This window comes from Haemaphysalis longicornis, unplaced genomic scaffold (assembly GCF_048455015.1).
Source record: "Haemaphysalis longicornis isolate Haplotype H1 unplaced genomic scaffold, Haemaphysalis longicornis Haplotype H1 scaffold_7, whole genome shotgun sequence".
Taxonomy (NCBI): domain Eukaryota; kingdom Metazoa; phylum Arthropoda; class Arachnida; order Ixodida; family Ixodidae; genus Haemaphysalis; species Haemaphysalis longicornis.
Window position 1 is genome coordinate 87,484,812 of NW_027526422.1, and position 136,259 is coordinate 87,621,070.

The 136,259-nt window shown below is 46.1% G+C and overlaps 1 protein-coding gene across 1 annotated transcript; it reads left to right on the forward strand.

Moving 5' to 3' along the window:
• Positions 1–49,407: 49,407 nt before the first annotated feature.
• Positions 49,408–121,432, forward strand: LOC144144570 (sodium-coupled monocarboxylate transporter 2-like). Its single transcript, XM_077676078.1, has 16 exons — positions 49,408–49,578; positions 54,398–54,756; positions 59,830–59,895; positions 61,102–61,153; positions 72,229–72,296; positions 80,186–80,337; positions 83,813–83,953; positions 90,834–90,963; positions 93,940–94,028; positions 98,740–98,849; positions 99,603–99,670; positions 100,427–100,513; positions 103,207–103,379; positions 107,175–107,275; positions 114,647–114,741; positions 120,795–121,432. The coding sequence occupies exons 2-16, from the start codon at positions 54,418–54,420 to the stop codon at positions 120,918–120,920; spliced, it is 1,797 nt and encodes a 598-aa protein (XP_077532204.1). The 5' UTR covers positions 49,408–49,578; positions 54,398–54,417; the 3' UTR covers positions 120,921–121,432.
• The last annotated feature ends 14,827 nt before the right edge of the window (positions 121,433–136,259 follow it).

Consider the following 136,259-nt stretch of genomic DNA (forward strand, 5'->3'; position numbering starts at 1 on the left):
ACGAATGAAGAGGCTCGTCCAACTACAGGCTCGCTGTGAAAAGAAATTTCAGCGAGACAGTGGCTCACTGCACCGAATTGTGGGCTGAGGGTGCGGAAAAGGGGAAAGCGCAGGAGCCATAACCAACGTGCGCGTGAGTCAGTCGCGATAAACTCAAGAACGTGTAAAGCGACAGCAAGTGTAGAATTGCAGGTGCGAGGAAGAAGTGCTGTGTTCGACAGGTTACGCGCCTCGCTTTGTCACCGCAGAAAAAGATACCGCGATAACCAGCTCCGTTTGCTTAGGGTCAGCTGACGGCGGATATGGCTTAGGTCCAATTTTCGGGTGATGGTCGGTGCGTCCTTCTATGGAAAAGCCATAACCGTTAATCAAAAATACCGCCAAGGCTGTAAAATAGTCTGCGGTGCCTGTCTAACGCTTACTTAGCGGGGATCCTGTTTGTATGGAGGCATAATAAGCGTGTCGGAAACGCTTTGGCAAGAAGTTATTGCCAGTTCACGTGCAAAATTTTATCAGAGAAATGTAATCGTTTCTGTATGGCGTCTGTACTTTTAAAAATACAAAGAAAATATCTAGCGTACCTGAGGGCGGGCCTCGCGGTGACCGCCCGGCGTCCCCGGCGCAAGTTTGTCACGCCAAGCATACCCACGTGAGGAATTTGGCCAAGATTGTCCAAAAAAATCTGCAGCGTTTGCCGTAATAGCAACAACACTTGCTCTGAACGACAAACACTCCAGCTTTCGCCGTAACCATGGCAACACTTGCTCGGAACCAGAAAGACAGGACACAGCGCAGGCCCTTTCAAGGTGATGTCCAATGCTTGCCAGTTAAAATGCGGCTCACACTTAGAGCAACAATGATGGAGTAAAGGTCGTTGCGGCAGCCAAAAAGCAGCAAATTCAATGCATTTGTGGACCTAAACCTTCGTGAAGTTTGCGCACATCTTCGCTACCTTCAAGTCTGAGCGTTAGTGTGAGCTTCCTTCACTTCTTCGGTTCTCTCTTTCATCGATTGTTGTGGCACGCGTTGATCTTATATTTGGATTTATTTTGATAAGTTACTTTACTGTGTCGGGAAGTCACTGCCGGTTTTAAGTGCGAATGCACTTCTTAAGGGAGCCTGAAGCGTCCGCCGCCGTCCGCATAGCAACAGCAGCGGGTGCGCGCGCTCCTCGTCTTCCTTGGCAACGGGGGGAGATGGGCGCGCGCTGCCTGGCCGCTGACATGGCACATACCCACGTGGGGGATTGGCCAGGAAACTCCTCGTCTTCCTTGGCAACGGGGGGAGATGATCGCGCGCTGCCTGGCCGCTGACATGGCACATACCCACGTGGGGGATTGGCCAGGAATCGGGCGTGAGAAGGGCTAATGCACCCGCTTAAAGGAGTACTGACACGAAATTTCAAAGCTGAGATCCGCTCTAGCAATCAAGTACAACGACAACACAAATAGGTGTCTGTGCATGGCACATACCCACGTGGGGGATTGGCCAGGAATCGGGCGTGAGAAGGGCTAATGCACCCGCTTAAAGGAGCACTGACACGAAATTTCAAAGCTGAGATCCGCTCTAGCAATCAAGTACAACGGCAACACAAATAGGTGTCTGTGAATAAATGCATCTTTCTTTCTTTGTAGTTGTGTGTGTGTGTGTGTGTGTGTGTGTGTGTGTGTGTGTGTGTGTGTGATCTCTCTTTCGCGAACATTACCGAACCGCGCAAATTCAACTCGTGCATTCGCACTTTCACATTCTTCCCCTCGGGGAAATGCGGGGAATTTTTTTTATCTTATCGTCTACTGCCTAAGCTCTTGTCGTTTCATCATGCCGTCCGTCAACGAGCCATCGCCATTGACAGCCGTGTTTTCTGCATCAAGTGCCTTCAAAATAGCCATTTCCCTTATTCATTTCTCCCCGAAAGTTAGCTGACGTCAACTGAGACAACGCAATGGCACTTCGGCAATGTGGAAGGTACAGAAAGCGAGCACATTGAAGCTGTACATACTGCGCCTCAACAAACACTGCGTAATTATTCACCAAGAAATACCTCGATATCAAGAGTTCGAAAAACTCAGATACACTAAATCTACATTAAAGGATGCGTGACCTCATGGAAAAAATATTTCTTCCAAAGCGAACCAATGGCTGATGATTTTTTTAACTGTGCACACACTCTATGATCTTGACTTCCACGGAATAGTGAGAAGAAACTGATATGTCGAGCGTTGTGACGTTTCTTTATAGCTAGATAGATCTGTCGATATGGTGCGTCATTTCATAGGGGCGGGGCATGGGTGCGTTTTCTAGCCGCCGAGTTGCCTTGTTTGACGATTTCACTATGAGTGCTCTCCTTGACGTGCGTAGGTGGCTTCTTTGCGCAAAAAACGGTGGTACAGAGCGTAGGCATTCGCAGATTCCGTACAAAACAAAATGGCGATATTACCTCATCGATGTCTGGGAGCGATTACTCAAAGGTCTTCGTTGTGTGTTCATATTAAACCACGTCTGGCCTCTTGAATGAAGTATTACATGGCTGTAATGACAGCCACGAATCGCAGGCAACCGTTCGCAAACATTTCCATAACTCGCTGCCTCATGCAGTACGTTGCGGACACAGGATTCGCGGCGCCTGATGCTGTCAACATCCACGAACTGAAATTGCGAAATGTTTAGCTTAGCAAAATTTCGGCGTTTATAGGCGGTGCACTACCGTATAAAATTGCTTTTTTTTATTTGATCAGCACGGTGAAATACCTGTAGAAGAAAAGACAAATTCAGCGCTATCGCGCTACACTGACGGTGACATTGGGTGTAAAATGTGAAAGCACTAGTTTTACGTCTTTACGGTAGCAAAACATAGTAACTACAAATAACGAACAAGGAAACATCTATTTAAAACCTCGTAACTACTACCTTGTCGTCACCGAAAAAGTAAGACACTGCAGTACTCTATAGAAATTTTAATATTTCATAATTTGTATGGGAAGGAATCTGGTAAGAACGTGAAGCCAGCTTGCTGAGCAGTATACCGCGAAATCGATCGGTCTATGCTGACACCGTGGTTGTTTGTCTATCTCTTCACCCTTTCCCGTCGGGAAAAGAGGAAAAGACCTTACGATGGAACGGCATAGACAGCACAGTAATGGGTGTCGATGTTTTGGCGTGTGTCCGTGTAAACTGTAGTTATTTTATTTTAGAGAACAGTGATATTTTCTTATTATTCATGGATAACCACTACTAAGCAAGTTTATAGCCTAAATCCCGCAGTTTTATTTTCTATTAAAAAAAGCCACGTGCAATTTCTGGTGCGGTGCAATTAGCGGCGGATTTCAAACCAGGTTAACAAGTTCCTATGAGGCCTTGACCCTTCAATCACTGCGTAACTGCTCCCAGGTGGTCGCTGTCTGGTGTCAGACAGGTGAGATGTGTTTGGTTTTGTTTACGGTGTCCTTTTGCCGCTGCCGCCAGTTCGTTTAGCGCTGCCAGTACGTTGTCGGTCAGAGCGGGTCGTTGCTGCACCACTTAGGGCTTTTGAAGAACCCCCAAGCCATCGCGGAGGATCACCTGTAAAGATCAGTAAAAGTAGTTGTACAGAACCTTAAGGCCACAAAGTCGATGCAAAGTCTAGTGGCAGAACCTTCCGCAATTATGTCTTCAAAATTTTTTTCGTTTAGTGATATATCCCAGTTGGTGTTCACAGTTCTGTATGTAAAGTTTTCAGATTTCTGTATTCTCTCTTGTGCTTATAATTTTTTTTCGCCTAACTGACATGCATGAAAGTGTTATTTTTGTTCTCCATCGATTATAATTTTGTATGCTGCTTGAATTTTGGCTGGCTGCAACATTAACGTTGCTTCGTTTTAAATTTGGTAACCTGATACACTCTATGGGCGGCTGGTGGCGAAGCCTGGAAAAATACCAGCACTTGCCGCTCACTAGCGGTGGAGCCGTGTTCTCCTGCGGGCAATCTCCGTCCCGGTGAAGCAGCGAGAGGAGGTTCGCTGGTGGGGAGGAACGTACTATTACGATCAATATGAAAGGGAACACAGAAACGAGTGGCAAACAGCCTTGAAACAGACTCGGAGCGATACGCGGAAGGCGCTGTGAAAACCAAAGGGGGAAAGGAGGGTGCTCTTCCACTAACTGTTGGCACTCCCACCGCGCTGGCATTTCTACAAAGCAGCAGCCTGCGTCATTTCGCCGATAATAGCTGGAATTTCTACAAAGCATCAGCCTACCTCATTTCGCCGATAATATGGCATCGTCGGACAGCCGATAACACGCACGGCGGGAATGGGGACGGTTGTTAGAACAGCGTCCTTCTTTCCACTTTGTTTCCGACGGCGGCCGCTGCGGCCGCTGCATAGCTGGGTCTGAGGGTCTTTTCCACGCGTTCCTGTGTTGCCTCTCATATTGCTCATAATAGTACACTGCCTGGTACGTGACATAATGGGCGAACACTCGTAGACGTGATGGAGGTCGACTGATGGGGACATACATTGAAGACAGCACAGAGACAACAAGCAAACAAAACAGGACGAATGTATGAGAAGAGATAGCTTATCTCAGTACGCGATGTCCATTGGTCAACATTGACTATAGAAGGATGTGGAAGGGCATCTTGGTTTTGAAACCGATTATAGGTGCTATTGCTCCTTTCATGCTCAGCATCGGTGATTATAGGTTCGGTAAGTGTTACGCTAGCAAACGATATCTCAACCCTGACAGAAGCAAAAACGGCCAGTTGCTGAGAGCAGACGAGCGTAATGCAAACATTTCACATAAGGAACACAATTGACGAGCAGTTTTTTGTGCAGCTCTTCCTGTATATTTTTTCCGTACCATTTTGCCATGAACTGCCGATCTGGCGAATTTCATCATCCTTGGGTGAAACTTCGCTCGCCCCCGCCCAAGGGACTTCTCGTTTTCGTAGCAGAAGACCTTTCCTGCTTTTGCGGAAACCACTTGTGTAAGTTTTTCGATTGGTCGAAACTCTGCTGATCCGCAGGTTTTCTGCTGTGTTGTACTGGATCAGTGATTGGGCTGGGCTCTCTCGATCGATTTGGTGCACTGTAAAGTTTGTCGGATTTAGTGGCGTCACCAGCGGTAGACGTAGTAGAAGGGTTGGCAACTCTGGTTGCACTGAGAGCACCGGGGGAACACGAGGCGGGGCTGGTGGAGCTGCTTGCACAAGTTCCATTCGCAGACCTGGCTGCGCTACCAATGGTTTTGGTTGTCCTAGCGGTACGACTGCTTGCACTGGCAGCTGCGGCGGCTGGTCTGGTTTCACTGTTAGCTGTAGCCGCTGGTCTGATTCCACTGGTGGATTTAGGGGCTCGTTTGGTGGTACTGGTGTCACTGAGGGCTCGTCTGGTTTCACTGTCGGCTCTGTCGGCTGGTCTATTTGGCCTGGCGGCTGTGTTGGCTCCTCTTGTTCCAATGGTGGTTGTTGGGTCTGATCTGGTTTCACTGTCGGCTCTGTCGGTTGGTCTATTTGGCCTGGCGGCTGTGCTGGCTCCTCTTGTTCCAATGGTGGTTGTTGGGTCTGATCTGGTTTCACTGTCGGCTCTGTCGGCTGGTCTATTTGGACTGGCGGCTGTGTTGGCTCCTCTTGTTTCAATGGCGGTTGTTGGGTCTGATCTGGTTTCACTGTCGTCTCTGTCGGCTGGTCTGTTTGGACTGGCGGCTGTTGGGGGTTGGCTGTTGGCACTGGTGGCTGTGAGGGCTCATCCGGTTTCACTGGCGGCTGTGTTGGCTGGTCTTTTTGGACTGGCGGCTGTGGGGGGTTGTCTGTCTGCAGTGGTGGCGTTGGCGGCTGCTCTGATTTAGCGTTGGTCGTAATGGGCGGCCCATCTGTTAAAATTTTCTCCGGATTTTCCGAACTTTCTAGAGGGTCTTCGCTTGTAGATGCAGGTTTCACCGTCTTACGTGGTTCGAAACCTGTCGGAAATGAGGATTTCAGCCCTGAGTTTTTACAAGAGGAACAAGGGGACAAAGTCATTCTTTATATTGCAATTTCGTGCTTGCCATGACCCCGTGATAAAGATGATGACATCACTAGCACTTATATTTATCATCGTAACATACGTTCAAGTTACTAAGTACTTAAAATAGTTACTACCTCCCATCATGAGCATGTCGCCCTTCGAATACACTTTCGCGGTAGTCTTTAACTGTTACTTACTTCTTTGTGGTCTGCTAAGTTTGTCGAAGTGCTACACATACTACAGCAGAGAACAAAAGCTGAAAACAATGGCTATAAAATCAAGTAGTAGTTTCTCAACACGGATAACAAGTAAGACACCAGATTTATTCGTTAAAAATATGTGCTTTTTTATTACGTACGCTTTTGGACAACGCTTGGTGCGCAGCCACCATTTTGCTGGCGTTTTTTTACCGCCCTATCTGTTTAACCATCGTTTATTATAAGCTCCAATCTTTAGGTACCCCGTTTACATATTTCAGATATTTCCGCACAGTCAGCCTGAACATAGAGGCATCAAACAAGTTATTCGTGCACGCGCTTTTAGAAGGTCCTCTTAGTAATGATCTCCATCTCCATGTGGAGTCAGTTTTTCTTATTTCTTATTAATTGCTTGTTTGTTGCCAACGAGAAAGGCACAAATGAAGCCTGCTCACCAAAATCACTTTTATTTTCAACTGAGGTGCTCGATTTCTACAAAATCTTCTACGTAGAAGTAGCCGTTAAAGATGCCGAAATGGGAGTTTAAAGCAGTTCCCACATAGCTGCTATAAACCCCTAAACTACCTGTCCTTAATTTTGCGCACGAAGCAATTGACGATTGTGCAACGTCATAAAGGGCCTCTTCAGGGCCGGTGACGGCAGCCACGGCTTGCCTAAAAACGTTGGAATACATTCTTGGCCACCGGGGCACAGGACCGGATGTTCACGGTCCGGATCCGGTCCATAAGCATCCGGTCCAGGACCGGATGCTTATGTTCACGCCGTATCTTGGTTTACGAATCCCCGAAGACATCTGGCTTAACTATGGTATACGCGTCTGTATTTGACACCTATTTTGTGCCGTGCGAAAACGTATTTTGCTGTTAATTGGCGCTGTTGTAGCGCCTTTAACATATAGTAAGGAGTGCCTTGAGTCACGGCTGAGCAGTGCGGAATAAAATTCACTTTGTAGGATTTAGAAATCTTGCTAGAATGCTTGTCGCAACCCTGTTTACTGAAACCTCGTTCAGCTCTTCATCTTGTCACGTAATAAAATTTTATGTGCTACCTCTGGTTTCTCGTCGTTGCAAACAGAAGCAACTTGCAAACCAGAAAGGCGGCGCAGACACGCTACCACGACGGGCGTCGTCAGCTGAAGCCAGTGAAAATGTGAAGGTCGACTGAGCTTTTGTGTTTCGAACCAAATTTGGGTACTAGGCCGTTCGTGGTCTGTTTTGTTCCCCGAAATTCTGTAAACGTGGCTAATAAACAATGCGCTGAATTCGGCACATTTAACGAAATGAGCGCTTCGGTAGTTTGCGAGGTAAATCACCGAACAGAATCATTTTTAGCACTTTAAAGGAAGTTGCCGCCAAATATATTGAGTAAGGGGTTTTCAGCATTACCGTTGTCGTCATCCGCGAAAAGACATCGCACGAAGGTAGTTTGTGAGACAAGCATTGCACAGCATGAAGTCGTCGCTGTCAGCCATTGCCTCCCACGAAAACTAGCGGCGGTGGTCGAGGAAGAGCTTCACGAACTTCCAAATATTCCTCGGGCGCTGCCGGTTGCACCCACCCATTAATCACGGAAAGCTTGCAGCAGCAACTCAATATATGGATCAGTTAGTACACAAGAATTAATTAAAAAATAGCTGACGATTACTATACGCCCTAATTAGAAATTTGTGCGCAGTGCGAACTGCAGTCATCTCGGTCACCGCTCATATGTACTGCGTATAAGGAAGTGATCACGTGATCAGCGAACGCACGGCAGCGCGCTCTACTCTGCCGTTATCGCGTAGTGCGTCGCCGCCGCTGAGCATGCTGTTAATCGTGTTTGAAGCTCCCTCGCAAATGTCACTTGGTTCAGATGGGCCACGCATGGACAAGGACGCCCAAGGACCGATGTACTATTGGCGTCAAATGGAACTAGAACACGAGAATATAAACCAGGACGTGCAAAATTGAAAAAAAAAATACTTTTCGTAGAGTTCATATAATGGCCCGCTCTTGGTATAATTTAAAAAATCACATTTCCCAACTTTGTTTTTGCAACTAATCCAAGTTTCATTTTGGCTTGCATGGAAAGAAATCGCGCTATTTGTGTGTTCAGGTTCATATTTTCCCGTTGGCGTTTCATTTGATGCCGATAGTACGTGCAGCCCACAGGACTTGCTGCGCGTCTGTTGTACGGCCTTGGCATACTGCCCTCCGCCTCACACTTTCGAGACACTTTCATCTTCCGCTTTCGTGCGGGCGCACATTCGGTGGCCTCTTCGTTCTCGCGGATACCTCGTAGAACGTCGCCGCCGGGCAGTCGCGCGCCGCCTTGGCATACCGCCTTTTCTCTCAAGCTTTCACCACGCTTTCCTCCTCGGTTCTCCTCCTGCCTTCATTGCTCCCTTCGTTGGTTCGGTCAGGATGCCGGCGACGCCATCGAACCACAGCAGCGGACTTGTGAGCGCTGCGGACTAAGGTAAAAGTAACACGCTTTGAAACGCCGTGCGTGTACTATAAATGTCCTTTGAATCCTTTTCAGTTCAGGGGTCTTGCTAAAGAGCACGTCATCCAGGTGAGAGCTATATGCTTATAATGCTGACGCCGCTTCGTTGAATACATCACAAATTATGACATCTACGCTGAAGTGGTGAAAAAAAAAAATGGCTTCGAATGCGCTTCGAGTTGGGACACTCACATATTTAACAATCCGTAAAGCATGTCAGATTATATAAGAAGGCATCCAACTGAACCCTAACAGTGTTTGTTAGAGCTACGCTTATGAGAAATACAAATAAAACAGCGGGAGACCCGTACCACTCGGAAGAATGAGGACGAACACCGCCAAGAGAAATCCCGCAATCAATACGATCCCCACGATCGTGAGCACGAACTGCCGAGTCCCCACATCGTCCCTGTGAAGAGGCGACAAAACAGTGCTGAGAATTACGGAGCAACGACTGGTCAGCAATTCTATATTATGAAGAAACTTTATTCGTGGGCTTTATGCGGGCACCTGCTTGATCAGTGACATCCGGCATATCTCATTGCACAGAGCGCGAAACCTCCAATGTACAACAGCTGCAAGCACCGTACGCGATCACAACCGGACAAATAAACAGATTCAGTGTAAACCACGCGCGCGACGCTTCACTCTCTTTTTTCTTCTCTTGCTACCGGAATATCTCAGGTATGGAGTGCTGCCTAGACCGGAAGTAGCCATCATCCCGGATACATAAGAGGCTAGACTAGATAGGTACAACCATGCTAGGAAGCCTCTTAGGCACACAAGCAGCCCTCCCTCACCACAGAAGGATGTAGCCATCCTGGTGCAGTAGCTGGCCCCCGCCTCCTATGATTGACCAGCCCACCCCTCGACCTTCGGCCCCCAGCACCTGACCACGCCGGAGGTCAGGCCAGCGACACAACAGGCGCTACAAGTAATCTCTGGGTCAGGACAGGCCGCCATTAGAAATTGACCCTGGCAACTTTCAACGCGCGAACGCTGTCTCGCGTAGCTGTGCTATTAGAAGGGTTCTCGGACATTAAAGGGACACTGAAGTGATTTGTAAACATTGCGGGATTTCTAGCGCAAATTTTAGTCAGGAGTCCATAGGCCATGTTTCTACCACTCTGGGTGCGTCGTTTATGCGAATATGTTTAGTAGAAAAATCAATTTGAAAATGCTGTCCTCCTCTCTGCATCCTCGCCCATTTTCTGTGCCGTTTTCGTGTGACGTCAGGAGGAAATTACTTGGCTTGACTGCACTACTGCACGGCTCGCCGACCTTGCGACAAAGTCAGTCGGCCGAGCGTTTAGTCCGCCGGGCGCCGACGGTTCGTCGTAATTCGTTCGCTCAGTTGAAACTAAGCCACGACACGTTTGTGAACGGAAGAATGTGCCTTTCTTTAGTTAGTTTGTACACTGTATCAAGCTCCAAGTCCAGGTCGCTCCACAGATGCGACGCTTCGCTGACTGGTACGCTAGTAGGAAAATCTAATGCCACTTGAAGGCGGGAGAAGAGTCAGCGAAGGGAATATATGTACTAAGAAAATAAACTAAATTGAAACTTCTACAGTACAGGGTAAAACTAGGAAGCAGGAAGCACTTTTCTGCGCTGGGTGAACAAGCACAGCGGTCAGCAGCACGACCACACATCCGGGAACACTTTTCCTTCTAAGAAATGCAAGTGCTAGACATGAGATATTGTGGAAATTCGGGGGACGCTTACTGCACGGACGTTATACTAGAAATAGTAACATAAGCTGCTTAAAATGCTAAGTCTAAATAGAAGTGTAAACTGGTTATACATTATATGCCTTATTTTTTCAGTGGCGGCAGCGGTGGCCCGTGGCCGAGCGGTCTGGAGCGCTAGGTATGCCATTTCGGAAGTCGCAAATTCGAACCCTCGAGGGTACGTTGTTTTTTTGTACGTTTGATTTTTTCATTTTCGGTCGATGTTTTCTAGACTAAGTTGACCATTTTTGGGCCGTACCGTTCTATGCTCCACGAACGAATTCGCAGAACGCGCGCAGACTGACACTGACACTGACGCGCTAGCGAATTCTCGTTGGCGTGCTGTTGCTGTAAGCACCGACTGCTTGCGGGCAGTGGGCACAGGCCAGAATCAGCAGACCCTTGGCCTGGTGCGAACACGCTTTTTACGATACAGGCATGAGTGAGGCAAGCTCCAGATATGAGGGAAAAGCGCAAGGCATTTGAGCGTCTGCTGTGACGCGGAGGGCGCTCATCCACTTGCTAGGCCTCGGCTAGTGATTGCTACGATGCCAAGCCATCCTGGTAAGCTTATCTTAAGCATTCTACAGCCGACAACATGGAAGGAGCGCAGTATGACGATTATTGAGACATTGAGAAGGCTCATCCAACGATGCCGTCGGATGCCAAGCATGTTGTTTTACAGAACCGAAACCGAAACTTGTTTGAATTCTAATTTTGAACATCGTCTAATCACGGTGCCACCTCCTCCCGACGTCACAGCCTTTAGTTGGTGCGGCGGCCACCGACCGCGCATGGTAGTTTTTCTGCTTTCGGGCTTCATGAAATAATTACGGACTTATCAACTGGATAAACGATGAAAAGTGTGTCAATTTGAGCCAGTCTAGGCAGTGCAAGCAAAAAACGAAAGCTTTACAAATTCTCTTCAGTGTCCCTTTAAGTGGGATATGATAGGGTTAAGTAAAGTTTGAAGAACAGGACAAGGCCTCTTGGAATTTAGTAGCGGGTATATTCTATTCTGCTGAGGACCTTACGAAAAGGAAGAACATGGGGTGGGATTTCTAATCCACAGACAGGTAGCAAGGAACGTAAAGGAGATCTCCAGTATTAACGAAAGAGTCCGAGTCACTGTGATCAAGCTGAACAAGCAATAAAGATTAAAGACGTAGCACATGCTAATGCACCGACAGCAGCTACGATGACGAGGCAGGAGACAGTTTCTACGAGGACGTCAAATCAGCAACCAACAAAGGAACAGCACAATTCACGATTGTGATAGGAGACTGACTTCAAACTGGTGAAAAGAGTAAAAGAAAGTTCAGTGGGAAACTTTGGAAGAGCAGTCGCAATAGTCACAGACATTCATTGGTTGGATATTGGGAAAGGAAAGAAGGAAAAACATGCGGCTAATGGATGCAGTATTTCGCAAACAAATAACAGGAAATGGACATGGGAAAGTCCTAACGGGAGAGTGACAAACGGAATTAAATTCATTTTGAGTGACAATTCAACTATTGTGACTGACGTGGAGGTGCTAAGCAAGATTCGGAGCCGTGATCACAGGATTGTTAGGTTCAAAATAAGGCTAAACGTCAAAAGAGAAACAGAGAAACTTGTGAAACGTAGGAAACCCACCTTGCAGTCAGTCAGAACCAAGTCGCAAGAGTTTAATTAAAATAACCCTTCTGAACGAATTCGCGATTTTAACTGAGGAAAAAAACGACAACCTTGACACGCTAAATGAAAACCTTACAACGGAAATCACACAATCGGCAGCATGTGTTGGAGAAGCAGGATATAGGAAACATTTGTAAACCTAACGCATAAAACGAGGGAACTCATTGCAAAACGTAAGAACATGAAATTGTCGAGTACGATGGATTACATTGAATTAGCGGAGCCGTCGAAATCGATTAAGAAAAGGAAAACGAACGTGTGTGCCCGCATTTCCTTCGTCCGTGTCTCCCATTTTTTGCGCAATTATTGTATTTAATTATGGAGTACCAGCACGCCCAGGATACACACCCTTATGAAAGACATTCGTGCGTACAGTATAGCAGGGATCGAGGAAACGCTGGAGGCAGGAGGAACCTTGAAGGCCACAAAGAGAAAGCTAGCCATCGTCAAAGACAATGTACGGAGTCAGAGACGAGGAGTGTAACGCTACACAAAACATGAACGAGATAATAAAGGTAGCATAATGATTCTACACCAGATTGTATTACACCGACGTTAGACAGGAGGAAGAAGTGAAAGTACAAGCTTAACCTGCAATGTCCCTCTAGTAACTGGAGAGGGAGGTTGAAAGGTTTTCAAACGCATGAAATGAAAAAAGCTGGAGGTAATGGCGGCATAACCGTAGATCTTTTAGAGGTGTGAGGAGATATTGTAGTGGAAAAGCTTGCTGTACTACTATTTTCGAAATGTTTGAGGAGTGAAAAAGTCGCCATAGCCTAGAAAAACATTAACGCTACTCCGATTTGTAAGAAGGGAGATAACAAAGATCTTAAGAATTACAGACCCATCAGCTTACTGTCAGTTGTTTGCAAGCTGTTTACTAAGGTAATAGTTAATGGCCTAAGTGAGAGCCTAGATTTTCAACAACCCAGGCAACAAGCTGGGTTTCGAAAAGGATACTCTACAATGCAACCACATGCATGTCTTCAATCAAGTAATTAAAAATTCTCCAGAGTGTAATAAACCTCTTTATATAACGTTTACAAAGTATATATTAGCGTTGGATTCAATAGACACCGGAGCAGTGTTGGCAGCGTTAAAAAAGCAAAAAATAGAAAATACCTATGGGAACCTCCTAGACGACATATAGGAGGAATGTACGGGCAGGAAAATCTTTCAAATGCAAAGCGAAAAGTTCCCCATCCAAACGGGAGTGCAACAAGTAGATACTAACTCACCAAAATTATTTACAGGATGTATGGAAGGGCTATTCGGGACGTTTGACTGAGAAAACGCAGATTTACGGATAAACGGGGAATACTTGCGTCATCTAACGTTTGCAGGCGGCATAGTTTTACTCAGTGAATTGGCAGAACAAACGAAAAAAAAAATGATTGAAGATCTACAATCACAAAGCTTCGGCGTGGGGTTAAAAATAAATATGATTAAAGCTAGAGTAATGATTCTAGAGCAAGTGTTCACAAATAATGAAAAGTAATCTACTTCTATCCCTAAATAGGAAAACAACCAATGCGTTCTACCGGCCATGACATATGGACCCGAAACGTGGCGCCTTACTAAACAACTGGAAAGCAAACGTAGGTCGGCGCAGCATGCCATTAAATGAATAATGATAGGAGTAACACTTAGGCACAAGAAACGAGCACCCTGTATCAGGGAGCAACTTGAGTAGAAAATATCGTGTTCAAATTAGGAAAAAGGTGTACTTGGGCTGGCCATGTAGTCAAACGGTGGATCTTGAGGGTAACAGAATGAATACCGAGAGAAGGAACTAGAAGAAGGGAAGACCATTAAGTCGATGGAGTGAGGAAATAAGAAAAGCCGGAGGCCAAGAATGGACTCGAGCAGCGCAGGACAGGAGCGGGTGGATGTCAATGGCAGAGGCCTTCGTCCTGCAGTGGGCCTCAGTCGGCTCTTGGTGATATAACGATTATCGTTTCCAGCATGTCGATGATCATGTCGAGAATGGTGGTACGATCTGCCCCGGTGTTTTGCACTGCCGAATTAAGACAGTTATTAGATCATAAGGTTGCTCCACGTCAGCCGCTCGCTTCTCGAACGTTTCCCCGTTTTCGTTAGCACTTGCACTCATTTCCCACCTTTGCTGGCAGTTAATTGTATCAGCGAAGATGTCGAAACAAAAGCTAGATCACGAACATCGCTGAGACTGTAGATTGCGTTGAAAGGCATGCTTCGTTTCTTTCACTGAGCATATAAAACCATGCAAAGTTTTGGGTGACTCGGCTGTCCAGTTTATGAATATAAGATTTCTCCGAATACGTCGCGACGCTGAATCCAAACCATTAATCTTTCTGCGTTCTAGTGTGTCTGTGCAGACCATGCATTAAGAAAGCTGACAGCCAGCACAGCGCAAGAGACAATCTTGCGGTTATTTGAGAAAAAAACATATACGCCCAGCTGCCAAATTATGGAGCCTCGCCTGCACGTCAGAAGCCACAGTGACACGGAACAGATTGTCGCAGAATATCGCGCTAGCGAAATCGCAACTGTTAAGCACCAGTACGTTTTTAGATCCCATGGCTTCCAATACAGTTGTTTGGCGACTGGAGGACACCTGGTGTGGATAACTTTCGAGGTGGTGGTTAGCCGACTGCCATAGAATGCTGATGCGAATCTGGTCGGGTTTTTGTTAGGAAGAAAGTTACACCGCGAAGAAGTTGCATTGTTATTGGCAATTGAAGCAATGCATGCGGCGAAAGAGCAAGCACGAATTTGCGCCCCTCTGGGACAGCTACTTATTTGGAAAAAATTACTAAACAATTTGATTGCGGAGCCAGTGTATACTGTTTAGTGCGACAAACCGTATTTTTGTTAAGTAGAATACGTTGAGCCGGATGTGTTAAATGCTATTGTAGGTGGTGATATGCTCCGTCTGGCATCGAGAGAGGGGGCGAAAGAAAAGAGAGAGAGAAAATAATCCGGCAATTTTCAGCGGCAATAGAGGCGGCGATGAATCTGGTGTTTGAAAAAAAACCTAAAAGGTACTGTATCACTATTACTTCTAAAAGGCGTGGAAGAGATGCAAGACGCATTTATTATTTTAGTATTATCCTACTAACGCACAAGGACGAATAAATAAAAAGAAGCTTAACTGAAGCTGAACACGGGAAATACAGGTATAAGTCCGGTGCTGTAAGTTCAAACCACAAACCCAACAAGCAGCTTCGTATAGCAATGCCTGAAGAGAATATAATATCAACAACTAAACACCACTAACATTCACTCTACGCGGAAAGTGCCACTTCTGAGGCGCTTAGGAAACGAAATTTAGCGTAAAAAAGAGTCGGCAGGGCAAGAACACAAGAAAAAAAAAAGGTGACACAGCGGCTACTCGAATGGTGTAGCAAAGGAAACTAACTGAAAGTGCAAGAGGGAAGCGAGATCGGTGAGGTGGTGAATAGCTTTGTGCAAATGAAAGAATAAAACTGATGGCATGAAGTTGTAAATGTCGCAACGAGTTTCCTTTATATGCAGCCCAGGGATGATGAGCACGATTGCCACATTGATTTCGGAATCCGTTCCTACTTTTTAAGACTTCTTTGTAATCGGGCTTTGGGCGAAAAATGTCTCAGCCTTGTCAATCACCACACGACCTACTTACTCGTCTTCTACCTTCGATGCTGCAAAAAGACAGGAAGGAAAGAGACGAGTTTGAAGAAAAAGCACGATAAAAATAATTTTACCTGGAAGTAGAACCATAGAAAGCCGTAGAAGGCTTTCACAAAACAAAATGCTTAAAAATGTACAAAAAAGAGCGAATAAAATGTTATTTTGTAGAAAAATTAATCTTGAGGCCCCCTTCGCTCAGCATGCCTAGCCCATAGCTGCTTTTTAATGGCTGGAGTTTGCAAGTGTAACATTTTTGAAAAAGTAAAGAGAACACCTGGTCCCTCCAAGTCGTTTTATACAGACTTACGGTATAATAAGGGAAAACTCAAAAAGAAGACGTACTTCACAGCGCACAGGCCATGCACAATTGAATCAACATATGCTTCCAGTCCCTTAACAAGTTATCACAGGGATCCCTTAAAAACGTTTTCGCACAGGCGTTGTGTTCCTGATTTCGCAACCTCTGAAGAGAGCTTTTTCAGTTTTGCGGTCCTGGTGGGTCAGGGTAGAGGCCGTGAGAAAAATATTGCGGAGGTATAGAACAATAAAACCTTTTGTATTAAGATCTATGCCATCACGGCACTAACCCCTTAAGTAGTACACAAATGGACTCACGGAACCAGCTCGCACACCCAACGCTGCCCGTTATTGTGAGGATACATGCATCCCTAAACTACATCATTTGAAATGGAACTGTGCACCCTTCACGACCAGCCGCGATCCACTTATTGCAATTTTGTTCCCCACCTGCAGACGAAGGAGGTTATTTTCAACGCGTTTCAGGATACCCCTCATCGTTAGAGAAAGTTTTTGAGTAGTCACAAACCAAAGGTATCTACAAGCTGGCGTGGTAACCTATTTTTGCGCACCTGCCTCGTTACCTGCGAACTATATCTTCACATAACAATGAACTTCAAATGGCTCTCCACCAATTCAAGTGATTGAACCTTGAACTGTGATGTTTTCGATAATTCCGTCCAGCCGTGTCCCCCTCCTCCTCCACCATGACACTCATGCCCCCTAGGAAAGTGAAGCTATACCTCCTCCTCTAGTTTTCTCTGCGCCACACTGTTCCCTGGTTCCCCGGTAAATTTTTACTCGGTATATTTTTGCGCTGCTTTCAAATTCCGATGGTGGGGTCCACAGACGCAGCAGAAAAGGTGAACCTCCATCCAAAGATTTCTGCAGTTATGTTGGACTACTTCTCACATCACAATATGGTTCGACAGAAAATGTTTTTGTTTTTGCAGGAAATCGTAATGCAAGAAAGTGTGGCTTCCACATAGCCTTTCTTACAACCTAGAGCAAGTTTTATCATTCTGTGAAGATTTTGTTACTCGACTTGAGATTAGGACAGTGGTTTCACTCTCGAATCTCTAGCCTGTACAATAACATTCACTCTAGCCTCCACAATAACATATGTTTTAAACATTGGTTCAAGGTTCTAACCCGACTTCACTCTTCGTGTCGCAAACTGCAGGCAAGATGGTAGACAAGTTTACCGCAGCATAATTTTCATAACAAAGAATGTTTTTATTGGAAAGCCCATAAAAATTGCACCCAGGTACACTCCACTGGAGACAGGCAAAAGCAAATTCAACTGAATGCAAGGAATATCTTTTGAAAATTTCACTGCTTTGGCCTCCCGGCCGTCAAAGAATTCCAGAAAAGTTTCTAGTTTTATTTTTTGTGTCCATTCACACTTCATTGTAGGCGATGGACGAGCTGACAGTTACGTTCCCACAAATAAAGCCTATAAATAGACTGGTCTTGGACTTACTTGACCCACTGGGTTCCGGCACGTACACTATAATAAACAAGGCTAGAGTGAGCAACAAATGTTGTGACTTTGGCTATTTCTCAGGTATTTAATGCAAAATTGCATTCCGTGGCAAATAAAGTTAATTTCAATCCGCTTTTTGAGTGATTCACTTTTTCGCGGTACAAGAAACCACTATGGCCGTCTGCGGTGTCTCCATATTAGCTCGAAAAGCAAGTGTATAATTTTATAGGAAACCCTTTTCAGAACTATATTGACTGGCAGCAAGGTGCACACATGCCAGTAATTGCTTAACACACAGAATGCCTATAAGGCTCAGGTAAGGCAAAACAGAAACAAATGAGCGATTGTAAAGGCCCGTTCACACATGTGACGAAACCGACCAAAGGCGACGAACGCAACGCGATTTCTGTCGCTTTTGTCGCCTGGCATCTCTTTCATCACGCGACGATAGCGATTGGTCTTGACCATTTTTTTCGCCGCTGTCCCGCCGTCGTTCTTGACGCGGAATGAGGAAAGAGATTTTATGACGTCATATCCTGCCAAAGCACGCAGATGCTGTGTATGTCACGTACAGCGCTAACGCGCAAATCGACATCGGAGATAGCTACAGCCTGTTGCACGCTCGTGGGTGGGCGGAAGGGTGAAAAGGTAGACACCAAGTGCAGCTCGAGGCGTCTCGCTGGAAAATACGGAATAAAGCCCAAGCCACGCAAACGCCGCATCAAGTTCCGATCTCCTCTCGCCAAATTCGTCAAACCTCGCCATGTCTAAACCAAAACTCTTGTGAAGTTGTGTTCCGAGTGAGAGAAAATAACAAAGCAAAAATACGTAGTTGCCGTCGCTCGTGCACGTGAAAGTGTGAACAGCGATGGTGGCGGTCGCTCCAGTCGCATCGCTCGCTTTCGTGGCTAGTGTCGACGGGCCTTAAGGGTGTCCTTCAATTAAATTTTTAACCCATTTCTGCCTGGGAGGGCTGACATGTAGCAATACAGGTGTGTGAACTACACGCGGTCACTGCATTACTACAAAAAAAGGGAAACTCAAAATGTACAACGGAAACTTGTTTTGATGACGGTGCCGCCACCTCGAGGAGCCGGAGGAAACTATACACGCAAGCGATTGCGTGTACAGCCTCTGAGCCTCATAAGTCATAAGGCAAAGCGAACGTAGACCACCGTCGTGAGGAGCCAGAAGTAACTAGACATGAAAGCGCTTGTAACACCGACAAAAAAATGGCAACGGGAATGTAGGCACCGCATACGAGAGTCGCTCAATGGTATATCTTTAAAAAACTGTATTATATGCTTGCTTAAAAATACGGCCCATAGATATTAATACACTCAGATACACTCAGACTGCCTATAAAAGCTAGATATTTGCGCTTCAAATCCACATCTTGATGATGATGGGTGGGTGGTAATGGCGCCAGGCCGATTGGAGCAAATAACGCCAAAACAGTTATTATATATGAGAGATGAAGAGGTAAACCCTAAAATCTGTTAGAAGAACAAAAGTAAAATTATTGAAAGACAATGAGAATAGCTGGTGTAGAAGGCCAGTTTGCAATTATGCCTGGTATGAAATTAGGTCTAAAAAGTTTACTTCCGCTAAATAGTTAAACGCGCTTGAGAGAAAACATGGGATCGTCAAACAGGAAAAACGCTGGATGTGGTGGAGTTGGGGGAAGTGTTTGTGTCGCATTGTGTCGAGTGCTAATTGCATTGAAGAAGTAGGTGGGTCACGGATAGGCCGTCACCACACCTGCTACACAGGGTTCTTGGAGATCCCGTGAGCAGGTACGAGTGCGTTACATGGGTGTGGCCTATCCGTAACCTAGCGAAGCTAACTTCAGTTTGTCTGTTGTGTGTGTCAGTGGTGCATGCTCCAGACAGTGGCTTTATTACGCGTAGTTTGTTCTCTGTCTGTTGATTCCAGTGTGCTTGCCATGTTTAGCGAACGTGTTCTCTGATGTGTGACTTAAGGTCAGTGTAAGGTATTGTTATGTTCACTGTATTTGCGGCCATTTGGTCCATTGTCTCGTTCCCGGCAATCCCCGAGGAACCTGGAACCCAGCACACGGTCATTTAAAGATTTAACGCGTATGCTGACATAATTATATTAAAAACTTAATGAATATCATGATTTTTTCAAGACTGCTTATATGTCTATGCACGAACCACGCTCCAAGAATCTGTGAAGATGATGAATTTAGGGATTTCATCTTGTACTATGGGATTTAAAACCAGAAAAATACCATAAGCTTCTGCCGTAAAGATGCTGCCTTTGGGGTTCAGGGTCTTAAACACCCCGAATTGTGGTCTATGCGCAGCACACGACACGATAAGGATGGTTTTTGATGCGTCGCTAAAAGCTTCTGCACACATGTATTTCTCTTGAAGAAACAAGAAGTGCTGCAGAATTGCAGTTGTCGGCTCTCCCTTTTTAACAACTGCTAGAAAGGCCAAGTCGCACGACACATGGCGTAGCTAGAATGGTGGTAAAAAGTCAGAAAGAGTTGATTTGCAGGTGTCTGAAAAGGTGACATAGCTCTGACACTTCCTCTCTTACTCTGTTTGAGAACGGAGCAGGAATAGATGGATGATTTAGAAGAAGGTGGGACATGGGTGTATCACAAATCAAAGGTTTGAGAGGATGGTGGGTTATTTACGAAATTTTAAACGCGTGAAGAAGATCTATGTATGTTCGCTGGTGATTTAGGGAGAATTTATAGCACTCGACGTATAGGCTTTCTACGGGGATATTGCGGGAAGCGCCTGTCGCGAAGCGAAGCCCCAAGTGCAGAGCTGGGTCTAGCATTTTCAGTGTTTTTTTTCCTTGCCGAACCATACGTCACACTTCCATAGTCCAAGCGGGACATCACCAAGCCCGTAAAGACACGTAAGAGGAGTTGCTTGTCCGCAGCATAGGATTGGCGGGAAATGACCTTCCGAATGTTTATTGCTATAAGGTATTTATGTTTGAGTTGTTTGATGTGAGGAATGAATGTGAGTTTTCCGTCTAAGACGACGCCTAAAAAATTGGCTCTAATCCACGCTGTGAAGGTGGTTGGAAAGCAAAGGTTTAAACGACACCCACAATAATTGCTCATGCGGCCTCACTTGAATTCACATACGTGGCTCTAAAAAGAGTGAAAGAAGAGATTCTGTTAGCAGTTACTTGGAATTCGCGGGGGTGGCGTCCCGAACGCAGCAGCGCCGCCCACGGCCCGGCTCTAGAGCAGTGCACACTGCCGCTGTAGCAAGGCCGTGCGTTGGCACAAAGAAAAACGGAGAGGAGCGTCTTTCAAAGGATGAGACAGCGGAAGCTAGCCATCCTGACGGGGCTAGCTCAGGGCTATACCACGGCGCGACACAAGCGTAGACACCGAAACAATTCCGCATATGAGCTTAGTGATTCCAATTTATACCGATTCAAACTAGTTAGTTTAGTAAGTTTGAGAAGTGCGAGAAAGCTGAGGGAACTTTTGTAATCGCTATTTATCGGAACCAGCTGCTCCTTTCGGCTTTTGTAATACCTCTTAAAACACAACCGAATTGGTATCCACCAATTTAGATAACGGAGTCCCATTCGCAGCAAGCAGTGCGCAAAAGGTAGCGTTCCTCTGTATACAAACATCTGTATACAGATGCGTGTATGTGGTCTCTACATTTTGTTTTCGCGCCCGTCAAACCTATCCTTAACGTATCTGCTCAGTTAATTCCGTCGGGTCCGGGTGACCCGGGAGGTGCTGTCAAACCATTGAATCAATCCGTGCGAAGGAAGCACGCAATAAACGCGAAGCTGCGACAAAAAAGGCTCAAAATAACCGTCACTAAAGCAGACGACAAAGCCGTGCTGCCGACGCGCCTGCCGGCGAGCGGCCACCTCGCGCACGGGGAACACTGGGTGAATTCGCCATGCCATCTACAGTGTGTTCCGTAAGTGAAACCCCCCTCGCGCCCCCTTTACCGTTATCAACCTATCAGCATACCGTTATCAACCTATTACAATGTATTGTGTGGATTTCTACACCCTCAAGGGAAGTGTTCAAAGTGATAGGGTGGCATGCTAAAGATTTCCCGGTGAATATAGCCACACCACCTGAAGAGTGTGTGTAGCCATTGCTGTCCTTTCTGAATACCATACAACAATTAAGAAAATTTGTGTGATTGGAGTTTAAATGTATATCTTGGACACACATTCCACTAGGCTAATTAGCATACACGATCTCGTAGACATTGTCAAGATTATTAACGAGGTCTGTGCAGTTCCATTGACCAATATTTTCTCTCCCCATTTGTAACTGTTCAGAGCTACTGGGGTGTGATTATGTGAGGTTTTTTGGTGCTTGGACTGTTGGAAGGGTTTTTTACCTTCTCTTGAGGTTTGGATAAAGGAATCCGTTCCTCCCACTGCGAAGCAGAGAGGAAAGGTCCCCAATCGATCTCTTCATCAGATTTGGAGGGGGGGGGGGGGGGGTACCCGGCGGACCACTGTGGACTTGGCACCGTTTCCGGCGCCCTAGCTTCGTTCCAGCCGCGATAGCCGAGGATGCCAGGAGCGGCCCAGGTGGCATAGGCGCTGCGGGAGGGGTGGAACTGCCGCGGGCTCCTCCGTCTCCATATCCTCTGTGACCTCCCATGGGCTTCGAGCCGGTGGAGATGAAACAGTGGATGCAGCGGCATCCCCAGCAGATATAGTTGCCACCACAGCCGCTGCTGGCTCTGCAAGCCATGTGGGGGCGGGGTGGGGCACAAGAGGCAACCGGAAGGGGGGGCGGCAGCGGGACCAGGTCCTACTCGCGGTACTGGGTCCCCGCGGAAACCAGACGCCGCGCCGCCCCCTGGCGAGCTGCGTCGGTGTACCCCCCGAAGGTGCAATAGACGAACCTCTTTGGTGCCTCTGGGAAGGAGGTGTTTTCGGTGATTTTCAGATTGATGATTTTTTCCACCTTTTCCCAACATTTCTTCCCAACATTTCACACGTGCGGGAGTATGCAGAATGAGGTCCATGGCAGTTGCTGCACTTGCAGATGGCAATTGCAGATGAAATTGTGGAACGGTGAAATGTCAAGATTATGTGCTTTGTTCTGATTTCTTTGTCATCTCGACGCATGGTGAGGCGGCTCCTTGCAGTCACACCCTGGCCTTTCAGGCCTTCGAGCAGATCGGATTCCGCTAATTCATCAGATCTGGCTCAGAAATCACACCCAGAGAGCTATTGAAGCTACGGTGGCGTGTGACTCCGATGTCTAGATCTCTCATGCGATTCTGGGTCAGGAGGCTTAGGGCTTTCTGGTAAATGTTAACCTTGACAGGACTACGCCGGTTCTCAGTTTGTTGGCTTCGAGAGACTTGTCCAAAATGCCTTCAAGAAATGTAGTGATAAAGAACGCTGACTGGGAAGAAGCAGGGCTTGACTTATCAGGATATTCAACAATCGAGAAGTGGGGATATTTAGCCGGCTACGAGAAAGGGATGGTTAGAAGTGGCGGAAATAAGCCTTCGGTGCGACCCCTTTTCAGGGGCCGATCATGCTTGGGGGGGATTTGTCAATCTACCATATAGAAAGAAAGCAGGGGACGGGGGTACTTTCTTCTCTAACCTTACCCCAATATTCAGAAAGGTCCCGAAGCTGCCTGTTTGGTAAATAGACAAAGAGCCAATCCGCCGGAGCTTGACCACGGCTGCGACGGCCGCTTTTTGTGGAGTCTTACCCTGCACCTATAAACACATCATCATGGTAGGTTACAACTTATGTTGCGAGGCTCGGGGTCAGCAGTGTCGCCAACACCGTCACCAAGATTACTCAAGGTGCCCCGTGCGGGGGGTCCACATCTTGTTTTAAACGCTGTGTGACTTGGTGACCGATCGTGCACGCACCGGTACGTTTGTTTCCTGCACGGCTAGATCTCGGAATTTTTGCTCGAGTGAGGTATGACATGAGACCAAATCCATTTTTTGCCTACGCACATGATTGATTGATTGATTGATGGATTGATTGAGTAAACTTTGCTCGAACAGCAAGCGCGATGTTAGGGCGCCCGCCCGCTGGCAGGCGTTCTAAGTGCAGGAGCCCTAGGAGTCCTGTTTGTACTGATCTCGCTACCAACATTCGTTAAGTGGTCAGAACTGGTGTGCAACATCACCCAGTGGTGTGTCATAATTTTGAAGAGGAGGTGTTCGGCAAGGGGTGAGGCAATCTAATGTGATGTGGTGGAGTTCCTACGTTTGGGCAATACAGACGAGTGGCTGGATATTGTGCAGACAACATTGATTGGGTAGGTATATTGAGCAGGCAAGCACCGGATATGGAGACAGAATGATAAGGAGATGTCTTTCTTTGTTTGTACGTTACACTAGGGTACGATATCGGCGTGAGTGAGGGATGTAGTTAATGGGGTTGGGGACAAAGCGAAGTCTAGGGGGCCACAAGTGGTCAGTAACAGCTCGGAGAATATAATCGCAAGGCGCAGGATGGGCCGCTTCGTTTCTTTTTAACCTCGTGTCACATGGAGTGCATGTGATGTTTCAGGGGGGCAGCTAGAGATTCTCGAGTAAAGTTGGGAAGGATTAATGGGAGATACGCAAGGTGAGGTACTATCGGCAGGCTAATAGGAAATTCGTGATCATCGTATCGCATCCGTTTGTAGTTTGTGAAGCGGCGGTGACGTCAACTTTTTCCGCTGTGGGGGGTTGTGTGGTTTCAATGGTAACGTCCGTGATTGTTGTCTCTGGTGGTCGGTGGCGCTAACAAAAAGCTTATTTTTGCTCCACAGCATGGTGTTAAGCTGCTTATGTAGTTAGATTTGTAGGCGCATGCAATGGAATGATGGTGAGTTGTGGCTTGAGGACAGGCTGCATGGTACTCAGGTTGCATAATGCGCCGCACGGGGCGATGTGTTGTTGCTCGCGCATCCGGAGATTGAGCGGTTCTTTATGCCCATTTTGTGGTTAAGCTGAATAAGCTACTGTGAGTGGGTTGCAGCCAAGGGACATCAAACTGAGGCAGCGTAGTTCTGTGGCTTTGCGGGCTTTGATAGGTTCTTGCCATGTATTGTGAAGGCCTGATTGGACACTTTTTGGTAGCTTTAGCATTTTGAAGGCCGACTGCTGTCTTATACGTCCGGCACATTACGGTGACGAGTTTCATAATGTTTGCAGTCTTGAGAAGTGGCTATGATGCGTCATAAGTGATCTGACAGCTCAGTCATTAGAAGAAATCTGGAGCTGTTTCCATCCTTGTCGGCAAAGCACTGAATTGAGGAAAATCTTCATGGCGAACGTGTTAGTACAGCTCCGTCACAACAACATAAAACATAGACCATCAAGCTGGTCGTTTTGCAGGACTTGTAAAACATCAGAAATTTCCCTAATAGCTTACGGGTAATCGAGTGAAAGATCGAAAAGGCTGTTTTCTCCAAAAGCATTTGAAAACATCTCTCTAAGCTCATGCTACAGTTCGGGTACTGTAAATGTCAGATTTTAGCATCATCGCAAGCAGAAGCGCACGAGACAGGAGTTCCACAAATTGCGACAGTGAAGGAATAAGAACTCACCGTAATCCTCGACATCTAAAGAAAAAACACGGCAACAAAAATAGCATATAACTGTACTTAAATAACAAGCATGCTCAGGTTGTTCGCCATAACAAGTTGAGAAATTATCAGAATACGCAAGAAGTCCCAAGTGTACTTTGCCAGTTCATAAAAAGCGTTGTTTCCAGCCAATGTGCAATACACCAAGCGCCTCTACAGTTGTTTTCAATACCGTACACAAATTCATTTCTGGGAAGATTTTTATAGGAACAATATATATTTAATTTATTACTTCATTCCTTAATTTGTTGAGATAACCTAAGAGCGAAAAAGGCATTACTTAGGTGGGGGATTGCTCATGGAACAAGAAATTGCTTAGTGAGAATCCAGTACATAAAATAAAGTTGTCGAAAAGGGAAAAAATGTACACAAGAACATGGGTACAGAACTAGAGGTGATGTTCACTTGCTAAAAGCGCAAACACAGCACAACTAGAATGACGAAGCTCGGTTAGGTTTGCCACACCTGCGGGTAACATATTCCACTCTGCAATACTAAGCCGAAACGTTAAATTTTGGTATTTGTGAATTTTGGCGACTATGGCGTTCCTTATGCGCATGATCGATGCGGGCTGAGACACACGTAGCGGGATGAACAGGACTGCTTACAAGCAATGAAGCGCTGCATACAAAACATGGAATAACGGCAAGCGACAATATTTCCCTGGCATTGCGAGAAGCGGAAGTTTGAAGGAATATGAGCTCGCTCATAGCAAGGACAGTTTAATAAATAACTACATAAGCCCGCATGCATAAATAAGGAGCAATATAGATCCGGACATCCGGAGTACACTCAACCTATATATATATATATATATATATATATATATATATATATATATATATATATATATATATATATATATATATATATATATATATATATATATATATATATATATATATATATATATATATATATATATATTCGCCCCGAGCGCGAACACAGTCGGCCCCTGGCGGCGGCGGAACGGACCGCTCCTAGTGTGGATGGCGCTCTCGCGTCGTCTGCTTTTTCACGTTGCGTGAGGCGCAAGACGCGTGCTGCACACGACAAAACAACCAATATGTGTGCTCGTTTGGCCGTAAGCAATGACATAGTAACCTCTGCGTGCTCGTTTCCTCTAGAAACGCAAGAATCAGCGGCCGTTGCGTGTTAATGCGCTGGTTTAATCCCACGAAACATCTTCGCTGTGGTCACCGCTTGAGTGTGAAACGTGTTATAAACATTGCTTCCACACATTGCACTTTTCTTATTGTTGAGTGCAGTCGTCTGCCGTTTCGGGAACGTCGAAGGGTGCTGTTTGAAGGTGGCGTGGCGAATATTTAAAGGACAAAAGTTTAGTACGCGAAACGGGTAAGGAGCGACAAGACCTGTGCATACGCGTGCAAATTCTACACCCTTGTAAAATTACGCTGTGTCCTTATAGAAAGAAGAAACAAACAAAAACATTTACACTGCACATGACCCGTGCGCTATCGCCCAGACATTACCGGACACGTATTTTACTCCCGCAAGCGTCTGTGTGATCGTGTCCTTCCCGTACCTTTTCTAAAATAAATACCATTTTTGGACAGTCGTTGGTTATACTCAGGAGGAGGAATAAACATTTATTCAACTGTATCGAGTTGCTAATTTTACGTATTATTTAAAATACGTTTCTATGGATGCGCAAGAGTATTTAGGGGGAATGTTTCGGTAAAATTAAGCAGTTGTGAGTTTGCGTCCGTCATGTGGCATTTTGTGTGTCATTTTCATATATATCATTTTTAAATCCGACGTGAATCACCTTGTCCAGAAACGTGTCTCACTCAGCCTAACCAAATGCCTAATTTGGTCACGTCTTAACCTCTTAAGGTGGACGTAAGTTTAAAGAAAGAGAAGAAAACGCGTAATATATAATGCACGTTGTTGCCCACATGTGTGTAGGGTGTGTGCCATGACTCGCTGTTTTTTTTTTTTTAATTTTTTCCCACAATGCTTGCTTTCAATACAATTTTGAAAAAGGCGTCCCACAATTCCTGGACAATCTCGGACAAAAGGGGGGTTAATCATTTTGGAAAATACGTGTACTGCTTTTTCACCGGTACAGAACACGACGGCTAGTGTAGTTTCGATTGTAAATAATACTGATAACCATAGTTTGGCTTTTCGCGCGCGTTACATGCGTTCTCTTCTCGCTGCTCTTGCAACGTTGGCAGGACCCCCCCCCCCTCCCCCTTCCCGAAAAAAAATGAAATGCGCAGAATTTCATTTTTTAACCAATCCTCAAGAATTAAATGCCAAGACAAAGGCGATATTCAGTTTACAAAACAAAGTAGTTACCGGGAACCCGTTACGGTGATTTGCCACGAGAAACAAAAAGGAAATGTTTTACTACATCTGCAACAGCGCAACTTCATTTATTGCCACCTTTAGGGTTCGTAAGCGGCCTTATACGCTAGAATGCAAACACATCTCGCTGTTGCAGGCACCTGTTAGATTTTAAAAGGAACGCAAATCGTCAACAGAGCAGCCGTCACAGAAAATTTGTGCTCACTGTGAGGTCCGAGAAGCTTGGTTTGCACACTGTAAGCCTGCTTGTCACTTTGCGAAAACCTAGCTAAACGTGAGATGTTGATTGTACTGCGTGCGTTGACAATTCAATTCGCAAGTTCACTTGAGACGAAAGCCGTAAATAAGTGATCCGAAACCGTTATTCATGAAACCTTCCTTCAGAGTCACTAAAATTTCATTTAAAAGACCCGTTAGAGCGGTTGCATTTATATCTCTGAGCTGATCAAAATTCAGTAATTTTATGTTGCCTTTTGAACACACAAAAAATATCGTGAGCTCTTAGAAGGAATTTCGGGGCAGATAAGTAGAGTTAATACCTTGTAGACGACTGACAGTAAGCTGATCAGCCTGTAGTTTTTCAAGTCCTTCATGTCGCCTTTCTTATGGATTAGGATGATGTTCGCGTTCTTCCAAGATTCCGGTACCATTGCGGTCATTAGGCATTGCGTATACAGGTTTGCCAGTTTTTCAAGTACAATTTCTCCGCCATCCTTCAAGAGGTCTGCTGTTATCTGATCCTCACCAGGTGCTTTGCCCCCTTTCATTTCTTTCAAAGCCTTCCTTACTTCTTCGGTCGTTACTGGTGGGATGTCTATCTCCTCTGAACTACTGTCTCGTTCGGCATTATCCTGTATGTCCCGGCTACTGTACAGATCCCTATAGAACTCCTCGGCCACTGTGACTATTTTATCCCTATTTGTGATGACATTGCCTTGCTTATCCCTAAGTGCATACATCTGACTTTTCCCCACGCCAAGACGTCTCTTTACTGCTTTCAGGCTACCTCCGTTCTTTACAGCGTATTCGATCCTCTCCATATTATACTTCCGTATGTCAGCTGACAGCAGTAACCTCAGATTTGCTGATGACGTTGCCTTGCTAAGTAACTCGGGGGACGAATTGCAAAGCATGCTTTCCGCACTGGACGAACAGAGTAGAACCGTGGGCCTGAAAATTAATATGCAGAAAACTAAAGTAATGATCAATAACCTCGGGACAGTACAGCAGTTTGAGATAGATGGCGAGGCAGTGGAAGTGGTAAGCGAATATATATACTTAGGCCAGGTTGTGACCCCAGATCCCAACCATGAGGCAGAGATAATTAGAAGGATCAGAATGGGGTGGGGTGCATATGGCAGACATTATCAGATAATGAATAGCAGCCTACCATTGTCGTTGAAGAAGAAAGTGTATGACAGCTGCATCTTACGGGCAGAAACTTGGAGGCTCACTAAGAGGGTTCAACTTAAATTGAGAACGACTCAGCGGGCAATGGAGCGGAAAATGATAGGTGTAACATTAAGGGACAGGAAGAGAGCGGAGTGGGTCAGGGAGCAAACTGGTGTTAAAGACATATTAGTAGAAATTAAGAAGAAGAAATGGACTTGGGCAGGGCATGTAATGCGAAGGCAAGATAACCGCTGGTCATTAAGGGTAACAGAGTGGATCCCTAGAGAAGGCAAGCGCTGCAGGGGGCGGCAGAAAGTTAGATGGGCAGATGAGATCAAGAAGTTTGCGGGGATAAATTGGTCACAGTTGGCACAGGACCGAGGTAATTGGAGAATAATGGGAGAGGCCTTTGCCCTGCAGTGGGCGTAGACAGGCTGGTGGTGATGATGATGATGATGATGAAGTAGAGTTACCATTTCAGAGCATCCCACAAATGCAAGAATGCGTCATGCTACCAGTGAAAGCGACTGAGATTGCCGTTGTAAACTGAATTTCAGAGATCGAGGCTTCCTGATTTGTTTCTATTTATGCTTTTATTGAAGGCTCAAAGCCATAGTCTGGAAAGATCGAGCGTGCTACGAGCAACAGCGTACAAGTTCATTGTCACAATTACGGCCATTCTGAGATTCCCGATGAGTCGTCGCGTTTTTTGGCGTAATAATGAAAACTGACTGCCGCTTCCATGCTATACATCGATAGTTGAGTAACCGAACTACAGCATACCACTCTTGTTTGCACCTGGCGTGCGCACATATGGCGAGAAAAAGGCACAAAGCGCGCCCACAGTGTGCATTCTTACGGGCCGCTCAGCGGAGCATCCACACTAGCAGCGCGACGCTGTCGCCACCTACATGTCGAGCTCGCGGCGAATATAGTAATGAGGGGCTCGTTGTTGAATTGAGACAGAATAAGGGTTGGCAGTCAAGAAATCCTCGGAAAGCAAAGGGCGGAATGCGGTTTGTTTGAGTCAGAAAGAAAGTGGTGAAAAAACGCCCGCAGGGTGTGATCCGAACCCACGACCTCCAGAATACCGGTCTGGTGCGATGACAACTACACTACCGGTGGGGCTGTTTCTTGGATATTTATGTTAAGGTATTTCTTGGATATTGGATATTTATGTTAAGGTATTTTTTGTTTCCTTCACTTGTTGGTGGTAGCCGGCGCCACTCAGGCTACTCGGGGTGAAGGGGACCTTCTTTTTAACCCCCGGGCCGTGACTCAAGTGTCTACGATATGTCGAGAGTGGTCGACCAGCGTTGAACCCTCTCACGCTACCTTTGGCACCAATACTCAGAAAATGGGGATCAGAAAATGGGAAATGAGGGGCTCGGTGAATTAAGATAGAATAAGGGTTGGCAGTCAAGAAAACCTCGAAAAGCAGGGGGGGGGGGGGGGAATGCGGTAGGTCATAAAAATTCTTCATTTGGAAAAGCCCGAACGGGCAGCATAAACATGAAATAGACTTCATATTATGCGATAACCCTGGCGTCGTGAAGGATGTGGAAGTGCTCGGAAGGGTAGGGTGTAGTGACCACCACATAGTAAGATCTCGAATTAGGCTAGATCTGAGGTGGGACCGTAACAAGCTTGTAGAAAGAAGCCTATTAATGAGCTAGCAGTAAGAAGTAAAGTAGAAGAATTCAAGATCGCGCTGCAGAACCGATATTCTGCTCTTACCGAGGAAGCAGAGTTTACGACACAGGAAGCCAGCGATAACCTTACACGCATTATCACCGAGTGTGCAGAAGTCGGGGGCACGATGGCCACCCAGGATACTGGCAAACTTTCCCAAGAGAAGAAAGATCTAATTAGGAAACGGCAAACCGTGGCTATCTCCACCCCAGCTGACAGAATAGAACTAGCGGAGCTTTCGAAGTTAATCAATAAGCCTAAGGCAGCTGACATACGGAAGTATAATATGTAGAAGATCGAATACGCTGTAAAGAACGGAGGTAGCGTGAAAGCAGTGAAGAGGCCTCTTGGCGTGGGGAAAAATCAGATGTATGCACATAAGGAGAAGCAAGGCAACGTCATCACAAATAGGGATAAAATACTCACAGGAGCCGACGAGTTCTATAGGGATCTGTACAGTAGCCGGGACATCCAAGATAATGCCGAACGAGAAAGTAGTTCAAAGGAGATAGACATCCCACCAGTAACGACCGAAGAAGTAAGGAAGGCCTTGAAAGAAATGAAAGGGGGCAAAGAACCTGGTGAAGATCAGATAATAGAGGACCTTGAAAGATGGGGGCACATTGAACTAGTAAAACTGGCAAACTTGTACACGCAATGCCTAATGACCGCGAGTGTAACGGAATCTTGGAAGAACGCGAACATCATACTAATCCATAAGAAAGCTGACATGAAGGACTTGAAAAATTACAGGCCGATCTGCCTACTGTCAGTCGTCTACAAAGTACTTACCAAGGTATCGCTAACAGAATTTCTGCAACCTTACATTTCAGCCAACCTAAAGAACAAGCAGGGTTCTGTAAAGCCATTCAACAATAGATCATATTCACACGATCAATCAGCTGATAGAGAAGTGCGCTGAATATACTGAACCCCTATATATATCCTTCATAGATTATGAGAAAGCATTTGACTCGGTCGAAACGTGAGCAGTCATTAAGGCATTACGGAACCAGGGGGTAGATGAGCATTACGTAAGAATACTAGAGGATATCTAGAATGGGTCCACAGCAACCATCATCCTCCATAAGGAGAGCAGTAAAATACCTATAAGGAAGGGCGGCAGACAAGGAGACACAATCTCTCCAATGTTATTCACAGCATGTTTTCGTAGGGCTTCTCTAAGAGACGTATACATCAACCGAACATCACTGAACAAAGATGCTTACCCGGTGCTGCCCACATATGTCTCCCATCGGCTTGACCACACGCTCAAGATAGGAGAAATACTCGCTCGTAGAACTACTTTTATGAATTCATTTTTCCCTCGCACTATAAAATCCTGGAACCAGCTTCCCCGGGACATCATCCTAGTTGCAAGCGACAAGGAATTCCTGGTAGCGTTACGCAGTCATCTTGAATGCTAAAATTCGAACGCTGTTCTTCTAGCGTGCATTTCTCTTTTTGCATACTTGTTTTCTTTTATACGTTGGTTAATGCGTACGTTTCTGCATACTTGTGTTGCTTTGAATGCTGGGCAGTGTTATTTTTATGCTACTTTTCATGCTGTCATTTGTTAATTTTTGTCTGTTATTTGTTTCCCTTTTCCTTCTTATTCTTTATAGCTTTCACTTTGTTGGCGCATTTCGTGTGTGAAAATACGTTCTTACCCCCTCCCACCCCAATGTAATGCCCTCCGGGAGAAATGTAGGTATGTGAATAAATAAATAAATAAATAAATAAATAAATAAATAAATAAATAAATAAATAAATAAATAAATAAATAAATAAATAGAAGAAGTATTCGGAACGTTGGAATAGGAACGTTGGATTAGGAAGGGTTAAAGGAGAATGCCTTTGTAACCACAGATTTGCTGATGACCTTGCCTTGCTGGGTAGCTCGGGGGACGAATTTCAAAGCATGATTACCGCACTCGAAAAGCACAGTAGAATCGTGGGCTTGAAAATTAATATGCAGAAAACTAATGCTCAATAGCCTCGGGAGAGGACAGTGGTTTGAGATAGGTGGTGAGGCAGTGGAAGTTGTAAGCAAATATATCTACTTAGGCCAAGAAGGACCAGGATGCGAACCATGAGGCATAGATAATTAGAAGGATGAGAATGGAGTGGAGTGCATTCGGCAGGCATTCTCAGATAATGAATGGCAGCCTACCATTGTCCCTGAAGAGGAAACTGTATAACAGCTGCATCTTACTGATACTTACCTACGGGGCAGAAACTTGGGGGCTCACTAAAAGCGTTCTACTTAAAGTGAGGACGACTCAGCGAGCACAGGAACCGACATGATAAGTGTAACATTGAGGGGCAACAACTGGTGGAGTGGGTCAGGGAACAAACGCGTGTGAAGGATATATTAGTCGCAATTAGGAAGCCGAACTGGGCGTGGGCAGGGCTTGACATGGGCAGGGCGGTTATCTTGCAAGGGCAAGATAACCGTTTGTCATTAAGGGCAATAGAGTGGATCCCTGCAGAAGGCCAGCGTGGCAGGGGGCCGCAGAAATTTATGCGAGCACACGAGATCAAGGAGTTTGCGGGGATAAATTGGTCGCAGTTAGCACAGGATCGGTATAATTGGAGGTCTATGGGAGATGCCTTTACCCTGCAGGGGGTGTAAAGAGGCTGACGATGATGATGATGATACATGTTTTCTTAAAAACGGCACTACTCTAATATAGCAATGCCTTTATGAACATGCATTTCTTTCCAAACAGAAAAGGTCCTTCCATTATAATATTGTCTTGGGCAAAAGGAAATAGGAAAGTTTAATTTTGTATCTCCACCGCGAGAAACCGCACTACGCCGCGATGCAGCAGCAGTGGCCAGCAGGCAGAACCCATCTCGATCCTTGTCCTTGTCTTCGTTCCAGTCGTTTTTGTACAGGCTCTGCGGCGAACCCAGAGGGGAGATTGCAACAGGGAAGCCGCCAGGAGATATAGGCTAATGGGCTCGCACGACGACAGCCCTGCTGCAATATGAAGGCCCGTGTGGTCTACATGCCCACTCTGAATAACGGCGTAACGCGATTAATGTCTCAAAATACAGGACCCACCATTTCAGCGCATCAGGTGCATTCGGTATGGGGTCAGTGACACCAAGAAAAAGCAAGAAAAGGAGGTGCATAGGTTGGATGAAAAATGTTCTACTCGCCGAGTGCATCGTCGTGATTATCTGATACAGAATTTGGTTAAAAGGAAAACCGCTGTAAGGATAAATTTGAGGCAGACTGTTAGAGAGGCTTGGCCTCGTCACAACGTGTTTCTGAAACTTTATGCTAACAAAGTCTCATTATGCAACTTGCGATGTTTGTTTTATACGTTAGAAAAAAATTCTGCTCTTTTTTAACTATTAAAGTTTATTTATTACCTGGAATCTCTAGTATTATTGAACCTGAAATCTTTACAACTAATATTAGTTCTACATTTTTATTTTGGGGAAAGTTCAAAAGAGTATTATGCATTATCCAGCATTACTATATGTAGTTATTCGTGGCTATATTATTCCGGCATGTCTCCGTGCTATTTAGTTAAACTATTTTATGTATTTTAGTGACATGATATATTCCCTTATTATATACAAAAGATTCTGCACGATGCTTTGAAGGGAAATTATTTCTCAAAAACGATATCTCCACTTTTTGTTTTTTGATTTCTTGAATAAAGGCAGCTGCCATGTTGTTCGGGACGAGGCGTTGATGGATGTCACAGAAACAAGTCAGTGATTGCTTACATTCCACTTCTCCGTCAGGGGCCGTAGAACCTAATAAGAAAAACAACAAAAATATTATGTTTAGACATCCTATTGCGGCAAATATATCACAGAGTGCAAAGTCCGGTGAAACAAAAACACGTCCACAGCTTCCTTCATCGTCATATTGGATTCAAACTCTAACGAAAGCTCTGATCAATCTGTCCTCAAATACGCGCATCCTCAAATACCTCGCTTCCTCAAATACGCGCATTTGTACTGTACCGCGGTAGGGCTCCAAAGTGAGGTTAAAGTGAACTTTAGAAATTCACACCGTCTCATATTTACGTTGACTTGCAGGCGACAGCCTGAGTGGCGATGCCTTGAAAACAGAGGCTCGATTTATTCTCTTTAAAATTTAGGAAATTTTCTACGCCGAAGCTGCGCCTGCTCTGGCACCATTTTATCCTTGATTAGTTGAATGTTGCTGATTAGCTGCGCCCTGAGCTTCCAGTCGCCCTTTTTTTGTCCTCGCGTTGAGCGCAATTTTACTTATCCCTGATGGGATTTTGCAGTGTTTCTGTGACCACTGAGGGCCGCAATGGAGTGATTATCAGACCGCACAGAGCTTAACATGGAGCAAAGCATCCGGACACCAGTGTCCACATTAGCCCTGATAAACCCTTTATGAAACAAGAAAATCGTCGAGCAAGCAAATGAAACTGTTTCTCTGCTTCTGAAATCAATGGACCTTTTCCACGAACTTATCTGTGCATGCGCTCGTAGGCGACGCCATTAATTTTGGTTGTTCGCCCTTATAAGGAATCACCGCTTTTAAGTGCGAATGCACTTCTTTAGCGAGCCTGAATCGTTCGCCGCCGTAGTCCGCATAGCAACAGCTGCGGGTGCGCGCGCTCCTCGTCTTCCTTAGCAACGGGGGGAGATGGGCGCGCGCTGCCTGGCCGCTGACATGGCACATACCCACATGGGGGATTGGCCAGGAATCGGGCGTGAGAAGGGCTAATGCACCCGCTTAAAGGAGTACTGACACGAAATTTCAAAGCTGAGATCCGCTCTAGCAATCAAGTACAACGACAACACAAATAGGTGTCTGTGAATAAATGCATCTTTCTTTCTTTGTAGTTGTGTGTGTGTGTGTGATCTCTCTTTCGCGAACATTACCGAACCGCGCAAATTCAACTCGTGCATTCGCACTTTCACATTCTTCCCCTCGGGGAAATGCGGGGAATTTTTTACGGATGCCATGGGCGCAAATGGACGGACTTAAACAGATCATTATTGGCATTCGGTAGCCAATGCGAATACGCTTAGTCATTGCACGGTCAATCATTGGCATTGGCAAACGTGCTAAACTTCGTCAAGGGCGCACCCAAAGAGTGAAGTCTGCGAATGACGTTCAGAAAGCGAAGCGCGATGTGATTGCAGAGCAATTAAGCCTTGATTGATTGACTGTGGGGTTTGACGCGCCGACGCAACGCAGGCGATGAGGCGCGCCGTAGTGGAGGGCTCCGGATTAATTTTGACCACCTGAGGATCTTTAACGTGCGCCGAAATCTCGTACACATGGGCGTTTTTGCTTTTCGCCTCCATCAGAAAAGCGGCCACCGCGGCCGGGAATCGAACCGTTGACCTCGTGCTCAGCAGTGCAACGCATTAGCCACTGAGCCACCGCGTCGGGTGCAATTAAGCCTCTTAGCTGTCACTGCGGGTGGACCCCGCGATTATAGCGATATTGGACAAGAGCGTCACCGGCAGGCAAACTTGGCCTAAAGAGCCACCAATTGTAATTTCCATTATCGCCGCTCCTAGACCTGTTCTTTGAGTGGAAAAGGTCTATTCGCACCTTCTGCGTCATTTCACTAAGCCCAATCGCCGAGGGCGAATGGCTGATGTTGTCTTCATTGTCTTTCCGAAATCTGAAAGACGCACAAATGACGTTACAACCACCACTCCATCCCGATCCTTATTGTGGTCGACGGGGTTGCTTTTCGTCAACATCTTTTGGTGAAAAATGTGTGCGTCGCTGCAATTTCGTGCGTAAATTTGTGCGCGCCGGTAACCAGACAGCAGCAACTATTACGTAACAATATTAGAATCCTGCGTACGAAAGGTGCCGGCTTTACCAGACATAGAGGGCAACAGTAAGCGCGGAGAGGGTGTTGTGGCATGCTGGAAAAGCTGAACCCATTACCTTCAGCTTATGCCCGCAACGTCAAAATATTTATCATTTAACAAATGAAAGCTTCGAGTCATTCCTGTGTACATGAACAAGGCATCGGAAAGTAAGGCACGAGTGATTATCACTACTTCTTAACATGAGAACTGAAAAAAATGCAACCCAGACCGAGCGCAATAAATTACAAGCAGAAAATTAACCCAGAGACACCCTACGGGCAAGGGCGACATTTACGTCGTCGTCTATGCACACAGAGCTTGTTATGGTTAATGTTCAGGGCAGTTGGTGTTGTGTATGTACACTGCCTTTAGTGGGGCTGCGGGGATTGTAGGTGTGTCGGGCTATATTTCCGTCCACCCGGAAGTAATTTGCTAACATTTTCTGTTCAAAAGTGGCGCGTATCACACCTGTTTCTGATACGTGCCAACGTTGTGGCGCCATCGGATAGAATCATCGGCATTGAGATTTGTGCACAAGTTGAGTGAACACACAATGTGTAGTTTGCAGCGACGCATTCTACAGCCTACGCTAAATAACATTGTGATGCGGTGGAATGCTCAGTACTTCGTGTAAGCTATTTCCTCGCCTTGAAGTAACTGCGTGTTCGATAACTCACCCATGCCGCCAGCCGAAGACTGCTTTATGATGAAACGAGAAGAGTGGATGCACAGCCCCGAGATTTCGGGTCTTCTTCTTTTAAGCTAGCCCAACCCGCTCGGGCGGAACTTCATGATCGGAACTCTTGGGAAAAGGAGGACGACAACACGATTTATCAAATATTTTAAATTGCATATTACCCGTCCTGAAATGCTAATAACCTGTGAAAATAGTACCGACTGAAAATTAACAAAACACCACGGTAACTAGTCCAAATACAAATCAAGACATTTGGCCTATGATGAGAGCGGTAGTAACAATAATGACGATTTCGATTACGAAGATAGCGACTAGTGTTGTAATCATAATCATAACAAGTACAGTATTTGCAATGAGCTTATCTTAAAGGTCATCTTTTGAGTTCACTGCAAACAAGTTTTTGGCATGTGCAGCAACGCTTGAATGCACCAAAAACCATACCAGATTTTAAATGGAATACAAACAGTTCCCTCGGTTTTGTAAAAAAAAAAAAAAAAAAAAAAAGCTTAGAGAAGAAAGGCGGCACCCGTTTTACCGAAATCAAATATGCGTTCCGGAGCGTGGCATGGCATTGGGATGCTACATTTGTACACCGTGACCTTGGGAAAGACATAACTTGTAGACTCGTAAAGTGGCGTTATATTCTCCCACGCCGCTTCATCCGCGCTTCCACGCTCCACCGTTCCGTGCACGGAACTGTCGTAGGCGAAGCCTCTAGGAAAGTTTAGTGGGGTCGGGTCAACCTTCCACTCCCAAAGCAAGGCGTGGCTTGCGTCTTAGCATCCCTCCGACTTAAAGTAGGCGCGAGTTACCCGACCGAAGGCTTTACGGACTGCTGACGACCAAGTTCAATGCTTAATATTGCAGCGCTGAGCTACGGTACCGTCGGATGGCTCTCTAAACACTGCTTTCGAATAAATGCGCGCTGGATCACTCACCCATGCTGCCAGCTGGAGACTGCTTCTTGATGAAACGAGGCGAGTGGGTGCACCGCCCCAAGATTTCGGATCTTCTTCTTTTAGATTAGCCCAACTCGCTCGCGCGGAAGCTTACGTTCCAGAACCCTTCGGAGAAGGAATACGAGAACGGTGATTGATCAAACACTTCAAATTGAATATTGAAGGCCCTGAAATGCTAATGACCTGGAAAGATATAACCGTTTGACATTTAAAAAGACACCTCGCAAGCCAGTCACAAAACTCAGCAAGACTTATCGCCTATGGTGAGAGCGGTGATAACAATAATGATTTCGATTCTCAGCATAGTGACTAGTGGTTGTGAGCATTACCAAAACCAATACCGAATACGTAATGAGCTTATCTTAAAAGGTGCATTTTTTGAGTTCACTGCAAACAAGCTGCTGGCATGTGTAGCAAAGGTTGAATTTGCCAATAACCACACAGCATTTTAAGTTAAATCTAAACACTTCACTGCGATGAAAAAAGAGGCGGCACCCGTTTTTCTATAGGACGTGTCCATTTTTCAGCAAAGTAAAGGCTTAGCCTGCCCTCCTAACCTCGCTAAGCCCTATTAAATCCCATTTAACGCCCTCTAATTCCTCGAACAACACCTCGAGACTTGCTTCGCTAGATAAGGTTCGCGCGTTAAACGTTGCCAGGTTCATATTCCATTTCCATAAGGATCTGTAGGGATCTGGGACATACAGGATAATGCCGAACGAGACAGTAGTTCAGAGGAGATAGACATCCCACCAGTAACGACCGAAGAAGAAAGGAAGGCTTTGAAAGAAATGAAAGGGGGCAAAGCACCTGGTGAGGATCAGGTAACAGCAGACCTCTTGAAGGATGGCGGAGAAATTGTACTTGAAAAACTGGCAAACCTGTATACGCAATGCCTAATGACCGCAATGGTACTGGAATCTTGGAAGAACGCGAACATCATCCTAATCCATAAGAAAGGCGACATGAAGGACTTGAAAAATTACAGGCCGATCAGCTTACTGTCAGTCGTCTACAAGGTATTTACCAAGGTAATCGCTAACCGAATCTCTGCAACCTTAGATTTCAGTCAACCTAAAGAACAAGCAGGGTTCCGTAAAGGTTATTCAACAATGGACCACATTCACACGATCAATCAGGTGATAGAGAAGTGCGCTGAGTATACTGAACCCCTATATATAGCCTTCATAGATTATGAGAAAGCATTTGACTCGGTCGAAACCCTAGCAGTCATTCAGGCATTACGGAACCAGGGGGTAGATGAGCATTATGTAAGAATACTAGAGGATATCTACAATGGGTCTACAGCTACCATCATCCTCCATAGGGAGAGCAGTAAAATACCTATAAGGAAGGGTGTCAGACAAGGAGACACAATCTCTCCAATGTTATTCACAGCATGCTTAGAAGAAGTATTCAGAACGTTGGATTGGGAACAGGTGGGAGTAAGGGTTAATGGAGAATACCTCAGTAACCTCAGATTTGCTGATGACGTTGCCTTGCTAAGTAACTCGGGGGACGAATTGCAAAGCATGCTTTCCGCACTGGGCGAACAGAGTAGAACCGTGGGCCTGAAAATAATATCCAGAAAACTAAAGTAATGATCAATAACCTCGGGACAGCACAGCAGTTTAAGATAGATGGCGAGGCAGTGGAAGTGGTAAGCGAATATATATACTTAGGCCAAGTTGTGACCCCAGATCCCAACCATGAGGCAGAGATAATTAGAAGGATCAGAATGGGGTGGGGTGCATATGGCAGACATTCTCAGATAATGAATAGCAGCCTACCATTGTCGCTGAAGAAGAAAGTGTATGACAGCTGCATCTTACCGGTACTCACCTACGGGGCAGAAACTTGGAGGCTCACTAAGAGGGTTCAACTTAAATTGAGAACGACTCAGCGGGCAATGGAGCGGAAAATGATAGGTGTAACATTAAGGGACAAGAAGAGAGTGGGGTGGGTCATGGAGCAAACTGGTGTTAAAGACATATTAGTAGAAATTAAGAAGAAGAAATGGTCGTCGGCAGGGCATGTAATGCGAAGGCAAGATAACCGCTGGTCATTAAGGGTAACAGAGTGGATCCCTAGAGAAGGCAAGCGTTGCAGGGGGCGGCAGAAAGTTAGATGGGCAGATGAGATCAAGAAGTTTGCGGGGATAAATTGGTCACAGTTGGCACAGGACCGAGGTAATTGGAGAATAATGGGAGAGGCCTTTGCCCTGCAGTGGGCGTACATAGGCTGGTGATGATGATGATGATGATCCGTTTTTCTGTATCAAATGGTTGTTACGAAGCGTGGCTTTTTGATGCCACATTCTTAAACCATAACCTTGGGAAAAAACTCCCACCTCCCCTCGCGGGAACCCCTGTGTTGATGCGACGCATAGGCGGAGTGGCGAAGGGACCGCGTTTTATAGCGCGCATAACGTTGAGGCGACTGCGTAAGCCGGTCCCAGTCGATGACGATGTTGGCGTACTTGTAAAGCGGCGTGGACTCTAGGTGTTTGAGATAAGCGTGGATGTTGCTTCGCCGGAGAACGGCACACCGGTTATATGCGCAGCGCGCCCGAAGGAGAGGAAACCGCGGAAGAGAGAGTACTGCACATGCGCCGGCCCCAGCGCGTCTGACGCGGCTATGACGCAACGTGCCGCGGCTATGAAGCAACACAATTCAACACAATCCACTTTAATCCAATCGAATCCAAATCCAATCCAATCCAAGCCAAGCCAAGCCAATCCAAGCCAATCCAATCGAATCCAATCCAATGCGTCTCGCGAGAGAGTTTTCGCTATCGGAGAGGAGAGGGGGTGAGCGGCGGAGAGCGCAGCTGGCGCGGCGAGGAGAATGGGGGAGGGGCGGACAACGCTGACGACGACGATGCCGGAGGGACAAGGCGAGTGAATCAGATGCTCTGCATCTAAAAGACCTAACCTGTGGACTCATAACGCCGCGTTATATCTCCCACACAGTACAGTGAATCGGAGCACCGTAGTCGAAGCCTCCAGGAATATCAAGTGGGGTCGGGGCGACCTTCCACTTTCCCGAGCAAGGCGTGGCTTGCGTCCATGGATAGTTGGTCGTGCTTGCGTCTTAATATCCCTCCGACATAAAGTAGGTGCGAGCCTCCCGACCGAAGGCTTTATGGGACTGCTGAACACTAAGGTCAGTACTAAATTGTGCATAATTTTATGGAGTCCGTATCAGGTGCTTTATAGACGCTACCAAACAACCGACGAAAACTCAAATGCAACACCCACTGGCCCCCATCGTTTCACTGAGTGCACAGCTTCCTTAAAGCCACGGCCCCAACCCCAGAACACATGCATTTGCATGGCGGTACCCCGTCGTTTCAAAGCGACGCCCCGTCGTTTTAGAAAATTGGGTCCCTGGTCTCCAATAAAGTTTATTCATCATCGTTCTCCGCTGCCCTTGGTATTTGTATGTCTAACATAATGGAAAATTGCGCTAAAAGGACAGAAAGAACAGAAAAAGACACACCACATTGCGCTGTGTGGTGTGTGGTCTTCTGTTCGTCCCGTCTTTTTAGCGTAATTTTTTTTCCAACCCTTTCACCACTTCCAGGCTCGTTTGCGAATAGCTTGTAAAGTGCTAACCAATTCGAGAACAGACATAAAGAGCTATGAGAAATTTCCCGTGATTGTTTAATTTTCCTGCACGCAACGCACCCACTGCGAGAATGCAAGCCATCAGATCTTGCTAGATAAAACACATCCGGATGGTAAATAGAAAAACCCACGTACTGAAGGCAGTGTATCGTAAGTAACTGCAAGAATACGCAGTAATCGCATGTTCTCATTGCTGGCAATCACGTGCTTTCAACCGGTGCGGCCGGGAAGCAAAGCACGTATAAAAGACGAGGTGGAAGCACTAGGCTAATCTAAAACACAAATAAATTACAAACAATACGCGCAATTACCAGCAAGAGGACGCAAGAACCCCTGGCGGTGCTCAGCCGATTTGGCTCTGCTTAAAGCTTTAGGGCTAAGGGTAGGCTCCGATTCACCGTAACTTAAAACTACCTACGTCACTGCTGGCTCTTCTTTTACTTGGTTTCTCTTTATTGTGGCTTTGCCTTTGCCTTGAAGCCCTCGGACCGCTTTCAAGTCGCGGCAGGCCGGCTATTCGGCCACGTATTTTCAATTGGTACTGGCAGGGCAGCGCAAACGTCTTGTTGCATTCTCCCTGTGGGAGCTTGATGTTTTGGAGGCTGTCAATACGGGTTGTGATAGGTAGTGTTGTAAAGAGAAGAGGAAGACTTCCGTAATCCGATCTTCTTGGCGTCGCATGTGACGCTACTATACTGGTATACCTGTTGAAATTGTGCAAGTCAATGACAGTGTATTTCTACGTTGCGAAAGATGATTGGCCTGTATGTTATTACCTTCTTGTGCACGAACATATTTAGGCGGAGGCAGGACATAACACATGAATGATTATGAACGATCTAGTTACAATATTCACAAGCGGCAATGACAGGATGGTGGTGGTGGTGGTGGTAGAAGTACCACTGAGATGGCCCATACCCACTCAGGGGGATTGGCCAGCAGATGGACGCATGCCTGAATGATTGGACATGACCGAAAGTACCAGCGTGCCCTCCGCCATCCGCATACACCGGTACAAACACGAAAAGAAACTTTGACTCCAGCAACCTACGTCGAGGGATCACGTTTCGAACCAACCTTCCCTTACAAGAACCCACGAAATATTTATTAACAAATTCTATACAGATGCATCATTTTCACAAGAAACAATTCGCAAATGGTACTACCTCCACATCAACCCGAAATGTCCATACAATCAGCACGCCCTTAAGGCTGATTTGCACCACCCGGTCTGGATATGCCACAAATTCTGTCGATAGCGGAATCTCATTTCCCCAAACCCAGATTTCTCAACCCACATCTATCCCCTCACATTAGATGAACACACCATTAGCCTTATCATACGGTTCGCCACCAAGAGTGGTCTAGCGCGAATTACATAGCGATGGCCTATACATCAGTGAATGGACCATTCAATGCTGTACAATTGTCCTGTGAAAACCTGATGCCGTCTCCCGAAGACCACGAACTCATACGAGCCCCCTTCAACCATGAATCTTCCACTTCTATTTCCCCCACAAGCCTCCGGCCTTCCCTTTTTGAATAAAAGTTTTAACAACAACAACAATTGCCGAAAGAAACAGGATTCGTCCAGGTTGTACGCCAGCCCCTCCCTAATCGTGTTCGATGGCGGGCATTGTGCCATGAGGCATTTTCCAGCCGTCTCGTGATGAAATTAACCTGATTTCTCTAGCCGCTTTCTGCAAAGAACTACAACTTTCTTCAAGTGGCGACAAACAGAAGTTGGAAGTTTTATTCATTACGAAGAGTCGTTTGCCAGAATTCCAATGATACCGAAAGTTCAGGAGCTGCACTGCATATTGTGAAAAAAGAAGAAGCAGTGGCGACTTCCGAGTCATTATTTGGCTGAGGCTTTCTGATGTCACAGGGACGTGTACTGTTGGTGGCCACCAATCGAAGTCACCGCCGAAAATTGTGGCTGTGTTATTGTCCAGATTTGATTGTACCATTTGAGTTCTAACATACAGTTAACACCGTGATTCTCGCTTTCCTCTTCCCCCTAATACGTCAGATCTTACGTCGTGTGGTTCAAACCCTAAAGGTTTTCATTGATTGCTGGCTTTCGGTTAAGCGGGAGCTTATCATGGCAAGAAATCTTGGCGGCCCACTGCCTTTGTGTTAGTGAGGGACTCTGGGAGACTGCGTACTCGCTTTAACTCTGAACTTTGCAGTTCTCCGTTTCAAATTTCACTTTTCCTTCTTCGTAATTGGGATGTCGCGTATATTAGGGCGCGCCGTGGGGCAAGAGAGAGACTTACAATCTTTGAATACATTTACACACTGCACGCTTCACCCCTCCGGACGTTTCACGCTAGGGGACATGGCCCCGTATTGTAGCGTAAGCTACACTGGCTGAGGTTGAGCAGTTTCGAGTAGACCTTGAAGGGCCGTGCTGCGCAAGCGCGAGCAGCATTGGATTGGCTTTGCTTGGCTTGAAATGGCTTGGCTTGAATTAGATTGGATTTGAATTGGATTTTATTGGATCGGATTGGATTAAATTGTATTGTATTGGATTGCAAATCCAATCCCATTGGAGTACGGTAAAGTAGACAATTGGGTCTGCACATTCTCCGGTCTGCGCTTTCCAGAGGAGGGACATCATAGCCGCGGCAGACGCACTGGCGCCGGCGCGTGCCCAGCTGTGCGCCTCCGTTGCGCACTAGCAAAGTCTGACGGTGCTCCGGAGCCGCTTGATAGCCGCTTCGCGTGGCTCCTGGAGAGCCGTGCTGCGTATGCACGAGGAGCGGGGACTGGACTGGACTCGACTGGAATGGATTGGATTGGATTAAATTGAATTGGGTTGGAAATCGTTTTAGCAGCAGTAAGCATGATATTCAGCTAATCCTAGACAACCAGAAAACCTATTAATAACCAGCTGAACCTTAGCTCACGCTACGTATATCCTGGCATAGCCGAGCTAAGCCACTGCGAATTTTTTTCTCCCTCTTGTGGTTGGGATATAGTTGAGCTTTTGAATGGAAGAAAACCATGTTTCATTACAGTAGCCCCTTCTTATTCTTCGTAACAACGCTTGGAGGATGTTGTCGAGTGAAGGTTTTCCCTCGTGTGACTAACACCTATTTTTTAACGCATTTTAAACGCTGCAATTTTTCTCCCAGAAAAAGCCGACATTTTGGTGGGCGTGCTGTTTTATTTTCACCACTCCGCTCCTCAAACTAACAAATTTTAGCAGGGACACGAGTGTGAATAGAAACCACGCTTCCAGCGTAGCAAATGAATGCACTATACAGACTGATCACCACTCTATAGATGTCGGCAAGTCTGTCAAAGGAATGACAGTGAAGAGGTTTATTTGTCCATCGAAGCAGATACATAACATGCCTCGATGGAACTACTCATCGGGTAACAAATATAGATTACAAAAGGGAAACACACAGAAAAACAACAATCCAGAAGTGGCTGCCGCTGGCCTACACACAAGTTGTAACATTTTGTACCGCGCAGGGTACAACATAAACAGGGTAGAAAGTTGAGTTGTCGACAAACGCGAGCAGTAGTTTCAGGGTCGAAACACCACGAATGTGGGTAGAAGTGCTACAGACTTAGATAGTTACAGATGCACACATGGTAAAGTGAACACTGCAGATAACTATGTATCGTATTCATTCTGGTTACAAGGCTAATATTCTAACTTGTTTTAGTATGGTTACAGGGCTAATATTCAACTATTCTTATTTCCAAACGTGCGTTGTTGACCTTAATGAAGCGGCACGACCAACGCAGGAGGAACGCCTCTTACCCCAGCGTGGCGAGCTCCGCTTCCAGGTGTTCGAACAGACGCGTGCGCATGCGCAGCAACATGGGGAACATAGCCTTGTGAGGCCGGGACCGGAGTGCCGCGACACCACGACGCCTCCACAGAACCAGGGCCCCCACACATAACAGAAAAGTTGCTAGGGCATCGGAGATTTTGTGCGCTCCACTAGGCGTACTTTAAACATCCTAGGCATCAGCGTCCAAAACGTCCTCGCTAAGAACACTGAAAGATTGCATGTCGCAAAGTTTCATTTTGTCCGCATTGAGGGCACCGCGCTGACGGAGTTACGCCCCACGCTGTCATGCGGTCTCTAGTGGGCAGAACGCCCCAACCACACTCCCACCCGAAATCCTTGACGTCCGCTGGGAGGACCGAAGAAGTCAGCTGCCTCCAGCGCGCCTTTTTAGATGCAGAGCATCTGATTCACTCGCCTTGTCCCTCCGGCGTCATCGTCGTTGTTGTCGTCGGCGTTGTCCACCCCTCTGCCATTCTCCTCGCCGCGCGAGCTGCGCTCTCCGCCGCTCTCCGCCGCTCACCCCCTCTCCTCTCCGATAACGAACACTCTCTCGCGAGGGGCATTGGATTGGATTGGATTTGATTGGATTGGATTGGCTTGGCTTGGCTTGGCTTGGATTCGGTTGGATTGGATTTGGATTGGATTGGATTAAAGTGGATTGTGTTGGATTGTGTTGCGTCATAGCCGCGGCACGTTGCGTCATAGCCGCGGCAGACGCGCTGGGGCCGGCGCATGTGCAGTACTCTCTCTTCCGCGGTTTCCTCTCCTTCGGGCGCGCTGCGCATATAACCGGTGTGCCGTTCTCCGGCGAAGCAACATCCACGCTTGGCTCAAACACCTAGAGTCCACGCCGCTTTACAAGTACGCCAACGTCGTCATCGACTGGGACCAGCTTACGCAGTCCCCTCAACGTTATGAGCGCTATAAAACGCGTTCCCTTCGCCGCTCCGCCTATGCGTCGCATCTACACAGGGGTTCCCGCGAGGGGAGGTGGGAGTTTTTTAGAGCGCGCTTTCTGCTCCGCAGTGAGTTCCGCCACAGCAAGTTGCTCGCAAAGTTCGCTTGGGGCAATGTCCGAGATTTCCAAGTCGGGGATCTGTGCTAACAGTTCTCGAAAGGTTTTCGTGACATAGCCGTAGAACGGCGGCGGTTCCTCTGCCAAAGGCCCGATGTAAGGGTCACTGTAAAACACACCTCGCGATGTGCCCACGAAGTAGTTTAGAAAGCTGCTTCCTATGTAGTCCGGGTTTCGCGTCAAATCTACAAACCTACGCAACGCCAGGACGCTGCACATTGTCGACATGCATGGAAGGCTGTATCCCCCCATGCTGGTTGGGAGCCACATGAAAGCCCGAGCTACCCTCTCCGTCTTTCCTCCCCAAAAGAAAGAGAACTTGCTCTCCAGCTTCCGCACTACATTTCGGGGTGGACGAGCTTTGCGCGCAACGTAACAAAGAGCGGAAGAAACGCACGCTTTAATTACGAAGCTGCGCTCCGTAAAGGACAGTTTAAATTGCGCAGCCACCGACAGGCGCTTTTTGGCTTTCTTCACAATTCCCGTCCATGTCACACGCGACACCTCACCTGAGGCGTGGTATGTTGCACCAAGGACTTTGACGGCGGCGATCCACTCCCCTTCTCCCAAAAGGTCTGACGTGAATGCTCCGAATCGCAGTGCCGTACTCTTACCCCTGTTTATATGCGCGCCAGAGAGCTCGCTGTAGATGGAATAGAGGCGTGAGAACGCGGTAAAGCTGCTGTCGTCCCGCAAAAACAGGGACACATACTCTGCGTACGCTGACACTTTTACCTGGGCCTGTCCGGGAAGGGGAAAGCCGCGTATGCTAGGAGAGTTCGCCATGCGTCTAAGTAGAGGGTCGATTGCCAGTACAAAGAGTAGGGGGAGAGTGGGCACCCCTGCCTGATCCCTCGCTCAACTGGGAAAGGGGCGCTAAGTTGTCCTTTTACGAGGAGTCGGGAAGTGAGGCCACGGTACAAAAAGTTTAACCTCGTAATAAGTTCCATTGGAAAGCCGAAGCTGCGAAGAACAGCTGCGAAGAACAGCTGCGAAGAACAACCTCTCCTAAAAAGAATTAGATTTTTTGGCCCCAGGTTAGTGCAGCACGTGTTTTTGTGGCGCAGAGCGAGTGGTGATGTGTGACGAGCAATGGTGATAAGAGACACTATCGTGTTAGTCTTGGTTTTCCTTGTATTTTTAACCGTGGTGGTATGTATGTGCCCTAGCGGTAAAGAATAAACTGTTGTAAGTCAGCGCTGTGCGTGTCGTCTCCTTCTTCTCGTGTCTGTCAAATTTGCGCTGTTCCCCTCCTTCACATCAAATAACGATGTTCCACTCGATCAAAGGCTTTGGCTTGATCCAGCGATACAAAGGAGCCTGGAATGCCTGCTCGAGTGGCGAATGCGAACAAGTCCCTGGTGAGAGACAGGGCCGAAAAAATCGAGCGCCCCGGCACGCTACATGTCTGGGCAGGGCTCATTACGTGCGGTAACACTTTGGAGAGACGCCTTGAAATTATGGTGGCTACGATCTTATAGTCAGTATTCAGCAAAGTAATATGGTCGCGGGTCTGACGGCTCCCCTCCAGGTTTCGTTATAAGGACTATGTTGCCCTCTTTAAAAAAAAGTGGCGTTTAAAAGAAAAATGCGTTCACCATCTCTAACAACGGGTCCTTCAGGCACGAAAAGAAGGCTTTGTAAAAGCTCAATGGGATGCCGCCTGGCCCCGGGCCTGAGGACTGGTTCATGCTTCCGACTGCATCCCACAGCTCCTCGTAAGAGACAGGAGCGGTCAAAGTGTCAGCTAAGGAACTGGGAACTTGCGGAAGCTCACCTCAAAAGTTGCGAACATTCTCCTCAAATTCCGGGGAAGATTCGCGCTCTCCTGATGCCTTAAAAAATTCCCTGAAGTGGTGAGTGAACACTTCACTTATGTCGGCTGGACGCGAACTGGCGGCGCCGTTCGGCAACACAACGTGGGGTACGTGCGCTCGACCGACGTCATCTACCGAACCTGCCCTAATATACCTTAGTGCCGACGGGTCTGACAAAGGCCTGCCTTGCACGAATGCGCGACCCGCTCCGCTAGACGACTGACGCAAAAGCCTCTCGTAGCGCGCCCTCAACAGACCCTCATAGTCGCGCATGGCAAATGTCATTTGCCCGCTCTTTATGATGCGTAACCTCCTCAAAGCCTCATCCAGTTCTCGTGAGATGCGCGCTTTACGTTTGCGTCCCGCCTCCATAAGTCTGTCAAAGGAATGACAAATGATTGCGTTGAAAGTCGTGGTGTAGTAGACGCTGGCTTCTCTAAGACGGCGGTGGACCTAGTGCCCCTGAACTATTAAACGGGTAAAGGCGGTGGTGACCACTGCGCACACTAAAGAGACACGTGTACCATGCAAAACTGGCCATCACTGTGCTGTGTAATTGGGGCCCTGCCGTGGCTGGCGTTGAATTGCTGCCTTGAAACTGAAAATGAATTGTGGCGCAGCAGCTGCGAAAGGGAAAAATGGCCGCAAAATTAAGGGAATGAGAGCACTGCATAGCATCGGTGGAAATCGGATCCCCTTTTAACTTCAAATAAAGTGAAACAGGCGGATACGCTTCCCATTGTTTCTATCCGCAATCGTGCGGTGATATTACTGCCATTGATTTATTTATTTCTACCATCGCCAATTTCATAAAATGAGACTATTGAAATTTTTAGTTCAACTAAAAGCTATTTCATGGCGTTTAAAGAGACCGGATTAGCAGTGACCAGCGATAGCCCGAAGAGCAGCTGTGCCGGCGGGTAACGATATATGAGGTTGCGCGCTCAATGATGCAGCTAGATGGGACACCTGTCTGTGACGGAAACAGCGACGAGCAAGTGCGTTCATAGGCTCTTTATATCAGCGCGTGGCAGACAGAGTTCTACTTTCATTTCGGTCGTGCACAGCGCTTGGTATAGGCACAAGTATTTTCTGTTAGGTCGACGCTCACGTGCCGGGATAACAAGCTGCTGTCGAACAGAAGAACGGGAGACGCAACTGCGTGTACTCAAATATTGCGTCTGGGGTGTGCGTCTTCAAAGATATGTAAGCACATTCCCTCATACTGACCATTCCAACAGAGATACCTACAGGTAAGCTACGCTTTAGGAATCACCGCAAACAAAAAGGTAAAATGTTACATCTAAAGCTTCCTGAGGACGATTCCGTTTCTGGCTCAGTTAAGTTCAACGTCACTTTAATTTAGTTTCGACTGATTCGCCTGTTCATATAAAATGAGCCCATCATTCGTAGGAGAGCTGCTGTTATAATGACACTGCATATTTCTGTTCTTTGAATAGAGACGTGACATGGCTGCTACAAGTATCAGCCTTGCCACGCCATTTTTTTTTGCTTAAGTTCAGACTAATTCTGAATAAAGTACATTTGTCGAAGAAAACTGTTTGCTTCCTTGAGGAATGTACAAAAAACCTATAGAGAGTCATCACTTATAAAGACAACTTCCAACCAGATAAAATAGCAATATTTGTTTTAGACGTGTGCGTCAACTCAAATAATTTAACTAAACCTTTTTGAGTATGTTATGCAAAGTTGCATGTTCTTTATCCCATGTGGAGAATAAGAAAAAAAGATAGGAAAGAAACAAAAATTGATTTCCTACGTGTGTCAACGCTTACAAGCCAAGAAGAATTATTCATCCCCTAACCGGAGTTTTAACAGGCCATAACGTTTACGCAGCGAGCGTGTTGCTGAATCCGTAGGAGAATTACGGCTCAAATATTTCCCTAAAGAAGCATTGGAGGCCGTTAAACGGACATCTGAGGGGGTATAGTTGTCGCTGCATTGGTGACATGTGAAATCTTTTACAAAAACAAAACAAAACAAAAGATTTTATTTCCTCAGAAGTACGAGGAGGTAGGCTGGGACTAAAGGCTACAAAGCCTGACAGAGGCCCCAGCCCCCTTTGGTACAGTACAATGATGAGGCAGAATCAAACAAGCTAGAAATTCTAATGTGAGTTACAAAAATACAAACAACATGTAGAGCACAAGATATTACAGAACAATATGGGAGAGGTACAGTAACGTACATTAGAGTACAAAAGAGTAAAGTAAAACAAAATACACGTGGACAATCAGAGTAGAACTATGATTGAGTTTTAAAGATAGACACAACTACAAAACCTGCGCATTAAACAGGTCGAGACGACATCCACAGCTCTAGCCATTGAAGCAGATATTCTGATTTAAGAGGTATTCTTTCGCCTGTGTTTTAAATATGTTTCTACTGCATTTGAAGTCAATGTGGTCTCCAACTTTGCTGAGTATGTCGGTGCGTTGAAACAGAGAAGACTGCCTGCCGTAGTTTGTTCGAAGTTTCGGTGTATGTATTTTGGCACACCTAAGAGGGTATATACTAATCTGAAAACGAGGACATTAGCAAGAAGGTAGTAAGGAAAAGACGAATGCGCAACTAAGAACTGATTTGTTTTAAACAATTCATATATACACGTTATGGGACGGCAAAAACAAGTAATGAAGATACACGTGCATTCGCCGAGGCACATTCTCGTCCGTACCTTGCTCCGTGGTGTGTACTTAAAACATGTGCAATTCATGCCATGACTCGAATTCCAATGCCATTTACGAGACGCTGACTGGAGGGGCGCTAACGTGTTTTCTCTCTCTTTCCAAGACCTCAGCAGTAGGCTTAACATATCTCTTTCTGGGACAAGCACGCGTAACAGCTTCATTTAGTTTTCGCATGCAAATACCTTATAAAGGGTGTCCCAGCTATCATGCACCAAGATATAAAAAAAGAGCGATGGTGTTACTCGAAGAAAACCTAGTGCATAATGTTTGCAGTACTGAGGAGAAGCCGACCGTAATTTATTTGTTCATGAGGTTTAAAAAATTAATTTTTTATTTATCTAACTCGAGAATTGCTGTCATAATCACTGAAGTGTCAATGAGGCACTTGTAGGTGCCCACGAGGGGAATCTAACAGCGGTATTTTCAGCGACGAACTAATTGCGTACTCATTTATTCTTACTGATAAAGAAAACCCGAGAAATATGAAAAATGCCACGTGACGGCGCTTCTGCTCGCATTGTAAAGCAGCGTCCCCAAATAAGCTGATTGAAAGCAACTGCTTCGCCTGTCACCCGCCTGAATAGACAGCGCATAACCTTGATAATGGCATGCATGGAAGGAGCAGCAACAGCAAGATTCGCAAGGCGCGTGTGCAGATAAGGCACAAACTCAGTCGCGATTTCTTCTTTCTTTCTTTTGTTTATTTCATTCTGGCTAACTCAGAGGCAGCCTGTTTGAGGGCATTGCTTTACGATGCGCGCTAACGCGCGCAGATTCACCGTCACGTGGTATGTTTCATATTTCGCAGGTTTTTGTATTAGTTAAAATAAATGAGTACGCAATTAGTTCGTCGCTGAAAATACCGGGGTTAGATGCCCCTCGTTAGTACCTACAAGTGCCTCATTGACACTTCAGTGATTAGGACCGTACTTATCGAGTTAGATAATTAATTACAATTAATTAGTCAAGTACCATTAACGAAAAAAATTACTGACCGCTTCTCCAAAGTACTGCAAACATTACGCACTAGGTTTTCTTCGAGTAACGCCATTGCTCTTTTTTTAAATCTACGTGCATGATAGCTGGGACGCCCTGTATATGTAGTGTTTTCAAATCAGTCATTGTTTGTTATTTGCCCAATAGTCTCGTGCAATCAGTCTTTTTTGTCCATTTTTTGTGAATAAGCGATTTCTCTTCAAGGCATAGGACGACGGTGAGATTCGTAGGTCTGGCGGGTAAATCTTTCTCTGCCTGCCGTCTAATCTTAACGCACGCACTATGCGCGCACGAACATTACAGCGGCATTCTGCGGCCATGTACTGGTTATGCGGCTATATGTATGTATGCGGCTATCTATGAACTCATTCTGCGACTCTGCATGACGTTCTTTGACTTAGTGTGCAATGAAACGTTTTTTGAGAATCTTGATGCGTGTTTGTGAGTTCTTGCATTGCTTCGCAAGCCACTGCGGGTGCAGAGAAACACTTCGTTCACCGAATTCCACAACAGCATTGCATGTCGCTGGCCTGTTTCCAAAAAAATATGAAACGAAGGGTTAAAACGTATTGTCCAATCTCAAAAATCAACGGATGTCACCCAGAAAAGTGTTGCAAGTATAGTAAGACGATTAGTTAGCGCTCACCTGTCAAAAAACGAAATAAACTTGAGGCTATACATGTATTGCGTGTGCGCCTTCATGATGCTTACAGTGCGGCATATTGTCCTTATTCTATTCATGCGAATGAACTATCCGGGCAAGAAAATGCGTTGCTATTCAGTTCCTAAACGTATCACAAGAAGCACAAAAATTGCCATAAAGAACGTCATTTCCCGGAAGCCGGCTTTGTACCCATTGCCGGAATTCGCGAAGAGTATTTACATATATATATATATTGATATATATATCTATATATATATATATATATATATATATATACATATATATATAGAGAGAGAGAGAGAGAGAGATCATGAGGTTCGATGGGCCAGTATAAAAATAGTGAAAAAAGTCGACTGACACGTTTCCCGTTTTTGTTGCCAACAGTTTCGGAGTTAGAAACAGTTTCTAACTCCGAAACTGTTGGCAACAAAAACGGGAAACGTGTCAGTCGACTTCTTTCACTATATATATATATATATATATATATATATATATATATATATATATATATATATATATATATATATATATATAGAGAGAGAGAGAGAGAGAGAGCGAGAGAGAGAATAAGGGTTGGCCGTCAAGAAAACCTCGGAAAGCAAAGGGAAGATGGCGGTAGGTCATGGAAACAGATGAAGAATTTTTTTGAGACAGAAACAAAGTGGTGAAAAAATGCCCGTCGGGTGGGATTCAAACCCACGACCTCCAGAAAAAAATTCTTCATCTGTTTCTATGACCTACCGCATTCTCCCCTTTGCTTTCCGAAGGTTTTCTTGACTGCCAACCCTTATGCTTCCTTAATTCACCGAGCCCCTCATTTCCAATTTCGGATTCTTCGCTATATATACACACATATATATAGACACATCCGTACATGAAATACTACACGTTTTGTGCTACGGGAATGCCAACGCCAAAAATAGACTGCGGTAGGTCGTCACCGCAACGAGTTTTTCGCAGAATATTAGATATTTAGGCTAAAGAGCCGAGGTTTAGATTTGCTTATTCGGTTTGCTAATCGTAGTACCCTTTTGCGGCCTACCCCCCTTAGCTTCATGGGGTAAATCTGTCGCTTAGTGTGCATCATCTTTTAAAAAATACCTAAACTCCAAGTCACGTCATGCAATGAAAAATAAAGTTTCACTAGATTTGAGCTTGATTATTTCATTCCCAGCTAACCCGTTCGTCGGCTATCACGAACCTGCGTATGTTTCCCGCATATTGCGCTGCTCTAACAGGTATATTCACAGAAACATGACATTATCTTTGCTATGGACGGTAAGCCACTCGTTGAAACCTGGTTTATTGTTGTTGAGAAAAACCAATGATCAGAAATATGATTGATGTTCAGTTTTAGTCGTAAAAGGCGCCCTGGCGTCGTGGCAGTTTCTTAACAGAGCCGAACTCACCGTGTATATCTTGTTTACAACCGCGCTTCTAAAGCTCAAAAGTGGCGTCATAAATTATTGTTCGAAAGAATGGGATTTGAGTGTACATTTTGAAGGCGAAGAGAAAAATGCAGCTGTCGCTAGCAAGTTTTTATAGCGTTGATACCGGCTGGGATATGAAAATTCCAGTTAACCTAAACCTTGTGGAAGCTGATTTGTGATATCGGCTTTTCAGTAAGCATTATTTGTAAACTTTATCCTTCCAGCACCCTCTTTCAGAGCACAAATGGCCGTGCTTCACGCTTTTGAGTACGTCATATTCGCGGCAATCGTCGGTGGAAACATTGCCCTCGGACTGTATTTCTCCTTCGACAAGAAGGCCCGTCATGGGGGCGACACGTACGAGGTCTTCTTAGGCAAGAGGTCACTGGCCATGTTTCCTCTCGCGGTGTCGGTTCTGGCCTCCATGATGTCGGCATTGGGCATCATAGGATTCTCTGCTCACTACTATGCTTTCGGTGCGCACATGCTCTGGTCTACAGTGCCGATACTGCTCATGACACCAATCAATGCGAACATCATCGTGCCTGTGTTCTATAAGCTCAAGATTACCTCCGTCTTCGAGGTAAGTACTTAGACACAATGCCTGTTACAATGAAAGGGATTCTCCTTGTATTTGGGTGTATTTAGTGCTATGACGATTGGCAAAAGATTCTCCGCTGCTTTCGCGCTCCCATTTTCGTTGACATAAATACAAAAATCCAGGGTTACGTATTCGCTCATGTAGCTCGGATGCAACTGTACGTATGTTGTACCCTAGTTTTTTATATCTTGTCAAGCCTTCTGAAGCTGCGTTGAAAACGGCTTTTACCTCTTATTGGGTCCCATAGAACAGCATAAGCACGAGCGGGGTACTGTCAGTTCGTTCGTCCATTTGAATGGGCCGTAAAACCACCCAATTTTTTGAAAAACTGGAGAGCAGTTTAAAAAACTCCCCCCACCTCCCCGAAGGGGATCGTGCGGAAATGCGAATGCATTGGGTGCACAGATGAGTGCGCAGCGGGAAGCAGTAACGGAGAGAGGCGTGCGCTCCACTGCTTTATATACATTTTCCGAGCGCAGCGAGCGGAGAGAGGGTACGCGGAGAGGAGAGAGAGACCCGCGCAACACGCCCGCCGCGCGCGCGAGCTCTCTCTCCCGCCGAGCTCCGCGATGCGAGCGCCCTCACACGCCCGAGCGCGCTCCTCGTCTCCACTCACTCTCCGCTACTCCGCCCGAGCTCCGCGATGCGAGCGCCCTCACACGCCCGAGCGCGCTCCTCCTCTCCCCTTGCCCTCCGCTACTCCCACCCGAGCTACCACCTGCTCCGGTTGCTAGGCGCGCCACAGCTGTTGCTAGGGGCGAGGAGGAGCGCGGAGAGATAACACCTGCGGGCGCACGCCGACGGAGCACGACAATCCTGTCTGTGGCGGCGCGGGTCCGCCGCGCCGAGACGACGACGACGACGACGAAGGCAGAACTACGAGGCGCGCGCTCACGTGCGCTCGCGCTGGAGGAATGCAGGCGCACGTCGACGGAGCACGACAACCCCCGACTAAGAAATGCATTCGCATTTAAAAAAAGGAGGGTGCCGAAGCTTCGCCATCTAGCTCGGAACGCGAGAGCTTTATCATACTTTGCGAAGAGGAAGACAAGTGCGCCTGGCGCGGACGCACGGCAGCGGCGCATCCGTCGCGCGTGTATTAAGAGCGAGGGCGCACGCGCCGGGTATCGACAGGCGAAGTCAGCGACTTCAGGTTTGTCACGTATTGTTGGTATGAAAAACACAACCTTTATATTTATACGCGTTCGAAGTAGCGCGCCGTACCACGCTGCAGTGACGCATACGAAAATTCGGTTTCGTGCGTGGCACAAAACAGCGAGATAGCCGCAGCCTGCAGCCGCCACAGTCATAGAGTTTATTATGGCCACAGTATCGAAGAGTGGCTGCGGGGTGTTTTGGGGGGCGAGGCTGGCGTTGCCGGTGCGAAATGCCGTGTGCCCAACCCCGCGCCAGCTGCCGACGGAACGCGCCGACGGACTCCAGACGGGCACAGATGGCTGTCTCAGAAGGTTATGGTGCTTGAAATATAACCCAATATCCAAAAAATAATTGCTGCCATATGATTCGGCGCATACGAAAACGCTGAAGCGGGTGATTGCCACCCCGTATATTAGTCTAATGATAACAGCTCATGCACAGCATAAACGGTTCCTTTCCGACAGAAAAGGAGCCGTTTATGCAGCATCATTACGGCTTTTTATATACCATAGACCCATATGTCAGAATGCGGCTGCCAGAGCGTCTACCCCGCCACTTGGAGACGTTGCTGCATAGACTTCGTCTTAATGCAGCACTAACAAATTCCTATCTACATCGGATCGGCCAGACATCAAGCCCATATTGCGACAATTGTGGTTCACTTGAAACTGTTGAACACATATTACTGGAATGCTCTGCCTATGACGACTCAAGGTGCCGTTTACAGCATAAAATTGATTGCCTCCACCCTGGACCATTGACATTAAGGTTGGTACTTGGACCATGGCCCTCTCTCTCCGCTCAGCGCAAAATCTTGTCCGCGCTATTCGAATTCCTCCAGGACATTGGTGTGTCCACGAAATTGTAGTCGTTCCTCCATCTCAAGAGCCTTTGAACTCAATACCCTAAAGAAGGATCTTTTTTATTTTTCACTACTACTACTCTCCTTTTCTTCACTACACCTACTACCTTTTCCCCTCTACTCCTTTCCCCGCAGAGCAGCATGCCGGCGAACTGATGTCGGCAAACCTCTCTGCATTTCCCTCTTTAATAAAGAGTTTCTCTCTCTCTCTCTCTCTCTCTCTCTCTCTCTCTCTCTCTCTCTCTCTCTCTCTCTCTCTCTCTCTCTCTCTCTCTCTCTCAGGCACACACAATGTACACAATATCTTCGACACATAGATTGCGAGAATAGGGGTGGCAGAATTCCCGAAATTAGTCGAGTCAGCATCGGTGGGGCGGGGCAAAAGAAAATCAAAGCCCAGAACACCTATCGTGAAACTGAAACAGATCGCGAAAATAAGAAACGTGAAGTTGTTCCATATGTACCCAAGACGTCCCATACTGTGAAGGAGTTTATGAAACGGTATGGCGTTCAGGTGACGTTTCCAGCATCGGTCAAGCTAGGCGGGATGTTCTCGCGCATCGGAAGAAGTCGGATTGAACGGAAAGGGTGCGGAAAAACGCACACCAATTCCTACGGTAATTGCTGTGTTGCGGTGAATGGGCAAATACCTCTTTCATGTGGCAAAGTACCCGTGGGCCAAACGGGAAGATACGATTGCGAGAACATGAACTTTCGATTCGGAACAGCGCAAGCGTGCATCTGCCCATCCACTGGTCGGCGTGCACGTGTAAGCCGCTCCTGAAGGAAGTCAAGCTTTTGTGTCGGTGCTGTAATTACCGGGCGAAAGGGATACGTGAGGCCTACTTTATAAGAAAGTAGGGTTGTGAGTGCGTCAGCGAAACGTCAATATGTTCATAAAATACGTCAATAAAAATCCGCCAGGGCCTAAACTGAAACAACAGATCCCCAGGTGTAGCAGCAAAATGCATCAGTTATCACGTTGCGACGTCACTAATACAACATACGGGACTCGCAGAAATATATCGAGGGACAGTGAACGCTTATTAATTCAGCAAAAGTTCGACTGTTGACGCCAGATCTAGAGATTTACAGGCAATTTTCATTCTTGATCTTTTGGTAATACGCCGCGCTTGTTCAAAAAGTCATTACCAACACATATGGTTCGCCGGATGTTCCCTACGAGTCGTGCCCAGGTTTTTTGTGGACCGCAAATACGAATAAAATCGCTGGAATCGACTGTAATGCACAACAGAGTCCGTTGCACTTGTTTTGAAGGCCATTACCTGCACATAAGGTTCCACACATATTTCCCCGGGGCTGGCGCATTTTTGTTTCTGTGTAGCACAAATTCGACTGAAAGACTGACATCCGGCGTATGCGCTAGAGTTATATTACCAGAGTAAAAAAAAACTGCTATACTACTACCGGCGTTGTAGAAATGTACAGCGGTTGATTTCTAGATTTACAATTTGATGAAAGGTTTGAACGCAGAGGAAATGTGTCAGCGAAGAGCAATGACTGGATGCAACAGAAGGTCTTTGCTGAAAATTTACTTCCACAATATGTTTTGCTATAGCAGCGCCAACTACACTGTGTTTTTTTTTTGGGGGGGGGTGTTGAATAACTTTTGTTGCAACATCGCCTTCTATGAATCGCAAATGTGTATTATCACTGCGATACTTACATTATTTACTAATAATACTCGATTGAGTTCCTTATATAGAATCATTACAATCCCGTGAACGAACCATTACAAGCCCGTGAACGACAATTACCGTCACATTCGGTAAAGCAAAAAGGCAAATCCAAGCCTATTTGCAAGAGCCTGAGTATCCAGTATTTTACAAGCTAACATGAAACATAATTACGAAAAGTCATTCGCCTAACAGCATCATGCGCACGTATGAAACTCTAACGTAACGCTGCCAAAAGGACGCATTAATGTTCATTTTCGAACAGAAAGTGGAAAAGCCACAGAATTAAGTGCTTCGCAGAGCAATCCTTGAACTTTTTTGGAGTGTAGTCACAAAAAAATGGAATATTTCTGATCTCAGTTAAAGTAAGTGTGAGTGAGTGAATAAACTTTATTTAGACGAGCTTCAGGCGCCTGTGTTTGCGCGTCCGACCTGTGGGGGGAAGAAGATATTTTCTGCCATCTCACTGAAGACTGAGGGTTTTATCATCCTCGCCAATCAGAGGGACTGATACAAAAATTAAACAAATGTAAAAGTGGATGAAAAGCCAGTGTGGTCAGATAAATCTATATAGATTTATCGACATTTTCTGGTTTATGCGACATCTAGTATACAGATAAAGATTTGGTCGACGCACTACTTTGCAATGTACTGTTACTAAGCCATATAATGGGGACCTTGTGTTTTTCAACGTGAAATGAATGAAAATCCTCGTACTGCGTATTTTAATAACGGAGCAATAAAAAGCCACAGATGGCTTGTGTTGGCTTTTTGTGCATGTTAGAACAAGTGGCGATTGGGTTCTGTCTCTGTTTACAAGGCGTTTAGCTTTATTAACCTGCTATAAATTCATTGGCTGAATTAACCCGGTTTATTTTTAGTGTCGCTGTGCCGTGAAGTTGCCTTTTACGTACTACACGGCAATTCCTCCTCGATGGGGGAGTTTCAACATGGGATTCTTGTCTGTTCTGAAATGTTCAAAGGTTGCAACAACTAACGCATTGCACCTGTAATAAACACCAACATGAAGTTTTTTCTATGACGTAACGAGCCTAGAAGCAGTTAAAGCAATATAATGGAAACTTCATTGGTACTCTCATAAATAATCTGTGAAGTGCGTGTTAGATCAACTTTTTCGCTAATTTACAAAAAAATCTTCGATGCTTAGTTGGCGTTGACGGCAAGCCGGGCACTCCTTCATGGTTACTGAGAATCTAATATCAATGTCTTTCATCATCATGAAACCCCCGAGGTCTATGATTTTTTTTGATGTACTGACTTCGAGCAAACTCCAAGCACTGCCTTAAAGTGAAATCTGTTTCTTGCTCGCTACAACAGTACCACAGAATGCGGTTCGGCGGAGGCGTCGCTGTCGCCACGGGCGTTCTGTATTTTTTCTTCGCGGTAAGCCCTCGCTCTCTCTCTCACCGTATCTTGTACATTACAATTATCAATATACAGAACATGCACTCAATAACATCAACTTTGTACTGTAGGGTGAAGATGTCTTCAAATGACAATAACCATCGGGATACAGAAATTGGCTCATTTGCTGATGCCTAGCAATTTTCAAACTGGTGATTTCATTTAGTAAATTTCTGTTTAATGTGAAAACTTGTGATTTAAATTGAACGGGCATTGCATACGAATGCAATGTGAAATTTTGGCGGTCGTGTTGGCAGGGGGGAAAGTGGCTTCAAAATGTTTCGGTGAGTTTGGCATGACATTTGACTACTTGAACGTTAGGAACGCAAAAAACCAGCATTTATTTTTTGGTTGCAATTTCAAAAACCTGCTGCAATGTAGGAAGAGTGCATGTTCAGTTGGAGAACAATTGCTCCTGTCACGGGGACTCGAGACGTTCGGCAAAAAAATTTCCCAGCCGATTTCGGTTGCCTGTGTTACACGGCACTTGGCTCTCAGCTTAAAATTAAGAGAAAAGTAACACTAACTGCCCGAATTCAACTAGAGTGGCAACTTGCAAAGCGGGTGGTGTTAAAAAAGCCTCCTGTCTATCTGGATAATGCTCATTTTTGTTTCAATTGTTTGACCTTTAGACTTATTTTGATACTTAGCAATGCGTGTGAGGCCGACACGTCTGTCAAAAAGGTTTGCTCGAGTGTTTTGTAGCATAGAAGACAGAATGCGATTGTTCTGTAGCTTGGGTAAGGCATATAACAGACAATCTATGAACAGACGAAGTTATTTTTGCTTACCGCAACTGAGAAATCTCTATTTATACCGGGCTTTACTTCATACTTCACTGAGGAGCGATATCTGGCGTAAGACGCCGCCTATCGTTAGTGCTGGGTTCATAATAAGTCACGGGGTGGTGTCCGTCATTGGGCAAATTGATTTGAAAACTTTCGGAATCTTGTAACAAAGAAAATGGGAAAACTACGATATATTCGCCCGAGACACCTCTTGTGTGGCCAGTCACACGAATATTCAGTTTCACATTTATGCATAGCTCAGGAAGTAACTGGAACAACTCAATATTCCCATCTCATCAAAATCGCGTCAGAAGGTTATGTGCGACGAGAACAGCCGAGTAGAACTACGGACAAGTTTCCAGTTAGCGTTGAAAATGATCACGCGCATTTTTTACAGCAAAGCATGGGGGCCCTTTGCATATACACGGCTTCCCTGGCAGTTTCAACAGGTACGACCCATTCTTTTTACTTTCTTTAAAATATAGTCACATATAAATGGTGATATTTGTTGTTTGAAATCTTAAAACTAGGCTTTGTGTATCTATATACAGTCAGCGGCGAACCGATTCCCGGTTCTGAACATATTGTTTTCGCTCGGCAGGATTCCCAGGCAAGCCTCGGGGCACCCCGGATCAACTGGATGTACTTTGGATGCAGCTTTCAAGGACGCCCTTCTGCGCATGCGGACCTTCTGTGGGCGCTTTCCTAGAGTTTGGTCAAGCATCGTCGTCATTCCCGGGTGCCATCAGCGGCAGCCACGTGATACCTGTCAGCGCCTACATAAACGCCATCGGAGCTACGCCTCTCTGCAGTCAGCGGCGAACCGATTCCCGGTTCTGAACATATTGTTTTCGCTCGGCAGGATTCCCAGGCAAGCCTCGGGGCACCCCGGATCAACTGGATGTACTTTGGATGCAGCTTTCAAGGACGCCCTTCTGCGCATGCGGACCTTCTGTGGGCGCTTTCCTAGAGTTTGGTCAAGCACCGTCGTCATTCCCGGGTGCCATCAGCGGCAGCCACGTGATACCTGTCAGCGCCTACATAAACGCCATCGGAGCTACGCCTCTCTGCAGTCAGCGGCGAACCGATTTCCGGTTCTGAACATATTGTTTTCGCTCGGCAGGTGAGCCCGTCTGTCCAATGCCTGTACCTTTTTGATTGTTGCCGCTGACTGCATCTCAGTGCATTTCAATGTCTTCCCTGTGCGTTGTCTGCTCCAAGTGTTTAAATGACAAGTTCCTGACTTGTTCAGTGTGTAGGGAAAGTTATCATGTTGGGAAAAACTGCTCGAGTGTCACCGATTCCGCGTATAATAAGATGTCCGCAGCCAAACGCGATGCCTGGATTTGCCAAGCTTGTCGGTCTAACACAGGCGATTCATCAAACCCAGATGAGCCATCCTGTACGCAACTGTCGAGTGTCATTGCTAAGTTGGATCAACTGACAGCCACTGTCGCGACACTGGCGGAGAAAATGGAAGTAATGCTAGCCTTTAAGGTGACTAGTGAAAAGCTTGTAGAATCAGTAAGCTTTCTCTCGGAAAAGTACGACAAAGTCCTTGAAACTACATCCACCAACAAGGTGGAATTGACGCAGCTAAAGGCAGAAGTTGCGTCCCTTTCTTTGACCGTATCACAGCAAAACGACACGATTGATAAGATGAGCACAGAAATCAATGACTTAGAGCAATACACAAGGCGAGTCAACTTCGAAATACATGGTTTTCCGGCAACTCAGGGTGAAGACCTAGTTGCAGTTATGACTGACCTTGCCGTCAAACTCAACATTGCCGACTTCCAGAAGACCGATATAACAACAGTGCATCGCTTACCAGCGAGACAGGATGCCATTCCTTCCATTATTGTCCAGATGAAAACTACAGCTAAGAAGCAAGTTTGGATGAACGCCCGAAAGGGTCTTGCAGCTCTCGAGTCTGATACCTTCCCACGAATCTACTTCAATGAGAACCTGACACGGACTAACCGCGAGCTATTTCGATTTGCTCGATTTCGAGGAAAAGAAAAGGGCTTCAAGTTCATCTGGACGGGAAACGGGAAGGTTCTGGCTAAAAAATGTGAAGGTGCACCTGTCATTCGCATCGACAAGTTATCTGACCTTGAAAAGATAGTTTAATTATGGGAGTCTTCGACACTACAGCGACGACCTTTGCAGGAGTTAAACAGTCGTTTTCGGCAACTTCCGGCAATGCTTTCCGGGCTTGTCACGTAAACATCCGAAGTCTGCGCAAAAATTGGGATTCATTTCGAGTACTAACCTCGCCGTTTCCTTTTTTCTACGACTGTTTTATATTGACAGAAATTAATGTTACGTCAGACTGCATGCCACAATATGGCATTCCAGGTTACCAAACGTTCTCCTACACGCGTCCAGTAGGGAGAGGAGGAGGAATTGCCGTGTTCGTTAAAAACACTTGGGCTGTAACAGAGCTAGCGCTGTCATTTACTCAAGCCGAAGTAGTTGCGTTGCGATTAAGCACGCCCACGTTTTCTTTGACTATGTTTTCTATCTATCGACCACCCTGCTGCAATGGACGCATTTTTTTTTCGAAGCTTGATTCAGCTCTATCTGCGCAATCCCTGGAAGAAAATGTAATTATGATAGGTGATATTAATATTGACCTGCTTCGTCCAACTCTCGCTTTGGTTTCCGATTATCTTGACGTCATTTCTAAATGGGGGTTGCAGGAAACTGTTCAAAAAGTAACTCGTTCTGAATTCCTATCTGGTCGCCTCGTGGAATCATGTCTTGATCATATAAACGTTCGAACTCAAAGGTGTACTATCCAATCTGCAGTCGTAGAATCGAAACTCGCGGACCATTACTTTGTTTGTTGTTCATTGGCTATTCCACCGATTGCGCAGGGGCAGTCATACCATAGCAAAGAAGTTTCGATCACTGACTACAAAATGTTTGATAATTTGATTGCGCAACACGACTGGGATACATTTCTTGTCAATGCGGCACCACCAGGAATCTATGATAATCTTGTTACAGTGCTTGATCGCTTTAGGGAGACAGCTACGCGCAAAGTTAAAATTAAACAAAGGAATTCAGAAAATAAATGGATGACCTCGGCAATTTTGGCGGCGATAAAGGAGAAAGATATTATCTGGGCGCAGTCCAGGCGAGCACCTTCGAGTGCCTTTTTGCGTTCCAAGTTTAAGGAATCTAGAAACAGAGTTAATGCCATGATTCGTTCGGCTAAGCGGGTTCATTTTCGGAAAAAATTCGACGACGCACGCTCAGACAGCAGAAAAACGTGGCGTTTGATTAATGACTTTAGAAAAGTTAGCAGTCGCAGCGGCAATAGTAATCGTTTCCCTTCTAATGTTTCCAGTAATGATGACAGCATTGCTAACGAATTCAATACCCTTTTTTTACGAGTGTCTGGTAGTTTGCCTTTCAGTACAGGAGTGTGCACTCTGCTTTCTAGCGTTTCGGAGTCAGCCTTTCTTCCATTTTTGGATGAAAACAATTTAAGAATGATAATTTATAGCCTTAAAGCCAATAAATCGCCTGGCGTTGACAATATTGCGATTAATGAATTACGCAGAAATTTTGAATCCTTAAAAAATGTTCTCTTGCATATCTTGAACAACATTATTGCAACAGGTGACATACCTGTGCAATTGAAAACGTCAACTGTCTTTCCACTCTATAAATCCGGCTCCCGTCTTAACAAAGAAAATTACCGGCCCATTTCCATCTTATCGAGCATAGCCCAGATACTAGAAAAACACTTGTTCTTAACTATGCGATGTTTCTTAGACAAACATGACATATTATCGCCTACACAGTATGGTTTTCTTGAAGGTAGGGGAACGCAGTCTTTACTGGAAGATTTTTCTGATCTTTTAAACTCGTCTTTCGAACGTAATAATGTCACTTGCGGTCTCTTCCTTGACGTCAGCAAAGCTTTCGACAGTGTTTGTCATGACCTGTTGTTAGAGAAACTTTCCTTACTTGGCTTCCGCGGTGTCTTCCTTTTGTTGCTTAAAAATTTCCTTCAGGGACGATACCAGTCAGTTAAAATAGGAGATTGTCGAAGTGCTGATTCATTAATAAGAGCTGGAGTTCCTCAAGGTTCTATTCTGAGCCCGTTGTTGTTTAATATTTATGTGAATGATGTTGTCAACGCTGTGCCAGTTTCTTTGTTTCAATATGCTGATGATACAGTTCTGATAGCTTCCGCTAAAGAGTATAAGGCGGCGGTGGTGTTACTACAAAGGGCAGCAATGAACATAATGGACTGGTTTAGAGATAACTCAATTAAAGTCAACGCTGCAAAGACGCAATTAATTTGCTTCCATAATCCATTAAAAAAAGTGAATCTTGATTATTCGTTCATGCTACATACATCTGATTGCTCCAGTTGCACGTGCAAACCTATCAAATATGTACCCACAGTAAAGTATCTCGGTCTATATATCGATAATGACCTCTCCTGGAATTCGCACCTTTCGTATTTGTGCAAAAAACTTAGGGCTGTATCGGCTCTGCTTTATAATATTAAATACTACATGCCTATATCTGTACGGAAAACTGTCACGCATGCCTTGGCTTACAGCAACCTACGCTACGGTGTAACAGTGTACGGTCACTGTTCACTTCGTTGGAAAGCTAGAATTGACGGAATTCTCAGATGTATTTTAAAGAGTGTAGCATACGATATACTCTGCTATGAAGATAAGGCCGACGTCTTTAAAGTATTGTCTTTACCGAATTTTGACCAATTATTAATGGAAACTGTCACAATAAAACATTTCTGGGCTAGCACGTTCAAGCAGCCATATACACCAGTTCGTTGTTTACGACCGAAAGACTTGTACTGCATTCCTCGTTGCTCAACTAGGTATGGTAGAAGAATGCGTCATTACTATGTCCCTTTCTACTTTAACAGATTGCCGCCCAGTATTTTTTCTGTAAAAACGAAACGCTCATTGAAAAAGGTATTACGTCGTGTAAACACATAATTTGCATTTTAGGGTGTAGTCGTGCCGAAATTGTGTTTATAGGTTTCAAACGCCTTCAGCCTTGAAAGCAATGCTATAGACTTTTCTGTCCTGTTACTATTGATCTTTTACAATTCCATTTTTTTTAATCAGCACTTCACGTTCTTTCAAACCATATCAGGTGGTGTGTGCTAAACGCTGTTTGTGAGTTGCATGACGTTCGAGTTATTATACACTAATTTCTGATAAGCTGTGATCCGTTTAGGAAACAAGCTGGTATTTTAAATCTCGAGTGCTGGTATTCTGTCAGGTTTAATCTGTGTCGTAAGTCAACTTGTTCTCTTTTTTTTTTCCCTTTCTTTCTTTGTATGTGTACTTAAGCGTTCTGCTATACTATGATTTGTACTTGTGTCAGTGTTTATTTGATATTTGCGGTTTCCGTTGCCTGCCAGGCGCTGCCGCTCAAGCCCAACGCGGCTTTGGCAGGCCTGCCTCCTTGTATTTTTTCAGTATTTTGCCCAATAAAGCATTATTATTATTATTATTATATCAATTGAGTTCTATGAAACGGCGCCCAGTCCAAAATCGGCGTAACGACTTAGACCTTAAAAAACGTCGCACTTAAGATAAACGGGTATACTGAAGAAACTAAAGGAAGCTCACTCTAAGGCGTAAAACTTGAAGGTAGCAAAGCTGTACGCAACATTCACGACCATCACAGCGAATTAAGTCCACAATAGCCGGCGACTCGCTTATTCGCTGCCGCAACGACCTTTACTCTATGACTGCTGGTATCAGTGTGAGCTTCCACCTTTATTTCTTGAAGTAATACTCATTGTACACCACCTTTAAGGGGCGTACGCTACGACGTTTCTCGTTGCGAACAGGTGTTGCCACGATTATCCATACGCTGGTGTTCTTGAGTTCTTTTTTTGCCAATCTTGGCCAATCTCCCAAAGTGTGTATGCTTGGCTTGACAAACATGTGCGGGGGACTCTGGGCTGCTTCCGCGAGGCACGCACACACGAGCGCTCGGAATTTTCTTCGATTTTTTAATTGTCGGGTGGTCGCCGCAAACTAAGCCAATCTCCCTAAGTGGCTATGCTTGGCTTGACAAACGTGTGCAAACTTGCCTTGGCAACGTGCTCGTCCTGTGTTCCCTTTGTTCGAGCGCAGTGTCTAGAGTGCCGTCCGACGGCACTGTAGCTGATCGTTGTAGGCATGGCTAGAGTGCCGTCCGATGACATTCGAATATTTAACACTAGGCTGGCACCTCCCAAAGTGTCTGATTGTAGTGTAGAGGGTCCGTCTTAGCTTACTGATCCGCGGGTCGGTGGTTCGACACCGGCTCTTCCCTCGGTGTTTTTTTTTATTTATTTGAAGTGTAATTTTTGAGCCTTAGGTTAGTTTTGGTGTATTAAATAATTTTTTGTGTGCGTTAGGTTAGCGTATGTTATTTTTAGGTTAGGTTGACTAGCTTTAGGTTACCTAGAGGGATGTGCTGCCATCGCGGCAATTTTGTCATAAAACGCCGGTATACGTCGATATAGCGGAGTGCTTATAAAACCATCGGACGGCAATCTAGACACAGCCTTGTTCGAGCCGCGTTTTTTCAGCGTTGCGTTTTATGAAGGTTTCAAAATGCACTTTCAATAACTAGCCCAACTCAAGCCCGAGCAATGCACATACAAGCTCTAGGCATTTTTTAAAACGCAGAGCACATTAGGGGCTCGCCTTGTCGTCGTAGCTCACTCGCTGTACCAAACTAGAGCCACACGGCGTTCCATCGTACCGGCTGTCGTCGCGGCGTAACCGAGAGGCTTCGAAAGCCAAGTGGTTTATATAGTCATAAGCGTTCGAATCTCATGAACCGCTGGCGCTTGTCATACATCTCAGCAATATGTAGAGCAATCAAAACTGTAGGTACATTTGCGGGAAAATATACGTAATTAACCGGCAGCGCCCGCGTTGATTTAGTTTAGCTTTAACGATAGCAAGCGAAAAAAAAGTGGCAGTGAAATGCCGGCACGTGCGGGAGGAAAAGCAAGCGCAAAAAAACCGAACTCCCGCTGGCGTAGTTTCAGGCAGGGTGTGCGCGAGCACTGCGAAGGCGGGAAATTTGAATGGCATTGGGTGGCAGCAGTGAGTGGATAACGGCGCTACAGCCCATCATGGAGAATCACTGCTCTGCATTTCCGGCAGCTTTCACACTGAGTGGAACGGCTGTATTTTTTTTTAACTGCCGGGCGGTCGCCGCATTCTTGGCCAATTTCCGCTGGGCAGACAAATGGGTGCAGGGGAAGCTGGGTGGTCGGCACGAGGCGCGCACACACGAGCCCTCGGCACTTTCTGCGTCTTTTTTAACAGCCGGACGGTCGCCGCATACTAGGCCAATCCCCCTAAGTGGGTATGCTTGGCAAGACAAGCGTGTGCAGCGGACCCTGGGCGGTTATCGCGAGGCGCGCACGTACGAGCGCTAGGCATCTTTTAGATGCAGAGCATCTGATTCACTCGCCTTGTCCCTCCGGCGTCGTCGTCGTTGTTGTCGGCGTTGTCCACCCCTCTGCCATTCTCCTCGCCGCGCGAGCTGCGCTCTCCGCCGCTCTCCGCCGCTCACCCCCTCTCCTCTCCGATAACGAACACTCTCTCGCGAGGGGCATTGGATTGGATTTGATTTGATTGGATTGGATTGAATTGGCTTGGCTTGGCTTGGCTTGGCTTGGATTCGGATGGATGGGATTTGGATTGGATTGGATTAAACTGGATTGTGTTGGATTGTGTTGCGTCATAGCCGCGGCAGACGCGCTGGGGCCGGCGCATGTGCAGTACTCTCTCTTCCGCGGTTTCCTCTCCTTCGGGCGCGCTGCGCATATAACCGGTGTGCCGTTCTCCGGCGAAGCAACATCCACGCTTGGCTCAAACACCTAGAGTCCACGCCGCTTTACAAGTAAGCCAACGTCGTCATCGACTGGGACCAGCTTACGCAGTCCCCTCAACGTTATGCGCGCTATAAAACGCGTTCCCTTCGCCGCTCCGCCTATGCGTCGCATCTACACAGGGGTTCCCGCGAGGGGAGGTGGGAGTTTTTGTGTTTTAACTGCCGGATGGTCGCCGCAAATTTGGTCAATCCCTGTAAGTGAATCCTCTTGGCTGGACTAACGTGCGCAGGGGACACTGGGCGGTTATCGCGAGGCGCGCACACACGAGCGCTAGTCATTTTTTTTTTTTGGTTTTGTAACTGCCGGGCGGTCGCCGTAATCTTGGCCAATGTCCCTATAAGTGGGTATGCGACACTTGACAAACGTCTGCAGCGGTCCGTGGGCGGTCGTCGTGAGGCACGCACACACGAGCGCTAGGCATTTTCTAGTTGTTGTTAACAGCCGTGCGGCCACCGCGAGGCTCGCGCTCATGTGCGCGCGCTCCGCAATTTCTTGGCGTTGTTTTAACTGCAGACATGAAAAATTGTGATTTGCTAAGCAGCTTCGCTGTAAAAAATAACGAAAGAGTCCGTTTTTTACGTTATCCTCCAAACAGATTGATTGATTGATTCATTGACTGTGGGGGTTTAACGTGCCGACGCAACGCAGGCGATGAGGCGCGCCGTAGTGGAGGGCTCCGGATTAATTTTGACCACCTGGGGATCTTTAACGTGCGCCGAAATCTCGTACACACGGGCGTTTTTGCTTTTCGCCTCCATCAGAAAAGCGGCCGCCGCGGCCGGGAATCGAACCCGCGACCTCGTGCTCAGCAGCGCAATATCCTCCAAACAGGGACATTTGATGCTCTAATGGAATCTTATTGTTATGACACCCGTCATGAGTGGAATATGCGAGCACGGTTTTCACAGAATATCTGCTTCACTACCGCCAACAATATGCAAAAGGAGTTCCATCGCTTCACTGCAGGGAACACATTATTTGCTACCCCACACCCTCATGTGCACGCGCACGAAAGCAGAGACACGCGCAGAAACGCACACTAGATCTCACGCACTCGTACCCGCCCCGGGGGCTCAGTAGCTAAGGCGTTGTGTTGCAGATTACGAGGACACGGGTTCGATTCCCGGCCTAGGCGGCCGCTTTTCTGATGGAGGCGAAAAGCAAAAACGCGCGTGCGTACGAGACTTCGGCGCATGTTAAACATCCCCAGGTGGTCAAAATTAATTCGGAGCTCTCCACTACGGCGCGCCTCATCACCCGCGTTGCGTCGGCGTGTTAAACCCTACAATCAATCACATCAATCAAGCACTCGTACAGTACACTCTCACACACACTCACGCACTCACACACACACCCACGTCCACACACACGCGCACTTGCTCTTACGAAGACACATGCGTGAACGTACGCGTACACACATGATCACTTACGCACATATTTACTCATACACGTGCACTGAAACACAAATCGCACTCTCCAAAACTCCCACGCACACTCACACATGCGTACACTCACACAGAATACCCACCCACACTTTCTCTCTCTCTCACGCACACACACAAGCACATACACCGACACTCTCACGCACACACTCTCTCTCTCTCTCTCTCTCTCTCACACACACACACACACACAAGCACAAACGCACGCACGCGCGCACGCGCACACACGCACACACACACACGCGCGCACGCACGCACGCACGCACGCACACACACACACGCACACGCACACGCGCACATGCACACACGCACACACACTGTCTTCACACACACAACCACACATATTTGTCGTCACAAGATTGACTCGTGATTTGTTTCAGTTCAAGGGTTCGAGTAGATGTCCCGCAGGGCTGTGCGTCTTTTTTCGGACAGGCGCCAAAACATGGTGATCGCGAAAGTGGAGGTGGAGAAGGTGTTTATGACCCACAGCGAGGACTTTGAGCGCATCGACTGAGTGGATCATCATACCAGTAGAAGCAAGTGCTTGGTTCATACCATGTGGTTATGACGTGATCTGAAGTGATGAGGAAAGCGTATGAAGGATCTCCCACGTAAATAACTTGCCGCTGGACTCCCGACGCGGTTTGTACTGTATCACTGCTCTTACAAAATGAAGGAAGCTGAAACTAACGCGTATTACTTAAAGGTGCCGAAGATGTAAGCAACTTTCGCGACCATCGGGAATGTTTAAGTCCATGATCGCGGCCGATTTGCTTTTTCTTCGCTGCTGCAGCGACCGTTGTTCCATCACTGTTGCTATAAATGTGAGCTTCCTTCATTTATTGTACGTGATAATCTTTCGACATCACCTTGGAGGGGCGCACGCTATGACGCATCTTTCTCGTTCCCAGCTAGTGTTGCCACGATTGCGGCGAACGCTGGAGTCTTTCGTTTCGAGCAAGTGTTGCGGCGATTACGGCGAACACTTGAGTTCTTTTGCCAATCATAGCCAACCTCCGTAAGTGGTTATGCTTGGCTTCCAAATGGCCGCCGGAGAGGCTGGGTGGTCCACGCGGGGCACGCACTCACGAGTGCTTGACATTTTCTTGGTTTTATTAACTGCCGGGCGGTCGCCGCGAGGCTCAATTTGATGTGTGGGCGCTTGGCAATTTCTTGCTATATTTAACTGCGGACACAAACAATTATGATTTGCTAAACAGCTTCGCTGTTAAAATCACACCGAGATGTTCCTTGGCGCATTTCTGTACTTCACTCCCCACGTTTAACCACAATTCCATGTGTCTTTTAAACCCATGCGCTTGTCCTGGCGTTGAAGGGGTCGCATGTTCACCAGTGCTAGGGCACCGGAGCCAAAGAATACAACATTCAGTTGACAAGCCGCAAATAAGTACACAACAATATAAAAATGGGAAAACAACATGAATTAACGGAATTATTGGCAAAAAAATGAAAACCTACTGTAGTGTCTCCTTAAAGGCCTTTTCTGAGGCTGCGCAGCCCTCTCTGCACTACTATCCGTTTGAATAACGGGATGATACTGATACAAGTCAAAAGAGGGCGCCACAGCGCCTCTTTGCGAACGAGTAGGAGCAACGCCGCCTGTATCAGGCAATGTTATACTGGCGGCGTTGGTAGTGCATGTAGGCATATACATGCAACGTGCAAACTGTCAGTCTTTCCCGCCATTGACGCCCAACAGTTGGCCCGGATCGAGCGAGGAGCTTGCTCGCTAGCATAAGCGACGCCAGATGGTTTAAACCATGTCCACTGTAGTCACTAAACGTACGAAAATTGCAAAAAATAACATAAACACAAGCTGTTCAAATTGTAACACACGGGAAACCCTGGCGATCACTCTTCCGCACTTCCGACATTTCGCGTTGAGTGGAACTGCGTTAATTCTTATACCTGCATTTCTCAGTACATTCTTGCGAGGTCAAAGGCACTGAAGCCGAATTTTCAAATAGACCTTTTTGGGCCGGTGGTGTGTAAGTTGTCCAACTGAGAAACTAAGTGTTGAAGTGCACCCAGGCCCATTTTTCTATCAGGTATTGCCGTGCCACATTTCGACTTGGTGTACGTAATAAAGGTTTGGGCTACACCAAGTTACAATAAATAACTAAAAAAAACACGTTCCACTTTTTTCCAGTCTTCCAAATTCCAGTGACCTGGTGCAGCCTCACAATAGGATTCACGGCAACCGTGTACACTGCTCTGGTAATATCCTGCACTCGTACCTTTATTTATATGCCTTAGAATTTGTACGATCTTACGTGCAGGGTATACGTGAAGCCGGAAGTAGAGCTGCCCCACTGTGAATGAGCATGTTTTAACGCAGATGCGATAAATCGGTAACGTTATAAACAACACTGTTGCTGCACATTTCTCTTTCTGCTACGCAGCCTGTTGTGTCCGCGCTGTGGTCGCGAAGCTATAGTTTCTTTATATGCTTCCTACGTAAGGAGACTTGCGTATACTACGCTAACAACGGAGTAACCAAAGAAACGTGAGAAAGCCGCCCTCGCGCTTCCAGGAGCCCCGCGTAATTTAGCGGCGGCGAAAACGAACGCCTTGATGTATATCTGTTTCCTCTTTTACTGATTCGGGATGAAATGGTCCTGCGGTAAAAGAAATGCGTTAATTACAGCTGAAAACAACAACAACAAAAAACAAATTAGCACTGCTTCCACTAGTGGTGAAAGGCTGGAGAAACCGCAGTGCTGGCGGACCCTCTACGTCACATTTATTTCCCAACTTGCGGCTGAAAGTTCTCCACGACTGGCAGGCCCAGGTCGTTTCGGCCACGGGCTTTCGTATCTCTCCTAAAGTGGACCGCCTTAGCACGCGCTAGAACTGGCGGTAACCGGCTTCGCGAAGTCGGTGTCTGCAGCACGAATGGCGTCTGTAGCGCGAACTTGGCGTCTGTAGCGTCTGCGATTCCCACTTCAGGTGGGAACGTACGTGAACTGGCAAGGAGAACAGCACGCGAGAGATCATGTCATGAACGCTGGGCAGAGTGTTCTCGAAGGTCGAGCTGGCTGATGCCGGGCGCTTCTCTCGAGGCGCATGCTTACGTACGTTCGGTATTTTCTGGTATTTTTTGCGAGCTGCTCACGTGGCGCAAGCCCGCGCGAACGCCTGACCGATGCCGGGCGCTCCTCACGAGTCGCACGCTCACGTGCGCTCGGTCTTTTTTCTTGGTATTTTTTTACTGGTAACGTTGCGCGGCGGACCTAAAAGCTTTTAAACAGCTGTGCTAATAAAAGGCTTCATCTAGATGTGCAAAGGAAAAAGCGACACCAGTGCTCGTGAAGACGCCCGCTGCCATTATATGTATACGAGAAGCGCGTAAAGTGCTGAATTGTGATCGCGTTCAAAGGAAACGCAATTTTTGGACTCCTTAAAGAAATCTTGAACAGCCACGTTTGTTGCGCCAAATAATTTCCGGTTGCGTTAAGTAAGGGCTTGGCTGAAAAAAAAAAAGTATAACAAAAAAAGTTGCTTAGTCAATGCACGTTTCTGACTTTGATGTATACGTTTTGCGCTGCAGTCGATCAGTAAAATCAGTAATAAAAATAAACACGCTGTGGCCCTCTGCGAAACAGAGCACTGTAAACAGAACGAGTAAAAACAATCTTACCCCACACACGCTGTAAAACTTAAAGGAAAAACGAATAAAAACTAAAATAAAATGCACGTTGCTTGATGGCAATCACATCACACGATTCGCGCAAAAAGCGCTTTTCTGTGGTGCTTGGAATTTCGGCCTTGAACTATTGAAAGTGTTTGCGACTGATAATGGAGGAGGAGGAGGAAACAACTTTATTGGGAAAACACCTGCTGCGGGGACGCGGCCATAGAAAAGTTCACGAAAATAAAAGTGCAAAGTAAACAATCTCCCAAACAAAACAAGTGATATCCGCGAAGAAAAAATACACGTGGGGCATCCTCAAGCAATACAGGCGAATTTTACTCGGATATTTTTAGGGGCGAAGCTTATTAGAGGGTCGGGCAGTCGGCTTCTCATGTCGTCGTATTCTCATGCGGCCACGGTACTAAAACGCCGGGACACTTGTTTTCCAACTCCTCGCCATACAACGTAACGTGTACAGTCAGCGCATTAAAAAATCAAATTCAAATCTGTTCAAAATAAATTAAAATGATTTAGATATTTGTGTACGCTCTCTGTCCGCTTCAGCAATCGTCAAGCACAAGCAGAAGCCGTTTGTAGGCGGGCTATAATTTGTTTTACACTCAAATACCCACCGGCGCTTGATGCTAGGACTGATCGGGTCGGGTGGTCGGTCGAAGCAAAGAAAGGCATACTTACCTGGTGCCGTGGCGCTGTTATCACTAGTCGCTGCGCCCTGATATGTGGGTTATAATAAATTCTCTTTACCCCGGCTTAGAGCACGAGTTGGCACCTCTAGGCGAAGGAGGGTTTCGGTTACGTCGTTCCACGCGGATTACAGTGGTCAGAAACAACATCCTGAACAAATAATATACTACCGTATTGACTTTCAGCTAATTTATGAACTCTTTCTTTGAAAACCTGTGAACTTTCTGTGGAATAATTTTGCAGTACCTTATTTCCCCACTACAGACATTTGTTGTGTGTGTGTGTGAGTTGAATGCCCGGACAACTTGGACGCTGATTGGTTTTTCTGTTTTTAGGGCAGTGCTGTTACCGCTAGTCGCTGCATCCTGATATGTGGTTTGTGATAAATTCTCTCTTCACAGGGCGAGCCTCCAGGGCGAGGCGTTGACCCCTGCGCTTGTGTTGACCCTGCCTCTGCCCAAACTGGGGCAGATGGAGCATGCAAATTGCTTATATTCAGTTCAACACAAGAGGGGGCGCCACCTCCTTAGCAAGCGCGCGATTACTCCTCTCACCGGCGCTTCTACGGCGCCCAATCAGCGCGCACCATGTTGCAACAGAGAGAGTTACAATCTGAATAGATTTATACACTGAATGCTTCGCCCCTCTCCAGGTTTCACGTTAGTGAAGATGACCTAGGATTTTTTATCGTGAAGATTTTGGCGTTTCACGGCCCAGACATTGTCGAAGAAACTACACCGTAGGTAGCATGGTGCCTACACTTTAATTCTTTTCACGCCTATCAAGCGTCCGTCTCGACAAGTTTTTGCACGCTTGTTGCAAGCGTGCAAAACGCTCTTTCACGCTGAAAAATCACGCTTCCTAAGCATGACTTGCGCGATGCGTAACACTTGCGAAGCGTGAGTACAAGATATTTTTGGCACGCTTATTTTAGGCGTGATGAATTATTACGTTGAGCGCTCAGGCTTGCCATCCGTTACTGGCGACCTTCTTAACGCTTAGTGAAGGCGAAAAAGAGGTTTTGTTTTTACCTTATGCGGCGTTCTCCAGCTGTTTATAAGGCGCCTCTCTGACCGCCAGAAATCGTTTAGAAAGAAGGCTAAACAGTGACAATGGTTGCTGTGCCGTAATTATGGTCTGGGTAGCTTGGAGCACCCACCAAGCACCTAAATACGGCAAAACAAACATCCTCTTATTTCAGCTTTCTTTTTAAATGATTTCTGACGGTCAGAGAGGTGTCTTATAGACAGCCGGAGAATGCCGCATCAGGTAAAGACAAATCCTCTTTTTCACCTTCTATAAGCGTTAAGAAGGTTTTCAGTCACGGATTGACAAGCCTCACGTTGCGATTACGGCGTTAATTCTTCTTTCTACATGGCCCCAAACTTAGTAGTGTTAGCGGAATAAGGGGGTTTATAGTTGCTGCTCAATTGCGGTTGCGATAAACCCAAGCGCTCTTGAAAGCAGTGCAGAACAAACGTTCAGGAAGCATCTTGAACAAGTGCACCTAACGAATCCCACGCAATTAAGCCTGTGATGTGCATTCTTTCGGCACCTATACCCACACGTTTGGGAAGAAAATTAAGTGATGTAGTCTGGTGAGGATTGCTGTGAAGGTTGACATTTTGAGTCAAAGTGGAGGAATAATACAGAACAAGAAATTTAACAAATTTCAAATTTGAGTGGAACTTTTTATTCACAATAACACACATGAATGCTTCCTAACCGAGAAATAGGAAAAAAAAAACTATAAAACAGGCTACAGATGAACTCTTGATGCCTCCTTAAACAGCACGGGAACATTTCTATGAACACAGCTCAGACGAAGTGTGTTTCATCAACAGATCGCGTAGCATTTTTAGCGGCCATGGAATTTCGTCGGTGCGATCACGTGTAAGTACTACCCGAACGAATCCTAGCAACTGCCTGAAAGCAGTCGGATACGAAACGTCCTCTATGTAAAACACACACACACAGCACAAAGGCTTTTTCGAGTGGCGTGTCCAGTTGCTACATCACGAGTTCTCGGGTACTGCCGCATACCAGCTGCATCACGTCGCCTCACACGGTGCATCGGCAAACGACGTCCACGGGTGAAACCTGGCAAAAATAACATAAAAGGCGGCTTCAATATAATACTATTACAGACTGATGCGTTCGAACTATCAGCGCACGGAAACTTCTGCCGCGGCAGCACAATCGCGCACATTTTTATAGTGGCCTTATAGCGGCGGTTCTGTACAATTGGACATTATTTTGAACGCTTCGTAATGTGCGCGTACACTGTGTGAATTTGGGGTGTACAATAATTTTAGTTCTGTGCAGGCGTTCTGTGCAGGACGAAGAGGGCAGGCGGCTCTGTCGCCATAAGACTAGTCTTCTCATTTGAGCCCAATAAAGTATTCTCTCTCTCTCTCTCTCTCTCTCTCTCTCTCTCTCTCTCTCTCTCTCTCTCTCTCTCTCTCTCTCTCTCTCTCTCTCTCTCTCTCTCTCTCTCTCGCCCAAGAACGGCCAGCGACGCGTACCGCGAGCGCGGCCGCGAAGTTTAACACCAACGCCAACGACCCAAACAAAGATCCCGAGCGCGAGATGTTGAGACCGACGGAAACCGGACGGCGAACGAGAGACAGCCACGATAACAAGAAACACAACCTTTCCTTCTTTCTTCTCATCTTTCCCGGTCGACCGCATGCCTGTGTGAAACAGAAGTTGCATGAAGAACTAGGCTTGGCACAAATGCGAAGTTCTGAGGTCAATAGGTAGATCTGCCCAATGCACTAACAACGTCGTTATTCAGAAAATAGTTCTACAATATGTTATGAGCAAAAACATTAGGAAATAATTTGCTTACTTGGATATTACAAGCGACCATGCATGACAGCTGACTGCCCACTGTAAGAACGATGTCCGGCCGGAAAAGTGGGGTTCGTAAGAACGGCATCGCGTCGCGCGAGAATTCCCCACAGTCGATACTCGGTGTTCTCGCACCTATAACACGGCACTCCACACGGGCCTGTCGATACCAACTTACTAATCAGGTTGTTTCTTCTTCGCGACTTTTGCGAGCAAGAAAGCGAGCACTCCGCACGGTACACACTTGAAGGCCAGGAAGGCACGACCCACAAAGGGCCTGTTTCGACCAATGCCTCCAACGGCTCTAACTCCGTTTTCCCGCCAAATCGCTGAAGTGATCGCCACCTTTCAATCCTTTTGCATGACAAAATAAAGAAAAGAAGCGCAAGTCACCGCAATATGCCGCAGCGCGCCCGACGGCTACATTGTGAATGTATATCAGGGAATGTATATGCGTGATTGATTGATGATTGATTGTGGGGTTTAACGCGCCGACGCAACGCAGGCGATGAGGCGCGCCGTAGTGGAGGGCTCCGGATTAATTTTGACCACCTTGGGATCTTTAACGTGCGCCGAAATCTCGTACACACGGGCGTTTTTGCTTTTCGCCTCCATCAGAAAAGCGGCCGCCGCGGCCGGGAATCGAACCCGCGACCTCGTGCTCAGCAGCGCAACGCCTTAGCCACTGAGCCACCGCGGCGGGTATATGCGTGATTAGAAGAGGCGTGATCACTGGCGCGAGATTTTCCTTAGCGCGATTTTTTCGGTTTACACGCCTTCAATCTTGCATCATGCGTAAAGAAGGCGAATGTGCGTTTTCCCGACCTGCTTCACGCGTATATGGAAGAAAACAACGCGTATTTTGAGTCACGTGGTCTCAAACGAAGTTTACGGCCCCAAGGAGCGTGTTTTACGCTTACACTGCATGTAAAAAAAGTTTAGAGTGTATATGCTCGCAACCCGGCACGACGGTAGGGACATGCGCGGAAGACGTCCTTCTTCTCCGCAGTGGAAACAAAGTGGCCTGTGGTCGGGAGTGCGCCAGAGGTCACTTTTGCGTGGGGGCATTTCCCGCGGGTACGGCAGGTTGCTACGAGCCTTTCGCGACGGATGCCGCAGTTCCTGATAATTTTCTTCTACGTTTCACTGCCCACAATCGCAATGATGATGATTCCGGTTGCGATGGCCTGAATCGATATTCCGTTCGCAAAAAAGTACAAACCCGGCACTCTCATTGAAGTGCAGGAATATAATTAAACGTGTGGACATACTTTGCACTGTCCCTAAGCTGACAAAAGAAACCAATCCACCCCTATCTACGAAAATAACTCGTAAAAGTGACATAGGAGAAAATTTAACAGTATATAATTACTCGTCTTGGCTAAAATATGAACGCTATACTGGAGCCCAAACCCAGGTACTTCACATCAAAAATTGTGATTCCACCCCTAGGCTTCTGAGCCCAACAGCTAGTGGAGGTGTTTTAGCAGCCGGAAAAACGAATAAAGGTAATTCTTCAATGAATGCAGTAGATTGTGATGGGTATATACCGAAAATTCCGTCCTTGTACCTAACTGAGAAAGGAATTTCGCTTGCCTGAAGCGACATTTCATTTACAGATAAGTACAGGCCTGTCAGTCAGGCCTTTCACATCAAACCCGTGATTACAACCCGAGGCTGCTGAGGACGAAAAGCCAGCGGAGCTGTTTCAGCCGCCGGAAAACCGAATTACCATGAAACCAGTAGATTGAGCTGGGTCTGCACAGAAAGTGCCGGGCTGGTACATATCTGGGAGCTGAATGCCGCTTGCCTGAAGCGCGTTCCGTTTCCATATCGGTGCAGGCCTGGAACCGAGGCCGGTCACCTCAATACCCGTCATTCTTGCCTAACCGGCGTTGAGGCGCTGGATTACTAGACCTTAGTGATTTTGTGAATTCACTGTCGTTTTTTCTGATATTTTTTTGTCAGGCACCTTCGCGACTTTGTTGGTTAATTTTCAGCTTTTTATTGTTTGTTTATTGGTTAATCATGCAAGCTCTTAATTAGGTAGACCTTTGAGATTTCGTTGCATCGCTGTCTATTTTCATTTGATGCTTGCGTTTATTGTGTGTAGATTTGCCTATCGATAGCCAAATTGCCATATTTTGCTGTTAACATCGAGGTTGCCCATTTGGGCGAGTTTCGGATTTGGGCTTGCTGTCGCTTCATTTGGGTATCTTATTTGTTCGCCTTTTTGTTTTCATCTTCATTTAGACTTTTACATCGATCATACCACATAGCTACGCCCGATATGCAGGCTTGTATTGACACCATATTTAGACTCCTCGCAGTTATGGAAGAGGGGAGCGCACAAATGCTTACGCTAAGAGTAACAATCAACTTCTACATTACTTTCATTTTCCAAAGCAGCATTCTGATCGCAAAGCAGCGAACTTCGGGGTTTCTGCAGCAACTTTCTCGACAGCATGTCTTAATTTGGGTTGCATATACCCCACAAGTTGCGCATACCACGCCGAATACGGCAAAAGCCAGGGGGCTGAAAATATGAGCGTAAGACTATACTACGCCATAGGAAGCATCTGTCACTCTGAACTGCGCGGTCATTCACAGGGTCCTTATCTCATTTCAGCCTCAGCTGCCGAAATTGTATATTATGAGGAACCAACACTACCGGAAACGTCTGTGATTTCTTGTGCACAAAGATCAATTCGTGTCGCAGGTATTCCGGATTATTACATCAAGCGAACCTAGGTTGTTCTGATTGCGAAACTCATGACCAAAGAGGAGTAGTCTTTGATGATAGTGAACTGATTACAAAACGATGTTCTAACCCTTACCTTACAGCGTCACTGTGTGAGTTTTCGGCGTGCTGCAAGATCAAGGCTGTCTTACACGTGCCTTGTCATGAACGCAGGGTGGCCTACGGGGCGTCGTATGGACCGACTGCGTACAAGCTCTCATTATAGTAGCCGCACCGGCTACGATCATTATCAAGGTATTCTGGGACTCGAGGGCCAGGCACCTGCGGCCCTTTACATTCGAAGACTTCAAGCCCTATGCATTTCAGTGAGCCCATCTTCATATTGTAAAGATGGAGGGTATGTAGCGCTACCGTCTACCAAAGACTGCAGTAAGCTGTCGAGTAATAAATGACCTAGTTTGTATGTATTGAAAGTTATCTACGCAAATATAACTTAAAAATTGCCAGTATCGTAACTTTCAGGGGGAATAATCACAGAGCAGAGTTTAAGTAGGACGGCTTACGTGTCGGCGTTGATTTTGTCTCAACTTAAGCGGGGGAACCACAAAAACGTGACATTTCAGGATTGGCCAAAGAAAACCAGGATGCGGTTTAACAAGTAATAGATAAGTTAGGAAAAAAAACCTAAAGAAATCTTTTTCACAATTACCTTACACCGGTAGGGGGACAAGTAATGAGTTAGAAAAAGTAAATGAACCCCTTCTCCCCTGAAACAGAAGTGCACGCGAAGCTTAAGCTCAGTGAAAACGACAACGAATTCCTTCTGCCAAAACCAAAACACAAAACCATTGAAATCAAAACGCACACCGTTGATAGCTCACAACCAAACTGTTCACTGTTCCTCAGCTTTAGCCTAACTCACGGTGTAGTGAACGAAGCGCGGCCTACCTATTCTGCGGCCGACGTAGAACTGGCTGAATCGTCCGGACCGCATTTGCAATGTGGCGTGATGCGCAGCGTATAGCGCGCGCCAGCTGCAACGCCGAGCGACGCCGTGGTGGTAGAGTAAGAGAGATAGAGAGATAGAGAGAGATATATATATAGAGAGAGAGAAGGAGAGGGAATTCCAAGGAGGGGGTCTTGCGCGATATCGACGGCGGAATCAGTTGCGGCATGATCCGGCGCGCCCCTTGCGTGCGCGCAAAAGCAAGCTGCGGATGCGATGCGACAGCTGCAAGCAAGGAGGAAGGGAGAGGGAGATTTAGGCGAACACCACCAATTGCGCGTCAGCCAATACAGGCTTCACTTGAAAATACCTATTCATAACGCCCAAAGAAGCCATGTCTTCAACAACGGTGATATGAAGGCTTGAAAAGGTCAGTTTTGTGGAATAAAAATGTTACCGTTAAATATCATGAGCCAGTCCACGTATGTGACCAGCGAAGCTTTTTGGCGCGCAACATAGAGGTGACACAAAATTTAGGTGAAACGTATGAGCAATTCCTCTTCTCATGAGAGTTGAGGGTAGGCATCTCTAAAAAAAGACGCATAACGGTGCAGCAGTATTGTTCTGAGCATGCGCGATGAAGTTGGCGATCGGGTTTTTTTTTACGCGCAGAACAGAAGTTCACGGAACCCTATATAGCCTTTGGCCTCCTCGCACTCAGACCACTCCAGCCCGCAGGTTAAAGGAACACTGAAGGCAAATAGCGGGTTGGGCTCAAACGAAAGTTCAAGTGCCACGAATCCCACTTACCGTGCATTCGGCGGCGAAAGATGCTTTAATTGCCGAGAAATTAGCAATTTAAAACCGCATTCTATTCCTCGCGCCATTTCATTGCGCTTCGCGTGACGTCAACGGTTGGCGGAAGCGAGTGAGACACTGGTGTGGGCTAGCAGGAAAACTATAACCTACCGAGCGAACCATCGCGGCCGCAGGAGCCACTCGTCGAGCACTCCGTGCATACGACAAAACAACTTGCCGGTCCCACACATCCGTTACCCGCCATTCTCTGAGCATTAATCTTGGTGCCGCTCGGGACGTTAGATGGTGGTTAAGCAGTGTGAGTGCGCCGCACGGCCTTTTACTTTCCCTACTAAAATTCTACCCAACAGCGCAACCGCAGCGAGGACTACAAGGGCGCTCTTCTGATCTGCATTCTCGTTGTGGATAGTCGGGTTTTAGTCGCTTTGACGCACTCGACTGAACTGCGTAATGCCATATGTTAGTTTAACTTGTAACAGCGTGGAACGCAAATATGTTTCCGTGGTGATATGGTGACGCTTGTTGCTCCATCCGTTTATGTTTGATAAGCGAGTAGCGTATTAGCCCATATGCCAGAAGTGTGCCTAGAGCTTTTACGAACGCCAAACCTGTTACTAACAAACGCCTTGGCGCCCTTATGAAATCAAAAACGTGCATAACACGATACAAATATCCTTTTACCTAAGTACCACCGTGGTGGCGGCATAGTAGCACACAACGCTCTGAATCAAAAGACCCGTGACATGCGCTTTGATGCCGAAGCGCGAAATTTACAGGCGATCGATTGACTCCTGTTCGTTGTAAGGGTTGCGCTCGCTTCCCACGATTTAAGTGGGAACAAGTCACTTCATTGAGGCGTAAGGCAAGAAGGTTTTTTAAAGCTCGCGGACTCTTTGCATACCCGGTGCGCGGTTTAACCGTCGCTAGTGATAATTACAACATCGTTAGACAGTTTCACCAGCAAGAGCACGCAATCGAATTTCATCGAGAAGTGAAGGCGACCACAACACACCCCCAGCTTCGGCCGCCGCTGGCCTGGGTGCAAAACTTCGTCCGAGCAAACAGCGCTACGTGAGGGAGGAAAAAAAACGTGTTCTATCTTGTGAAAATTACTCTCCACAGAAGAGTAGAATAGTGGAAGGCCGATGCGCTACCTGCCACCATGATGTAAACAAATGCGTAACAGACATGTGACTTTGCTGAACCTGCAAAAACCACTGCAACATAAGCCGGCGCCGTGGCTTGGCAGCTTGCGAATGTCGGCACTGCTTGCATTGTACCTGTACACTTATAATTGTTTATGACTTATGAAAGTCAACCTGCAAAGAAACATTTTATGTGTTTCTTTGAGAGCTTGTGTGCGCGGCTGTCGTAGTTGTTCGTCACGTGACTCAAGGCAGATCCGCTCAATCGCCGTTGACGTCATCTCTGCTGGGCGGCTGATAGCTGCATGTTTGATTATTTACGCGATTATTTGCAAGGTACTGACCCGTAAACTGGTATATTCGTTTTATGCGGATGCCAATTTCTATTTCGACTAACTTCGGCTTTGTCTTTAGTAGCAACCGTGAAAGAAACGTTTTCTCGATGCTCAGGGCGCATGCCACGCTGCGGCCAAAAGCTGCAGCTCTGGCCGCAGCTCTGCGGTCGCAGCTCTGGCCGCAGCTGCAGCTCTGCGCTTCTGCTACCATAGGTTTTTCCTCCCACGAGAAATAGAGCAAAATGAAAGTGGGCGAATTCGCGTTGTGTGTGGTAACTTTACTTCCTCACGTGTTCTAAAAATGGTGGGGTGAGAAGGCTGAACTAGCTCCCAGTGAAGGGATAAACTACCAACAGAATTCACTACGTGCGACAGACGTATTCAGGAAAATATCTGCCTACTGTAAAAACAGCTCGCACTATCCAATGTCTGCTTAGAAATGCCGCGTGGTTAATTTAAAATTGCCCCTTTGGAGAGTAGCAACGATTCTTCAGAGGCATTATTTAAACGCTTCTCAACTGAAGTTCTCTGACATTGCTTTGTAATGGGGTTGTCACTCAACGCGTCTGTAATCATACGGGTGTTGTTTTTGCAGAGCGAAAGTGGACTTCACTCAAGATGAAAACCTGTGGTCGTGTCTCATTGGACTCTTGTGGGGCTGGGTCTACCGCGCGGGGCTTGACCAGATGTCGGTTCAGCGCTATATGGCGGCAAGGACTCTCGCGGATGCCAAAAGGTAACATAACTTTAGTGTGTGATTGCGCTTTGTTTCCCGCCTAGCATTTTGTTATTTTTCCTGATAAACACAAAAACTTGAAGTTATGCGTTGCCCAAGGTGACGACAAAAGGATGGAAAAATATCAACGGCGATAAAAATTAAGCGCATGGGGTGACATCAGCATGGAGTGACGGCGAAGCAAAATATGTCTTAATATGTATCAATAAAAGCTACTGTAATTATGTGAAAGACTCCATAAGAATTTGAGGCACTCTCCAGCTAATGACATCATCTTTCGCGAATAATATCAAGGTTTTCTTACAAGTACTGATCGTCAAACAAAAAGAACTGCAGGATAACGAGACACTGGCAACTGCGAACTGATAAGCGCTTTAGCGTGCCAACATTACAGCTCAAGAGTACACACGCGTGTGTGTATGGGGAAGTTGGTCAAATGAAATTCGGAAGACGGCGATGGTTTCGAACAATCCGGCGGCTCTACAGGGTCGAGGTGACGAGGGAAGGGGTTACTGCATGTCTGCAGCAGTAAAAAGCTCTTCGAAGAGACCTAGAATACTCAGCACTGGTTTCTATATTAAACTAGGCTTAACTGCGTGCGTTGGTTGTGGCAGCTATTTTTTTCATTTCATTTTCATTTTATTTTCCTTAAACATGCCCAAATGAGGGTATTATATAAATGGTGGTGTGAGCATAGGAGGCAGAAATTTGTAGCCACACAAAATTAAGAGGACAGATGAGCCGTTACTTCGGCACTGAAAGAAGAGGGGCTGGTGATTGCATCTATATAGTGAGGGAGGCCGTTCTAGTCTTTAGCAGCGCGAGGTGAAAAAAGAGGAAGCAAAGGGGGTGATCCAGGGGCGGTGACCTGAAACTTGAAGTGCATTACCGGTAAGATGAGATATGTACGTGGGGGGAAGGATTTAAGGTGCGCAGTTGAGTGGAGGATAAAAGAATCCATGAGAATGAGAAAGTGTGGCGATGCTGCAGGAAAAGAAAGAGGCTGCAGTCCCGATTGTGATTTTAAAGATGAAATGCTGTACCAATGGGGTATGCAGAATGAAAGAATTTAGTAGCAGAGTTTTGAACAGATTCAAGTGCGTTTATGAAATATATTTGGTGTGGGTTCCAGAAGGCCCATGCGTATTTAGGTTTAGAAATAACAAGGGATTTGTACGCGAGTTGTGTTGGAGCATGGCGCAGATGACATTTCAGAAAACCAAGCGTTTTATTGGCCGAGGCGATAATGTTTGTTACGGGAGTCTTCTACAAAAGATCAAGCGACAGAATAACGCCAAGGTATTTGAGCGAAGGTGCTAGGTTTATTGTAACTTTATAAATGCTGTACGGAGAGGTTGAATGATTTTTCCGGTGGGTAAACGATATAACTTTGCATTTTATAGTATTACGTGCCATCAGCCACACATTGCACCATTCTTGAATATGAAAAAGGACGTGTTCTAGGGCTAGCCGACCGGATGTGTTGGTGATGTGCCGGCATATAACGCAGTCATCACGTACAAACGAGTATGGCTTGAAATATGCAATGGAAGGTCATTGATGTGTATCAGAAACAGAAGGGGGCGAGAATAGACCCTTGGAAGACGCTCACGTTACCGGGTGCAAGGTTGAAGACTGGTTATTTAATGTTACAAATTGCGAGTGGTTGCTTAGAAATTCTTTTATCCAGTTAAAAATATGTGGGCCTAATTTGAGCTGAGAAAGTTTTAGTAACACACTTTGGTGGGGAACGTTGACAAAAGCCTTAGCGAAGCCGAGAAATATGACATCTGTTTGCAGGTTAGCGCCAAGGTTAGAATGAAGGCCATGAAGAAAACTGTCCAATTGGGTTTCGCAATACAGACCTCGACGGAAACCATGCTGGGAAGAGTGAAAAAAGTTGTTCGAATTTAGAATTTTGATGATTTCTGAATAAATGGCTTGTTCCTAGAGTTTGCAGGGAATGCTCGAGAGAGAGCTAGGACGATAATTGAGCGGTGAGTTTCTATTAACCCAATTTAAAGATTGGAAAGACCTTCCCCACCTTCCAGTCGTATGGTATATCGCATGTTGAAAGGGAGTGTGAAAAATTGAACACCAATACATGGCAGAAATATGCACGGTGTTTTTTAGCAGTTTCATGTTAATGTCATCTATACCAGATGATGGTGTTGGTTGGCTGTTCTGGATTAGCTATACAATACCATCTATAAAAATTTAAGATGGGGCATCAAGGAATCAGTGATTTCAATGAGAGCAAAACAAGGCACATCGCTCTCTTCAGGAGGAACAAGAAAAAGTGAAGCTAAAAACATCCGCAGATTCTGGGTCGGAAACGACCCAGAATCTGGGATAGTCACTCTCCGCGGCATAGTATTTCTGCCATGCGCGAGATGAGTTTTTTTTTTTTTGGCTGCGCGAAAAAGACGTTTCTTTTTATTTCCCAGTCTTTTTAATAAGTAGGTACATCAGTCTTTCTGGTATTTCACACTTTGTGCTCTAAGTGATATTTCTCTTTTGCCTGTATTCTGTACGAATTTCAACTTTTCCCCCCTTCCTCCTTCCCCCACTGTAATGCCTTGAAAAGGCGCTGTGGGTACCATGATAAATAAATAAAAGAATGTTTTGTAGATATGTACTGCTGCACTAGAGCGGGTATTCTTTCTTTGAAAATCAGCCAGTAGCGGTTTGTGGATCGTTGGTCAAGATTAAATTCAACGTCTGCAAGAGAAGCAGCAAGTCCGTCCTTATTGTACAACGTGATTGTTTTCTTGTGGGTAGTGCCGGAGTGTAGCGCGAAGGCAAAATCTGCATGCACGACTTTATGTTCGCTTATCAGGCGCAGATAGGATATTGATGGCAAGCTCTTAGTCGGGTCAGTTACTATCAAGTCTAAGATATTATCAGAATAGCGTACAATGCGCGTTGGCTGTAAGAAAAGTTTAGTGAGATGATGGTTCAGACCTAATTCTGCAGATTCCTTGGCGTCCGTGGGAGAAATAACTGCAAGATTTTCGCAGGTCCAACCGTTATTAGGAAAATTATCATCCCGAAATATAAGCAGATTTAGCATGTTAATAAGTTCCTGGGAAAAGTTTTGGTTGCAATGCGGCGGTCTGTATAAAACTCCTAGAATGACGGACTGAGGTGAAGCATGCACAAGTAGCCACGGTATCTCAAGACTGGAGGCAATTTTTACGACAGAACCAATTAACTGATCAATCACAGCGATTAAAACACTGTAACCACGTGAACCAATGTTATCCTTCCGCTACACATAAAAGTTTGGCAGGTCATTCAGTACTTCTGCATCTGATATGTCATTATTGAGCCAGATTGAAATCACTGCTTCCATTATGCCCTATCTTAATTTCTTTCAGATGACATCAATAGCAACCTATTGATCCGTAAGGATCAATAGATTGCTAGTGGATAACAGGACAAGGTTAGATAAAAGTTCCCTCCTGGGGAGAGAACTCCGTATATTGGTTAGCACTGAGAAAACGAATAGCTGAGTTCTGATGGAGCGACGGGTTGTAAGAACACTTTGGTACGGCATCTTTTTATTGCAGTATGGTTGCTACGAGAGGGCTTTCACTTCTTGGAAAGCCTAGTCAAAAGCATTGGCACAGATTTAGCTTTGGCGAAAGCGACCAGTTGTTTGCGGGCGGGTTGAACATGAAGGGAGAAATCTGCACCAACGCTATAGAATGTATTCGTTGAAAAGTTTAGCATTGAATTTCTTCGCTTGGCAACACTGCAAACGGCCACAGACATGGCCGATGCGCCACGGACACGGCGCAGCCTGGGCCACTGCGGCCGCACGCCGAAGAAAAAAAAGACACTGGCGTGCGTCATCTGCTCCGTTCCAATCCGATTATAAACTGTGGCGCCAACAGCGATGTTATTAATCGCACTGACAGTGAACTCGACGCAATACTTTGTGTTCGGCAAAGAGTTCGTAGCGTGAAACACAGTCATGTGATTCACAGTCGTGGTTAGCACGGACAAGTGCCGCCATCTCGCGGAGCCCGACGTAACGAGTGACGGCGCGCTCCCACGGTTGCATGGAGGAGAAGAGGGGTGCCTGGTCTGCGGGCCGTGCGCACAAGGTCGGCTAGTAACAGACGCTTGGCCACAGATATGGCGGCGAACACTTGGTTGCCTGCATGCATTCAACGCCATTGAATACCAAGGATAATTGGTTCCTTTAAATTTAGGACCTTGTGAAAGTATTGCGTAGTTGGTTTTGAAGCTTGAGAACTTTACTATTATGAGGTGGCGGCGCTTGGGATAGTGACGAGCGAGTCGGCGTTCGCGTTCTATATGTTTTTCGTCAACGGCCGTCTTAAGGTTATCACGACAGTGACTGATAATATTTTTTTCTTATTCCGCGTACGTTTCATTCGTAGATGGGTCTGCCTGATGTCAAACATTAGAGAACCCAGCTCACTTTCTGAACAATACATTGAGCAATGAGAAAACATAAAACAACTCAGAAACTGCATTTGTTATGTAAAAGATTCGACCTTGTCTAGAGAAAAGGAGTCCCAGCACATCTAGGCACTTTATACGCGTTGCAAAGTGAAGCGTAACCGAATACAACTGAGTTATTGGAATGTTGACCTGCCAGTAATGTTTCCCAGCAAAGCTGCGGGCTCAATGAGGCGTGCTGGTGTGGGCGGCGACCTTTCGCTACTGTCGAGGCTGCGTTCGCCGACGATGTGGATGGTTCAGGCTCTATGACCATGCGTATACGTACTTCCTGGCAGAGAACCCTATAGAACGTTTAATACCCAACTGAACTCCAGATGCCGGTTTCACGTTCAAATTGTCATTTAATGCTTTCGCACGCGTTGGCAGGTATAATCTGTGAATACGTGCTACGTGCCACATCCCATGGGTGGTTTTCGATCCCACTGAGCTCGCATAATAAAACAATAGACTTCATGCTACGATCCATGGACAATAGGAGAATTTTTCGGAGCCTATACGAGCGCCGCTGGGCACCTCCACGAGATAGGACGCCAACGGGCATGCTCATTTTCTAACCTTCCACATTGCCGAACATGACGTGGACCCCAAAAGACGGCCATCCCTCTCTTTATTAACGTTACGCTCCCTCATCTCACTGGATGACGGACTTATGCAGAATAAAAGAACAATGCCTTGGCACTCACTGCTCAGATATGTATGAAGGGTTGACTAGACGCTGGACGCCGACATTTACGATAGATTGGCCTCTTAACGTTCTTGAATCAAGAACTTTACCTGCCTTTAGGGCTAAGGGGCAAACTCAATGTGCTGCTCGCCCTAATATTCTCTGCTCCATAGAGGACGTGGCTTCTTGCAAATAGATGCTAAATCTGAATATACCAATGAGTTGTCAGTTAGGTGCACGAAATGAGTCCCAGGTGATCTAAATTATTCCATGGTCCTCTAGTACGGCACGCCTCATGCCATAGTAGAGATAAAGGTAGTGCGAAATATTTTGGCGCATAAAACCCAAAATGGTATTTTCTCCAAACATTTCAAATCCAGCCGCATAACTAGGAAGGCAATGCCATAAAAATACCCCTGGAAACTGGAAGTTCCACCAGCCTGTAGCCTCCCTCGAAAAATATGGCTCCTTGTAATTTAATAGTTTATTTTACGTACCCACCAGTCAGTGAAACAGGAAAAAAGAAAAGAAATGAAACAAGATTTAGATAAATTGTCAGCCAGATGTTATTGTTTCTTCCACTTTACTCTGCAAAGGCAGCCAACCCACCTTAGCGTTATTGATTTACCCGCGTGTTCATACTGCATGGCGCAGTCTTATCGCGATCATCACAGTTAACGGCCACGAAGAATTCCGATGACTAATGGTGACGATGGGAACGGGTCACCATGTCAGCGCCCGTCCCCGCACGTGACAGGGTAATTACATCACGACAGTGATTGGTGTAGCAGTTTTTAAAGCGAAGATTTTTATGCCTTCCTGATGGTGTTCGATGTTCTGCCAAAACGCACTGCAAGGAAGGCAACTTTGCACACCGGGTTTTGCACAACGATGGTGATAAGCGAAGGCACATCAAACGCCTTATAAAAAAACTTTACCCGTGGTAGGAATCGATTGATTGATTGATTGATTGATTGATTGATTGATTGATTGATTGATTGATTGATTGATTGATTGATTGACTGATTGATTGCGGGGTTTAACGCACCGACGCTTCACAGGCGGTGAGGCGCGCCCTAGTGGAGGGCTCACGAATAATTTTGACCCCCTGTGAATCTTTACCGTGCGCCGAAGTCTCGTACACACGGGCGTTTTTGCTTTTCGCCTCCATCAGAAAAGCGGCCGCCACGGCCGGGAATCGAAACCACGTCGTCGCGCTCAGCAGCACAGCGGCTCAGCCACTAAGCCGCCGCGGCGAGTCGTTCTAGGAATCGAACCTGTGCTCTCGCGTTATGAAGCCAAGGTCTATCCGATTGCGCCATTCCGAAAGGGTCGAAGCAGTTAAGCTCCATGTTTTAACCATCTTTCTCTTAAGAAAGGGGCCTTCATTTTTATCTGACCAAATTTGATCAACGTTTCTTGTTCTTATGGCATACACTAAACCCTCAACCCGCCTAAGCGGAATGCGGAACCTGACTGTTATGCGCTTCTCATGAAGCACGTTTCGCACACGCAAATCAGCACAGAAATGTGGAGTTTCTCCGTATGAAATTTAGTGGTCCAACCAAAATAAAGAAAACCACAGATTCAACTGTCGTTTTCTATTTCTCAAAGAAGTCCCTGTTGCGAAGTTTAGCCTTGTTTCATAATACTTTCTCAAGGAGTATCACAGGCATCTTCATGATAACGGCGATGCTTTTTTATTTCTTTTGGTTTTAGAACGGCCTGGTATGGTACGCTGATGATTGTGGCCTACTTCGTGGTTTCCGCCGGTTTGGGCCTGACGATGGCGTACTGGTACCGGAATTGCGACCCATTGCTAGCAGGAGAAATTCGAAGCACCGACCAGGTGAGCACAAAGGGCACCCGTGGTGTATCTGTACGCTCCAAGTCGAAGCGAGCGAAAAAGCATGAAGTGTCGTAAGGACATATGCTATAAACCTGTAGTGGCTCAGGTATGCTTCTGAATAAATGCTGTACGGTTAAAGTCGCCACATTCTCTCAGGAAGAATGTTTTGTGTAATGACACTAAGTCTCCACTAAATATCGTCTTGGTTTCATGCTTTAATTACCAGTTGCTCTTCCCTAAGTTGCTCTTGTATTCTTAGTTGTACGCATTCAGTTACCTTGTTAGATTACCGAATACATAAAAAGCAGAGGAAAGCAGCCGTGGGTGAAGAAATTGGCAAGGCGTCACCAACTGTCTATGGAGCACACGCCCACGCATATACAGACAAAGAGACTCACGGAATAAGCGGGAAAAAGAAAGGGACAGGGAATAAATAAAGTAAACAGGCAAAACAACAATAATGCCTAGATGCAATCCCAGGGTCACACCACAGCAGTGCCACGGACTCCTTAATTACGGCAGAATTCGTTCAATGGTCGTTTGTAGCATTTTAAACATTCATCATGGCGACTATTTTCTCCGCTTTCGTGTTTTGGTCACAACTATTTTATTCGATCTGGCTAACACTCTTACTTGCTATTTTCATGCAATACCGTTCATTCTGAAATAACAGGGGGTAGGGGGAGGGTTTGCGCGTGTAGTCGATCGTATATAGAACATACCCACCATCAGTATGTGCGAGCCATGGGCTGATGCTGATAGCGGCAATTTCTGATTTCCTACTGCGTGGTTCTCAAATTGGAGTTCGCAGAGCCCAGGAGGTCTGCAAGGGAATTTCAGGGGTCCGCCGAACCCTCTCCAGGACGCTTTCCCCTCCATAAACCTTGCTGACAATACAACAAATTGGTTTCGCTGCCCGGCTGGTACGTCTTTTCTCCGCGTGCAATGTGTGTGTAGGCTTTTTGCACACCACGGAAGCTATGCAGAAAAGCCAAACACACTGAAAATAGCATTGGGTGCTTGGGTGACTTTTAGCTACAAGAGCAAGCTGTTTAACAATATGTCATTCATTAGCATTAATTTTAGACACAAAATACAGGCATTATGTGGTATCTGGGTGACTTTAGCTCCAAGTGCAAATTGTTTTGACATTAATACACGAATCAACTTAGTTGAGCCTGGGGTCCCCAATACCTTATGCAAACCCGAAGTCCCGATCTCGGGTTTGCTGATACTGGACACATGCTGATACTAAAAAATCCCAGGCACACTCATAGTTCAGAACCTCCGGCCCATTAAAACGACGTGCACGTACTTCAGCTGTTAGAGTAAGCTTTATTGAAGGGTAAGGTGAAAAAAAATGAGGTGCTATTGCCGCACACTAAAAATTTTCGAGTTATTTGCACTAGGGTTGGTTTGAAACTCAAGCACAAAAAAGTTACGAGCATGCAATAGAGAATGTTTCCGTTCTTAGTGGGGAAATAATGACGTCTATGCAGTGTGCGTACAAAAAACGGCCCCAACTCGTAGTATTTATAGATAGCTATAGAAAGTGAAGTGAAAGGTTTTAGGCTAATTCTCCACATTTATATGATTGGGGTTCATTTCGCTGAGTTCGTTTTTCTGTTGTGTCATGAAGCATGGTGTAGCTGCTTAATGTATATGACGGTTTTAAAGCATTGTGAAATTTTATAACTTCAGTGCTATGAAAATAAGAAAAATAACTTTCCCGACTGTTTTAGAAATTAGCTCTTGGTGACTCAAATTCCACCTTTTGCAATGCCGTTGGCTTCCGTATCGTTATTGTGTAAATCTATGAGCATTGGTTGCCGAATCGAGTTGTGGGGAGAAGTTATCTTGTTATCATGTTTGAGCAGTGTTCAGTCAACGGCAGCTTTATCGTCAGCATTGGTATCTACTTAAAAATTAGAGTACGTGCTCTACTAAAAAAACACATGCGATATCAGAGCAAAAAGTGGAGTACGATACTCTCATGTTTTAGGGGTGAAGACTCTTAGGGGCTCGGGTTGTCGGCATCTCCTGTCTTCGTGGTCGTATAGTGTAGTCACGGTAATAAAACACCGGGTAATGGAACACTCGGACACTCGTTTTTCGATGCATCGTGCTATCACGCTTCGTGTTTCAAAGACACGAGACTTTTACAGTAGAGCTGTACACCTCTACCGCCCAATGGTATCATCTCCGTGGGCAAAAACGCCAAGACGCCAAGAATACACCGATACACTGCATGCTTCACCCCTACCCCGGTTTCACGTTAGTAGAGATGGCCGGGTTTTTTTATCGGATGGTACAGTCAACAATAACGTTGACTCCTAACGTATCGTAAAAGTACACGGCACAAACAAGTCTGTGGCATCGCACATGTCTACAATATAGCGTACACTGTGCACCAGGAGGTGCACGACATTAAATAATTACGACACAGTAAGGCGCCTTATATCCCCTTATGTGCAATACTATTCAAGTGTTATTCGCTACTCAAGAACATATGCTCATGCAAGTGTTGAATGTAAAGGTATTTTCCAATGCAAATGCAAAACTGTATTTAACACATTTGTTTGTACAGACACAATAATTTTTATGTGTTATTTTGCCAATTTATTGCTGTGGCTATTAACTGTGACATTCGTATTTACACCTCCTTAGTAAAACAAAAGTCTAAAGCTACAAGATCGCAGAATTTGAATAAACATAGAAAATATTCAGGTTATCACTTGGCTTGTGTTGCAGGCCGAGAGCATTAAGCTTAGAGTTCAGGCGATGAATAACGACTAAACCTGCTCGATTGCAGGAAGCAACTTTACTGAAGAGAAAATTTCCTTCGAAAGCAAATTTCACCCCCAGCAGAGCTAAGAGGAAAGATCCCAATTTTCCGACACGTCTCCCAGTAGGCACGTTTAGAGCTTTGGACGAGCTTCAAACATTCGCTATGTAAATATCACGTTTCGTTTGCAGATCATACCATATTACGTGAATACGAACCTTGTGGGCTTCATCGGTTTTTCGGGCGTCTTTCTGGCCGGCGTAGTAGGGGCCACAACAAGGTATGGATAACTGGTTTTTTAACCGATATGTTCGCTTTCCAAGTAACAGACCAGCAAAGACGAAGCCGCACTTATAACTCGTTCTAAAGAACAGAAAAGCCAGATACTGCAAGGTGCTATATACCGCCTGCCTGACCATTATGTTAGGTTTCAATTCTCTCTGTCTCTCTCTTTCGCCCTCGCCTCCTCCCTCGCTCTCTCTCTGTTTCGCTATCTCACAGTCATGGAACAGTTACTGTGACTGCACTAAATGTTGGTATTTTTATCTCCCCAATTATTTGTAATGTTGTTCTTTTCCGAGTGATGATAGTGCGCCATGTGCGCACTTTCTCAAGCGTTTTGTTTTCGCTCTCTGTGGTTAGCAAAGTCACCCTCATCTGGCCTCCTGGCCTTTCCTCACTGACGGGCAATAAATGTGCTCACCAGCAAGCCTGCGTCCTGTCCCTCCAGGCGACTAAGGATACCGCACCGTCCGTCCCTCTTCTATCTTTCGATGATATCACTCAATATTACCGGTTCGAACGGCAGCACTTTCCTCCTTCACATCCTAAACGCTCAAAAGCAGAAGAATCACTACATCGCCGACTGCAGAGCAATACTTTCCCTCACCCAGTCCGCTTCCATGGCATGTTTCCAACGTAATGCCATGCCGAATGCAAGTTCTGTTACAACACGGTACTCTTCCTCATATCATATTAGAGTGCAAGCACAATCCCAACCTCCCCCCTCTTCCATCCCCCTTCCCACCCCTGAGCTGTGTAGAACCTGGTGGCAGGCAGCGATCTGGATGTCCGGACAATTTTGGCCTCCAGAGCGAAGGCTACCCGCTCATCATATGGCTTCCTGGAATAGAGAACCACTCTCACATTACCGGCTTACTAAAACGTTTTCCACTCACTCACTCACTCACTCACTCACTCACTCACTCACTCACTCACTCACTCACTCACTCACTCACTCACTCACTCACTCACTCACTCACTCACTCACTCACTCACTCACTCACTCACTCACTCACTCACTCACTCACTCACTCACTCACTCACTCACTCACTCACTCACTCACTCACTCACTCACTCACTCACTCACTCACTCACTCACTCACTCACAAAAAGTAAATGTCTCACCCGCCCTCATCTGCAGTGTTTGTCCATGTTATAAAGAAACAGTAACTGCGTTAGACGTCATAGTTGATACTATCTATAGAAAAAGATTCTGTTTGTTTCTGAATTCTGTGAGAAATAAGGAGAATGAGAACTTGCCGAAACATTGTGGGCTAGACTGAGAAAACATTTTACCGCCACGGGCTCCATTAACTACGAAGTTATGTTGCCATAAAGTTTGTTCCTCCTCCTCCTTTCTCCAGTGTGGACAACACATCGACACAAACGCCAGAAGCCTGAAAAGAAGACGCCCCAGAGAAAAAATTCCCCGCATTTCCCCGAGGGGAAGAATGTGAAAGTGCGAATGCACGAGTTGAATTTGCCCGGTTCGGTAATGTTCGCGAAAGAGAGATCACACACACACACACAACTACAAAGAAAGAAAGATGCATTTATTCACAGACACCTATTTGTGTTGTCGTTGTACTTGATTGCTAGAGCGGATCTCAGCTTTGAAATTTCGTGTCAGTACTCCTTTAAGCAGGTGCATTAGCCCTTCTCACGCCCGATTCTTTGCCAATCCCCCACGTGGGTATGTGCCATGTCAGCGGCCAGGCTGCGCGTGCCCATCTCCACGTGCGCGGACATCGCCGGTGGACGCAGGTTCAGGGTCGCTTAAGAAGTGCATTAACACTTAAAAGAAGGCGCCCTTTGACGTGAAGAGAATGTTGCATTTTATGTCACCCCTGAATGAAGAGTGGGATCGGGATACCACTTAAGTGCGGAGCACTTAATCGGCCCGGCTTCTCGTCGTTGCTCGTCCGGGGCGACGGTATCTAGCCACCGCAGTCATGCGGCGTCACGCATCCAAACAGAGGCTTCGAAAAGATCACCGCTTCCCCAGGTCACGATCAAACCTGGGTCCCTCGCGTTACGAAGCCGGTGTCAATCCCATTGAGCCACAGAGGCACGAGTTTCTTGTATACAAAGTGTTGGGGGCGATCTCTGCACCGCGCCGTTGCCACGGAGTCTATAGACATTGACATAAAATAGGAAGAGAGAATAATGAACGCATTAATTTCCTGAAATAAACGAAAACGCAATTCAGTGTATTTTTATAGCATTTTCAGGGGCTACGGCCAGCTCTCCGGACTATTTTCGGCATCTACGCCAGGCTGACACTGACACCGTTCAGCAGAGGATTGCTATGTCGCTAAATTAGAGCACTACTTCATGAAAGAGCAATTCCCGAAGTTTCGTGGTTTAAGGAAAAAGTTTAAATAAAAATGACAGAAACCTTGGAGTATAGGGATTAAGGATGAAATTATGCTGGTTCAAGTGTGGAATGAACACCACCATTGCTCAAGAAAAGTGGTACTGTGAGTTTGCTCTTCACAGTACTGACAAGCGAGTGAATCATCCCTGCCCCTCACGAAATTCAAGCGGTTCGACTCAAAGTGGAAGCTTTCAAGTGTGGAGCAGTGATTCGCCAAAGGGGCTGTGGGACCCTCTCTTAACTAGTTTCAGTATCAGCGTGGCGTTGATATCACGTTGATGTCACGTCAACGTCACGTTGAGTCGAACTGCTTGAATTTTGTGAGAGGCAGAGATGATTCATTCGCTTATCAGTAGTGTGAAGAGCAAAGTCACCGTAAGTACCACCTTTCGTGAGCAATGTGGGTCTTCATTCCACACTAGAAAAAACATTACTCCCACCTCCCCTCACGGGAACCCCTGTGTAGATGCGAGGCATAGGGGTTCCGTTGTTGTTTCCGTTAGGTTGATTCTCCCATGGCGTGAAACGTGCCGTGAACCCCCTGCCGTGGCTATGACGCAACGTGGCGGGGCTATGACGCAACACAATCCACTTTAATCCAATCCAATCCAATCCAATCCAAGCCAAGCCAAGCCAAGCCAAGTTAATCCAATCGAATCCAATCCAATGCCCCTCGCGAGAGAGTGTTCGCTATCGGATAGGAGAGGGGGTGAGCGGCGGAGAGCGCAGCTCGCGCGGCGAGGAGAATGGGGAAGGGGTGTGGACGGACAACGACAACGCCGTATGGAGGAACAAGGCGAGTGAATGAGATGCCGTCACATCTAAAACATAATTTCATGCTTAATCCCTATATTCCGAAGTTCCGGTCATTTTTCTTTTAAAACATTTCCCTTAAATTCTGAAACTTCGAGAATTATTCTTTCATAAAGTCGTGCTCTAATTTAGAGACATGGCAGTCCTCTGCTGAGTAATGTGGAAACCGGGTCAGTAGTAGAATCATAATCTTGGTCCCTGCAGACAACGGGTCACGCAGGCTATGCACACTCAAACGCAGGCCCATTCGCAGTTGCAGTGTGAATAGGCGCAGGCGCATAAAGTATCTGATAAACTGCGACAGGTTTCTTAATTATTAAAACAACCACAACGTAGCTGCTTCCGGAAAGAGGAGCGTTTCCATGATTCATAAGGCACCGATCGGTTCCAGTTCACTGCATTCGTTGCAATGCGTGGAACGTTGTTCTCGCCCTCGTCTAATCCCATGTTAGCAATCAAGCTACGATGTGTAGGAAGCTTCCAAGTACTGACGCAGCTTTGGCAATGCGGTCTTCAAGAGTGAAAGTGGAAAGGTGCACCCTAAAAACTAGGGACGCGTTATTTTTTCCCACCGCGCAAGAACGGGTTTAATGGCGGACTAATGTGAGAGTTGAAAACAGCTCCTTAATCAGTAGCAACATGCCCCACAATTGGGCCTCGGTAGTGTCGATATAATTAGTCAGGCACTACGCCCAATCAAGTATGCTGAAGGTCACTGAAGTCACAGCAAACAAACAAACAAACAAACAAACAAGTGTGCGCAATTTTAATAAGAGGGTCATGGCACGTGCAGGATATATATAGAAAGAACGCCATCCCGAAGCTCTGGTAAGGCGGCAAATCAAATAGTTCGAGTGGGAAGGAAAAAGGTGCCAGCAATTGGTACCGAAACTCATATGTAAAAAGAACATTGAATTGCTGCTTTCTTATGCTCGAGCAAGTAAGTCTTATAGTGGGGACTTTTACTATCCTAAAAGAACGTTTCAAACAGAGGTCTGGTTATAGAGGCGATAAGCACTCTTAAATAAAAGGCCCTGGTTGCGCGCCAAGTCTTAAAATCACAGATTCGGTTTTCACATCGCAGCTTTCTATGGTTAGGATCCAGGATATTATGCCATTTGTACGGAAGAACTCTTCCCTAAACTGGGAGAGTGAAAGAGGGAAGTGAGAGGGAAAAAGCAAAACTACTCATGCAAACATGAATCGTCAAAGCAAGCGCATGTAGCCGCTCGCGCTGGAGCTGTCTGCCTGTGAGAATGTTTAACGCAGTGTGCGACGCAGTGTGCGCCTATAAGCTGAATAAGGAGACTTTGTGGATGCCATTTAGCGCCGTCGCTGCTATTCAATGGTGCCGTATGATCCGTACGCCTGAAGAGCAGCGGGCCTAGGGGCTGCACCTAATTACTAAATGGGAAGTAAACGCTCTACCAACCACAATACCAGCTCCGCTGCTCAGCCATCTTCATGGAGTTGAATGACCGAAGATACTTTTGTTAATCTTTTATGTGTCTTTTGCAGTACTGTATCGTCAGCCATTAATTCTTTGGCTGCTGTTTGCTATGTGGAAATTGTTGCTTTGATTCCAAAACCATCCCCGAAGTACTCGGTGTTATTGACGAAAATTATCGGTGAGTGTGCTCCAGTATTTGGTATAAGTGTATGTAAATATGCTCGTTAGAGTACAGCAAGATTTAGGGTCTTTCAGGAATTAGAAACCCGCCTCTCGCTTTTTCGAAGAAAAATAAACTCTCAGTGAGCTTTTACTGAACCAGGGCAGGAATCTTTTCTTATCTTAAAGTGATGCTTTTGTCAAGAGTCTTTGATATAGTCACTTCGCTGCTCTTCTCGTTTATAAATCGCACATATATCGAAGCAATAGTTGCAACTGCAGCAACAGCCAATATATATATTTAAAATAAGAAACTATAACAACGTCACGTACCAATGCGGCAATGACAATGCCGCAGACTATCCGCTCTGTCTTATCTTAGTAGATTTCCCTAAGATGCTAGTTCCACAACTGTGCAACTACCAACCGACCCAAGTAACCACATCGTCAAGAATCCGCGCAATTTCTTTCCTCAATTTATTAGAGCTGCAGAAGCTAACTGCGTGTCCTTTTGTTTCGAGGCGCGTTAATACCCTAGTTTTTATTTCCTGAAATTTGCCCATTTTTGTATTCCCAGGTGATTTATTTTTTCTCTTCATATTTACTGCTTGGGATGGAGATATGACAAGAAGGTTGAAAATACATTTCAAGATTTTTCTCTATACGTTGTAGCATTGAGCATGTTGTGGCATATTTGTAGCATTGCAGCATTGTAGAACATGTTGTAGCATTGAGTATCGATCTTGCACTTATACCCACTTCTTTATTCTAGCCTTTGCAGTGGGAATAATCATGAGTTTTTACGCCATTGTTGTTCCATACATGGGATCTGCTGGCAGGGTAAGTACGTTACTGTCACTTTCATGAACAAAGAAGCGCGATAGGTGGGGACTTTTGTGGACTTATATTGGGGACTTTTACTATCCCAAAAGAACGTTTCAAACATAGGTCCGGTTATAGAGGCGATTGGTGAAACGAGAGCCTTTTCTGCCTGCTCCAGAGAATCTTGAATATTCAGTGATATATGTGACAGTAAGAATAAAAAGTTTTTTCATTCAACCTGCCCACCAACTGATTTATGTTGATCCTTCTGAAGAGGTTGCGCGTTATCGCCTGATATGCGGCCTCCATATGCGAGAGTAATCCTTACGTGCTGACGAAGGAACGCAGTGCACAAATATTTTTATCCGAGAGCCGCGAAAGTTTGGTGGATTTATTCCCGGCTCTTCGTCGAGTAAACATTTCCTTATACGGACTACTGTCGAGTTATCGTGAATGATTTCTACCAATCACGTTGCTGGGTTCCCTGTCTTAGAAAGCATTATATGCCAAATTTTTCCCCACATTTAAAGTAAGATCATTGAGACGCTAGTGATTTGGCATATTTATTCAGATATTACGATTACACGAAGCTCCGTAAATGTGCACCTAATTGGTCAGTAAACATGTAACATGCATAAGAGATGCAGCGATTGTAAATAAAAAACGGCCCCAGAACAGCACCCAAGCCGCTTTCCACTACGAAAAATGCTAGCATAATAATTTCGTGCCGGAATTTATGCCTAAGCATAGACCTTCCGACTTTGCATTTTACAGGTACTTATGGTGCTGCAGAATTGCATTACGGCACCTTTTGTTGGCCTTTCAGTGCTGGGATTGGTGTTTCCATGCGTTGACACCAAGGTAAGCATGTCTGTGACGCTTGCAATACTACTGGGTGGTGCAACTGTGGACGAAGGCCGCATTACACACTGAAAAGAGAGCATTGAAATTGAAGGACCGGACAAAGGCGCTTCTTGTTTATTTTATTTTCTTTTCACGTAGTTTAATGATTTTCGTAATGCGGAAATGAGCCTTAAATGAAGGAATGGTTGAACGACTAATACAAACTTTAGTTTTCATCTGAACATGTCATTTCTTACAACTATATCTGTTAGTGCGCAGCACTTAAGCGCCCGCTCCTATGGCTTCATGGCGCCTTCGTCCCACGTTGCAACTGAGCGAACGAAGGGGACACCGGAGAAAAAGGAGGCAGGACGAGCAGGAAAGCGGAGGAGGAAAGAATGGCGAAAGAGTGTCGGGTAGGGCAATATGCCGAGACGACGCGAGGCATTCTGTCCGGCGGCGACGCCCTACGAGATAACGGAGAGAACGAAGAGGCTACCGAAGACACAGCGAGCAGGAAAGCGGAGAATGAAAGTATGGGGAAAGCGGGGAGGCATGGTTCCCGCCGAGACGTGCCACAGGACAACGCAAGAGTATATCGCGCGCCTTCCTGCGGTCGTTGATGCGGAGTTAACTTCGTGAGGCTCAGCAGGTACGCGCCGTCACCCAGAAGACTACAGTTCGCCCTGCGCACAAATTTGGCATGAGGGGAAATCGTGAGCCAAAGTTTTCTGTTGCCATTTTACTTTTTTCGGACAAAAAAGGATGCCCGGCCACACAGGCAAACATATGAGATTTCTCTGCTTTACCCACAAGCGTACCCACATTAGGCGTAAAATGGTTTAGTTTTACCCAAAGTACCTCCATTTTTAAGTGCTACGTCCGGGCCGGTTGGACACGTTTAGCTGAACTTTCAAAAATAAAACGTGGAATTTTCTACCGGAAATTCACGCGGAACAACGGTCTCCCAAGGAGCCGTCGTACCCACTCTAGTGCCATAACTTTATGCCAAATGACTACGGTTCTCCGGGTAAGGCATGGACACTGAACAGAGGCAGGAAAAGAACGGAGAACGTAACAGCCCAGCATGGCGGTGGCGGCGTTAGTTTCATAGACAGCGTTGGCGTCTGGTCGGGAAAAGAAAAACAGCGGCGCCCATGTCCAGAAAGGAAAATGCTGTATAGCTTAAGCGGTTCTGTCGTTACTCTATGATCAGTCGTTCTCAGGCTTGCTGTCGCAGAATGCACTAGTGCGTTAATGAACCAGGAAGAACACCACATGAAGCACAGCGCAGATGAGCTACCTCACCACCCCGGTTTATGGCACTGGCCAAAGAAGGCTACACATGAAAAGAAAGCAAGGACCCACAACATGTTCCTTTCGAGAAGTTAAATATTAGGCATATAATACAGATGCCGCAATTTAAGGTTCTAACCAAAGTGGTAATGTCACTGGAATGCAAGTATACTATTCCCATTTTTGAAATTGGGAAAACGTTCCTTAAACAGAGTTTTGCTTGGACGTGCCTTTACCAGCTCTATTCCATTGTAAAGACTCTCTTGAGGAGCTGGAAACGAATTAGAACAAATAGGTTGCATAGAACACTTGTACATCCTGTTACTGGTAGCTACCAAATAGCCCCAAGGTAAAGGTACTAGCAGTTTATAGGTTTACAATGCACTTTGTAAGAATAGACTCATAAAAAGACAATTCACAAGCTACCAGACAACGAAATAAGCACCGCAGGCCCCATGTTTTCTCGTTCTTGTCGCATGGAGCTTTAAATAATTTCCAATAGACAAGTCTTGTACTCTCTGTATTAGAGTTTTGAAAATAACTTTGTAAGTGCTGTAAGGCCAATGTTTAAAATTTTAGTAACAGCCAACCTTAAAACTTGTTCGCGATTCATATCAAAACGGGAACTGTTCTTGCAATGTCAAGATCACTGAAGTACCGATGGCATACTTAAGCGATACAAAATTGCTCCTAGTTGATTTTAGAATAACTCTACGTATTTAGCATACTGACTGCCTCTTTTTGTCTGCTGCACTGGACACAGCATAAGGTTTCTTCAGGTAACTTGAAATAGGTCTTTTTCAAAGCGCATTGCTCAGTTGCAGAAACACCATTTTCCCCACCCCAAAGCTGTAGTGTGGATTTGTTTCAGTAACGTAATGTTGTATGTTGCGGAGATGTCCATTTCATTGTGTCGCGCTAACGCGAATTTTTTTGATTAGGCATCACCAAAAACATACCTGTCTTCCAGTTTATTCAATGTTTTACCCTTTCTTTGACCGGGCTTTAAATTTCAACGCTTCGCAAAAGCGCGTTCTGACCATTGCAAAACGATGTTTAATAAAAAGACGCAAAGGAGATTTCCCTGACTTCGCTAAGCATTTCACATAATTGGCGACACCGTCAAAAAGGCACATTAGCGCTGTAATCACGCGATGAAAATATTCAGTTTGCGTAGTCACAAAAGGCCGAACGGGTGATCAGAAGGACAATAAATCCTTTTTTTTAATTGTGTAATTTCAGAAGGGATCAGAACAGTCTTACAGATCTGCGGGTTCCGGCTCCAATTTCGATCAAGTACATATGATACCCGAAAATTTTGCCCGATATATAGGATTTGAATGCGTTCATTATGTATACATCTGCCCTCGTAGCAATGAAAACAACCTCTCGCTACGCTTTACTCTCACCTTCAGGCCGCAGTCCTTGCTGCGTTGGTCGGATGCGTCTGGCAGGTCAGCAACACGGCACTCGAAATGATGTACGCCGTTGCACCTCCTCGAATGCCAACTACCCTTGATGACTGCCCGAGTGATTTCATGTCTAACATTACCCTTGCGAATTACTCCAGCACTGCTCCGGGTCCATCGTAAGTGGCATGCTTCGCTAAAAGACTAGTACAGAAATGCTTGTTTTGTTTAAGGACATAGCACGTTCCATAGCCACACGTTTTTTGCAGACACAGGTGACCACACGAAAATAAAAAATACTATGCTACATTTGTATTATGGAAGAGAAAGTAGGTAATGATCCTGTTTAGAGCCACGTTTTTCAGCGGTAAAAATTCCGCTTTCTGGTTGTCGTTTAGCTTCACTATTGTGGAAAAAAGATGTTATAGCAAACGATATGAATAATACAGGGCTGAAAAGAGGTTGCGCGGGAGTTCAATAGTATGCACGAAAATAGCGCTCTAAGACTAATGTGGGCACCAGTAAAAAGACACGTAATGAATGGATCCACAAAATAAAGATAAAAAACGAAAATTGCACGTTACTTCGACCTAGAATGGTACACTAAATTTATAAACGGTTACTAGAGTTCTTTGCCGTCAAGGATGAGCGATACGTCGATGATCGTCCGGCACTGCGGTTTTATATTTATTAAAAAAAACCAACAGCTTCGTGTTTCAATGGCCCCAAGTTTCGTCACAAATTCACGGATTCATTCGTTCATTAGATATGGCATGTCGGGTATAGCTTGAAATACATCTATATTACGCGCACAATCCTCACATTATTGCGAGTATTATGGCTTCATAAAGTAACATTTTGCTACAAGTGGTTGTTGTAAGACCATATATTACACACTCTTTTTTTACCTTCCTTTGCATTTCATACCACTTTTTTTACCTCTATATCCTTGCCGCGTCCATTTCTGCATTGGGTGTAAACACTGAAGCTGGGAGGACACAGTCATATACCTCACATAATCTCACATATTGATGAACATATTCCAGCTACTTCTGTGTAGTCGCATATTGCCTTGCGACACTCTACATACGACTTATCACCTTGGGCATCATTCTTTGTGTTCTCCGAGAGCCTGGTGTACCTTAAAAAAGCAAAATACGAGGCTGAGAGTTATTATACGTATTTTATTATTGATAGACCGTTCATGGCACGGCCAAGCAGCACCAACGTTTTTGTATTTTCCCTCTCGTTGTTGATACGTTTTTTCTCTCGTCATCTCGATTGCCCAAATCCTTCGCCACGGTTCGCGTGGTCCGCCTCCGAACTCCCCCCCCCCCCACCCCCATCTGCCTCTCCACGCTTTTCATTTTACGCACTTTAGATATCAGCTTACGGGGATGCATGGTTCTTAACCTCTATTCAAAACAAAGTGCACTTTGGCTGATATAACATCAAGCAGCGCCCAGCCCACACCTAACTGTTTGCTTCGTTCATTGTTTTCCGATGCCCCACAAAAACCAAACTGCTTACGGCTTTCTTGGTTTGCTGCTGAGCCAAATATTGGGCTTGATTTGGGGAAGAGTACTGTGGTCTTAAATTAGTGCCTGGGATCTATAGCATTTTCCTACATGCCTGGCACCTCCTACAAGTGTCAGACAGGCTGCGCCCTCCGTGGTTAAGAAGGGACACTGGAGCAACTTGGGGTCGCTTTGAAGTAATTGCAGAAAGCGTGGCCCGTTGATTAGTACATTTTCGCCCCAGCGACTTTTGCTGAGCACTTAGTCGGGCGGTCTTCCGAAGAAAAAGTTGGAAGAGAAGTTTGAGAAACTTGTGAATAAGTACAAATATGTTAGTAGATAGACACATGAGGCTGTAACTGTGGGCAAATAGGCGTAAGCAGGCTTTACTATGTTCACGAACTCCAACGGCTACGTAACACACCGCAAGCTCTAGATCTGTAGAAGTAACGTACTTCCACGATTCTAACGGCCCCTCGATTGTAACGAGCAGATAGGATTGCGTATAAAAAATGTATTGCACGTTTATTCTTTCGCACAGATTTAGAATTGAGTTTTGTGGATTTCGTCTCCATGGCAATGCTGCTGGCCGCATTGAAGCGGATTTCGGCTTCGAGCCCGATTGTAGCGCGCACACATATTTGAAGGCTACTTTTATCTTTAAAAAAATTCACAGCATATCCACGGGGTGAATGATGATGAGTGGGCGAAGCTCCTGAGGGGAAATCATCGGTAAAACCGTGACTCTTCAGTGAAAGTTCGCCCACTACATCTGTGTCCGAACGTAACGTCTAGAAAGTCTCGCTTAAACCGCGCGTCGGCACCTTGGGGCTGAGCTCGCCTGATGCGTTTTGCAGACGCCTCACGAGCTCTCACTGCATCGGGGTCTGCCTGCCGATACGCGCGCTTTCTCGCCGCTTCCCGTTCTCTGACGTTTTGGAGATCCTCTTCGCGCCGCAGCCGTGCCGCTTCGCGTACGGCAGGGTCCTCGCGCCGTTGCCGTGACGCTTGGGCCTCTCGTTCTCGAACGCTGGGATATCGGCGGCGTCGTCGCGCAGCCAGACGACACGCTTCGGCCTCCCGCTCTCGTACGGCAGGATCTTGGCGGCGGCGTCGCGCAGCTTCACGGAGCGCTTCTGCCTCGCGGGCTCGCACATCTGCAGCCTTATCCATCGGGCGACTCCGAGCGCGCGCCAACAGCGAACGGATTTTATTACAACGCTCCCCGCCATCTAGTAAACAATCCAAGAACTAAACTAGAGGTAGCCATGCCATCTAGTAAACAATCCAAGAACTAAACTAAAGGTAGCCACGCCATCTAGTAAACAATCCAAGAACTAAACTAGAGGTGGCTACATACATACGTCGAGGATGGACAGACCCACGCCTTAAGGAGCTTCGCCCCTAAAACGGTGCGCGCTAGAATCATGCGAATACGGTGCTGAGCCCTCCTGTATGTCTGCTGAACTCATGAACACACTAGCCCGCACTGGATGACATTAATCACCTCTTTGGGCTTCCCACTGTTAGTATAATGAAGCTTGTGTAGTTTTCGGTATGGAATTTATTTGTATTTGGAGACAAGAGTTGTGTAAGAAGTGGCTTGTGTATAAGAAATAATGTTAGATACCTCATACCTCATAAGATTGCTTTGATTAGAACTGATGCAGATTTGCAGGGTTCGAGAAGACATTCTGTAATTTGCATTTTTGTTTGGAGCACCGTTCCCGAATCGTTTACATGAGAACTTGAACACTTACAAGGATGTTTTTTTAAGAGCTGAGAAAGAGTATTGTTGCTAATTATAAAATGATGCACGCGTTCTCTGATTTATGCTTATTGGCCACACTCTGTCGTACGCAATGAGCTCAAGTATACTTCTTTTGAAGCTAAATGTTGCTGTCTCAAGACTGAGAGAAAGGGGAAAAGGGGGAGCTTTTTAATTCAGGGCAAGCAGAAAAATTCCGTCGTTTATAAGCCTTACCGCCCTGTTTGATACCCCCTCCGCCCCAAACAAAAATAAAGGATTGCGTGTGGCTACATTTTTTTTTTTGGACAGGATACAAAATCTTAGAGAGCAAAACAGAAGACCAAATCAACAGGGAAAGAGTAATTTTGATGCTTGCCCGCTTGTTGAATTGGTAGTTGCTAGTGCACAGAGGTTTCAATGCAGAGATATTGTTAGACTTGCCAGTTTCTTATATGTTGTGTCTTTATAAACGTCATTGCAACAAATATTACCTAGGCCAATGTCGACAAAGCTTCTATAACATTGACTGACCCTAATAGAAGTACGTCAGGCCGCATTGCGAATTGTTTATACATGTATTTTGACTTATTTAAAGAGACCCTACTTGGGAAATGGTCGTTTCACCCCGATAATAAATCCCGGCATATGGTGTTCGAACTATTTCTCGCAATTTTCTCTTAAGATTAAAAGATGCTTCCCTATTCCAGGCAAATGGAAGCGCCTATTTTTCTGATCTCTTCCTATTGGAGTAGTCTCTTCAGTACTACAGTGACCATTTTCCTAGGAGTCCTACTGAGCCTGCTCACAGGTAAGCGTTCAAACGAACCTATTCATCTCAACCATTCACCGAGTAATTATGCATATGTTAGGGATAGTATAGGTATACCACACCTAGCGCCATATACTTCGTGAGCGAACGTACCAAAGGGACAATTTTCCAACGGCGCAAAACCAGGTGGCCTGCATTTGCTTTTTGCTTTCATGGTGATATGACTAGGTGAAAGAAAAAGAGCCCAGGTAATGTTAACAAAAGCGTCGCAAACAACGGTTCATCTTTCGTCGTAGGCCGGCTACTTCTTGCCAAACGGCAGCCATACGGTTGCCGTTTGGGAAGAAGTAGGCGGCCTTTTCAGTTCGTGCACTACGTGGAACTCTAAAAAATGAATATTTGCTACCACCTGGCCTGTATCGAACCACGGAGTACCTGCTTATCAAGATAGTGCGCCATTCGTTCTGCAGCGGGTGCAGGACGTTTTCTGTGCGCAGAGGTGGAAGAGGCGGCTGCGCAACTCACATTTATGTATGCGACCATCGCCGTGGCTGGGACGCACTGTACACTGGAGGCCTGGGCGCGTAATTTGAAACCACTACCAACAAATGGGGGCAAGGCTGCTGTAGACACCGCCATTCCTAGCTGACGACTCCGCATCGTGGGTTCCTCGGAATCCGCGGTTTCTAGTATAGACTGCACGCGGGAGTATGGGTGCGAGATTTGCTTGGATGTAACCAAATTGTATTGGACTAGCTCACACACTTCTCCCAAGCATAAATTATCACACTAATTTTTGGCAGGAACAATTCCAGCAGAGGTTTCACTCAATAATAATTTTTCTAACCGGGAAAGTTTCATGTATGCGGTGTAACTGCTTAGCGAATTTCCGAAGTAATTTACCTTTTCCAAGAAATCTGTAGTTTGCTCCATCATGTGAGTTCCTTTCTAGTGCAATTTAATACGCCAATCTCTGGGGCATACAAGGGTTTGGCGGCACTTGATTGAGTGGGCTGCATCAGTAAAGCAAACTGACGAACAGTCTGATGACCTGGGTGTGAGCGGCGGTCATCACGCGCTTGGGGTATACGCGTTTCCTAGCAAAAACAGCCAGCCATCATCTGAAGCTTGCTATAGAGGTTATATCACAGCAGAAACCTGCCCAAAGCACACAAAACCAGCGGAACTGAAATAAATAACAGCAAAAACAAAACTAAAGTAGTTAAATTACCGCAATTGTAAAAAATAACGTAAATGCTTACCGCAGCTAGCTCAGAGAGTCCTTTGGTGGCTCATATAAACAGGCGTAACCAACCTAAAGCGGACAAAATAACCCAAATTGAAAAAAGAAACGTAAATTGAAACACACCCAACAGGGAATCAACCACGGTGTTTAAAAATATTCAGCAAAAATACCCGGATCCTGCTATAATTAGTCAAAACCGCTGATTTGTAGAAAAAGCAGAACATCACTTAAGGGAAATGAATCTACCCGAAATAACCTTTATAATACATAAATGTGTCATAAATAGATTATATGCGTGATAAAAATATTAAACTTCAAGTATGACAAACCATTAAAAAATAAAAAAATAAAGCGCTCATGGGATTCGAGCTGAGGTTGGGACGTTACTGCGCAATAATGGAACCACTACACTACGAGACCAATATTTTTTCTTTATTGCATGAAAATTTTCTACAAATGAAGACGTGACAATTAACACACAATATCAAAATAACAAACAGCGAAGAGAAGGCACATCAGTTTAACAAAGATCGGCACCATTTATAAACTCAGGCAGGCAGACGCACGCGTCCGAAAGATGCAGCCACACCGGTGGATCACTCTGCGGTGCATAAACGCTTCGCACTAACGCTGCCTATTCTCTAAAAACGTGCTTGGTTAGGCTAGCGAATTCTGCATGCCGATCACTCATGCGGCGCTTCCACAAGATAAACAATTCTAGCAGAACAAAAACATCATAGGGCACCCGCCTAATATCTTAAAATGGCATGAAGCGAATGGTGCACGGAGTGACATCTATGATCTTTTTAAGTGCCCGTTGAAAAAACGTCCCAGAAAAATACAGCGTCACGGCACAGCGCAAAGCAATGGTCAGTAGTCTGTTGTTGATCGCACACTTTTCTGAGCACGAGATCGACATCCCCTTTTTGGGCAGCCATGTTTAAATGGAAGCGTTTGCAATTGAAGCTTAAAAACACGTTTTGGCATGCGGCGGTACGCACGTACACTTGGCACGATTTAAAACCCTGTTCTTATGTTCTCTCAGGTAGGGCCGCCGATAAACGGACACCGGGAACACATTATGAATTAAAGTGTTCGTCACAGTATTCTATGAGAGGCTAAATAGATACTCCAAAGAAAATCGCAGTAACAGGAATTGAAAAGAACCCGCAACTTCCTTTAGAAAACCCCATGGCGGTTTCCTGTTAACCTCCACCGTAGAAACAAGGAGCAAAGGTAAATGGTAACTGAAGCGCTTTTGAAGTACAGTAAGTAAAACAGCATGGGCGGCCAACTTGTGGAAGAAAGAAACGAGGCACTAGTTGGTGCACAAAGAAATGCCTTAACTCAACACCACCAGACACCAAAGAGTGAAACAAGTGATCCCTACGCATTTGCTGCCATTCATATCCACGCAAGAAGGTAGCGAATACTCTGTGTAGAGCCTGGACTTTAAACCGCGCACAGTACAGTGCCTCAAGCACATAAAGAAGCGTTGCTACCGAGAAGTTGCTACCGAGAGTGGGCACGGCGTTGCTACCGAGAGTGGGCACGGCGCAAGCGCTGGGTGCAGGCCTTTCAACATGCGTCTGTTCTATCTCGTTCAGGCGCTGCTGCTGATAAACAACGGAACAGCTTTACCCTGCGCAGCCACGAGGGTCCTCGGATCATCTGGCATCGGCACCGAAAATGTAGGGAGCGCTGCCGTCAATTTTGAACCCTTCTCGACTTCTGGCTTCGTGACGTCAACAGAACCAAGTATAAAAGACCGACCGCAAGTGGACTTCATCAGTGGGCACGGCGCAAGCGCTGGGTGCAGGCCTTTCAACATGCGTCTGTTCTATCTCGTTCAGGCGCTGCTGCTGATAAACAACGGAACAGCTTTACCCTGCGCAGCCACGAGGGTCCTCGGATCATCTGGCATCGGCACCGAAAATGTAGGGAGCGCTGCCGTCAATTTTGAACCCTTCTCGACTTCTGGCTTCGTGACGTCAACAGAACCAAGTATAAAAGACCGACCGCAAGTGGACTTCATCAGTGGGCACGGCGCAAGCGCTGGGTGCAGGCCTTTCAACATGCGTCTGTTCTATCTCGTTCAGGTTCGTGAAGGTTCCTGTTTTAGTAGCGACGATCGCTTTATAGTTGTTCTGCCGTGCCCACGGAAGTGCTTGAGTATTGCTTACGACTGCCTTTGTGTCTGTGGTCTGCTTCTCTGTGGGGACATAGAGGAAAACCCTGGGCCGACCATAGAAGAAATGTTCGAAGCAATTATGAATGGGCAACGATCCATTCAAACAGACGTTTCTGATATCAAAAATCGCCTTCAGAGAACCGAGGAAACACTACAAGTTTTTAGCAAACGTCTTGACCAGTTAGGAACTGATGTGGTAAAATTACAAAATAGTGCCAGTGATACTGAAAGCCTGAAGTTAGCGGTAGATAGAATTCAGGACGAAATGAACGCTCAGCGAGCGAAACTGGCGAACATAGAAGACCGCAGCCGGAGGGCAAATCTTATCGTGTTCGGAATCCCTGAAGAAGCAAATGAAACTGAATTGGTTTTACGTGAAAAGGTTGTCAATGAAGTATTTTTAAAGAAATTGGGTGTGCAGTGTTCTTCAGTAGATCGAATTCACCGCTTGGGTACTCGCACTCCAAAGCGCCCTATTATTCTTCACTTTAATGATTACGGAGAAAAGCTGGCTCTTTTTAAAAACGTAACAAACCTGAAAAAGACCGGAATATACATTCAAAATGACTACTGTGCGGACACCCTCCGGAAGCGGAAACTACTTAAGGCTAGTGCGGAAGGAGACGAATCTTTGGGCAAAAAGATAATGTTAGTCGACGATAAAATTAGTATCGACGGGCAGTTTTTTGTTTGGGACGATGTGGTTGGAGGCCGAAAGGCACTCCCAAAGCAGGACAAGCTTCCCAGTCCAGTAAACCAAGACTGCAGTCCCGAAGATCCTTCCTCAAGCTAGCGCCAAACGAAGCGGCATTATTCTCTGCTTAATCTTAATGCCAGGAGCATAGTTAACAAGACAGAACAACTAGAAAACCTTTTGATGCTTTACGATCCCGATCTATGCGTTATCACGGAAACGTGGCTACATGACTTGATTCTTGACTGTGAAATTGTGCCTCCGGGTTATCAATTGTTCAGACGTGATAGGGGTTCTCGCGGAGGTGGTGTGGCTGTTGTGGCAAAACGTGGTATCGATGTAAGCGTCGAGGAACAAATAAGTAGTCATGAAAGCTTGTGTCTGAGAGTATCGCTTGGTGAGCGAGCGTTTATTTTGTGTGCAGTTTATCGGCCACCGGATGCTGATGATTCCTTTATGCAGAAGTTGTATGATCATTTGCAGACTTTTACCGGCAAGAATATGATTATAGCCGGCGACTTTAACCTGCCTGTCATAGACTGGCAGCACATGTGCTACGGCCAGTCTGTGTCAGCGGATTGTCTAATGGAAGCAATGTTATCACAAAACCTTGAACAAATTGTTTCGGAGTGCACTCGCGGAAATTCACTTCTGGACCTTTTATTTATTACTGAAGCTTTTAGGGATGGCGTAGTTCAGGTAGAAAAAGGAATATCGGATCATAAACTTGTTTCGTTCGGTTGGACTTGGATCAGCGGTAAGAAGGAAGCAATGAAGTCGACTATTGTTAAAGATTTTTCCAGATCAGACGACACAGCCATTATGGACTACCTTGACTTACACCTTGAGAGCACTGAAAATGACGTAGAACGTTTATGGAGCAAGTTTTGCACAACAGTTGAATACTGCTTGAAAAACTTTATTCCAGATAAAAGACTACGGAAATCTCATGTAAACCCATGGATCACTAGAGATATAATACGTATAAAACGCCAACTGAAGCGTTTACGGAAGGGCCACAAGGCTGGCTCCCCTAGGTTTGTTGAACTAAAACACAGTTTGGCAACTAAAATAAAAAATGCGAGATTAAATTATTACAATACTGTTTTACCGGAATTCATTAAAAGTGACCCCTCAAAATTCTGGCGGCATTTGCGGGAAACCAAGGACGAAGTTGAGAAAATAAAATTTGGCAGTGAAACAGTCACTGATCCAGAGAAAATTGCAGACTGTTTTAACACCTACTTCCACCAGGTTTTTTCGACTAAAGAGGAGTATGACTTTCAAAACATGAGTTCTGATGTGCTCGGAGATTTACAGATAACTCATGAGGGTGTATTAGACATGCTACTTAAATTAAATATCAAGAAATCGACTGGACCTGATAACATTCCGAACAACTTTTTGCGACGCTACGCAGAGCAAATTGCACCCTTTTTGACTCGGTTATTTACGTTATCGCTCAACTCCGGTGTTATTCCGGATGACTGGAGGATAGCCCGCGTAGTTCCAGTGCACAAAAAAGGAGACCGATTTGATTATGCCAACTACCGCCCCGTGTCGATTACTAGCGCATGTTGCAAACTGATGGAGCATGTTGTTGCAAACTTTATAAAAGATTTCTTAGATGACAGAAATTTGTTGACCCCCTGCCAACACGGCTTTCGGAAGGGAATGTCAACGACCACGCAACTCGTCTTGACGGTACACGAAATGGCACGGGTTCTTGATATGTCTGGCCAAGTTGACATGTTATGTCTCGATTTTAGCAAGGCCTTCGATAAGGTGCCTCACGCGGAACTACTCTACAAGCTTGAACGCCTGAACTTGCCTTTTCCTGTTATTCGCTGGATAAGTGCTTATCTGAAAAACCGGAAACAGTTTGTAGAAATAAAGAAGCGTGCATCAAAAGTACTTCCTGTAACCTCCGGGGTACCTCAGGGAAGTGTGCTGGGACCATTGCTGTTTTTAATTTATGTGAATGACTTGGTTGATGTGGTGCCTGAAGATGTAACCATAAAGTTGTTCGCGGATGATTGTATTGTTTTCAAAGAAATAGTGTCGGAAGATAGCCATATTTCACTACAGAAATCGCTCGCTGGTATTAATGACTGGTGTTCCCGCTGGGGCATGGTTCTAAATGGTGAGAAAACAGTGCTTGTTCGAATTACAAGAAAGAAATACCCTAGTATTTATACCTACTTACTGCATGATATCCCCGTTTTGGAAGTCAGTAAATATAAATATCTAGGTGTCACATTTACAAATAAGCTCACCTGGTCTGAACATATATCTGACATCTCGAAATCCGCCCTACGAAAGCTTTGGTTCCTAAAAAGAAGATTAAAAAACAGTCCAGTAAGTACAAAGCTCCTCGCATATAACACATGTATACGTTCAAAACTTGAATATGCCGCAGTTGTCTGGGACACTTTTGCCAAAAAAGATTCCCACCAACTTGAAAATATTCAAAGAAAGGCGGTAAGATTTATTTTTTCAAAATATAATCGGTGTGATTCTCCAACATCTTTGATGAAACTTAACAACATTCCAACAATAGAAGCACGCAGGAAAATTAGTCGACTATCATTCTTACATAATTGTATTACTGGCAAATTGAAAATAGCTCTCCCCCAAATTGTGAAACCCCTGACTACCAGGACCACAAGACACAGTCATAAGGGCGCTCTAACACCAATTTTCGCTCGCACAACTGCTTTTAAAAACAGCTTTTTCCCGCGCACAGTGTCAGAGTGGAACTCATTGCCGCCAGGTGTGTTTGAATCCGGCAAATTTTTAGAAGAACTGGAGCGTCTTTTCTTGTTTGCTTAGGGCTGCACTGAGTTATGAAGTGATTGCTGTCTGTTCTTGTATTGTATGAAGTTTTTTTTATGTATTTTATGTACCTCCTACATTGTCTGTGACGATGCTAGAGCTGTTTTGCTTAGTATTTTTGTATTGTTGCCACTCCTGCCTGGGCCTAAATATTGGCCTGCAGTACCAATAAATAATAAATAAATAAATAAAAAAGACGCACAGACTTGCGCAGGCGTAAATACAGAAACGTCTCGCCCCATCCATGCCTGTGAGGCATGTAATTCTCAGCGATCAAATTGAGTGCCACAAGCAGGTGAATTTGGCTTCAAACATGTCCTAGATGGCGCCTCAAGTCACTTAGCTGCGCTGAGTAGAAAACGTCTAAAGTCGGCGGGACGCGTCACTGCAGAACGTACCCTCACGTAAAACGTGTAACGTGAACAAACTTTTCTTCCTACACAGATGGCCGGAAGGACTACAAGAAGAATCTCCATCTAACGAGCCCGTCATTTTTGAAGATATGGGCAGAAAGGGGCTTTATTCCTAAGAGCGAAATGGTAAGTAAGAGAAATTGTATGCTCGATTTGGGGTGAATGTACCCCTTAGATCAAACGGTCCACAGTTTCAATCCAGCGCCTGCCGTGCGCTCTGAGAGTCTGACCCTTTTTCGGGCGCTCCCGCCAAACTAAAACCTGCTGTGTACACAGCATATACAAGCTGAGAAACATCTTGTACTCTTTTAAAGTAACTCCTAACATTTTACTGCGATTATTTTTGACCTAGAAGCATCCATAAGCAGGGTGAGAACATTGAGGTTCAAATGCCTATGCAATTAAACTTACCGTCGTGTGTATTTTCATATAATCATTGGATAAACTTCATTGAATAGTAGCCTGTTTTAGCTTGAGGTGATCGGAATTCCTCACCAATAATTCCAGTTTCACCTGAGCTCCACTTTTCCATCCATTTGGTTCAAAGTCATTGGCCACCCACAACGCCTGCCTTTCTTTTCAAAGGCTTCATTTCCAGTAGCGTGAGAAATGTATTTATGAGGAACAGATTTTTAATACGTGGGGGGATTTAATAAACTACAGAAGCAATAGCTTGCTATCACCATCTTGCTTACCATGGAGAATTACGGGCAAAATTTCAGTCTTTCGTCCTTCCCTCACCCCCCTCACTTTCCTTGAGGCTATGTAGCTTTCAGTTTCAGGGTCAAAAAAGAACCAAATGGCTCACTTGAATCCCCCTGGCGGGCAACTTCTGAAAGTAGTCCTGCGCACTCTGCCTGATGTTCTGTTGCTGTTGCCAGAGTTGCTGCAGCTCGTGGCCCCGATTTTCCGTTTGTGCTTCGGCAACGATGTTTTCTGTGAAGACGTTGTTTGCAAATGAGAGGAGCTATACCACAGCGGAATTATCTTCAATGACATGGTAACCAGGGCGGCACAAGCCCGCCTGGTGTCTGTCATAGAGAAGTTTAATGAAGCCAATATGAATATGAGCTAATTTAAATTCCTCGCTCTGAGAAATTGTACCGGTTTATGGTTAGCTGAGCTTGTACGTCCTGCCAAAGACTGACAAAGCCGTGCCATCTGATAGTTATGTTTGCGAAACCGATGACAGTGATATTTCCCACATGTCATATACGCCATGTATGATTCTGTGCTCGACTATACGTTTTGTAAGACGTACACATCAAAACGTAAGCTCGAAGAGAAATTAAGAACATAGCACCAGGGAGAGAAAGAGGATGACGGTCTGTGTGGTGTAACGAAAGGGACGGACAAAGAGAAGAGAGGCCCCTGTTCCGAGCTGCTACTTCCTCTTCCTTTTACTACGACTTCATCATATCTTTCTACACGTTGAAAACAAAATTCAGGCTTTGGAGGTGAGGGGAGTTTTGGTCAGTGCAACATTAGGTAGGAGCGTTGAAAAACGATCGAGTTGGTAAAGATCCATCTGCGCAGCTCACTGCGGATAGTACAAAAGAAAAATAATTTCTTTTGCCTTTCTCGCATCTGATTTGCGCAGCGAAGGGGTTGCTTGATACGCACCGCGTCAATTGCACTATAGACCAACCGACACTGATACTCTGGAGCGGAGTCGCCCATACCTCTGTCTGAAAGCTCGTGAGCAGTATAATGGTTAAAGAGAGGGGTTTGATCTCAGGCTCCGACGGTGTGTAATAGTGTCCCAGGGATCCAGCAGCATCTTAAGCACACGCCGTTCTTGTGTGGACGCCACGCTAACTCGAATACTAGCAGCGTGGCCGCCGTAGACTTGTTTCATCACGTGAGGGCAAAAACTAGTATCATCTCAAGGCGAGAATGTGTACACGTGAGTCACGTGCAGGGGCTTCCTTCGTTTAACTGCAATCGAGATCATTACGCAGGCAAGCTGGTCAATGTTTCATGCTTTACATTATTACAGTAAAACCTTGTTAATTAGAACTTCAATTATTCGAATTGATGAATAATTCGAACTTTAAAATTTGGTATCACAGAGCTCCTACAAGTATCTGTATAAAAAGTACGTTAATTCAAAAGCGAGTGGCTTCCGGCACTGATAATTCGCAGTTCGCGTTACCGGGCCTCCGCCTGGACGCATAGCTCATGCCCTGAAACATGCACGCACTGCCTATACACACCAGGTTGTGGCGCCTCTGGAAAGGATAGAAAAACGGAGAGAGGAGTTTGATTGGGTAAAAACAATCTAAACCTGACATGGCATGCAATTTGGAAAACGTAATCTTTACGGACTACGTCAATGAGAATATGTGTTCATGGTGCGGGGCGTGCTGACAGATGACATCATTAATGTCGTTAGTAGCGTAGATTCTTTATCTTAGACTGGCGACGAGAAGAAAGATTACGACCCGCCAGTGCGGCAGCCTGCTCACCAGAAACAACTACAAAACAAGCTGGGAAGTCATAACCGGATTGAATGCCGTTCTTCTCTTATCCCGTTTTGGAGCATACGCAAAATGGAGATCTTCCTCTACATTTTCTCGTTAAAGCAATTACTTCTGCAAGGATAAAAGCCGGGCTGCAATCATGGGCTTTTTCAAGCATTTAATTGTTGGAATTCTGCAGTGCACCGCACTTTGTATCTAACGGCTTTTGTTCTCCACTTTCGTATTGTCGAGGCCGAGCTTTAATACCTTGTCGGTGGCCGTGCTTGCGGGAAGCCGGAGAGCCTATTTGTAGGCCTTCCTAATGAGAAGATCCAGCTTTTCAATTTCTGAGTTGCTGAGAAGAGCTCATGGTATGGCGAGATTACGAATGCTTCGACGAGGCAAAGGGTGTCACCCTCACGCACTCCCCGGGTTTGGTGGTTACACGCATGATTATGTGTGTGACTTGTTCGGAGGTATGCTTGAGCCTATTTACTAGATTGGTGTTTGTACAATCGATTTGAAGGGTCATACCAAGCTCATAGGAGCCCATCCTTCGAGCCAAAGATTAAGTCTGCGGGTCATGAGCACAGGGACGATTCTTCTCTCTCATCCGGGGCTCACACCCCCTCTGCAGCGTAAGACATCTCAAATGAGAAATCTCCACCACAATATCAGAAAACAGCTATACATTGCGCCGCTCCCTCGAAACATGCACCCTGTGCATCACTGCATCACACTGGGCGCAGGGAAGCAATAGCCAAGGCCATCCACGCATACTACGGGAAGGAACCAACGACAGCATACACGGACGCGTTTTCCTATCCCGTCATAAGAGCAAAGACAGCCGTGGTTGTCCAGCACAATGAGACGTCGGCAGCCTAACCCTACCCGGATTCGACCCCTTACACACGGAAGAAGCGGCCATCGCTCTCGCCATAACGAAAACTAAAGCCATAGTAATCATTACAGATTCGCAGAAAGCGTGCCGTAACTTCTGGCGCGGGATAATTCACAGGACAACTCACCAAATCATTTGCCAGGGTCCAACAGACACATCCATCATGATCATATGGGCAACCGCCCACTGTGCCTTCGCGGGCAACGAAACCGCCCACCTGTTGGCCCGACGGTTACCCGCTGGGCCCCGGGAATCGAGCAGGAGAGGCCAACCCCGTTGATCACGTATCACGAAAAAACTCAATACTATAAGCAAGAACGCGTTATCTACCCAGTACCGCATAAACACCTAACCAAAGTGGAGGAACGGCAACTTGGTGCACTCCAGAGGAATACCTTTCCTAAACGCACTAAGTACAATATATTGCACCTTACCGTATATTCTCCGCAATGCCGCTTCTGCGAAGCCTGCAGGACGCTCTTTCCTATGGCAGGGGGCTACGCCCACGCCCCACTACATTCGTGAAATCCCTCCCTTTCTTCTTCCAGGCTTTGGGAGAGAGCTCTGACCAGCTCTGACTTCAGTTATCAGGGCCTGCTGCTGGTGAGGGCTCAAGGGGTCTTGGACTGAGGCCCCTCCCCATGGCGAAAAGCAATGGGGAGGGGTCCTCAGCTTACTCTCACGCTTACTCTCTCTCGCTCTCTCTCTCTCCACTTTATTTAGTTTGAACTTTCATTATTTCCAACTGAGGTTGCATCCCCTTGCATTTCGAATTAACAGTATTTTACTGCACCTATTTTAATAAAAATACAGCTAAGAAATCAGCTGCTTGGGATGCTTTTGCCATGCACATTGGAGCACAACAAATATTTCCCCGATTTCTCCAGCTGAACTACCCAGCCTACTGACTTTTGAGTAGTAACAAGGAAAGTTCACGTTAATGGCGATGCACTTTAAACTTTAAGCAGCTGGGTGGGGGGGTGGGGGAGAGAAAAGCAGTACTCGATTCCAGATTGGGGTCGCAGTGTTGAAGAGACGGGAATTATAATTTTATCCCTTTATCCATGCCGAAAGCCATTGGGGCCTTTCCTACTAAATGCGGGTGTGCAATGGCCACAAATATTGCGACCGCGCTTTCCCGTGTGGGAAATGGTGCGGCTCAGCTTGCGGGGCGGCAAAACGCGTCGGTGCTTCGCAAGGTGAGCGCCGGAGTAGAGAGTAATACTCTTGCCTACCGGAGGCAGATAACTGTGGGCGTAAAGGGGCGCAGTTGCTGCTTTGTGTTCTTGAATGCAGGCATTAAAGCCACGCTTTCCCACAAACCTACAGAAAGAAAATTTTTTCTGCAGTTTCCATGCCCCGTCGCTGAAATAGCGTTTACTGTACTACAGTGACCGAACATTCTTAATAGCCCTTCAGATAATAGTAACCGCTTTGTTATAGCGCCAGTATTTCATGCGGTTGGCATGTACTCGAAGGGTAAAAGAAACTGATGGCCGATAGCGCGCCGCTGACCAAGATTTCAAATTGAAATGTATCACATTGCCTTTTCGACTGGTGAATTTAGTTATATTTCAGCCGTTTCCCTGCTACACATAAGTGGCCACACTGAGGAAGCCACCGTTCCAAGCATTAGGTGAGCTAGCCACAGGGATTTTCACTTGAATACGACCTGCCAGATTTTAATTATTACGTCAGCAACCAATGGAACCTATGGTCAGAAATGTGCGTCGCCGATTCGTTGACGCAGAGCGGCAGAAAAGTATAGAACGACAGAGCGCATGTGGAGTAGAAGTGGCAGGTCAAGCCCTGAGCCGGCATGGCACTGGCTGCAATGGCGCTCCGCACCCACCACATGATCTCTTCTTGATGCTCCTGTCGTCCGTCTTCTCGATGCTGTAAGCTTCTGCCTATACGCGGTGCAAAATGAAATCTAGTGCGACAGCGGGAAAGAGTAGGCGGCAAAACATCGTGGTAAGAGGCATGGCGATGACATTCTGGCATTGGTGCACATCCGAAATAGCGACAGGCAGCCAATGCCGCTGTAAAGAGAGCCCACGGGGCTCTAGGGACGGTCTGAACGTAAAGCATGGTTGAAGCGGTGTGCGAGAAGCACGCGAGAAGCACCATGATTCCAGCTGGTAAAGCCAGAGCTAGGTTTTCGCTTCAAGCCGTGCCTCGTGTTTACGATGTAAAGGATCACGCATGCTTTAACGTAAGATCCACCAATGGCCTCTTCCAATATTCTTTGTTCGTGGGAGGAGTCACGCCTATCATGAGAACTCCATGTCTGTTGACCTTAACTCACGATAAAAAGTGACGTGTTAGTGGATTGTCCTACTACGACATGCATGCGCATTTCACTGCTATGGAAAAGTGCGAACATCAGCAGCATCGAATATAAAGGCTGAAATGGGCGATTCGATGAGGTAGAACCCAGGGTTATTCTTAATCTAGCAACTTTACAAAAATACTGCATTTTGGTCTATGCAACTTTTTGTTAACTGTAAGTATTCCCTGCATCATCAGCACTGTAGCGCTTATTATTCCCACACATTCAGTACCTTGCCAGGAATAAAATGTAGTTGAAATCCCCAGCATGATAAAATTTACTATAACAGGCTTGGCACACGTCATGTAGACGCTCTAGGGTACCGATGTATTGTCAATATTAATTGCTTTATTGATAGGACACGAAGCGAATAGTAGATATGTTCTTAAGATACGTTCTTCCTATATAGTAGGTTCTTAGTACATTTGAATTAAATGTACATTGTGCTGCAATCGCTCATTTGTTTCCCCGGTTTTTGTTTTAGGACGAAGCTAGGACAGCACCGAAAAAAGATGGCATGCTCCTGCTAAATTTCCGAGGTGGAAACGTGGTCGTCCTCGATGCCGAAGATCAACACGAAATCAAAGAAACAACAACAATGAATTTCTGAGGAACATGCTTAGAATGCAATAAATTTAGTTATGTTGTGTTCATAATCCCGGTTTCAAAACATGCTTCCTCGAAATTGGTATTTTGCATGGCCTAGTGCTTTTCATTTCTGTACTGGGATATTGCGGAAGTTGATAATTTCTACACTCTGGATTACTTTAAATTGCATTAAAGCACCACAACACATGGCAGGAATAAAGTGCGCGCCTTTTTCAAGGACCACGCATGAGAAGAAATGCTTGCCAGAGAAATTGTACCTGCGCCTCACTCATCTTTTGCTAGAAATTTGCACATTTATTTTGTTGAAATAATCACTACTGTAAATTAATAAAGCATACCGTATTTCTTGTTTTTTATTTTATTATATTGCCCTGTGTAACCGATAGCACTCTTGTCTTTTTGCGTTTTTGCTTTGTATTTACGATGTGATGTTTTATTTATAACAGTGTAAATCAACACTTTGTGGTTTCAACCATACAGCCTGTTACTCGCCACCATTTTTATTGTTATATCAAGTGTACTGTATTGTTTGCTTGTTCTCCCCCTACAATAATGCCCGTGAGGCCGATGTAGGTACCTGTATAATTAAAAAATAAATAAAAAATCCGGTGTTTCATGGCGTCTGCGGTGACGTATTTAGAGCCGGTGATCACGGAGCGTTAGTGCGCTGTTTAGCCTGCAGCGAACTGCTGAACGCCTTGGTTACCTTCAGCTCTCCTATAGCTAGCGCTACAATACCGCTCAGGACCGCTGTCAACACTTGCTTTGTTTCTGAATGTGTTTGCACCGGGCTTGTTTTTGATACAGTTGGTAGTACATCGTTTTGTAAAACATTGGGTAGGCTCGACAAACAGGGTCACGTAAGACAATGTCACTTGGGCCATTTGGCCAATGTCGTGTGGGACATCCCCAAAGCACCGGACTTCTGTGTAGCTATGACAAGCACCGTGCACGAAGTAAAAGCAACAGTAAGCACGGGTAACTCTATGTTGACGGGCACTTTGGTATATTCCATTGTTTGCCCACGTACTTCTACTGCTACAAATACATTTAGCCCCAAAGAGCTCGTTCGGCTACTTAAAATGCCTCCCATACTTGCGTTTCCTTTTGCCGGCGTTAAATAAATTGCACAGCTGTGGTAAATACAGGACAGGTTGTAGTTCGGAGAATGGTTGGTCGCATGGCCATTCGCGCTCCTCCTAATTCTAAAGCCTATTTCAGCGAAGTTTGAGTTCTAACTGGTGTCAGTGTTCGTCTAACCAGTGAATATTTTAAGCAAACTAAACGCATTTTTCTGCATGGCCACTTTAAACACTCCTCTCTGCTCTAAAAAAGACGTCCCTAACGTTCTCTAGTTTTTACTGCTGTCCTGAACGCTCTTTTACGTTGCTTTACCTGGAGGTAAAAGCCTATACACGTAATGAGACGCAGGATAGGTACTCGTACAAACAGTCCTTTGGGCCCAGTCGGGACTCGGCAGTGATATGTAAGGATATTATATTCTTTCTGGAGAGTGTAATTAATGTCTATAAGAGGCGTATGTGACCATACAACCGACCGTGCCATCAACACCCAACCCAAACTGACAGAACTGGACCTTGGAATATTCCGAAAAATAGCAGTGGCTTAGCTCTGCTATGCCAGGATATACGTAGCGTGAGGTAAACTTCAGCTTGTTATTCTTAGCTTTCCTGGTTGTCTAGGATTAGCTTGATTATTATGCTTACTGCTGCTTTAATGATACACACACATGGTATACGCATTATGTGACACATGTATATTAAAGACGATAGTCTTTGTTGGGCTACTTAAACCCAGAAATTTTGGTTTCTTCTTATGTCTGTCTGTCTGCCTGTCCGTCCGTCTGTCTGTCTGTAACTAGATTCAGCCGCCCGGCCAAAGTGAAATGCTCACTTCGCAATAGTCGTATATACTCACAGCCAAATGTAAACGTCTAAGCCCGGTTTATATATTCATACTTGTCAACTTTGTTGAACAAGAACAAAACATTACGCAAATATACGACAGGAAATTAGTACACAAGGGATATTTACAGTGTTCCTTTATTGAAAAATTCCTGGGTGCTTGGGTTTTCGATAGCAAATATTATTCTACATCTACTGCAGAAAACCGCCGTCTCCTGGCGGCATATGAAAAATCACGCGGCAACAGCAACGAAAGGTTCTACTAGCTAGGTTCCACGTTCTTCTTGGAACGCACGTGGAGCACGGCCACGTGGGTCTATAAACCTTGTAGTCAGCCGCCTCCGTTCACGCGCGTCTCCGCCGTACTGCAGCGCTTGCATCGAGGAACCCGGCCTGTAGCAGTGGAACGCGGTAAATTCAAATCGCCTTGAGCAAACCTTTAGTGTGCTTACTTTGGGATGAGCGCGACGGAACAGGAACTGCATGACAGGTGAGCGGGAAAGCGAAAGGGGGCATTTCCTTGGCAAAGGCCTACAAAAACTATCGTCTTTTGACGACATTTGCAACGAAAGGAGCAGATACGCGGCCAATTTTTATCAAGAGGCTCCGGCGCAGCGTCACCAATCGCCCCAGAAAGAAGCTGTTTCCAAATCCGCACGGCGGTGTTGCTGCGACGCACGACCCATCGGTTCCAGATCCGGCCGCCCCTCGCATGATGATCAAGGATACTGGGCCGCCACGCGCAGAACGGAGGTCGGCGAAGACGCTGGGCGCGTGAGGTGTGTGAGAGACGCCGGGCAGCGGGCAACGTTCTGTGCTCCGTGTTACGTCACTGCTCCTTGCACATTCGCAGAACGGCTCTCCAGGAGCCACGCGATACTGCTAAATCTCGGTTATTGTAGCTCACGCTAAAATATCGCCCTCGCTTGTTTCATCACCTGAGGGCGAAAAATAGTATCACCTCAAGGCATGGATGGGTACACGCGGGCCACATGGCACGTGCTTCATTGCCTACACTGAATTTGCGAGCATTATGCGTACAATGTGGCCAATGTGGCCAATGTTTCATACCCCGCCTTAATAGAGTAAAACCTCGTTAACCCAAACTTTAATTATTCGAACTTATGAAAAATTTGAACTTTCCAATTGGGTCCGACAGAGCTACATAGAAGTATAAGTGTAGAAAATCCCGTTAATTCAAACGCGAGTGGTTTCCGGTGCGGATAATATTAACTATCCGCCACCGTGCGTCCAGATTTGCGCCTGACTCATGGCCTGAGAAATGCACGCAACGCCTATACACACAAGGCTGTGTCGCCTCTGGAAAGGGGAGAAAAAAACCAGAGAGGAGTTGAATTATGCAAAAGCATTATAAAACTGCCCTGGCATGTGTTTTGGAAGACGTAATCTTCCCGGAATACGTCCACGTGAAGGAGAGTTCAGGGTGCGGGGCGTGCTGGCAGATGGCATCATTAATAGGTTTGGACCGTAGACTCAATCGCTGCAACTCACGATGAGGAGGAAGATGACGAACTGCCAGAACGGCAGCCTTCTCACGAGGAACAATAACGACGACATGAATAACAGCAACCTAGAAAGTCATAACCGGATTGAACGGCGTCCGTCTCTTCTCCCGTTTTGTATTATACGCGTAAAGAAGGCCTTCCGGTACATTCGCTTGATACAGCAAATACTGCTCCAAGAATAGAAGGCGGAATGCAATCATGGACCTTTTCAAGCCCTGAATTGTTGACATGGTCTACTGGCCTCCCCCAATAATCTTATCTTACATCTTTTATACCGGCAAAGACCCTTACGGGCTTCGGCTGCTGGTGTCTCCTGTCGTCGCTGCTGTCGTAATCGTCGTCATAATCGTCGTCATATGTAGTCACGGTACTAGAACATCGAGCAACTCGTTCAAGCCTCGCGCTAGTACGTAACGTGTACTAAAAAAACACCAAGACACTCCTTTACGCCTCTCGCTGAAGGGCTGCGTATCTCGTGCTAAAAACACGGGGATACTGGTTTAGACCTTCAAAGACGTAAGTCTTTTAGAGAAAAGCTGTAAACATCTACCCCCCAATGATTTCATTTCCGTTGGCGAAAACGCCAAGGCGACTTATACACTGCATGCATAGCCCCTGCTCCCGTTTCAAGTTAGTTGAGGTGTCCCGGGATTTTTTTTTTACAATTCCGTATTGTGCAGGCCGAGCTTTATATGTTCTCGGTGGCCGTGCTGACGGGAAGGCCCAGAGCCTGTTCGTAGGCATTTCTAATGATAACATCGAGCTTTTCAATTTCTTATTTGGTGAGAAGAGTATAGGGTATGGCGTATGCATTTCTTGAGAATGTGAAGGCTCCGAAAGGCGAAGGGCGTCTGTCTCACGCACTCCCCATGTTTTGGTGGTTACGCGCCCGAACATGTGGGACTTGTTGGGTAGTACGTTTCAGCCTCTTTACAAGCCTTAAGTTTGTACGATCGGCTTGAAAGGTGATACCAAGTTCCTAAAAGCCCATTTCTCGAGGCAAAGATTGAGGCTGGGAGTCTCGAGGTGAGGAATGATTCTTCCCGGTAGTCTGATGCTCACTACCCCTCTGCAGCGTCAGACATTTCAAATGAGAAATCTATTCCATAATATCAGGAAACAGCTTTAGATTGCACCGCTCCCTCGAAATATGCCCCCCGTGCATCACACTGTGCGCAGGAAAGCAAGAGCCAAGGCCATCTGCACATACCGTAATTACCCGATTCTAACGCGCCCCCGATTCGAACGCGCACCCAATTTTCCTGGCAAAAAAAAAACGAAAAAATTTGCACCTCCGATTGTAACGCGCACGGAACTTTGCGAGCAAGAAAAACGAATGCGAGAGAAACGGGCGATTCATTTCTCGAAATAATCTCACTCATCTCACTCCTCGTCGCTCTCCGCTGACCACAACATCTCGTTCTTGGTGCCGTCAAGCGCGTTCGCGATGCCACACTTCATAACGAACGTTCAACCATGATCGATGGGATCGTGGCCCATGCCTCGCACGCCCATCCTGCGAGCTTCTCCAGAGGCGCACGCTTCAGCCGACCGCAAGTTTTGAACGCGTGAGAGCCGCTGCCGCCATTGCTATTATCAAGCGCGCAAGTGAAACGATTTGACGATTTGTGTGAACGCCGATAGAAAAGCCTAGGCGCCTATGCTACAGTGCCTAGAATATTCTAGGCACTATAGCTATGCTTCCTGCATCTGAAAAATTGTTGCTAAAAGCTTTGGTAAAAGCGCCTGCTTGAGATGGCGATGGTGATGGGCGGGACGATATTTCCGTTGTTTCGGCAGTTTCGGTTTCGTATCCGATTCTAACGCGCATGCGATTTTTCAACCTATTTTTCCGGAAAAAGAGTGCGCGTTAGAATCGGGTAATTACGGTACTTCTTGAAGGAACCAACAACTGCCTACACTGACGCGTCTTCCCATCCCGTCAAAAGCAATGACAGCCGCGGTTGTACAGCCCAATGAGCACGTCAGCAGCATAACTCTACCCGGATACGACCCTTTACCAGCCGAAGAAGCGGTCATGGCTGTCGCCGTAATGGTAACTAAAGCCGAAGAAATCATCACAAATCCGCAGAAAGCGTGCCGTAACATTTCGTGCGGGATACTTCACCGGGCAACCCACCAGCCAGCGTCCACCAGGCAGATCCGTTATGACGATATGGCCACCCGTCAACTCTTCTGCCGCGAGCAACGAAACCGTCCACCTGATGGTCAGGGAGTTATCCCGCCGAGCCCCTGGAAGCGAGCATTAATGGCTAGAGATCACGTATCACGAAATAACACTATAAGTTGGAATGCGTCATCTATCCAGCACTGCATAAACACCTAAGGAAAGAGGAGGAACGGCAGCTTCGTGTCCTCCAGACGAATTACTTGCCCCGTCCCACTAAATGACACATATGGCACCCCACCGCATAATACCCGCAATGCCGCTTGTGCCAAGCAACCGGGACACTCTTTTATACGGTATGTTCTGCGCCCACAGCCCACAACTTTCGCAAAATCCCCCCGTTTCTTTTTCCAAGCTTTCGAAGAGAGCTCTCAGCAGATCCGACTTCAATGATCAGCGCCTGCTAGTGATGAGGGCTGTTGAGGCTGGGAATGATCAAGGGGTCTAGGACTGAGGACTCCTCCTCATTGCTTTCCGCAATGCACACGTTCTGCCCGTCTCTCTGTCTGTCTCTCTCGCTATTTCTTAACTTTCGCTAGTTTGAACTTTCATAAATTCGAACTGAGGTGGCCGAATAACCAGTATTTTACTGCACCTATTTTAATACATATAAAGCTAAGAAATCAGCAGCTTTGTATGCTTTTTTCATGCACATTGGAGCACAACAAGTATTTTCCCGATTTCTCCACCTGAACTACCCCGCCTACTGACTTTTCAGCAGAAACAAGGAAAGTTCACGTTAATGGCGATACACTTTAAGCGGCTGGGTGTGGGGGAGAAAAGCAGTACTCTATTCGAGAGTGGTGTCGCAGTGTTGAGAGACGGGAATTATAACTTTATCCCTTTGTCCATGTCAAAAGCCATTGGGGCATTTAGTACTGAGTGCGGCTTTGCAATGGCCACAAATATTGCGATCGCGCTTTCCCTTGTGGGAGATGGTGCGGCTCAGCTTGGGGGATGGCAAAACGCATCGGTGCTTCGCAAGATGAGCGTCGGTGTACATAGTAGCACTCTCGCCAACCGAGGCCAGATAACTGCCTGTGAAGTGGGGCGTGTTTCCTGTTTTGTGTTTTTGATTGCAAGCATTAAAGCTATGCTTTCCCAAAACCCTTCAGAATGAACTTTTTTGCTGCTGTTTGCATGCCTCGCCGCTTAAGTTGCGTCTAGACTAGTGCAGTGACCGAACATTCATAATAGCCGTTCAGATGATAGGAGCCGGTTAGTAATAGCGCGCGACCGCTTTAAGCGGTTGGCATACAGTACTTGAAGGATAAAAGAAACTAATGGCAAATACTGTACAGCGGTTTGCATTGCCTTTTTGACCGGTGAATTTTGTTCTTTTTCAACCATTCCCGCGCTTCACTTAAGTGGTCACAATAAGGCATCCACAGCCCTATGAACTAGGTGAACTGACCACAGGTATCTTCACACTGACTATGACCTCCCCAGGTTTCTAAAATTACGGGAGCAACAAATGTGCGCTGTCGATTCGTAGAAGCAGAGTGTCAGAAAAATATAGATCGACTCAGCGCATGTAGAGTAGAAGCGGCAGGCCAAGCCCTGTGCCGGCAAGGCACTGGCTGCAATGGCTCAGAACACGCACCACTTCCATCTTCTCGATGCTCCCGTCGTCCATCTTCTCTATGCTGTAGCTACTGCATATACGCGTTGAAAAATGAAATTTGGTGTGACTGCGGGAAAGAGTAGGTGGCCACACAACATGGTAAGAGGCACGGCGATGACATGCTGGCGCTGGTGCACATCCGAAATAGCGACAGGCAGCCAATGCCGCTGTAAAGAGACCCCACAGGGCTGTAGGGACGGTCTGAACGTAAAGCACGGTTGGAGCGGTGTGGGAGAAGCACGCGAGAAGCACCATGATTCTAGCTGATAAAGCCAGAGCTAGGTTTTCGCATCAAGGCGTGCCTTATTTTTACGAGGTAAAGGATCACGCATGCTTTAAAGTAAGATCCACCAATGATTCTTTCCACATTTTTGTTTGTGGCAGGAGTCATGCCTATAGGAAGAACTCGATCTCTGTTGACCTTAACTCATGATAAAAAGTGACGTGATAGTGGATTGTCCTACTACGAAATTCATGTGTGTTTCACTGCTATGGAAAAGTGCGAATATGAGCAACGTCGAATATATAGTCTGAATAGGGCGATTAGATGAGGGAGGACCCAGGGTTATACTTTATCTAGCAACTCTAAAAATTACTGCATTTTAGTCCATACAACGTTTTGTTAACTGTAAGTATTCCCTGCATCATCAGCACTGTAGCGCTTATTATTCTCACACATTCAGTACCTTGCCAGGAATCAAATGTAGTTGGAATTCTCAGCTTGATAAAATTTACTATAACAGGCCTGCCACACGTCGTTTAGACGCTCTACGGTACCGATCTATTGTCAATATTAATTGCTTCTTAGTACATGTGGATGGAATGTATGATGTTCTGCCATCGCTAATTTGTTTCCCCGGTTTTTGTTTTAGGACGAAGCTAGGACGGCACCAAAAAAACATGGCATACTCCTGCTAAAGTTCAGAGTTGGCAACGTGGTCGTCCACGATGCCGAAGATGAACACGAAGTAAGGGAAACACAAAAACAAATTTCCAAGGAACACGCTAAAGATGCAATAAATTTATTTATGTGATGTTCTAAATACCGGTTTCAAAACATGCTCCCTCCAAATGTGTATTCTGCATGCCCGAGTGCTTTTCATTCTTGTACTCGAAGATTTGGAACTTGATAATTTCTACACTCTGGATTACATTAAATTGCATGTAAGCACTGCAACACATGCGAGGAATGAAGGGTGCGCAGTCGGTCAAAATTTAAATCTTGAGGGTTTTGCTCCACAAACTGACACGTAGGCTAAGGGGTGTGCCATGGAGAGCTCCGGAGTGAATTAGACCACCTGGGGACCTTTCACGTGCGCCGAAATCTCCACACACGGGAAGTTTGGTGTTTCGCCTCCATTTGAAAAGCAGCCATCGCGGCCGGCATTGAACCTCACCTGCAGAACGCCTAGGCCACTGATTCACTGCAGTGGACTGCAGTTATTTGGAGTGTCATGAGCGAGAAGTCAAAAAGAAGAATAAGAACACGAATGAGTGTGTGCAGAGAAGAAGGAGTCATCATCATTAGCAGAAGAGAAACGCGGAGAGTCAGCGACTTCCAAGAAAAGGGTGACGTAGGAGGAAGTGACGGCTGGCGCTGCAGAGAATGAGCAAGGAAAGACGCTGAGAACATTATGGACTAAGAGTTTATGCTAATGCAGAGGAAGGCGTCAGAAAAACCAGGGTGAGTTCCATGCTTCTACCGACCGGCACTTGGTACCGGACGTCCCCGCTACACTGGACCGTCGTAACCTGGTGTGGCGTCCACTGACGCGAGGTCAGCGCACGAGCCTGGAACACATCCTGGCGACAGTGGGCCGTCGGAGCACGGGTTCAAGGATCAGGGACGTTCGGGCGGAGGCAGTGAGCATGTTCGTGCAGCGGCTAAGGGTAGCTGGAACTAAAGCATGATGTGCATCGTGTCGGGATCGGATCGTCGGTGGTCTGACTGGCCGCAGTGTGATTGGCCAGCGCCGTTGCACCGTCGACAAGCTGCTGCCCACCGGATTTTCCAAACCAACATCAATACACATAAAAATGGTAGGACTAGCCATGTGCACCGGCTGTTTATCTAAGCGATAGGCCGATATTTATTGAGCCGATTGAAGGAGTGATATAATAGGGTTTTAGGGACACTTCATTATAAACCCTTGAGACTGTTGGGACATTGTTAGGCGGATGTGTTCTTGCTGTGTTACTTAATGTTTAGTTCTTGCATTGATATGCTTTACTTTGAGGTTTTGAACAATGCATTTTTTGAGTGTGCGTAAATCATTTGCTCCTACTATATACTCTGTTCATCTTGGAACGCTCCATGAGATCACTCATTCCATGTTCGGCGACACCCGTGATATGGAATAAGCAAGTGTACATCGCGCAACCCAATTTCTATGATTTCGGGTGAAACGCTTCGCTCTGCACTTCAAGGGGTTTCGCGACGGCTACATCCATAGTTAATATTTTTTTTCTGCAAGTCGGAGTGGGTTCTTAAAGGTGCTCATGAGACTTTGGCGCAGAGCACCAACTGGCTTAAATTACTGTGTACCGGGGTCGCCTGATGCCCACTCCCTACATAAGCCGTAGTTTCTGCGTATTTGTCTAAGAAGTAGAGCTTGAACTCATCCATGAGATTAACTTCGATCTTGTGAGCTAAATTTACTTCAAGGAACCGCACGATCGAAAGATCCGTTCAGCAGCAGCCCGTGCACGAGCGCTGAAACTACGACAGTAAACAGAACAGTTCTTCTGGCATGAAGATTGGTAGAAACTCTTTCACGTAGAGAAAAACGAGCTAGTTGAAAATAACATTCGTGTTTTTAACCGAGGACGCTAAATTTGTTGTACGAGGGGTATTGTAAAGGATTGCTTGGAATTTTCTAGAGCAGCTGAGCTGACATGACGCGCGCCAAATGCTGCACAAGCCGACTTTTCATGTTATGTTTTTTCTTGTTCGCTGAAAAGTTAGATGCTGCTCTCGACGCCAGTGATCAGAGTTATGACGTCGCGAGTTTCAGGAGAACGCGGTTTATAAAACACGCCACTGGTTTTGGTTATGAACGAGCTCAGTTGGAACAGCCGGCAGCGCTGCTTCTGCGGTTGGAGACGAGATTGATGATGTCTACGCTAAAAGAAGGTCTAGTTTTCCACTGATCCTCATGGTTGCAAAATATCCGTGGTGCTTCTTTTTTGCCTGTTTTTCCCCTCTTTTCGTGTTGGTTTCGACGTAGCCCGTAAGTTCTCCAGGTGCTGTTTACAGCAAAGTTCCCGCAATTGTCTCGGTGGTTTTTATTTCAAAAGCGTCAGTAAATTCCAATTGTTCGCGCAGTGAGGATTTGGGACTGGGAGAAATGAGCCGAAAACATTGAGAAAAGCAAGAACAAAATGGTAAAAGTTTTGTTATTCAGTTCGGAGTTACAATGCAAAATGACCGATGGAAATTTCTTTCGTTGTGAGTAAAACGTGGCTTTCAAGTTAAAATTTGCACATTTACGTTTTTCTCAATATCAGAGAAATCGACAGCAGAGGCTGGGATACCGCCAATCTATCATATGGGCGTTTTCCTTTTCATGTTCCCACCCATAAAGCCAAATGGCGGCCAGTAAGGAAAGCGCGGTGATCGATACTTTATTGAAGCGCTCTGAGTATCGTTTTGTCACGGAGGGAGCAGCTTTCGATATTTTTTATGCCTGTATACTAATTTCACAGACTGAGGAAAAGAGCAGTCGAATAACGACACGCAGTACGAATAACGACACGCGTCTTCTGCTTTTTGCCTGGGTTTTGTCCCGAGTTCTTTTTTTGTGCTGCCTGAAGAAATTCCGAGTTTTCAGTATCTTTACCTACAGTCCCATCTTTACACCCATTTTCAGACACACTAAACGACGATGTCGATAAATCTTGTGCCCTGTGTGGCCATCAATTTTAAATCGCGTGTTGAGAAAGACACCTTATTACGAATGCGTCTTTCGCATCCATTAATTTTTCAAAAGGTCTTTTTCGCCGACGTTACTTGCGCTGGAGTTTCCTCGTTAGCCTGCTGTATGCCCCCCAAATCCCACTTCACCATTTCAGACGCCACTCGCTGTTGCCCCCTAGAATTTTTTTGTTGTTTCTGTAGTCTGTATCTCGCCAAATAACATGAATTGGTAGTTGACTGGCCCCAACACATTCTTAGTTGTTTTTTACAGTAATGTAGCGAATTTTGTACATAGCGTCACAGAGGTCAGGAGCGTCAAGACGCGCTGAATATTTCCACGTACGTATATATTTGTGGGGTATGCAATGTTTTTATATTTCTTAGGGCCACAAGTTGTTTGAGAAAATGAGCAGAAAGAGTCGAAAACGCTTACCCAGTGAAGCCGTCGCGTGCGTCGCCATTTTATTTGCTTACGCTTTTAGTAATCTTACTACCCGCCAAATGGCTCTAAAATATTCGTTGTTTACGAATGGTACAAAATTATCATAAACTAGTGAAAGCTATCAGCTTTGGTATTTCTTCCTGTAAAAATACCGCAGGATTGAAATGCACACAGTTGTGTACATACCGACTGAAACGTTTAATAAAGCCATGCAGAAAAAAATACAGGCTTCTTTTATTCGTAATATTTGGTGTTTTATAGTGCCCCAAGCGCTTATCCGGCTGCAAACATTGCGTAATTCACTGCTAAAAAATATTTGGGCCATAATTTTTATTATCCGGCTAAATAATGTGTTTCGTGACGTTTGCGGCGACGTATCAAGAACCGGTGATCAAGAAGCGTTAGTGCGCCGCTTAGTCTGCAGTGAACTGCGCACGCCTTGTTTACCTTCAGCCCTCCTATAGGTGGCGCCACCGTACCACTCAGGACCAAGGTCAACAATCGCCTTGTTTCTGACTGTTTTTGCACCTGGCTTGTTTTTGCTACATTTAGTAGTACTCGTTTTGTAAACCATTGGCTAGGCTTGACAAACGGGGTCATGTAAGACAATGGCACTTACGCCATATGGCCAGTTTCGTGTGGGACAACCCCAAAGCACCGGACTTCTGTGTAGCTATAACAAGTACAGTGCACGCAGTACCAGCAACAGTACGCATGGGTAACACTGTGTTTACGTGTACTACATGTACTGCCCATGTTTTGGTGGTTATACGCCTGATCATGTGGGACTTGTTGCGGAGTACTTGTCAGCCTATTTATTAGGATGGAGTTTGCACGACCGGCTTGAAAGGTCATATCTAGTAGCTAGAAGCCCAGCGTTCGAAACAAAGATTGATGTTGGGAATCACGAGCACCGAGAGGGTTCTTCTCTCTCACCTGGGGCTCACATTCCTTCTGCAGCGTCAGACATCTCAAAAGAGAAATATCTACCACACTATTTGAAAACACCTTTACATTGCGACCCTCCCTCGAAACATGCCCTCCGTGAATCACACTGGGTGCAGGAAAGCAAGAGCCAAGGCCATCTGCACATACTACGGGAAGGAACCAACCGCTGCCTACACTGACGCGTCTTCCTATCCCGGCATAAGAGCAATGACAGCCGCGGTTGCCCAGCACAATGAGCACGTCAGCAGCTTGTCACGACCCTGATACGACCCCTTACAAACGGATGAAGCGCTCATCGCTGTCGCCATAACGCAAACTTAAGCCGAAGAAATAATCACAGATTCGCAGCGAGCGTGCTGTCACGCCTCGTGCGGGAGAATTCACTCTAAAACCCACCAAATCCTCTGTCAGCGCCAACCAGACAGATCAATTATGACCATATAAGTACCGGCCAACTCTTCTGTCCCGGGCAATGAAAACGGCCACCGGTTGCTCCAGCAGTTATCCCGCCGGGCCCCGGGAAGCGAGCAGGGTAGGCTAACCCCGTTGATCACGTATCGCGAACTAGCGCTATAAGTTGGGATGCGTCATCTATCCAGCCCTGCATAAACACCTAACGAAAGAGGAGGAACAGCAGCTTCGTGTCCTCCAGACGAATGACTTTCCCCGTCCCACTAAATGACACATATGGCACCCCACCGCATAATACTCGCAATGCCGCTTGTGCCAGGCAACCGGGACGCTTTTTTATACGCTATGTTCTGCGCCCACACCCCACAACTTTCGCAAAACCCCTCCGTTTCTTCTTTCAAGCTTTGGGAGAGAGCTCTAACCCGATCTGACTTCAATGATCAGCGCCTGCTGGAGTTGAGGGCTGTTGAGGCTAAGAATGATCAAGGGGTCTTGGACTGAGGACTCCCCCCCATTGCTTTTCGCAATAAGCCCGCTCTCTGTATCTCTAACTCTCTCTATCTCTGTCTCTCTCTCTAACACACTCTATCTCTCTCTTGTCTCTCTATCTATCTCGCTCTATCTCTTAATTTTTGTTACTTTAAACTTTAATTAATTCGAACTGAAGTATATTTTCGAATTAACCCTTGCATTTCGAATTACGATATTTCGGTATACCTATTTTATTAAAAATAATGCTAAAAAATCAGCCAGTTCGAAGCTTGTGCCATTCAAATTGGAGCACAACAAACAAGACCCCGATTTCTCGAGCTGAACTATCGCGCCTAACTACTTTTGAGTAGTAACAAGGAAAGCTCACGTAATGACGATGCACCTGTAACGGCTGGGTGCCAGGGAGAGAAGCAGTACTTTATTGCAAAACGGGGTTGCAACGCTGGAGAGGCGGGAATTATAACTTCATCCCTTTGTTTATGCCGAAAGCCATTGGGGCCTTTTTTAGTGAATGCGGCTTTCTCTGCAATTGCCCCAATTATTGTGATCGCGCTTTACTCTGTGGCGAAATGGTGCGGCTCGGCTTCCGCGTCGCTGCTTCTCAAAGTGAGCGTCGTGTACATAGTAACACTCCCGCCAACCCAATCCAGATAACTATGTGCGCAAAGGGGCGCAGTTGCTGCTGTGTGTTTTTGTTTGCTAGCATTAAAGCCATGCTTTCCCAGAACCGTGAAGAAAGAATTTTCTTTGTACAATTGACATGCCTTGTCTCTGAAATTGCGTTTACTGTACAGTGACCGAACATTTTTAATGACCCTTCAGAATAATAGCAACCGCTTTTTAATAGCGCGCGAGCACTTCAGGCGGTCGACATTAGTACTTGAAGGATAAAAGAAATTAACGGCAGATAGTGGGGCTCTTCGATTTAGTCTCGGACTCACCGCGGACTCCCCGAGAGCTAGTCCGGCATTCGATTTTCCCATGCATCCCTATGGCTTCGGGGAATCCTCGGACTACCCGCGGACTATCCGCGGTGAGTCCGAGATGGTAAATCGAAGAGCCCCACTGTGTTACTGGTCGCATTGCCTGTTCGACCGGTGAACCTAGCTCTATTTCAACCGTTCCTGCGCTACACTTGAGTGGTCACATTCAGACAGCCACCGCTTCATTAACTAGGTGAACTGGCCACAGGTATCTTCACACTGACTACGACCTCCCCAGGTTTCTAAAATTACGTGAGCAACAAATGGAGCCTGTTGGCAGAAATTTGCGCTGTCGATTCGTAGAAGCACAGTGGCAGAACAATATAGATCGACTAAGCGCATGAGGAGTATAAGCGGAAGGCCAAGCCCTGTGCCGGCAAGGAACTGGCTGCAATGGGGCTGCGCAACCACCCTTGCCCTCTGCTAGATGCTCCCGTCGTCCGGCTTCTCGCTGCTTCAAGCCACTGCATGTACGCGTTGTAAAATGACATCTAGTGCGAGTGCGGGAAAGAGTAGGCGGCCAAACAGCACGCTTGGGCAAACGGCGATGAAATGCTGGCGCTGGCGCACAACCGAAATAGCGACAGGGAGCCAAGGCCGCTGTAGAACGAGCACACACGGCTTAATGTTCATCTTAAGCCCAGAAAAAAAAAACAGGGACACAGTAGACGAGGACAAGCGCTACTTCCAACTGAATTTTATTGAAACAAGGGGAAATATATAGCAGCGAAAATGCAAGAGATAGAGAAAAGGTTACGATTACAGTGTAGCCCACTTATATCGAACCCGGTTTTAACGAAAAAGCGGCTATAACGAACAAATCTTCGTTTCCCGTTACCATTGGTATACATAGATTTTCTGTCCAGATATAGCGAAAAGAGGATA

Bases quoted from the DNA above. Each gene is read 5' to 3' on its own strand.
- LOC144144570 (XM_077676078.1), top strand. From the start codon at position 54,418: ATGGCCGTGCTTCACGCTTTTGAGTACGTCATATTCGCGGCAATCGTC. The intron at 83,954-90,833 runs GTAACATAACTT...TTTTGGTTTTAG, and splicing joins ACTCTCGCGGATGCCAAAAG to AACGGCCTGGTATGGTACGC. The intron at 103,380-107,174 runs GTAAGTGGCATG...TCCCTATTCCAG, and splicing joins AGCACTGCTCCGGGTCCATC to GCAAATGGAAGCGCCTATTT.